Source organism: Dipodomys merriami, unplaced genomic scaffold (assembly GCF_024711535.1).
Source record: "Dipodomys merriami isolate MVZ:Mamm:240054 unplaced genomic scaffold, mDipMer1.0.p SCAF_412, whole genome shotgun sequence".
Lineage (NCBI taxonomy): Eukaryota > Metazoa > Chordata > Mammalia > Rodentia > Heteromyidae > Dipodomys > Dipodomys merriami.
The window spans coordinates 18,573-162,751 of NW_027205738.1; the positions used below are offsets into that span (position 1 = coordinate 18,573).

Sequence of the window (144,179 nt, forward strand, 5' to 3'; positions counted from 1 at the left end):
CTTTAGGAGGAGCATTGTCCCCGGGGACCACGGTTACGGTCACTGCGGGCCTGCAGGCACCCGTGCCTCCGCAGAGGAGGTATTCACTGACAGAGAAATGGGGGCCAAGAGGGGCTCAACCTTCCAGCCCAGCCCGAGTCACTCTGGTAGTACAGAGAGGGTGCTGAGGGCTTCAGCCCTTTCTCACAAAGGCTACTAAGCTCCTCTCTGCACGCCCAGCACCTCAGGAGGGCAGTCAGGAAGGGGGCACTTTCCACATATTCCTTTAGCACCTTCCCAAGGGCCCTGGGAAGCAAGGCCTTAGAGATCAAATTCTGCTATGGAAACAGAAGCACAGAGAAGCTAAGTCACCTGCCTGAGGCCACACAGCTGGTATGCAAAGCCCCAAGCCCTCTCTCAGCCACACACTGGCCCAATTTGTTTACAAACCAGGACATGGGTTACTGCAGGACCCGTCAGCCCTGAGTCTGATTCTTGTGCATTTCAGCTGGAAATCAATAGCCCAGGAAAGAGAGGATGGAGGTTTGCCATTTCCAAGGTCACGTGACCATCAGTAAACACAGCCACATGGACTCCTCCTACAGTGCTCTTCCTTACCATCGTCAAGGCAAAACACACAATCAGTATTTCTACACCCAGGGAAATGATTGGGGAGATGCGTGGCCCATGGCCCATCTCCCCACAGAAACGGACTCTGCAAAAGCAGAGAAGTGGAAGTTCTACTCTGTGGGCGACTCTCAGCAAAGCAAGAAGCAGGAGGGTGTGAAGCCGCCTCATTCACAGGCTCCACTCATTTTCTCTGTGACCCAATGTAAACCCTAGCAGGATGCCAGCCGCCGCCGCCTCCTCCTCCTCCTCCTCCTCCTCCTCCTCCTCCTCCTCCTCCGCCTCCTCCGCCTCCTCCACCTCCTCTTCCTCCTCCTCCTCCTCCTCCTCCTCCTCCTCCTCCTCCGCCTCCTCCGCCTCCTCCACCTCCTCTTCCTCCTCCTCCTCCTCCTCCTCCTCCTCCTCCTCCTCCTCTTCCTCCTCCTCCTCTTCCTCCTCCTCCTCCTCCTCCTCCTCCTCCTCCTCTTCCTCCTCCTCCTCCTCCTCCTCCTCCTCCTCCTCCTCCTCCTCCTCCACCACCTCCTCCTCCTCCTCACTGAGGGCTAGGGGCCGATGTTTGAGCAGACACTGTAACAAGCATGTACATAGCTCCAGCAGTCAATGGTGGAGATGGGGTATGGTTTTTACACCCGTCCAGAACCCGGAGAAGCAAGTGACAGTCAGAAAGGCAGCCGGCCCAGGACTGGCCCTTGGTCGCCCCTACGCAGCCCTGGTCACTGGGCCAGGGGCTCCTGGAAGACCTGGCCTCCTCCTCTAACCACACAGAGAAGAACCAATGACCAAGGCCAAAGGGGACCCTCTCCCGCCACATCTACGCAGCACACTCAGTCCTGAGCCCTCCATCAGCCGAAGTGACAAGTGCCGGGCCGTCCCTGGGAAAGTCGTACATCAAGAAGGGAGAGGTGTGCGCATGCGTGTGCACGCACACATGCCTGCACACACACACACCCTCCCCCCCCAGCCCCACGGGAGGCTCCCCTCCCCCTCCCCCATCACACACCCTCCCCCTACCTGCTTCCATCAGCCGGCACTGCTGACCGAAGACGTGGGAGAAGGTGACGGGTCCTGGGGCAGAGCCCGAGGCGGCCAGCGTGGACTCCATGGCTCTTTTTTAAATAGTTATTGGGGGGGGGAGTCGTTGGTGTGGGTCACACGGCAGCGTCCAGACCTTTGGTGTCCCCACAGAGGGCCTGGCCGGTGGCTCCGGATCTGTAGAGCTGAAGTCACTGGTCACGGCCAAGAATATGTCTCCAACCCCAAAGTTGATGAACCCCCAGAGGAGCAGCTGTACAACGTGGATGCAAAAAGCAAATCTCAGTTCCCCCCTCCACTGGAGTGCTTTGGGGGGGTGCTATGGTCCTGGGGTGGAGTGACTTGACTTCTGCCTTCCTCTCTTGTGACCGAAGAACGGGGAAAGCCCAGCCAGGCAGGAGCACTGGCTGGAGAGGGAGGCCTCCCAGCGCCGGGGCTGGGGGCCAAGGGGAGCCCAGGGCTCCCTAGGGCTCCCCAGGGAGCGGTGATGGATCCTGCAGTGCTGAGCCCCCCGCCCCCAGGCAGCTGCAGCGATGACCTGGTGAGATGCGCGGCACTGGCTGGCTCTGCAGCGGGGTCCCCGTGTGGCCAGCTCATCCTTCACACTGCCTCTGGGGGGACCCTGCTCCCCTCCGGGACTGCGGGAGGCTGAGCCATGACAGAAGGACCCTGTGCGCCAACCCCCCCACCACCACGGTGCACCCTTTTATCAGGATGCGAAAGGGGCCGGCTGCAATCTGAAGAGATCCTGGATGCAGGGGGAAGTGCTAAGCACAGCCCAGCAGGCTCCCGGGCTGCCGTAACCTCTTCATGCCCACAGCCCAGGAAGTGCCACCTGCAGGACACTGCTGGCCTTGGAATCCTGAAGATGCCGCCGGGAAGAGATGACATGTCTCCCACGGACCTGGCCCTCCAACTGGGGTTGATCGGGAGGCCCCCGGTACTTCCTCTTCACCGTCCAGGCTGAGTGCTAGCTGTGGATGCACTCAGGGGCGATCGGGAAAGGGCTAAATCTCCAGGAAGGGAGAAGAGATGGGCTACCTCCTCTCTCCGGATTCCAGCGGCTGCCCTAGGGTGCTGGGTGCCAACTTTGGGCATACGGGGCTCCTTCATGCCAGCTTTTGGGGGTGCTGGCTCTGGGGAGCCTTGTCCAACAGCAGGATACTGGCAATCTTCTCTTTCATTATCTCAAGGAGAAGCTGCTGGAAAGCCCGGCCCAGCTGCGAACAATCACAGCGCGCCTGTCTCCCCTGGGAAAGCGGAGTTTGCGCCTCACAGCTGCGTGCTCACCAGGAGAGAGGCTGAAGGTCAGGTTCCAGCTGACTTGGTGGGACCCCATGTCTCGGCATGAGGAGCCTCTGCCAGCAAAGATGCCCAGCTCACGTCGTGTCCGGGGGGTTGCCTACCTCAGGGGGTCAGGCCAAGGCACTGGAAGCCAGGGAATCGGTCCGAGAGTTCAGCTAGAGGTTGACTTCACACTCACCACCGTGAGCCAGCGAGCGCCCCTTTCCCTGTGGTAGAAGAGGCTCTTCTGTGTGTCATGAAGCTGTGGGACATCGGATGCCATTGTCTGTGACAGCAAGGGTCTAGAGTGGGCAAGGACTGAGAGAAACCCCAGCTCCTGGTGACAGATGGAAAATGGAGCTGCTTCCCCATCGGGCTGAATAGATTAGGACGGGCCTGGCTAAGGCCACTGCTACCACAATTCCAACACATGCATTCAACCCACCCATGTCCTTGGCAAGCCGCGCCTGCCCCAGTCTTCCTCCTCCCCGCCGCCATCCACTGATGCACGCCATTCCACCATGGAATCCCATGGTTCTTCCACAGCTGACGCCGATCTCCTCTGCCCGCCTCAGGCCCTGCACCTGGGCTTCTGCCTGGGCTTGGTTGACATGAACAACCACAGCAATGGTGTCCCCAGCGCACCAGGGTCATCTGACCATTCATTGTCAGGACTTCGGGAGGGGGAGGGGGGACCACAGGGGTATGTATCATAAACCAGGGTGTTGAAAGCTGAGTCCTGTTCCAGTGCTCAGACCTCACCGGAGGATCAGCCCCTGGATGAATTCGCAGCTGAGTGGACGGTGAGAAGTTTGGTCCTCACTGAAGAGTGGAGGAATGTGCCTTTGGTGGCGTCCATCTTGTGTGTGGCACCTTCCTCTTCGGTTCCCTCTCTGCTCCCTGGCACCACGGGGTGAGCAGCTGTTCCTCACCACGCCTTCCTGCCATGATGCCACCCCCTGCCACAGACCCAGAAACGCCCAGAGCCGGAAGACCAGGACTGAATCTCTAATAACTGTGAGTCAAAGATAAATCCTCCCTCATCTCAAGCTATTTGTGTCAGGCGTGTCGTCATGGTGACGGGAAGGGACACACAGGTACTGGTCTAGGATGCTGATTTGTGCCCTCTGCCCCCAGTACTGCCCAGGATTGACTCTACACAAGTCCCTTACATTTTCTACCTCTTTTCTGGTAACTGTTGCTGATAAATAACAAGTACAATGACAATAATAATAACACATTGGGGTCTTCAACAGGTATTATGCATTATGGTTCATCGATTTGGTTTGCCTTTCCTTAATTGCTGGTAAATCAATCACCTTACAAACAGTTGGTAAGCTGTTGATGTTTATCCTTGGGAGAATTCCTATGCATGGAATTTCTTGTCCATTCTCCCACTGTTCTTCCATTTCCTGACTTTCTTGTGGAGTTACAAGAATTTCTTGGCTTTGGTGGATTTTAACCACTAATTCGTCTAGGCTTTGCTATGTCTCCTCCCAGCTGTTCATTGTTATCCCTGTCATCTTCTCTAACTAGAAATGCATGTGATCTGAGCACAGAAGTTCATGCCTTTTAACCATAGCTTTTCAGGATGCTGAGATCTGAGGATTGTGGTTCAAAGCTATCCTGGGCAGGAAAGGTTGTAAGACTCTTGTCTCCAATGAACCAGCAAAAAGCCAGAAGTGGAGCTGTGGCTCAAGGAGTAGAGTGCTAGCCTTAGGTGAGAAAGCTAAGGGACAGCACACAGGCCTTGAGTTCAAGTACTGACACCAAAAATTATTAACAACAATAAAATACTTGTGAGTGTAGACAGCACTATTGTGCTTGAGACTTAAAACTGACTTGGGGGTCTGGCATAGAACATCCTGCTCTCCTATATTAACTACAGTCAGCTTCTGTGGTAGTTTGACCTTCCGTACTTTGATCGACCTGGAGCCTCTCTTCATATCTGGGATCAGGTTCAGAGCAGGTTTTATATTTTCATCCACCATAATATTGTGAACTAGATTCTCTCCCATACATTTCTCTCTCTGCAATGGATTGAATGGCACAGAGAGAGGGGGAGGGAGGAGAGAGGAGAAAGAGAGGAGAGAGAAGAGAGAGAAAGAATATTCTTATTTTGAAATCCTAACTTCCATTAGGCTCAGAGAGATAAAAGGAACCGTGTGTTTCCTCTCCTGTGTGGAAGATAGATCCAAAATTATCAACATATATGAAAATACATGCAGGGCCACGTGGAGATATGCATGCACAAATCGATGGAAGTGTGATACAGACAAGGAGGATTTCAGTGGTGTAAACTCCTTTGCACAACTAACTTAGGGTTTAACAACACAGATACCGGGAAGCTGGAATGTGTGCTACTAGGAGTTGGGGAGTTCACAGAGATGGGGGGCAGACTGATGGAGAGAGGAAGGACGGGCAAATACAGTCATTATATTCAATGTACACATAGGAAGGAGGAGGGGTAGCTGGAGGGGAGGAGTGGAGTTGGAGAGAGGGGGTGGACCATAGAAGGGATGACGGATCAAAACGCATTGCACTCACACGCTGATGTATGGAATCGAAACATCTCTGGACAACTACCAGAGATAATTTTTAAATAAATATAAAAAAGAAGAAAGAAAAGGGAGGGAAGGAAAGCGAAGGAAGAAGGAGGAAGGAAGGAAGGAAGGAAGGAAGGAAGGAAGGAAGGAAGGAAGGAAGGAAGGAAGGAAGGAAACCCCAAGCCCCAATATGGTGCTCTTAGACAATTAGATCTTGAGGGTGGAACCCTGATAAAGGGACTGTAGACCTAGTTCTTGCTCTTTCTCCCGAGAGAGTACAGCAGGAAAGCAGCAGTTGGCCACTTATTGAAGATCCTCACTAGAACCAGACCAGACAGGGCCCTCAGTCTCAGACATACAGCTTCCAGAATGGTGACAAATAACTGTTGTCTAAGCCACCCAGGGGATGGTAGTTTGCTACAGCTGCCAGAACTGATGGAGACACCCACTTCCCATTGACGGGGGTCTATACCTGAGCTCTATCCTGGGGGTCTGCACCTGAGCCCCTGTCCTGTCCTTTGGAATGCCGCCCATCTACTATGCTATCAGTGTTAATGTCTCAAAGTTAGTGGCCAGTATTTTAAGAAGTCTGGATTTCAGATTTTTCAATGAACGTCAGATTTGACAGTGTCCCCCCCTGCTACAAGGCTTCATGGCGGAGAAGGGGCTGGGAGGCATTGCCCAGATGTCCAGCCCCTTCTTCACAGAGGGGTGCCAGGTGTTAGAGATGCCTCTAAGATGGAGGCTGAGAGAAAACCACAGGAGATAAGTCATTAACTGTGACATCAATATTGATTACATACTAGATACAGGTAGATGAAAGAGGGACAGAGAAAATGGGAGGAGCAGAATTAGGAGACAGGGAAGAACAAGGCCATGATCCATCATCATCCATCCATCCATCCATCATCCATCCATCTTCCATCTATCTATCCATCCATCCACCCATCTATCCATCATCCATCCATCCATCTACCCATCATCCATCCATCATCCATCTATCCATCCATCCATCATCCATCTATCTATCCATCCACCCACCCATCTACCCATCATTCATCCATCCATCATCCATCCATCCATCATCCATCCATCATCCATCCATCCACCCATCTACCCATCATCCATCCATCCATCTATCTATCCATCCATCCATCATTATCCATCCATCATCCATCCATCCATCATCCATCTATCTATCCATCCATCCACCCATCTACCCATCATCCATCCATCCATCTACCCATCATCCATCCATCCATTCGTGTAAAAGAAAAAGAGACACAGGGAAGATAAGAGAAAGTACCATCTGAATCAAACAATCACAACATCATGGATAGAAGTCAGGATCGTGTGGATTGGTGGGTGGATGGATAGGTAGAAAGATGATTAATAGGCATATGGACTGGAATAGTGGATGGAGGGATGGATGGATGTGTGGGTGGGTGGATTGGTGTATGGATAAATGGATGGATGGATGGATAAGTGAATGAATGAGTGGGTTGGTGGTTGGATAGATAGGTAGGCAGATGGATGGATAGAGTGATGAAGTGATTGAGTGATTGGCAGATGGACTAGACTGGTGGATGGATAGATGATGTGTGGGTAAGTAGGTGGATGGATGGATGGATGGATGGATGGATGGATGGATGGATGGATAGAAAAATAGAAAGAGCTGTTGTAGCTGTTACAATCATACTAAATAGATTTAAAGATAAGGAAGTGGCGCTGTAGCTCAAGTGGTAGAGTGCTCGCCTTGAGCTGAAGAGCTAAGGGACAACGCCCAGGCCCAGAGTTCAAGCCCCACGACCGACAAAAAAAAAAAAAAAAGATTTAAAGATAAAAAATGGATGATCTACATGGAAAGATAAATCCACAGGTGCAAAGGAGGAAATGGCAACAAAAAGTACACAATGCAGAAGCAGAAATAAAACACACATGCTTCAACTGGTTCTGTCTCTTTAGCTACATGAAGCTACTGGCAGGAAGGGTCAGGCAGTGGCCACGTTCCGGAGGAGGGAGGGCTAAGCAGGAAGACTCCAGAGAGGCTGTTGGGGCTCACAGTGTTCTCTGGGCACTGATGCTCCGTTTTATGTCTTTTGCTCTTGTTCTTGGCATTTTAATACTTCAATAAGGAAGGGAAGCTGTGGCACAAATTGGTAGACCACTAACCTTGAGCGAAAGAACTCAGAGACAGTGCCCAGATCTCAAGTTCAAGCCCTGTGACCAGGGGGGGAAAGAAAAGAATCTAATTGTTTAATAAAGTTCACTTTTGAATGTCTACTCATCTGAACAGCCATCACTCCTGAAGCAGGGCTGTGGAAGGAGCTGTCATTCTTACTACTGATAATAGTCCAAAATGACAATATAGAGTTGCCAAGTTTTAAGTAATTAAATATTGCAGGAGGTGGGGAGGGAGGGAGGGAGCTGGGCAAAACGGTAGCTTCCACTGAGAAAGCTTTCTATTCGCCACCATTCTTCCCGGAAAAACGGCTGAAGATTTGAGGAGCCAGCTACTAAAGGACAGTGAGAAGTTCTTTATCTTAGTGGTGGCTTTGGCTTCATTTCCCCTTGTTCTACTTAAACACAATAAGAAGCCTGTGATGAGAGGCGGGGTGTGCCGGGCCTGGCTTGGGGAGCTAGCTACAATGACATGCAGGGCAGGCTCGCAGAGGTGAATGGATGAATGAGCTCAGTCTGAGGCCTGGGATTGACGTTGTTGCTAAGGGATGGATTTCACCTCCGCCACTGTCAGCATGGATTTGGTTTCCCAATTCACTGCCCGCAGTGGAGCCCTTGCAGGTACAGAGGTGGTAGTAATGATGATGGCTGTAAACTAGGCCAGTACTGACCCCAAGTGAGAAGTCAGCTTGCAAGCCAGCTTGGGATCCAGCACACACTCCAGAAATTGCCAGTGTCACCCAGGGGCGGTGGGAGCGGAGAGCTGGGCTGCCAGCTGTGTTATTGAAGCAGAGCAATTGGGCTCTTCTTACTTCCTATATGGAGCAGCGCTGGAATAGAAACCTGGGCTAAAAGCATCTTTTATGGGATGCGCACACGGCACTTTGTGCCAAATGCCATCACTGGCAGAAGACAGGCATGCATGGTAGGCTTTGTCCTTGTGAGAGGTGAGCCTCGACCTAACTTCATCCTGATTGCCTCTCTCAGGCTTCCTGAGTCAGTATTGGGGGGCCAAAAGTCTGGGCTGGTAAAGGCAGGAGACCCCAGGGTTCACTACAGGAGTTTTTGAATAAAGAGTTGTTAAAGTGCAGTTCCCTCCAAACTAGCTTTCATACCTGCTGCTTTTCCACTCCTGAAAAGCTCCTCCCCTTTTGTCCCTGGGTTAACTCTTTCCAGCCCTCATATCCAATGTAGAAATTCCTGATGGCCAGGGAAACAGAGATGTCTCCTGCCTCACATGGCTCAGACCTCCTGGGAGGATTCAGATTTTGATCTGAGATTCAGTGACCTTTGTTTAGCTCTTTCCTGTCCCAGGGCCTTTGTATGTGCTGCTACCAGAGCTAGGGTGTTGGTGCAGGACTCCAGCTAACACATCAGTGGCTGAAAGTCATGGCCCTGTAGGTCAAAGCATGGTTGAGTGCAGGCTGCTTAGCTGGCTGCTGTCACCCTGCTCAGGAGCTGGTGTCATGACAGGTATCTGCCTTCTTGCTGGTCAACTTTGTCTAGATTTGTGCTGTAATGCACAATGTCTCCTGAGAGCCAAGCCTCAACCTCCTCCCCATTCCCAGATTCTCCCAGCCATTCTCAGGAAGATGTGGGCCTCATAGTGACAGGGGAGGGAAGAGAAGGCAGCGCTTCTGCTTAGTCAAGAAAATAGAGCTTGTAGAATGAGTGCCCATCCATCCACGTCCGGCTGTGCCCTGCAGACACTGCCGGGCTTTCAGGAGCCCAAAGATCCCCATGCAGAGCAGGCTGGGGACATCCACGTGCTGGGAGGGGCTCCCGTGTGACCTGGGTGTTCACGTGAATGAGGGTAACCTGATAACCACAGAGCCACCATTTGTGACCGAGACCAACGCAGGTCGGGACAGGAGGCCTCCGCCACGGGGGCCCAGAGAACTCACAGGAGTGCTCACGCTTTCAGGGTGCCAGTGGTTCACGCCTGTAATCCCAGCAATTCAGGAGGCTGAGATCTGAGGATTGCATTTTTAAGCCAGCCCAGGCAGGAAAGTTCATGAGATGCTTATCTCCAATTAACTAGTAAAAAGCCAGAAGTGGAGTTGGGGTATAAGTTGTAGAAAGCTAATCCTGAGCAAAAAAAAAAAAAAAAGGGAAGAAGAAAAAGAAGCCCAGAAACTGAACTCAGGGCCCAGGCCCTGAGTTCAAGTTCCAGGATAGGCACAGAAAGAAAAAATGAAGCACTCAAGCTGCACTGGTATTTTGTTTCCTATCAGCTCCACACAGGAGTTTCATGGTTTTCTTGAATCCTGCAGACTTGCCTGAGGGGGAAGGAGTCTAGGCTGAGATTTACTGGGCTGCTCAGTTGACCTTGGAACAGATTCCCAGGAGAAGGCGTGAGCTCTGATCTGTAGAAATGCATGTCCTTGGGCAAAAGGGAAAGATGGCCTGTCCCTTCTAGAGACTGCCAGGGCAGAGCTATCATTTTGCAGAGGATGTGTGTTACCCTGCACCAGGACCTTTGCACTTGGAATATTCTCCCACAGTGTTATTTCCTACTTTCCCTGTGCACAGTTAACTTTGTCATTCTGGTTTGGGTTTTTATTTTATTTGAGCGTCTCCTCTGACCCCCTTTAGCTAGGTTGGACATTTTCCTCTAGGCCTTCACAGCAAATAGAACTTCCAGAAACTTAACCATCACACCTCCCTTCCCACACCCACCCCCCACTTTTCAAGCAGCAGAAGCTCATCGGAGTCCTTTGGGGAGTCCCTTCCACCACGGCTCACTGTTTCAGGACCTTTGGTGGAGAAGGGACGAGCACAGGATGATCCAGCGGCCTTGTGTTCAGAGCATCTCCCATGGCACCACAGCTGCTGTGCTTTTACTGGTCGAGCTTGTAAATCTAAGAATAGCCAACTGAAATCCGGGCCGACTCTCTGGTTGAAAATACACATAAAGCAGGTGTGGGCGGCTATTTCCATCACATAGTTTTAGCTGTGTTGGCTTCCACTGTATTTGTAAGTCTTCATGCCAAAATGTGATTATTCACAATTTTTAAAAATGCCATTTTTGAGCCAAGCTGTGGTGGCTCACGCCTGTCATCCTAGCTACATAGGAGGCTGAGGATCAAGGTTCAAAGCCAGCCCAGGAAGGAAAGTCTGTGAGACTCTTATCTCCAATGAACCACCAGAAAAGCTGAAAGCAAAGCTGTGGCTCTAGTGATAGAGCACTAGCCTTAAGCCAAAGAGTTCAGGCACACCAACCCAGGCCCTGAGTTCAAGCCCAGGACCAGAGGGGGGCGGGGGGAAACTTTTATTAAGGTTATATACTTGGTAAGATTAAGGTTAAGGTGCTATTTTAATTAAATACATTGGATATTTTTGCCCCTAACTTTATGGGGGTTTGAGCATGATCTCTATGCTGGCTAAATTGACAGCTTCACTGAGCCACACTTCCAGCCCTATTTTCCATGGATTGTTTTGTAAGACAGATTCTCTCCTGAGCTGCCATCCACCTCCTCTATACTTCTCATCCTTGCTGAGATCACAGGCAAGAAGCAGTGGGTCCAGCTTCCCTCCTATGGAGAAGGAGTCTCACAGACTTTTCTGCCCAAGCTGGTCTGGCACCTTGATCCTCCCAATCTTAGCCTCCCAGCTCTCTTAGGATGACAGATAGGCAATGCTGCACCCAGCTGTGGGGTTGAGAAGGAGTTGTGGTAGCTTTTCTGTTGAAGCTGGCCTTGGACTGTGATCCTTCCATTCTTAGCTTCCCAAATCCCTAGGAATTACAGGTATGAGCCACTACCCCTGGTTCGTTTGGTCTATAACTTTCTATAAAGGATGTCTACTGCACATGTAGAGAATTACACATGTGTATCTTCTACCTGAGCCCTTAACATTCCCATCTTATTTTATGCACTGGAAATTGGTAAAGACTTTGCCAGAAGCTGTAGTCTAAACATTTCTTTCAGGCTGTGGAATGTTAGTTGAGAGAGAGAGAGAGAGGGAAAAAAAAGCTGTTTTCACACAGACAGACCTAAGATGGATTTGGCTGCTATCTTATGTAATGTTTTTTTAAGCTTTATTTTCCTTTTAGCATTTTGAAAAATGTGTGTTTTGGTCAGTCTAAAAGTAAATCTTTGAAAGTTAAAAAGAAACTTGACCAAAAGACAGTACTAAAATGCTGGCCTGTCAGAATGTCACCGAAGGCGACACGGTATTTAGGGCAGTGTGAACATCTCGAGTTAAATCCCCTAAACCTCTGACCAAGTTCATGTGACCTGACATTGGCCATTAGCTATACCTTTCTGGAAAAATTAAAGACAAAACTGGCAAAGACTTGAAATTAAAACCTACCAGCGGGGCTGCGAAGGTGGCTCAGTGGTAGAGTGCTTGCCTTGCATGCATGAGGCCCTGGGTTTAATTCCTCAGTGCCACATAAGCAAAAAAAAAGAAAAAAGCCAGAAGTGGCGCTGTGGCTCAAGTGGTAGAGTGCTAGCCTTGAGCTGAAGAGCTGAGGGACAGCGCCCAGGCCCAGAGTTCAGGCCCACGACCAGACCCAAAAAATAAAAAATAAAAATAAATAAATAATAAAACCTACCAGCTTTCTGATTGCGCCCTCGATCCTACCTAAGATATTCACAAAGATGCCTCTTCTTTCCTCAGTTTTTTCTTTGATGATGCTGGGATTTGAACTCAGGGCCCTGCACTTACTAGGCAGGCACTCTACCACTTGAACTATGCCTCCAGCCCTATTTGCTTTAGTTGTTTTGTTTTGTTTTTTCAGATAGTGTCTCACCGTTACCTGGGGCAGGCTAGGACTATGATCCTCCTATTTATACCTCCCTCGTGGCTGTGATTACAGATGTGCACCACCATACCCAGTCTATGACATTGGTTTCAGACATGTTCAGGCACATTTTCAAAGGTTTGCTTAGCTGTGTTCTATTTGGATGGGTTTTCAGTGACTGTCAGGCCTAGCTGTCATTCCAACACAGGCTTGTATTTGTCTATTGCCATCACTAGTGGCTTTTACACTCAGGTTTATTAGCCGGCAGTACTCACAGTACATTGAACTTGCTAGATGGGAACACTGAACTTCCAATCACTGTGCAAATATAGCTATTGCTTCTCTAGATCCGTTTTAGGGGCCAGCACTGAGTGAGTTGTGCTTATTCTAACTTAATTGAAATAAAATGCTATTTTATGAGGCCAATGGAACGAGTCTGATCTGCAGCATCACAGCTCATCCCTGGTCTCTGAGTTCGATTACTCCCCTTGTCTATCTTAAGGACTATGTCATAGCTTCGCTCTTCACTGGCCTGTCTGAGATTGTCCACTACTCTATTACTTCTACCACTGACGAGCCCTCTGGGTCTCTAGCCATCCACCCCAGCGTCAATGTGAGACAGACAAATACACAAATATAACTAGGAACCTTTTCACCCTTCTGTTGACAATGAATGGCCAGACATGAACCATACGGCTATAAAACAGATAAAACACTATCAACAAAATCCTAATTGACATTTATTCAACACACCACCTAACAACAAAATAAGCATTCTTTGCAAGTTTCCCCAGAACACATATGAAGATACACTATCTGTGCCATAAAGCAAACTCTAGAAAATATATTTAAAAGAACTGAAATCAAGCTAGGTGCTGGTGGCTCACACTTGTCATCTTAGCTACTCCGGAGGCTGAGAACTGAGGATGAGTTCAAAGCCAACCCAAGCAGGAAAGTCTGTGAGACTCTTCTCTCTAGTTAATTAGCAAAAGGCCAGAAGTGAAGCTGTGGCTCAAGTAGTAGAGTGCCAGCCTTAAGGGAGAAAAACAAAAACTGAAGTGAGAGCTCAAGTGTTCAAGACCCAGTACTGAGCCCTCCCTCCCCCCGCCCCGCAAAAAAAATCATGCAAAGTGCATTCTCTGAGCATAATATAAGCGAAGCATAAGTTGAAAAGAATAGGAGCAATTCCATGCTTCTGGAAACTGAGCAACTGTGTCATCTAAATAATGCATGGATGGAAGAGGAAGAAGTCTCAGAAAATGCTAACATGTTCCAAATGGGAACAGAAGATGTAAACATTTCTGGCACATAGCTAAGCCGAAAGAGGAATTTATAGCACTAAATCCACACTGTAGATAGGTAGGTAGGTAGGTAGATATAGATATAGATATAGATAGATAGATAGATAGATAGATAGATAGATAGATAGATAGATGCATACATACATACATATATACATACATACATACATACATACATACATACATACATACATACATACATACATAAATTTGAAGCTGGCTTTGTGAGTGAATCTGCTTCAAAGCACAAAAAAGACAAGTTGCAAACTGGGAAGAAAACATTTGCCACAGATCCAGGCCAAGACAAATATGGAGAGGACCTAGAGTCCTCATCCCAGCCGTAAGAGACAAATGATCACAAGCAGACATCAGAGAGACACTAAGGGCCCCTCCCACTGCGGTCCTGAGGAGCCTGGGCAGAGGCCCCTGGCCTGTGCTCAGACCCCACATCCTCTCCTCCTGCAGCAGCTAGGGCCTGCGCTCACCAACACTGACCACATGCAGTTGGGGCTCAATTTGCTCAGCTGTGCTGAGGATGGAATAGCTCCGCCCCAAGACGCTGATCCCTGAGATGTAAAATTTACAAAGCCATCCCATCAGACAAAACAGTTCCTTGCCCCAATGTGGCATTATAGAGTCTTATGCTGGCAGAAGCACTTGGGGACCATGATTCCCTTAAACTTCCCTGCAAAGCTGCCTCTCCTGCTCTCCTGCGCCCTCCACAGGATGACACCCACACCTGCACCCTCCACCGGCTAAAACCGTGGAGGACCAGGGCTGCATCTCCAAGAAAGGACCCCTGGAGGGACAGCCTTCCTAAGGGCAGGGACAGGATAGTCAGGAGGAGGAGCTCAATGTGAGAGGAACTCAGTTCAAGTCCAGCTCAGGCAGATGTTAGAAAAGGCCACTAGAAGCAATGAGCTGAGTGTGGTGGCATACACCTATGATCCTGGCTATTCCAAGGAGGCTTAAGGCTTAGGCTGGCTCAGGAAAAAAAAAGTCAAGACACTTACCTGAAAAATAACTAAAGCAAAAAGAGCCAGGGGCATTGGCTCAGGTGGTAAAGCACCTACCCTTGCAAGCACAAAACCTTGAGTTCAAGCCCAAGTACCACCACCACCTCGACCCCCAAAATAAAGTACTTTTTCCAAAGTGTTTAAGGAACTGCTGAGTCCCAGGGGAGTACAGAGGGCAGGGGACCCCAGCAGTAGGAGCCCTCTCTTGTGCCAGAGCATCCTGACAGCTGGTGCCAAAGCAGGTCCCCTCACATGTCCCTCTGCCATTTGGTCTTCGCATCAGACAAGAATGGGAAGACTTAAGCAAAACTAACAATAACAACAACAATAACAACACAGCGAGCAAACATCAGAGCCACAATCCCAGGGGCAAGGCCTCAAGTCCACTTGAAAACTCTTCAGAGCCTTCGTGACTCCACTTGACATTGGATGACCTTCACATCCAGGCATGAGTGGCTCTTAAGAGTGGAGATAGCAGTGGCCCGGATGCTGGGCCGAGAGCCAGGGCAGGCTGAAGGGCACCAGGGTAATGAGCCTGAGACCTTCATGCTGACCCAGAAGAGAGGACCATCGTGAAGGGGCTCAGCCCTCCAAATCAGCCTGCCAAATCCTGCCAATGGCAGCCCAGAAAGCCCATCCAATTGGACTTCCTGATAAAGGACGGTTGTTTTAGTGTGAGGCTGTAATGTAGATTTGGGACATTGGGGCATACTTAAACTTAATATTAATTGATTGGTTGACATTCACGTGTACCCAAAATGGTTCTTTATTGTTCTGTTCTTGGGTGAGGTGGGGTTTTTTGTTTTTGTTAGTCCTAGGGCTTGAACTCTGGGCCTGGGTACTGTCCCTGAGCTTTTTTTGCTTGAGGCTAGTGCTCTACCATTTGAGCCACCGTGCCACTTCTTCCAGATTTTTCTGATTAATTGGAGATAAGAATCTCCCAGACTTTCCTGCCTGGGCTGGCTTTGAATCACGATCCTTAAATCTGAGCCTCCTAAGTAGCGAGGATGACAGGTGTGAGCCACCGGCGCCCCGCTTTTTGTTGTTGTGTATTCATTTGTTTGTTTGGGGGCTAGTATTGGAGTTTAAACTCAAGGCCTGGCGTTCTTGCTTTAGCCTTTTCACTCGACTGGTGCTCTACTGCTTGAACCATACCTCCACTTTTGGCTCTTTGCTGGGTCATTGGAGAAAGAATCTCTCAGATTTGCTTGTCCTGGCTGGCTTTGAACCTCAGTTGCCAGATCTCAGCCTCCTGAGTTCCTAGGATTCCAGGCATGAGCCACCAGCGCCCGGCTGTATCCTGTGTCTCACCTGGCAGTCCCATCTCTGAAGTAAGAGTTTAAAATAAAAGGCTTCCCTGGAGTCAAAGACAGGCACAGAGAGACCTGGCAGGCCAGGCTGCAGGTCCTGGCTCAGCCCTGAGGCTGGAAACCAACCTGTGTCTTCACTTCACTGCTTCATACCATCACATTCAGGGAGGCCTTCCGATGGCTGTCACGGTGAATCCTTGAAGGGCCTCCTGGCAGCCAGAGGGCTGCTGGCACCAAGGCACAATGTGTCCAGGGACAGGTGGAGCCCCTCTGCTCCATGGGATTGCTGTTCTAGATCAACTAAGGGGCCAGGAGTGCCTGCAGGACTAAATGCTGTAAGAATAAAGCAAAGCCAGGCCCAGCTCCTCTTGGGAGCGTCTCTCCCTTCTTCCTTGAGCAGGGAGGGGTATGGGGACACGGAGCTGAGTGGGGCCTGCCTCCCCAGCCCCCGGCTGCAGAGCTCTGGAGCCCCAAGGCTCCCCTGGGCTCGGGCCCTGACTGGGTGCTCTTAGCTCAGTGGCTGAACGCACTGAAGGGAGGAGCCTCAGGGCGCTGCCCCATCCACCTGGGCCTGGGTCCCAGCCACAGCTGATGTGATGCTGTGTGGCGAGCAGGCATCTTCCTGTTGCCTTGGGCCAACTGAGCTGGCAGAGACTTGATCACTCTAGTCTTCCTGCTGCAGAGGCTGATGGGCTTCCTGTTCTGACCCCTCCCCCACCCTCCCCTGCACAGCGCCCTCTCATGGCCCAGCTCCTTCCTGTGAATGCCCATGTCCCCAGCCGCCAGGGACACTGTCGGCAGGGCATCCCAGAGCCCTTGAGGCAGCCTTGGCCCCCTGGGGGGCTGGAAGCCTGTGCTCACGCTCGGTCACACCTCAAACTAAAGAGGTGGTGAGAAACAAAGAGCCCACCCAGGATGCAGGTGGTCCAGGCGCACACCCTACCCCTTGGTCTCATTCAACCTATTTTTTTTTCTTTGTGTGTGTGTGTGTGTTGGTTGTGGGACATGAACTCAGGGCCTAGACCCTGCCCCTGAGCTTTTGTACTCAAGGTTGGTGCTTTACCACTTGAGCCACAGCACCACTTCTGGCTTTTTGCTGGCTAATTGGAGATAAGATTTTCCCGCCTGGGTTGGCCTTAAGCCACAGTCCTCAGATCGCAGTCTCCTGAGAAGCTGGGATTACAGGCGTGATCCACCGGTGCAGCTCAATGCAATCTCTTTAAACAAAACTACCAGGTGATTCGAGCAACAGTGGTTTCCTCCACCTGAGGAGACACTGGACCAGACCACGGGGAGGCAAATACACAGATGTCACTGTGTGTTCAAACAAGGAACAAAGCTGAGCTCTGGGGCCAGCCGGGCCTAACCCCTGGGAGCTGAGCTGAGGATGGGGTACTGACCCTTGCTCAAGTCTAGGAGGAACCAGCAGTGTGGAGACAGAGGCAGCGGGGCAGGGAGGGATGGGTGAGGCAGGTGAGGGGGGCTTGGAAAGATGCGTGGAATTCCTGGCCCACAATGGCCAGCTGTGGGACCCTCACCAAACTGCCCAACCTCTCTGAGCAGACGGCTGTGGACGGAGATGCGAGTTTTGCCTGGCAGGCCTCTGAACTCAGTAATGGTACCGCTGCTGCCACCACCGCCGCTGGGCTGACTGAGCAGGGGTGGCCTGGGGAGCTGCCGCTCGCTGACCTCCTCTGTGCAGAAGAGACATGGGGCCTGCCAGGCCCTCTGGAAGCTTCTTCTGAGGGAGCTGAACTGTGGTCTGGAAGTGGACACCACCTTCTTTTTCATCCTAGCCTGCTTGCAATCTTACCTTTTAAGGCTCAGTATGACCTCAGAAAATGGGGTCCTGATTAGGGCCTGTGAGCCTCTTATGTCCCTGCCTCCTCCAGGAAGTCCTCCCAGATACCCACCTGTTGCTCGCAACCCAAGCAGGGCTGGCTTTGGATCTGCTGCCTCCTGACACGGTCCTTCTTCTCCAGCCTCTGCCAGCACCACCACGTGGAGGCCTATAACAAGGCCTGTGTGCATTCAACTCCACCTGCTCGAGTTTGGGGGGTGGCTGGAGAGCCGATGTGAGGGTTCCACCCCCTCATTCCGAGGCTGGCTTTTGCTTTCCCAAAGAACAGGAAGTTATGGGTGGTGCTACTCTGGTGTATAAGCAAGCAGGCAATAGGGTGGGCTGTGCCTGTGGGATTCTTCCCAGAGGAGATGAGCCCCCAAGTCACAGAGGACCGCCCCATGTGGTGACAGTCACCCCAGCCTCCCTCACCAGGACGCTTTCCCGCACCGCCAGCCTGCGGGGTCTCGTGGGATGTGATGGGTCTCCATCCACTCTGTTTGCATGGAGACCCCTGGCCCCCACACCGCGGTGTCTTTTCGGAGGAAAGTGTTCAAGTGAAAAGACAAAACTCCAGGCTCTTTCCCTTATGATTGTACAAGATTAAGACAGGAGCAGAGCCCCTCTGCGGGGCAGGGGGACCCACCCCAAACTCCAGAGAGAATGCAGGGCTGCTGTTCCCACACTTCCATCCTCTGCCCCACCCACGCCTAGGATCACCCTCCCCAGGACCACAGCCCCTTCCTTCTAGTAGAGTGGCTAAAACCAAACTAAGGCAGCAGTAAGTGCAGACAGACACAGGGAGAAAGCTGTTCCCTGCTGTGGGAGTGCCATCTTGTGTGTAGGGGTGACATGTGTGTGTGTGTGTGTGTGTGTGTGTGTGTGTGTGTGTGTGTGTGTGTGTGTGTGTGTGTGTGTGTATGTGTGTGCCCACAGCTCTACTTCCAGCTTTTTGCTGATTAATTGGAGAAAGCTTTGAGGCTAACTTTGAACTATGATCCTCAGACATCAGCCTCCTGAGCAGCTAGGATGACAGGTGTGAGCCACCTAAACCCAATTAGTGCCATCCTTTGTATCAGCCCCCATCTTGGAGCAATCCAGGAATCATCAGCTGCGGCGGATAAGTGGACTGAATACAACCTGAAGATGCTATACCAAAAGTCGCGTGTCACATGGTCCATTTATATGCCATGGATAAGATGGGCAGATTCTTAGGGATAGAAGGAGGTTTTATAGTAAAGGCATTTGGGGGAGTGGCTGCTGAAAGTTTCTTTTTTTGGAGGTTTGTGTGTGTGTGTGTGTGTGTGTGTGTGTGTGCGCGCGCGCGCGCACGAGTGTGTGCATGTGTGTGCTGGTTCTCAGGCTTGAACTCAGGACCTAGGTGCTGCCCCTTAGCTTTTTCATTCAAGCCTAGTGCTCTACCACTTTGAGCCACAGCTCCACTTCTGGCTTCTTTTGGTGGTTAATTGGAGATAGTCTTACAGACTTCTCTGCCCAGGTTGGTTCTGAACCTCGATCGATCCTCAAAGCTCAGCCTCTTGAGTAGCTGGGATTACAGGCACGAGCCACCTGCACGCATCTGGGGTTTCTTTTGAGGTGATGAAAATCTTCTAAAGCAGATGTGGCAGCTCACACCTGAACTTCAGCACTTGGAAGGTAGAGATCAGGATTATAGTTTGAGACTAGACCAGGCAAAAAGTTAGCAAGACCCCCATCTCAAACAGTAAGTTGGGTGTAGTGGTGAATGCTTGTGGCCAATACATAGGTATAAGTGGATCTCAGTCCAGGCCAGCCACGGGAAAAAATAAGCTAAAAACAAACAGAGCAGGGAGCGTGGCTCAAGTAGTAAAGTTCAAATCCTAGTCCAAACAGAATAAAGAAATAAAATTGCTGGCCACAATGGCTGCACATCTGTTACAAATCCTCCAAACATGATTTATCTATTTTTATTTTTTTGCCAGTCCTGGGGGCTGGTGAACTCAGGGCCTGAGCGCTGTCCCTGAGCTGCTTTTGCCCAAGACTAGTGCTACTTGAGCCACAGCACCACTTCTGGCTTTTTCTGTGTATGTGGTACTGAGGAATCGAACTCAGGGCTTCATGCATGCTAGGCAAGCACTCTGCCACTAAGCCACAGTCTCAGCCCCTAAACATTAGTTTCTAAGGGGGCACACTGCCTGTGAACTGGATCTCAATAACATTGTGGAGAGAAACATTTTTCTTTCTATGTTAAAGGCAGGCCTCCTGTTTGCAGGCATGGGTGGACTTTAGGACTTGGATAAATGGCTTCATTACTGGAGGGTCAGCGAGTGACCAGCGAGAGAAGCGTGGCTTTCCAGATGTGTGTGTGTGGAGGGAGGGGAGTCTCTGAGAAAGCCTGTGTCTCAGCCTCAGCCCTGCCACCCACCCACCCATGTGGGAGACCACAGGCCAAGATCCACAAAGACCACACCACGCCCTCTCCTCGCCATCCCTCTCCAGCCTTTATTTCCACTGGCTTCCCGCAGCAGAGGCAGCTGACCCGTGCCCCAGGCTGGAGGCCTTTGGAGGAACCCCCTCCCCCCGCCCCCCGGCCGGGCAGGCCCACCCCCCATGGACAGCCTGGTCTCTGTGAGCGGAAGCGCTCTCCTCACAGCCGAGTGTGGACGGGGCTTGGTGTGAGGTGTGTGGACGAGGAGGAGCCCTGGGCGCCGACGCTGGCGGCTTGCTGCGTGTTCCTCTCTCCCCTCGGGGTGCAGAGGCCGGGGCACGGTCCGTGAGTGAGGACGTGCAGGGGACAGAGCTGTATCCGTGCTTCGTGCTGGTGAGAGGCCCCCACTGGGGTACGGATGGATTTATACAAGTGGAAAACAAAGAACCAGCTCTATCTGGGTGGAAGCTGGGACAAGGGCGACCTGGGCCGCTGGCCGGCACCTCTTTGCGCATGTGGCTTTCTCCCAGAATCCCCGGAACCCCCATGCGGCAGCCAGGACACGGACGGATTCGATTAGAGGCATTATAAAACTTTAAAAACGGGGCATTTACAATTGGGGCCATAAATAACGTGCTTTTTAAAAGTGTCTCCATACATATTTACAGAGTTGGGAGATCAACCCTAGTAGCCCTGAAAAAGGAAAACACAAATCTCTCTACGGTGTCGCGCTGTCCCACCACCCGGGGCCTGCCACGTGCCCAGGGGACACAGCACCAAAGGGGTCCCAGGGCCCCTCTGCCTGGGGTCCACCCCCAAGGCACCGGACCCACCAACCTCACTGACCCAGACTATGTCCAGGATAAGCTGATGTGACCCCCGACTTTCCCTGGCAGGAAAATCATTCCTATTCCCGCTGTCCTTTTTGTAAATTCTTCTCCTTTTCTTTCTTTTTTCATTTTCTCTGTGTGTGTGTGCGCGTGCGCGCGCATGCACGTGCACAAGTGTGTGCGTGAGTGCAAGTGTGTACACGCATGACCCTCTGCTCTGGTTCCTCAGGCAGGAAAGAGGATTCCTCCCAGTGCTGGGGCTGAGGACTCAGGCTCAGCCCGTGGGGTCTATATGCTACTGATTCCCAGAGGCATGGCAGGGGGAGGGGAGAGAGGGAAAGTAGGGGTGGGAGTCAAGGGGGAATTTGGCCTCTTGGAAGGCCTTCCTCAGGCAGGACTAAGGCTGACTCCGGGGGTTAACCCAAAGTCCCCACAATGGCCAAAGACAGCTCAAGAAGCAAAACAAACAAACAAAAAGAGCAGGGCAAGGAGCTCTTGAGAAATTGCATAGTATGAGAGACCCCATCTCAACAGCGAGACTGAGCTGCAGAGCACTTTCTGGGGTCACATCCAAGGATCAGTCCAGAGGATGGTGTGAGCCAGCTGCCTGCCTGCTCCCCCGGGTTTGGGACCTTGGCTTGAAGGGCATGCGTGGACCCGCACGCCCACACACACACGCATGCACGCTCGCAATCTCACACGGGGCCCAGTTGTTAACTTCCTGCAGGGTCGACTGCCAGTCCCTTTGGCTTCACTGATTCCAAGTCACTTCTGGTGCTGAGGAGAAACAGGAAACAAACAGCGATGACCACACGCACTGGTGGCTATTTTGTTGTTGTTGTGCTAGTCTTGGGACTTGAACTCAGGACCTGGGCATTGTCTCCCTTTTAGCTTTCCCTAATCCAAGGCTGGTGTTCTACCATGTGAGCCACACCTCCATTTCCAACTTTCTGGTGGTTCACCAGAGATAAGAATCTCATGGATTTTCCTGCCTGGGCTGGCCTCCAACTGGCCTCCAACCTCAGCCTCCTAAGTAGCTAGGATTATAGCCACGGGTACTTGGCTGCCTCCCAGGTTTTTCCCATTGTGGGAATGGAGACTCCACAAGGCTTCGTGGACTGACAGGCACTGAAGCTTCGATTGTTGTTGTTATTTTCCCACTATTTATCATTATATCACCATACCACAGGCTAACACCCAGAGCTGAGTGATGGCCAGGCACCAGGCTACATGCTCTGGATACATTTGACCCTTACTATGTGCACAATCATCCCACAAAGCACGCTCTATTGTGCTCCCCATTGTACAGATGTGGAAACTGAGGCCTGGAGATCACATGACTTGAGTGAGTGGCAGAGCGAGGGTCTGAAGCCCAGGGGCCCCACGTCTCTGCCTTCGGTCATGAAGGCCTTCCTGGAGGAAGGTCCTAGACAAGCCCACCCCAGCCCACACCAGCCTCTCCACCCCCAAGAACCACCCACGTCAGAAACCAATGCCACCGCTCCCTGCTTCCTACCTGTCAGGGCAGGCGAGCATCTACTCTTTGAAGAAAGGTGCCTGGAAGTGGGGCGGAGCCGAGGGCTTGACCTTCCGGCACTGCCTGGTGATGTAGGCGGCTGACGAGGGGCTTCGGGATGCCAGGCGGAGGCTGTAGCTGCACGGGAAGAGGAAGAGCAGAAATGTTACCTGGGGCTCAGGCAGGATGGCATCTCCTGGACACCGGGCGGCTGAGTGCCTGGTTTCAGCCCATGTGACCTGAGATGTTCTGCTTTGTTTTGTTGTGCCATTCCTGGGGCTTGAACTCAGGCCCTGGAGGCCCTGAGATTTTTTTGGCTCAATGCTGGTACTACTGTGTGAGCCACAGCCTCACTTCCAGCTTTTTTGGGAGTAGTCAATTGGAGACAAGGGTATCACAAACTTTTCCTGCCTGGGCTGGTTTCAAACTATGATCCTCAGACCTCAGCTCCTAAGTGGCTAGGATTACAGGCATGAGCCCAGCACATGCACTGTTGGGTCTGATCAACATGCCCTCCCCCTGGGGGACCACACAGAAATCTGGGCAAGAATAAATAAAGGTCTATTTCTGAGGCCCCACAACAGACAGACAGACAGACAGACAGACACACATACACACACACACACACACACACACACACACACACACACACACACATTCCCAGTGGACAGCTAGGACTGGCTCCAGCCGCAGAGACCACAGCCTGACCCGCTCTGTGGCTCCATTTCCCACTGGCCTCCCTGATCTCCTACCTGCCAGGCCTCAGCACCACAGGCAGAAAGCTCCTGGGGCGGTACAGACACACCTGTGTGGGGACAGGAGGGCAGTGTCCCGAGCCTCTGGACCCAACATCCAGCCTACATCTCCGGAGTGTCAGCCACTCTGGAGGAGGGTAAATGGAGTCTGGATTTTATGACAGCCCACTCAATAGAATGTGTGGTTTCCGTGTTTTTCAGAAATTTTAAAAATAATATTATAAATATATTAAAATTATACTAATATAATGTATGTGTATATGTGTATCATATGTATATGGGGTGCGCACCCGTGGCTCTGCCTGTAATCCCAGCACTCAGGAGGCTGAGGCAGGAAGGTCCCACAATCTAGGCCAGCCTAGGCCACATAGACTCTGCCTCAAAAGCAAAACAATAAAATGACTCCAAGGTGATAGTGGTATACAGGACTGTGTCGTATTTATACACAGGCCATGCCCTCCCAGCACAATCTGTTGTCTCTGCCCATCTCTGGAGACGGACCAATAGGAGGCCAGCAGGATGCTGGCCAAAGCAGCTAGAGGCAAGATGGGTAGGCCAGGGCTTCTGGGCCTCAACTTCCCTGGGTGCTGGCTGACTGGGTGATGGGGCCGGTGACAGGCAAAGCGCAGGGTGGGAGCCAGTGGTGCCCCAGCCTGGCACGCAAGGTGGTAGTGAGCATAGACTAATACCCAGCTCCATCCAGCCATGCCCCGCCCCCACAGCTGTCCCCGTTCTCTTGTCCCCCATCTGCGGCATGACCATTTCCACTAGGGGGCGTGCTCTCCCCCTGCCTGCACGCGTGTACACACACACACACACACACACACACACACACACACACACACACACACACACACACACAAGCCTGGCCACCACATCTGGATGCTCTGCCCACCTGGTGGACAGTTCCAGCCGCCACTCATAGGAACCCCACTTCCCCAGCCCTTTCCCAGCCTTCCCTCTGGGCCCCCCAGCAGCCCAGGAGATAGGGAGGGTGGATGGTCACATTGCTTCACAGATAAGGAAACTGAGGCTCAGCTCACCACTTCAGGGTCCTCTCTGGCCCAGGGAGTGGTTGTCCTGATCTTGGAGTCCTGCATTGGTCAGGGCACCCCTGAGACCCCAGTGTATTCCTGGTCCCCAGGATGCTGGGGGCTGAGCACAGGGACTTTGGAACTAACTGGTCCTCCGGCAGTCTGCTCTGAGTCACACAGAAGATGGCAACATAACCTCACAATGCTGGGTGCCCACTCCCCGGCTGTGCCACCCCGGTGAGTCAGGGGTGAGCACCAGGCCCATCGGCAATGTGGGAATACCGGCGTTGAGAACCGTGGTCCTTCCACATGGAGACGGCCCTCGGCATGCTGGCACTCCAGCGCATACTAGCAGGGTTTGGAGGGTGGCATTTGGAGACATTGATGCCAAGGGTGGCAGCATGGCCCTCAGAGAGCTGGGGTGTGCTCCCCAGGCCCCCTCCCCCACACCATCCAGGCTCAGAGCGGGACCGCAATCCACCCAGGGGATGGCCTGTGTGGGAGCAGGAAGCACTGGGCGGTGGGGGAGGAGGGGTAATCTCGGATCCTCAAAGGCTGACTGCCAGCCTGCACCCATGGCTCACACCTGTCATCCTCAGGAGGCTGAGATCCGAGGATCACGATTTGAAGCCAGTTCAGGCAGGGAAGTCCATGACACTCAACTCCAATGAAGCACCAAAAAGCTGGACCTGGAGCTGTGTCTCGAGTGATAGAGCACTAGCCTTGAGTGCAAAAGCTAAAGGATGGTGCCCAGGCCCTGAGGGCAAGCATCAGCACCGGCACAACACACACACACACACACACACACACACACACACACACACATACTAGTGACAAGAGACACTTCGTGGGTCCCCCCACAGCCACTCCTTCTCCTCGGTCCCCTTCAGTCCCCCTCCGCCAAACAATGACGGCAGCCTCTCCAGGACACTAGATGGAACAATGACCCTAGACTGTATCGCTGCATCAGAGTGTCCTGCTGGCCACCCTTGGCTCCCCTTCACGCCAGTTGCTCTTCTCCCACCGATGGCAAACAGGGCCTGGCCTCCCTACCTTCAGAGCCCCACCCCCACCCCTGGGTACCCCACCCTCAGCTCCAGGGCCTCACCCCGGCACATTTGCCTCTCTGCTACCCTGTGTAATCAGGCATCCACTTCCGTACAACACAGTATTTCTGTACAGTCCCTTCAATACAGATCCCAACCAAGACTCACACACACAATCACACACTCACACTCATTCACCAACACAAGACACACATTCCCACACTCACATTCACTCACGCACAACACACATTGCCACACTCACACTCATTTGCACACACACTTATTCGATCACACTCACACACTCCCCATCTTGGTGAACAGTTCCCTGCTCATGTCTGGCAGCAGTGTGGTTTTCTCTTTCCACATCTGCTCCTTCAGAAATCCTGGCCCCTGCTAGCATCTGGCCCACCTCCTTGCCTTCAGAGCTCGTCTCGGTGAACTTGGGTGAGGCCTCTGGAAGGGATGGGGCCCTGGCTGATCCAGAGATTCCCTGAGAGAGGCCTGGCCTAAACACAGAGGTCCTGCTGCCAGAACCTCGGGGAGGAGGGGGACATGGGGAATGGGGTGTCTCCAGGGACCCAAGGTGCTGCCCAGGGGAGAGCCACCACCCTGGGCCACCCTTGAGGCAGAGTGGCCGTGGGCCAGGTCCCATAGCGCTGAGCTCCAGAGCAGTTAGGGTGAAGACCGCCACCTGGGTTTAGTCCCTTGTTGTGTTGTTAGCACTTAACATAGCACTGAGTGAACACAGATCCAGTGGTTCTGAGTCCACGAAATTCCCACCACTGGGGCTGCACCAAGATGGATTTAAAGGGCTCCCGCGCACATCCCTCCGTGAGGGGCGCCAAGTAACTCTGAATCCCAAAGCCAAGGCGCTGAGCAGGGCCCAGGAGTTTTGCCACGCAGGGTGCGAGTGCCGTGTGCAGGTTCTCACAGAATGGCTGGACTTCTTCAAAGCAAAGATGGGCCGTGAGGAGCCAGCCCCCAGCTCCGCCCTGACCTGGCTCAAAGTGGGATATCCACCCACAGGATGCCTTCCAGAAACTACTATGCGGCACACAGTCACGTACAGGCCGCAACGTCGGGGACCCCAGAGCGCGCCAGCTACCCCAACCGACAGCTTGCTTCCTGCGGTCCCCTCCTGCCCCAGGCAGCACGCCTCTTCTGTTACGCAGTGATCTGGCTTGCCCCTCTCTCCTACGGAAGGTCTTTGCTCAGATGCCCAACACCTGAGAGGTGGAGATCAGAGGATTGTGTTCAAGGCCAGCCCAGGTAAAAGTTAGCAAGACTCTGTCTCAAAAATACGGTATGGTAGTTCACACCTATAATCCTAACTACTAGGAAGGTAGAGAGAGGAGCAGGCCAGCCAGGCAAAAGTGCGAGACCCTATCTGAGAAACTAACTGCAAAAGGACTAGAGGTGAGGCTCAAGCAGTCCCTGGCAATTTCAGCTAAAGGAGAAAGACAATGAGGGGCCGGGAAGGTGGCTCAGTGGTAGAGCGCTTGCCTTGCATGCATGAGGCCCTCGGTTCGATTCCTCAGCACCACATAAGCAGAAAAAGCTGGAAGTGGGGCTGAGGTTCAAGTGGTAGAGCGCTAGTCTACAGTTGAAGAGCTGAGGGACAGGGCCAGGCCCAGAGTTCAGGCCCCACGACCAACAAAAAAAAAAAAAAAAAAGAAAGAAAGAAAGAAAAAAGGAGAAAGACAATGAAATATACAAGAAAAATTGAAAAGAAGAAACAGGAAGCCAGGCCAGCTGGCAGGGAGAAAACAGGGAAAGACTGAGGGGAGGAAGAAGGGAGGTTCTAGAAGTGAACAGGAAGGTTCTAGAAACCCCAAGCAGACAAGAGCTACTGTGGACCCCATGGGGATCTCTCCCTCTGGGGTCCAGAGCTTTCTCAGGAACACAGTATGGCTGGGCCAAGGAGACAGACCAAAGCCAAGGCAACAACAAAAAACAGAAATTAGGGAAATAATAACTACAACCTAAACACAGGCAAAGGACAGCCAGCCACCGAGCAGAAAAATAGACTTGTGGGTGGGAGAATATGGAGAGCAGCTTGTGTCCCTGCCAGCTTCAAACCCAGAGACAGAGACAGAGAGACAGAGACAGGCAGACAGAGACAGAGAGGCAGAGACAGAGACAGACAGGCAGAGACAGAGAGACAGAGACAGAGACAGACAGGCAGAGATAGAGACAGAGAGACAGACAGAGATAAAGTCAGAGAGACAGAGAGCGAGACAGACAGGCCAGACAGCAAAGGAACCTTGGCTGCTCCCCGGGCTGCTGTAGCTGAGTGTGGGGTAGTGGCCTCAGCCCCTCCCGTGTCTCCTGAGACCTCCCCAGCCCAGCCCAGACTCCAAGGCCAGCAGGCGCAGAGAGTAAGCAGGTACATGCATGCGTGCCTGTGGCCCCAAAGACCCCAAGATGGTGATGACAGAGACCCCACAGAGGGCAGACCTGAAGTGCTATGGGGAAGACCAAGGCCTCAGAAACAGCACCAAGTGAGCTAGGACTTGCAGGAAGTGGAGAGACGGACCCATGTTGGGCCTTCGGTTCCAAGAGGTGGGAACAGCAAAGGCCCTGAGGGTCAGATGTGCCTGAAAAGCCAGAGAGATGATGACGAGGGTGGAAGGAAGGGCCTGGGGGAGACCTGCCCGCATCCAGAGCCTCACGGTGGGAAGGAGGAGGGGTCCAGGCGTGGCAGCACGAAGGGAACAGGGGGAGAGACTGGGTGGAAGTGTGAGCAGCCGAGGTGGAGCAGGGAGACCGCCACTGCCAAAGGTAGAGGACGGGGCGGGAGCACCTGGAGGATGCGGTTGCCTTGGCAACAGACTCCTGGGGAGCTAGGGGAGCTGATCTGGAGGTGCACAGAGCCCAGTCTGGGGAGGGGAGGGGCGGCTGCCACTCTGATGGATGGGGGGTGGGAAGGCAGCAGTGTCCCTTTGGGGCATCCTGGGCTGAGACTCTTGTGCACCCTGTCCCGCCTCGTGTCTCTCCTGTGTACTTGTCAGGACTGTGCTAGTTGGGCCATGGGCCCAGCCCAGCAGTCTTACCCAACCCTAGTGCCTGGGACGTTCTGTACTTTGGCTGCAAGGGGGTGGGGGATGGAGGGAGATGGAGGCATCTACTCCCAGGAACTGTCGGGTGTCACCCAATGCAGGAGCCAGGCGTGGCTGGGGAGAGTGGGGTGGGGCTTCCTGGCTTTGTCACCGACTTGCTGTGTGGCCTTTGGGAAATGCCTGTGCCTCTCTGAGCTCAGGGAGACTCATGGAACAAGGTACATGTCAGGAAGTAAACTGAGGAAGCAGATGAGCTCCCTCCCCCCCCCTTTCTAATGGACATACACGGGGGTATGTAAATCTGATATCTTAATTTTTTTAAATCTGGGAACGCCACAAATGGGTAGAGATAGAAAGAATGAAAGGTATGTGTGGCAAAAGAGGTCCTTGCAGGTTACCTAGGTGATGGGGGGCTGTCACCCATCTTAGCCCCCCCACCCCTGCAAAAAAACAATGGTTTAGGAGCTGCATGAGCAGAGCATGAGAGTCCTCGCCCAGCTTGGAAAGCGGACAGCCACAGGACGGGGACCAGCCTCCGCCAACCTCCAACTCCCACTCTTCCTACGCGGGGAGCAGGACGCGTTTCTCTCCCTCCCCGTCTCTCTCCCTCTCTCCCTCTCTCCCTCTCTCCCTCTCTCCCTCTCTCCCTCTCTCTCTCTCTCCCTCCCTCTCTCTCTCTCTCTCTCTCTCTCTCTCTCTCTCTCTCTCTCTCTCTCTCTCTCTCTCTCTCTCTCTCTCTCTCTCTCTCTTCCAAAACTACTTTATCTGAAGATACTAAAATAAACTCTTGCTAAAGCTTGAAAGAGAGAGAAAGAAAGGAAGGATGGGAAGAAGGGAGGGAGGGAAGGAGGGAGGGAGGGAAGGGGAGAGAGGGAGGAAAGGCGAGAGAAGGAAATAATGTAATAACATCATCACTGAGCACCTCAGTGGGGGGGGCAGTTACTTGGGGTGCCTTGTGGAGTCCTCAGCCCCCCTGTTTTGAGGCCAAGGCTGCCACATCTGGGAAAGAGACTCCTAGGCAAGTTCTCTAGACCATCCAAGCTCTCCTGGACAATAAGAACACTGTGAAGATTTGAATTCAGGACCTGTGGCTCCCAAAGCTGTGTCCGTGCAGCCCCAGGCCTTGTAGTGGTAGGGATGGAAGGACAAAGCAGGTGGAGTGGGCCCTGGGCCATGGAGTGGCCACACAGACCTGGTAGAGGAGGGAGGAGTCTGCTGGGGGGATCTCAAACACCATGCTCTCTGGGTCCCCAGGCGGGGGACAAGGTCCCCCCACCCAGGAGATCTGAGCAGAGGTGGCTGGGGTATAGCCCAGCAGTGGGGTGTGGGGCGGCAGCAGGCTGCATCCCTCTGTCCGGGTGAGGTCGGGAGCAGCAGCACCAGCGCTGTGTGAGTGCTGCAGGCCCTCGGCCCCACCACCAGTGAACACGGGGTCATAACAAGGCCAGCGGGGCCTGGGCCAGGCCACCTTGCAGGGTGTGCAGTGTAGTGAGGTCAGGCTGGGCAGAACCCAGGAAAGCAGATGTGGCTATAGCACCTAGTGGCCAGTGGACCAGGCCCCTCCAGCCATTTTTCTTCTAACAGTCCTGGGGGAAGACATGGGCTCAGTGGGCCTCCATTTGGCCACTTCACCCTACAAAGCTCATCCTACTCTACCTGTGGGTCATCTAGGCTACGTCCTGAGGCCTTTGGGGGCCACAAGTCCCCAAACCCAAGTGGCTGGCTCTCAAACTGCTCAGCAGGTGATGCGCTGGTCACACCTGACATGGTGTGAACAGGAGGAAGGCAGGTGCTGTGGCCTGATGACCTCGACAGGGACCCCCATGGGCCGCCAAGAGCCTATGCTCAGTCAGGGAAGCCAAGCTGCACTCCGCCTATGGGAAGGGGACAGGACAGGCTCACGGCTTCCTTGAGGAATAAAGGTGTCGGGGTGAAGCCTCAGGAGACATAGGAAGGTCGGGAGGCAGGGACCTTCTGGCCCTGACTGGCACCACCCACCAGAGAGCCTGGCACAAGAGAGCTCAGAGAAGGCTCTCCCAGTCAAGAAACAGCACAGTGGAGCCAGGCTCCTGATATAGACCTGACCACACACCCCCTCCCCGCCCCTCCCCATGTTATTTTCAAGAACAGAATCTGCCTGAGGTGGCTCACACTTGCAATCCTAGCGACTCAAGAGTTGCGATTCAGAGACTCACAGTTCCGGCAGAAAAGGCCCGAAGACTCCAGCTCCAAACACAAAGCTGGGCTGGAGGCATGGCTCAAGTGGCAGAGCACCAGCCAAGGAAGCAAGCAGACTAAGCATAAGGCCCTGAGTTCAAACCTCACTACATAAAACAACAACAAATAAACAGATTGTCCAGAGACCCAGCTTCCTGGCAAGGTGGCACTCTCTGCCCAAACCATGGGGCAAAGGTTCCATTTCCCCAGTTCTGTGAACCCAATTGTGTGTGGCTACAGGTCCCTCAGGCAGAGCCTCCCCACGCATCCCAGGGCTGGGCTCCAGTCCTAGGGACCTCACCCCTGCAGGAAGCCACCCACCTGACGTGACCCTCCTGGGCCAAGGAAGTACCAGCCAGCCTCAAAACTGTTTCTCCTGCCTGCCAGACCCTCTGCCCAGCATCAGATCTCACCACATCTCTCCCCTACAGTCACAGCTCCAGCACGCCCCAATGCCCTGTGGTTGGCCCAGGCTGCTTCTTCCCAAAGGAAATGACTAAGAATGGGATGCAAGCCTAGAAGAAAATGTGGAGAGAATGCAGGACCCGCCTAGGGGAAGCGCATTCCCATCTGCGTCAGGCGACGTGGCATCCCCATGACAACAGGGAAGAACGCTCTTTGAAATTGGGGAGCCCTACAAGGACCCTAAGAGTTCATTACTGCCATTGTTACTAGTCAAACAACGAGGCCAAAGGGGTTAAAAAGCTGAGGTCAAGCTGGTGCCAGTGGTTCATGCTACTTGGTGGCTGAGATCAGATCATTGAGATTCAACGCCAACTTGGGCAGACTGCTAACTCCAATGAAGCCACAAAAAGCTGAAGTGGAGCTGTGGCTCAAGTAGCAGGGCTCCAGTCTTGAGCAAAAACACTAAGGGACAGTACCCAGGCCCTGAGTTCAAGCCCCAGGAGTGGCACCTAGCAAACCTAGATGCCCAAGGTGGGACATAAGATCACAGGAACTTGGAGATGGGGCATTCTGCATTTCAGGTACAGAACCAAAGCACAGAGAAGTCAGACAACTTGCCCGTCAACACATAGCTGGCCAAAGCCAGGACTGAAGCATAGCCATAAACCTACACACACAGGATTGGGGGGGCGGGGGTGGAACAACATAAATAAGCAGGAGTGTTTCAACAAAAGGGTCGAAGACAGCTTGTCATTTACGCCAGACGATATTTTATCTGGCCACTCCAGGCTGCCTACTCAGTGCTAGGCCTCAGGGACAGGGTAGGGAGCAGGGCGCATGCTCAATTCTCACAGGTGGAGGGTGCGTGCTAAGGGCTCATGGTAGCAACGCGCATGCTCAGTGCTCACGGAGCAAAGCACATACTCGGTGCTCACGAGAGGAGGGCGCGTGCTCAGTGCTCATGTGTGTGGGGGGGGGATGGAATGGGGCAAGGCACATGCTCAGTGTCCAGGGGGAGAAGGCGCATGCTCAGTGCTCATGGGAATTGGGGGGGGGAGTGGGAGTGGGAGATAGGCGTGAGGCGCATGCTCAGTGCCCATGGGAGCATTCCTAGGATGCGGCTTTGCTCAGGGCCCTGGGTCGGGCCTCACAGGAGCGCTGGACAGGTCACAAACATCTTCCAGATTATTGAATGGAAGTTTTCTCAAAGCAGGCACAGCATAGGTTGGTCTGTCTCCTTGCTGCACAGACCCTCCGCCTGCACAGGCATGTGGGCCCCGGAGGTGCCGGGAGACGGCAAGTGGCAGAGCGCTAGCCTTGAGCTGAAGAGCTGAGGGACAGTGAGTGCTCAGGCCCAGAGTTCAAGCCCCACAACAGATCAAATCAATCAATCAATAAAATGAGGTGGTGTTTACACATACTTGGTTGAGAATTACGACAAGAAGGTGTTTGTGCATGGTGAGGAGACACCCAAGTTTTTCTTGAATATTCTCCAAGTACAGTTGGTTACATGTGTGGATGCAGAACTGGTGGCCAGATGGGGTGGAATGGGCTCAGCGGGCCACAGCCCGGGCTAGGCACTCTGGGCTCTGCCTGCATGGGGCACAGGTTCTAGGAGACTATTATTTGTGTAATATATAATGCATGGCCACTGTGATTAGGACAGAGGAGGGTAAAGGGCCTGCAGAGATCATGGGGGGTGGGGGGGCATGACCATGCTTGTGTGCAGCGCTTGGTAACCAGAGGCCACTGGTCTTTTACGAGCAATGGATCTACCGGTTTGGGAGTGGTCAGGAGAGGTGATAGGATGGGGTCATGCCTGGCTGGCTGCAGGCAACATTTCTGATGAGACCCCCCCTGCTTCCTTACACAGAGAAGTGAGGGAGACTGCTGGGGACTAACTCCAGGGACAGCCGGAGCCATGTGCACTGCTGTGTACACCCAGGCTGCTCATGGCAAGCAGAGTGTGCCTGCTCCAACAGAAGAGCAGGCCTGTGCACAAGGACCCTGCCCGAACACCTCCATCAAGAGCCACTCCAGCCCTCTGTCCATGGACGGGTCCTGGTCCCTGTCTTTGGCACTCTGCTTGCCCTACTGCTCCTGAGAAGGCGGAACCAGCGGTGTGGAACCTGACAATCTTGCCCTCCTGCCATCTGAGTGCCACCCACCCTTGCAGGGCAGTGTGCTCTGTGACCAGCAGGAAGTCCTGGATGGTGCAGTGACTTGGCTGAACAGGGGGCCCTGAAGCAGGGACTCCATACCAGCCAGGCTGGTATCAACCTCTGTGATGAATCCTGTAACCCTAGCTACTGAAGAAGCTAAGACCTGAGGACCCTAGTTTAAAGCCAGGCCAGACAAATCTGAGAGATTCTTATCTTCAACCAGCAAAAAGCCAGAAGTAGAGGGCCAGCTTTGGGCAAAAAACTAAGAGTGTGAGGCACTGAGTTCAAGCCTCAGTACCTGTGTGCATGCACACACACACAATTGCTTTTAGAATACATAAACATATCATTACTTACAAAGGTGAGATAATTCTGCTCAGCACATACTTGAACTAGCCATCTAGCCTACTCTCTCAGACCTGTATCCCCCAACCTCACTCATGACCCCTCAAAGGAACCTAAAGTAGGCAGATGGCCAGAGTACAAAATTCACACGCAACTCTACTGAAGAAGTTATACAAAACTTCTATAGCCACTTCCTGAGTCAAGAACAGAATGAGTTACAGAGCAGATCCATAGCTTCTACTTGGTAATTAGAAGAGGAACTCAGGCTCTTCCAGGGGTCTGAAAGGACCAGGGAACCAAAGCTATCAAGATCTAGCCACCAGGGAACCCTCAACATTCACTGGCCACACGTACTGGTGGATATAGGGAAGTTGGGAGAAAATGCCTCTGTTCAGAATCCAGTATTCCTGGTAGCAGGTCTCATTGAGAAAGGGCCTTCACTTCTTCCACCAAACTTCCTTTCTGTCCATAAGTCACTTACAGGATGCAGACTTTTAACAAAAATGCAACGAGGAGTGTTGGCACGCATCTGTAAGCCCAACTGCTTCCGAGGTAGAAGGAAGGATGGAGAGTTTGAGGCCAGCTGAAACAAAGATAGTAAGATCTTCTCAAAAACAAAGTGCCAAAGATCTGAGGGCCCAAGTGGTAGAGCACTTGCCTAGCACACATGAAGCCCCAGGTTCAATCTCCAGCTATCAGGGGGAAAAGCCAAAACAACGCAGGCCCCATCACACATCCACCAATGCCGCTTACCAGCAAAGAGCCAGGAGACAAGACCACCCGTGAGAGTGACATGGCACACCAGGTCACCAGAGAGGTTGCTGACCATGGATCCTAGCTAGGACTTCTTCCTGGCTCTGGGTTTGGGTCCAGGAGGCCGAGGGTGGGAGGAGACAGCACTGAGATGCACTCATCCCAGAAAAATTCTCATCTTCAGCCTCTGGGGACAGGGTGTCTGTCCCACATTTGATGCTCACACACCTCCAAAGCCAGGTGATCGCTTCGCAGAGGCCCCAGCCCTCCATGGCTGGGACAGGTACCTGCAGCCCAACTTTCCCCAAGAGTGAATCCAGCTCCAAACAGTGCCCCAGGCAGCCACTACACTGCTATATGCACACGCACACACTGCTGTGGCTTGGAAGGGTATTTGTAGATGGGGACCAGAGTTGACTCTCAGGCAGATGAGGCCACACCCCACCCCCATGCTTGCTAAGATGCTCACAGCTGGCTCCCACCCAAACACATACCACCCTGACCCCAGGAAGAGCCACTGTCTTTCTCCTGCTAGTTTTCAGTTCCCCAGGTTGGCTGGTGCTCCTTGTCCCTGGGCAGCAGGCCATGTCTCCTTGCTTCCTAAAGCTGTGTGGCTGGAAGATGACATGTGGCGTGCTCACGCGCAAGACATCAGCAGGCCAGAGTAGGAGAACTCAGGACGGAGACACAAGACTGGCTGCCTGGTCCGGATTCCAGGCTCCAGCTCTCACTCACTGCACTCACATTATTTAGCCTCACTGTTCCTCAGTTTCCCTGCCTTTGAAACAAGGGGACTTCCAAATTTTTACTTCACAGGCCTCCTGTGGAAACTGAATGGGGTCATGTATACAAAGCCCTCAAAACAGTGGTCAACAAGGCTGAAAAGTAATGACAATGACAGGAGTGACAGAATAAAATGTACTTTAGAAACTGATTTGTACAACTACTTACAGATAATAATAATAATAATAATAATAAAGTACCAGCAGCCATTAGTGTGCATCAGTAAATCAGAATTCTTTTGTTAAATTTCCATGGTTGCACCCAGGTGCTGGTGGCTCATGCTCATCCTAGCTACCCAAGGAGGCCAAGACCTGAAGATCACAATCCAAAACCAGCTCGTGATACCTTTATCTCTGATTAACCACCAAAAAGCTGAAAGTAGAGCTGTGGCTCAAGTGGTAGAGTGCCAACCAAGTGATCATGCAAGGCCCTGAGTCCAAGCCCCAGAACATGTACACGTGTACACACACACACACACACACACACACACACACACACCTGGTTGCATAGAGTTAATGAGATGTTTTCTTTTAAATCAAAGTAATTTTAAAGTTTACATTTGGCATTTACATTCCAATCAGGGGACTCATGATGAGTACAAAGCTTGCTGACTTGAAAAATGACTTCCAGTCCTACACCTCACCTGTTTCTTGTTATGTTTGGGGGGGAGGGAGGGCATCCAGAAACAAACAGCAATAGTGTCCCTGGCAGCAGCAACAGAACAATTCCAGGTCACTCAAAAGCTCAGTCTCCAGACATAGGCAAGAAATTAGGGGACACTCTGGCTATTTTGGCTATTGCATTCCAGTCTCTGCTGAAATCTTATACCAACCACCACTCCTCAGGTTCAAGTTGAGGCTCAAGAGGGCATCTTTCAACAGCAGCAGTGATGGCAGCTGTCTGAAGCCCACTGAGGGCAGCATCTATGATTCTCAGTGGTCACCAGGCATCTTCTCAAGGATGCTGTGTGGGCACAAAGATCATCTCAAGTTTATAGATATGGAACCCCTGATCCACCCAAGAGGGTCAGTCAGTAGCTGGCTGAGGATAAGCATTCAGATAAGTTCAGGATAGAGCCAAGGATTCAAATAATTTATTCAACGAAGATTTATGGAGCAGCTACTACATGCAAGGCATTGTGGGTCTAGAAGCTGAGAATGTACCCAGAGCCAAGTGAAGTTCCTGCCTGGGTCGAATCCTCGTTCAAGGAGGGGGAGCCATATAGTGAACAAGCTGCTACCACAATGCAGAGAGGAAGCCCCAAGAATAGTAAGGCAAGTAGGCAGAGGGGCAAGAACTTTCTCGGTTGTTTTGAAGTCTTGTCTCTCTGAGAGGAATTCCTCCTTGGTGACTCCCTGTGCCCCCATCCTGCCACTGCCTACCTGGGCAGGTGACTGAACATTATCTGGCCATTAACTTGGTGCTGCCTTGAGTCTGTCATTGAAAGCACTCGGGCCAGCTGTCAGGATCATCATCACCCTGGCCAGCAACCATCAAGTCCTGCCTAGGAACCGGTGCCACTTTTAACTAACACGGCCACATGGGTGGGGAGTATACCTGGCCTGTTAGAAAACAGGTACCCGGGGAAGGAAACACAGACCCACAGGAGCTCTGGAGAAATGCTTATTTCTATTGGACCGCACAAACTCCTTGCAACAAAACCACTCCATTGTTTAAAACCTCCAGGCCAATCAACTGGTTCATACTGCAGCAGAGCATGGAGCCCTCCCCAACAGCTATGCATGGCCACCCCACACTGCTGGTCTAATTGACCTGAAAAGCGAGAATCTTGTCTTCCTTGGGTTGTGGGAGAGATCAAGATGAATGAAGCCATGGCTGTGCACAGCGGCAGCCAGCAACACCAGCTCCCTCCACCGCAGCTGGCAGCACCCAGGTCCTCACAGTCCCAGCCACCCTGCAGAATGCATCAGCTCCACAGCCTGACACCCTTACAATCCAGGCTGGCCACTTAAGGTTTTAAGTTTGAAAACGCATATTGCTGCAGGATGTGCTTGAACTCCCAAGTTCCATTAATAGCTCGGGAAAAACAGCCATCTGAAAATGTTCCTCCACTCTAGATGGGCTGGCAAGCATTGCATGTGATTATAAAACAGGAGAATGTTGCCACAAGGAACACTGAATCGTGAGTCTTTAAATAATTTCATTCCAATAAAGAATATTACATTTTTTGGCAAAACTAAACACTAAGAAACAGCCAACTGCTTGAAATTGAAATTGCTTGTAAGTAAAAAAATAAAAGTTGCTGCAGCTCTACCCTCAAGGCCTCAGTGTCCTTTGGTTAATTAACTTACCTGTGCAGCAAATCCCAGGTCCTATTTAAAATTTCCTTTGGATTCAATGTTAAAACTTGGCGCTTGCAGATGATATAGGAGGGAACCTGTCTAGCAGCGATCTAGAAGGCTCTGGGGTTTAAAAGTTTGTCATGTTCAAATACAATCATGTCCTCCCCTGCCAAGTGACCCTGTACTTCCTCCACACAGGAGGTACTCAGCTGGCACGGATCACGGGATGTGCAGAAACAGTTTCCCCAGTGGGCTTTCTGCTATGGTTTGTTGGTGGGACAAGAGAAGGCACATTTAGGAAGTCAAGTCTTCAGATATTTCTACTACAATCACAAAGACTTGCAAAGAAATCCAGCTGGCACCCGTAAGGCAGGAAATGCAAATCCTATTGTCCCAATAGGCTGGTAAATTTTCCTCTCATAAAAGTATCCCCACGCCCCTTCTGTGGTTCACCATTGAACTTGATTTTTTTCAGTGGCTGCAACTAACTTTATGCAGAATAGTGATGGTTTTCCAATTCTTTGTAATCCAGATGGTAAATGAAGCCACCTCACCCCTACACACACACAAATGCCCTCTATGTCCAATCCTCTAGTGGCAAATTTTAATGCACTTTTTGTTGGGGTGAGAAGTGAGCCTGGACCAACTCTTTTTGAGTTCATACCCTGCAGATCAGGCCAAGGTCCTCTGGGGTACCTGTACCTGAGGTGTCTCACAACACCCCAGGTGCTCTCAGTCCTCTCCCAAACCGTAAGCCTGTTTTCCAAAACCAGACCTGAGGAAGCAATGGGCTCTGGCATGCAGGGGGCCTTGAACCAGTGGATATAGTGGTAGCATGTTCCTCCTGAGGGGTGAGTGGTTAAGGCCACTGCTAGTTCCTCCTAAAGCTCCTGCTGAGGAGCGGCTTGCTGGCCAGGAGACCCTCACCCCTCAGGTGACTGTCCAGTATGCTTACTGATGCTGGCAGGCTTTCATGGAGCAGTGTTAGGCAATAATTCTGCACTGAGGAAACTAAAGCCACTAGAGACACGCAAAGAAGGTAGCAGCCAACATCCAACAATGTTCTCCCGAAAGAACCACTTTCGGCCCTCCAAGTCACTCCAAGTGACAGCACCACCCAGAATGACAGCCTCAGTCTGAACAGCTTATTCAGCACTGGGAGTCTGGAAGAAGGCTTTTCTGGCCTGTGCAAGGGTCTGGACTCCACCCCAGAAAAGCACTTATCCCAGTACTCTGCAGAGCAGCTTGCTGGAGCAGGAGGGGCAGGTGGGAGAGGTGATGTGAAAGAGACTGGTGGTGGCTGGAAGCAGGTGCTGGCCCTGTGGCAGAGTGTCCATGCGCCAACCAGTAAGTATCCATTTCCATTTTCCCTCCTGACCTCACATCCATCCACAGAGCTCACGCACTGCTGTCACTGCTGGCTCCATTGGGGGACTCAGTCTAGAATGTTGTTAAACATCAGAGGTGCCACCCATCTGGATCTCATGTTTATCAGCTGACCTTTGAGAGCATGTGTTGCAGTCCTGCATTTAAGGCAAGCCCTGTAGGAGGAATGGCCAAGGCACTAACGGGGCTAACCTGGCCACACACACAGTGGAAAAGCAGCAGCCGACAGGCCAAGGTCCCCGTTCCCCCAGCAGCACACAAGCCTTCAGCTCCCAAGGACCAAGAGAGACTTCAAAGCCAGTGGCTCAGGCCCATTGGTAATCCTAGTTACTCAAAAGGCTGAGATCTGAGGACCATGGGTTAAAGCCAGGGTATAAAGTCCATGAGATGTTTATCTCCAATGAATGAAAGTCAAAAGTGGGAGCTGTGGCTCAAGTGACGGTGCCAGCTTTGGATATAAAAGCTAAGGGATAGCACCCTGTCCCTGAGTTCAAGTCCCCCAGTCCTGGCACAAGAAAAAAAAACAAAAGCCAGAACAGCCCTGGCTCTTCACCTCTAATAACCCTCAGCCTTCAGACATGGGTGCTGACCACACAGAGACCTAAGGGATTACATGTGGTGCTGAGTGTCATAGCAGAATCTGCAAGCCTTCTAACAATGAAGAATTAGAAGCATTCCTTGTTTCCCAGCATGTACTCAAGTTCTTCTCTGTGTACTCAAATTACCCATAGCTTATAAAGGCGGAGTAAACACTAAATAATTTGTCTAAAGCAAAAGGCTGGCCCCAGGTGAACCACACGGCAGCAGGCTAGCGAGCAGGGTGTATGGCCCAGCTTACATCTCTTCAACACACACCACCAACAGGGCTTTACTTGAACCTTTACTGAGAGCTGGTCCCAGGGGGTAGCAGCAGGGCTGGTGCCACAGGAAGCAAGTTCTCAGGGAAGCAGAGCCCGCCTAGTCCTTAGAGCACTGGCCCTGTAGACTCCATATCCATCCATCAGACTAGCCCTCTTCCACATACCTGGGTTCTTGTCCATCTTTTTCAAGGCAAATCACCTTATAGGGATTTTTATTAATATAAGCCGACCTAAGCAAACTTTATCAAATCAAGATCTCCATGAATGCAGCCTTCAACCCACGAAGTGAGCTCTTCTCAGCAGTCCTTCCATAAAGTATCATGGACTGTAGCTGTCCAAATGTCAGAGCTCAAGCGTGACACCAGAACCATCGCCCCCAAAATGAGGGGCAACCCAACAGGAAAGCAGAAGCTCACAGGACCAGGAATTATAGCCCCTCATGTGTCCAAAGATCCGAGGACCTAGCCCAGTAGGTACTGAATACTCAGCAAGCCCTGGCGACAGCCTTCTGCATCATCAGCCTGGACAGGGAGTCCTCATTGCACACTCAGAGGCCCAGAAACAGTCATGGACTTTGAAAAGAACCAAAATGAGGCAGCAAGACAGTGGTCAAGCAGCAACTTGTAACATATGCAAGGCCCTAGTGTCAGAGTCAGGGTGATGAGAACTGGAGCCTGGCCAGCTCCTTGGAGCAGCACGCACAGCCAAGGGCTGCACAAGACCCGGTCCTCACCTCTGCAAACTAGGGACTAAGATCCAGGAAACAGGACACCTTCTCCAAGGAAGGCCTCGTGATGTGCTTCCTGAACACCTGGGGGTGAGTGGCAGGCGGGTATGCCAGGAGGGACCCCCCTCCCCAGGTCTCCTGCCCAGTCAAAGGCTCTGCTCTCTATGATGCCCAGTTCCTCCACAGGGCAGTGCTGTGTGTTTATGCACCTGAGTATTTAAAACTACCAAGACTGAAGGCCATTTATAAATTCCCAGTGCCCCACAGCCCCCTTCCTAACGTAAGGAACCTAGGAGGCCTCAAGGGTGACACTCCTACCCCATCCTCTTCCCCCCCAAAGCCAGTCATGCCTATAGCGCCCTCCTGGAGGATACTGGATGTACACTGAGGATGAAACAGGAAGTGCTATGGTGGCCCCCAGGAACAACTGATACCCCAAACACTTTGGTTCTTAAAACACTGCAGCTGGAGGAAACCCTAAAACAAAGGTTACAATGTCTTTGCCTTCTTGTTAGGAGAGTCACAAAAATAAAGGTCAACTAAACTATAGTAAATGAAGAAACCCCAAAACAAAGTATTTTATTCACACTTACCAATTCGGTCCACAAGGCACTTCCTGGCATTGCTGTCCAACTATGTATTTGCCCTCCAGACACAACACAGTACTGGAATTAGCAAATTTCCAACCAGTGCCAAATAAAGCAGGCAAAGGAAGACCTCAGGGGCTGACCACACGCCACGTGCTGTACTTAAAACAAAGTGCTTACCCAGCCAACCAGTACGGTGGCACAAGGCCAGTATTCCCAGCTACTCAGGAGGCAGAATTTGGGGGATTGTGATTCGAGGTCAGCCTGGGCAAAAGACATTAATGCATCTCAACAAATAAGCCTGGTGTGGCAATGTGTGCCTGTGATCTCAGCTGGGCGGGAGATAGGACAATCCTGGTTCCCAGGCCCATCCTGGACAAAAGCACAAGACCCTATCTGAAAAACAACCGAAGCCCAAGAGGGATGGGGCATGGCTCAAGCGGCAGAAGACTTGCCTAGCAAGCCCAAGGCCCTGAGTTCAAACCCCAGTGCTGCATCCCCTACCCAGAAACTGCTCAGCCTTCCTCTTGCCCTTCACTCTTCCCATTGGTACAAAACGCAGTCCTTCCACAAGTGTTTACAAAGTTTTTATTGGTTACAATTATATAAAATGTGTCATTAAAATAATTCTCCCTTAATGATTAGGTGTCTGTAGTCATAACATAAAACATCTTTTTTTATACAGCTGACAAGGACATATTTCCATGCTAGCAGACAAAGGTAGCGACCTTTGCTATAACCAGATTCTCTCTCTGTCTCTCTGAAGGCTCTATTAGTTAAAATCAATGAACAGCCTCTTTTGTATGTCAAACTGTAAAGTTTAATGTGTTCATTAGAATAATCTTTTGTAGCACTCTTCAACAAGAATAAAATAACTAACAGCAAACTTCAATACAAGACACTCTCCAGATTAACAATGCAAACAAAAATGAAAACGTAAATCACGTATGATACAATTGAAGCATCGAAAACAATTTAAATAATTTTAAATAGTTTATTTTTAAACCGCTACAAATGCATTTGATACAATATTTCAACATGAAGTCCCCATAACAGAAATGTAACAAAATGGGAATGACAGTGAAAGAGTTAAAGTGGCACAAGTTCACCAATAAGCATTCAACTACAATCTTTAAGAGGTAGATTACTTTTGAAGTTGATAACAAAAACAGTATGAATAAAATGCAGGCATTTTCCACCAACTCTGTCATTAATTTTTGGGGGAGTGGGGGAGAAGCATAAAAACGCATAGAGAATGATACTGCTACACATAAGAGGCCAATTTGTTGCTTTTAATCTCTGCTAGAGACTTGCGTGAGCCTGGGATGTGCACTGATTTATACTTACGCGTGGACTATCCAGGCCTGCAGAGCACTCTGTGTATTGACATACCGCTACATCATCTCTCATAATACAATAGCTATAAATTAGTGCCAGATAACAATCTTGAGAGGATAATGTCCATTTGGATATATACAAGACATTAGGCATAAAGAGGCATAAGAGTCCATATCCAATGTGGTTTCCTCTCCATTATACTGGCAATCTGCTTATGATTTTTAAAAAGGGGTGAGGGAAGGATGGGAAGAGATCAGCCCAGTGCCTCTCTCTCTCTCTCTCTGTAATTCACGTTAACAGAAAGGCCATCAAGAGCTGGTGTGTGAAAAAACGTTTTAAACTGAGTGCATCATGTCTGTTATCCCTGAAATCTACAATCAACTGCTGATAGAGAACTTGCTTTGCAAGGTTCAATTCAAGCATTCCCTTCTCTATGTGCCAAACACACCCGGGGCCACACTGAGACCTGAGTCCTAGTCCCGACGAGGAGCCTGTGTGGCTAGCCCGTCTCACAGTGCCCTTCTCTTTGGATCTCAGTTCCCTGGGAGCCCAGCTTGCGTGTGGGCACCAGTGAAGAAGCAGATGCCTGACTCTAACCAGGGCAACAAGGAGCCTGCCGGCAAGCAGCTGTATGTTACAGCTTTTGAGTCAGCTTCAAATGGTCTTGCAAGGTTGGTAGATTTCATATCCTTTGCCGTAGTGCTTATCCTAAGTTGAGCATGCAATATCTTTTAGTCAATTAAGGGCTGTTTTGTTTGGGGGGCTTTTCTACAGGAAGTTCCTAGAAAATAAGAAAACTGAAGATAAATGACAACATAACACAATCATACATGAACTGACCATGTTAAAAGAAAAAGGTGAAGGGACCATAAGACAAATGTTATCAAGACAAACATAAATGACTCTGAAGGCATTTGCATTTGGAACTCAGTGTCCTACTCCAAAGCCGCAGGCCAGGATAATTATGGCAGGCTCGTTTCTCAGGGTCATTTCCAAGCCATGTGGCAGAGATGTGTCAGGGGAAGCGAGTGCTGTACTTCAACTCATAAAGAGGGATCTGGTCTGGCATTTTGTCTGGCTTTTCTACCTTTCAGTTTTCTGGACTAGTTGCAGTCTGCTTCTGTAAACCCTTAATGGCACAAAGGCTGGTGGCTCCTGGAAGTGATCAACTGACAAAGTCCACAGAGCCCTCTGTTAAATGGCAAACTAGCTACAACCACATACTGGAGGTAGGCAGGCCTTCAACTGGCTTTCAAATGAGGTGGGTTGTTATAAAAAAAAAAAAAAAAGCAGGAAAAGGATATACTGCTAGTTTTAGGACAAGAGCCCAGCATGCCCATGGAGGGAGGGAGAGTTAGGTCTTGGTTTACAGAAGGTGTTCTGCATCACAAAACCATCTCTGAACTGAATTTGTACGTGGAAACATACTGAAGCAAGAAGACAACTAGAAGGTAAACCACTCCATACCAGTTAACACAACAAACGTGGAGATGAGGCCTAATCTGTGTCAGCTGGGATGATGAGTTATCAACATCCAGCCTACAGATGCCCCAGCTTTGAGGTCAGGAATTCCAGCTTTGTACAAAGTACTAGGACAACCCAAGTAAGCTCTGAAGAAATGCCCACCACTCTCATGCCCAATCAAAATAGGATGTTCTCTTGGACACGTGCTTTGCAACTCCTCAAAGCACTTTACAAGGTTACTGGGTAAGTGCCCTGGTCCCTGGGTAGCAGCCGTGGTCCCACAGCTATGACCCCAGCACAGCTCCAGTGCCTCACAAGGGACAAACAGCCAGAAGGGTGACTGCTGCCACCATCTATCTACCAACCAGTTGGCACATTATTTTCTTATCTTTTCAGTCCAAATTTGACTCAAGCAATGTAATCCTCTAACTATGAAGCAAAGCAAAACAATTAACATTAGAATAAAGGAGGGAGAAACACTTCTTAAGGCACGCTAGCCCTTAGCAACTTTAAGGGCTCTTTGAACTAAGTACTATGAAAGAGTGAACAAACTTCACAAATGAGTATCATTTCTTGACAGCTTTTCTTATCAACTTTATCCCTGAGCTCTCACTGTGCTGCTGGCAGGGAACCTCTATGACACAGGCTGAGCCCATGCAGGTACACAGATCCATCAGGCAATTCCAAGGCACACCAACCTATGGGTCACCTTGGCCACTGCATGTTCCTGAAGAACTCGCTCCTTCACTTCCCCAGGGAACCACCAGTGAGTGTTCCTGATGTCTTCAGCCCTGCTACAAAGCACATCAGCTTCAAGAATTCTATGCAGTAATCACCTCACCTCTCTGTGTTTCATGCCTTCTCTAAGAGGCCACTCCAATTAGTCCTTATTCTGTTTGCTTTAAAACTCTGAAAATTGTAGCTATGAAAGCCTAGGGTCGGGTCAGGCTACATATTCTGGAAAGAGAAGATTCGAAAGCATTTGCAGAAATGCCATTTGATGACAAATGAGAGAGCTTCACAAGAAACTGATCTACAGGCATTATTTGGGAACCAGCAAGAATTCTAGGAATGCACATCGACTCAGGGTAAGTGGCTCAGAAACCTCTAGAAGTCAATGTCACAAACTTAACTAAGGCCACATCTTTCTATCTGTCCCTGAGAACAGTTCTCAATGTGGGAAGAGCATGGAATAAGGCAGAAAAGTCAGCTCAAATCTGAGACGAGTCATTAAACTCACTACTGGTGAAAAGGCACTAACAAACAACCTGCCCTGGTCACCACAGGCCTAAAAGGGTTGGGGGGGGGGAGGAGAATAGGGAGGGGAAATGGGGAGCTGGGAGAAAGGGGTCCCTTCCTATAGCTCTAAGCACCCTCTCTTCTCTTCACCTTTGGAACCTGGCTCGCTGATCAATCACCCTATGGCTAGAGGCAGGGAAGGGAAGACCATAAGGCATTTATAGAAATACAGTGGTTTTTTTTTTTTTTTTACCAACATGGCAAGTGCTTAAAATTCAAACTATTAGTGAGATATTAAAAGTACCAGTTTATTATTGCTAACTATGTGGAAATCACAGCTACTACCCAAGACCAGTTTGCTAATGACCTCACTCACATTCCACCTCAACCAAAGACATGATCTATGATCAGGAAATAATACAAGTGACTGAGATAATATCCAAGATATAAACCAAGTGTGAGAAACCTTGTCTTTTCACATGGGGTACTTTCAAGGGCTTTCCCATGGATTCAAACTCAAAGAAATGGTACCACTTTTTGAGTCCTTGGTCTGAAATAACAAGTATTTATTTATTCATCTCTACAAGAGTCAAAGCAGTAACCATTCATGCCTAGAGCTTGTCAAAATCTTGCAGGAGAAGAGTTAAACCAGAACACCACTTCCTGCACCATCCTTACCTCCCCCGAGCTCCGGGCTTACCTGAAGTCCTTCAGCTCGTGCCTGGCACTGCTGTCCTCACTCCTGTTCTCACTCAGATCCGCAGCAGCTGCCAGCTGAAGGCTTCGGGTAATTGGGCCCCCACTCCGTTCTCTAGATTTTACATTGAACCGGTCTGTTCTCTTCTTACTTGTCAGAGCAGACTTACTCTGCAAAACAGCTTTGCTTTTCTGTACCCTCACATGCAGGGTCCGGGACGGTTTGCTGGAGAGCTGAGCAGAATGGTTCTTGGCCACAGCTTTGGATTTCCTGCCCTCCATGTGGGTCATTTTAGCCATTCTTACGGGGCTGGAGTTTCTTAAAGAGGAGTTTGTTTTTTTGGCCTTGACCGAAGCTGCAAACTTGACGTTCTGCTTGGACCTGAAGGACGAGGAGGGCAATGCGACTTGTCCAGGACCTGAGCTGCGAGCTCTGGTCTTGCCCAGAGGTGCCTGCGTGCTCTGCATCTTGATCTCAGCATCTGCGGTCCGCCGGCGGTGGCTGCTGCTGTGATTCTTCTCCCCGCTTGCAGGAGACGGGTGGCCACTTTTCTTGGAGGAGTGAGAAACTTTTCTTTTGGAAGGAGAAAGGGGCTTTTTGGGGCAGCTGAAAGCGGCATGCTTGTTCAGGCTGCCAATGTACGTGAACTCCCTGTTGCAGTAAGGGCAGATGTGTGAGGACGACTCAGCAGCATTTCTCAAGTCAGCCTTCTGCTTGGCAGATTTGTTTTTTTGAAGGATTGCTTTCTGGACAAGTTGATTTTTTTTCTTCAAGGCATTTAATTTCAGCTTGTTTGGTGACATTTTGCTGAGCTCCACACTGAAGTTCAGTCTTTTGGGCTGCCCCATTCTTCTGAAAGCATTTTTCCCAGGGCCGTCTGAAACTACCACTCCGTTTTTGGGCTGCACAGTTTGTTTCAAAGGTACCGGGTTTTTCTTGGGGGTGTACCTCTTCTTGTCGCTGGCAGAGGCACATGCCAGGATGTGTTTGTGCAACTCAGGCATGTTGTCAACGCCTTTCCCGCATTTTGTGCAGCGGATGGCCGTGGTGAAAGTCTGCGGAATATTGTGGGTAGTAAAGTTTGTAGCTGTCACCCCAATACCCATGGGGTTTCGGTGATGGTACTGAAATGGGGGTGGCTTAAAGCTTGGGTAATGCTGATTCAGACCCAATCGAACATCTGGATCTTTTGTCTTTATTCCAGAAGCCATTATTTTTATGGTGGTGTAAAGCTCCTCAGAGGAATCATTTAATTCCTCTTCTTCTTTTGAAGGTTCCAGAGCATCTTCCGGCAAGCCCTGCATATGCTCCATGTGGGCCTTGCTAGGGTCTGTAAAGTTCTGGGGCCTTAAGGTCCCGCTTTCAAACTCATGGTGTGTACACACTTGGTCTGGGTGGAGATCTCGCTGGTGTTGCTGTAAATTGCACAAAAAAGCAAATTCCTTTTTACATACAGAACACACAAAGATATTCCCAACTCCATGAAGCATAAAGCGATGCTCTGATAAATCAGTTTTATCCTTAAAAAGCTGGACACAAAATTCACATTTGAAGGGCCATTCTTCAGCATGAATAGATAAATGCTTGGTTAGATCTTTAATGGAAAGAAAAGGTGATTCACAGACATTGCAAATGAAGTTTTTGCTGAATGTTTCCTGAATAACATCCTGTTCAACTGCAGGCTGGGGCTCTTCCCTGGGCTTCACACCTTCGGTCTCTAACTCCTCCTGTTTCAAAGTTATTGAAGGGAGAACAGCCTCCAGATTGTCCCCAGAGGAAACTACTGATGACACTGCTGACAGAGGGGGTGGTGAAGGGGAGGAGGAGGCAGGGGAAGACGAGAATGAGGAGGAGGAGGAAGAGGAAGCAGAGGAGGCAGAGGAGGAAGAAAGCTTAGGAGGTCCAGGTGAAGCAGCAGACACAAGTGGCTCCACAGGAGGAATGGGAGAGGGGGAAGGAGACACTGTTGGGGACAGAATTGGAAGGGGAGACTGGGCAGTGGCATTTGAGAGTGGAGAGGGACATGGGCGAGGAGAAGCATCGCAAGAGGGGGTAGGAAGAGGGACAGTAGGCAGCAGAGGAGGGGGCGGAGTGGCAACAGTTAACACTGGAGGGCAGGGTGGAGGGGAAGTGGGGTCCGTGGGGACCAAGAGAGGAGGCAGCTGAGAAGAAGACTGGGAAGTGGTCTGCAGGGTGGGTGATGAAGGACAAGCTTCAGGTGGGGACTCAACAGCAGGGGCAGAGAAGCTGGAGTCAGGACCCAGGTCAGGGTCTGGCTGGGCATCTAGGGATTTACAAGGACTCGGGCTCCTGGCCATGTCGGGAGCAGCTTCCCCAGGCACATCGATGCCATTGTACTCATTAAGCAGGACCTTCTGCAGCATGCATGTGGTTGGTTTCTTTTTCTTTCCAGAACTACAGGCTGGCGGTGCCAAATGGTTTTCTTTGAGTTCCTTGCCCTCGAGGTCAAGACAAGGCTTTTTATGCACACTGAGATCTAAGACAGCCTCCCACTGGACTGGGGTCTTGCCTGTGCCTTCCGTCTTCTGCTTGACGCCACTGGACAAATCCAGGGGCTGCTGGTTGCACACATTGCTGAAAGTGGAAGAGGCTGCCCACTCTTTTGATACTTTGTATTCGTCAAAGCAAGGAGGGCTCCCAGCTTCTCTCTCATCTCTTCCAGACAAACTCCAGGCAGGCGAGTCACCACGGCTTTCTAACCTGGGCTTCTTGGAAGATAGAACTGTGTCTGTCCATACCATCTTCCCATCGCTTGGCTTACCAAAGTCCCGAAGGGCAGGGCTGTGCTGCGGAGAGCTGGGTGGGGAGCTGGTCCGCCTCTTAAATCTACTGGAGGTCCCCGGTAACATGGATGCTGGCGTAGACACACACACAGGACCTAACTTAGGGATCTCAGTGGCTGAAACCCCTGCAGGAGGAGTCAGCTTGTCCTGGGTTTGGAGAAGCTGCTTGAGCTTTGATGACAAATACACACTCTTTTCTTTATGGAAAGACACTGCCTCAGTCGTTGCTACACTAAGAGGCAGAGTTAAGGAGCATGGCGGGGCCCCAGGCTCAGAATCCATTTCCGTTTTAATCTTGGGGAGCACTGGTGGACTGGCAGTCCTCCGTTTCTTGGACTCACAGTTTGTGCTGCTGGGAGGCTCCTTCGGAAGATCATCCGTTACTGGAACCGGGGCAGTCTTTATATTTTGAGTAATCTCTACCGTAACTGGAGTGAGAAGACAATTTATGCCATACAAGTCTGCTGAATTAGACTCCATCTCGATCACATCACAGTTACTAGTGCTGCTGTTGGTCTGAATCTTACCATCAATGTAGTAATTTAAGTTTTCAGAGATATTGCTAGAAATGTCCATGATGTATACATCATCGGCCTCTCCTTCCTCCTCTGGCTCGGTGCTTGGAACGTAGACATTCTGGGTAGGCTGGGCCTGTTCTGCCGGGGGCTGTGGCTCTTCTACAAAGCCTCCTTTCCGCCGGACACCTTTGGGAATCAGGTGGCGTTCATGAACTCTGCGTTGATGCCGTCTCATATTTGTATGAGTTCCAAAAACCTTCTTACAGTATTTGCATGGATGAAGTTCTTTCACTTCCCCATTCTCCTCTACAATGGACGAATTTACTGTTTCCTGGGAGGCATTCTCTGAGTTCAAGGTCAAACAGTCTTGCCCAAGTGGAGGATTTGACTCATCTTTAGGAAGAGCTTTTTCTCCAGAAACTTTGCTATCAGCCAGCTCTTCTGGTGGCTGTAGTATCAGGCTAGGTTTTCGTTTTAACCCTGCTTCATGGCGACGCTCGTGCCGCCTCCTGTTAATTTGTGTGCCAAATGCCTTCCCACAGTATTTGCACTTGAAAGCATGATTGACTGTAGACATGTGGATATGCATGTGACGCTCGAGTCCCTGCTTGGTTGTAAACTTCCTTTCACAATGCTGACAAGGAAACATGAAAGTGTCAAGCACATCTCCATTGGCCGCCTCCTCAGTTCTGGGGACTTTGGTAAGGGGTGGCACTTCCTCAGAGTCTTCAGGAGGTTCTTTTGAAATGGTTTTTGGTTCTTCTAACAAATCCTCTAGCTTCTCATCACACCGTATTTCTGGTTCTTTCTCAGAGCTTTCATTTGGCATGTCGGCTTCTTCTTCCCCATCTTCTTCCAGCTCATCATCCTCACCATCATCCTCCTCTTCCTCCTCTTCCTCCTCCTCCTCTTCCACTTCCTCCACATCATTGATCTCACAATCTGTGGCTTGTTTCCCACCTGGCTCTGGTTGTGGCTCACAGGCAGGGAGAGGGCCAGCCAGCTCTGGAGGCAGGTCCTGACTGCCCACCTCTGGGATAAGAGCTGGCTTTTCAGGCACCGAAGCCAAAGGCCTCTCTTCCTCTTCTTCAGGACCTAGAAGATCCAAGGAAGCAGAATCAGAGGTGAAGGCAAAACTAGGTATTAAGCTTAATTCCTCTGATTCTAGCTACTTCTCACCTAAAATGCCTGAGAATATAATGAACAATAACTTCTACTTTATGCAGTTCATCTATAAACCTTTCTTCCACTCACTGAACAAATCTGTATTGAGTATCTATTTTCTATCAGGCAACATTCTGGGCACACAGACATGGTGGACATTCTTTTCTGTATCCGATCACACACAAGTATCTTTCTTTTCAGGAATTGTAAACAGTAATATGCAGTACTCAATATTACATTTAAAGAGACTATTTGTATTCCATTCCTTCCTCATCATGCACAGAAACATCACCAGGTTAGATTCTTGATAGCATGGATAGAGCAGATGATCCTCTCTCCCATTCCTGTATAAAACTATGTATTCAGAAACTAGACCACTTTCTAGGGCACATTGTTAGAAGTTCCTCAATCACAAAATTGGATCAAATTCTTAAGCAGGTCACTTCTAAGTTTCTATGCTCAGCCCCATCTGGGACAGACAAGAGCTAGGCTGCAGGGGTCTCTAATAAGATGACAAGAGCTGGGCGACAGTGCTCATGCCTGTAATCCTAGCTACTCTGAGATCTCAGGATTGTGGTTTGAAGCCACAGGAAAGTCCGTGAGACTCTTACTTCCAATTAGCCAACAAAGACCAGAAGTGGTACTGTGGCTCAAAGTGGCAGAGCAGGGACAGCAGCCAGGCCCTGAGTTCAAGCCCTACAACTGACCCCACCCCCCCCCCAAAACAACCTAAGAAACCATGCAAAGATCAAGGAAAACAGCAAACATACAAGCTCTGAGTCAAGAGGTTGTGAGACAGGTTCAAGGAAGGACTGGGAAAGGAGCAGAAGAGGCTAGAATGGTAACCAGGGACCTAGTTACCTCTACCTGCTAACACAAGTCATCACAAGCTGGCCTTAGCACCTTGTGTCAATAGGGATCTACCAGAAGAATCTAACAGACAAGTAAAATGAATATAGTCAAGAGAATCGTGTTGGCTGCCATGAGGAAGAAGAACAACTAGAGGTGGCCATGGGAGAAGGTAGGCAACAAGAAGAACAGTGTGAATTCCAGAAGGGCAGGGTGGTAACATGCTGGTGAAGAGTGGGGAAAGGTGGTACAAAAGTAGTCAGACTGTGGACATAGACTCTGGACATGAAACTGATGACACTTGCTGACACACTGGCCATGTGAGCCACTGGAGCTAAGCAAGGACTGAACAAAAAACTACAGTCATCCTGCTTACCACACCAGAGGGCTGCAGGACAAGCAGATGTGGTCTATGTACTCATGAATGCAGTGGAGGTGGGCAGAGGACCAAAAGGAATAGCTGCTGCAAGCTCTGAAAACAAGCTCAGTATCATCCCAGCCCTCTTGCTACGTCCTTGGAATACAGGCCTCACTTTTTTGCTAGTACTTGTAGCCCACCACTACACTGACTAGTAATGAGGCTCTTGTTTCTAAATAGAACCAGCTTTCTCTTCCCTAGACAAATTTCAGAAATTCTAAAAGCTTTCCACAAACTGGGAAACTCATTCAATTTCAAATTAGGTCTCTTCTCAAATGTATTTTCAACAAATACCTAGAATATTGTTTCAATTATCAACAACACAAGAAGACAAAAAAATGTACTTCTAGGATTCAGGAATCACTTCCTAAAGTTCATTTTCGATCACTATCTGTGACTTCCTCGGATTAAAAAAGAGACTCTGAGAGATTGCTTTTCCCTATGATTGGCAACAACCCAATTTAAAGCTGTCAGAAGTTATAGGAACCTAAATATGCACAGTTCCAGTAACTCTAATGCCCACACCAAGGCATGTCTACACACTTGATGTGGTGTGCTGAGACCTAAACATAAAGAGATGTGAGGGGAACACAAAGCATAGTCTCAATCATTTGCTTATCGTGTAAACTGTTTGCTGAGAAGAATGTAAAGCATCCAGGGGACCCCCAACTACACTGTTCAGGACCAACCTCATTCTGATCAGACACATCTCCCTCATTTTTGTATCAATAGACTCAATATAGTGGTTCAATTGCAACAAGCAAACTGCTTCACTGATTCAATACCTGCCTCTAAGAATTATTACATTATCAAAGGTCTAGAATATTAATGCTCAAAGGGACTAAAAGAACATTTTGTAGAGACACACAGATAAAAATAACAAAAGACGCTTTTCCTGAAGCTGCCGTGATGTTGATGACCAAGAAAAACCGGATTGCCATTTATGAACTCCTTTTTAAGGAGAGAGTTATGGTGGCCAAGAAGGATGTCCACATGCCCAAGCACCCAGAACTGGCAGACAAGAATGTACCCAACCTTCACGTCATGAAGGCTATGCAGTCTCTCAAGTCTCAGGGCTACGTGAAGAAACAGTTTGCCTGGAGGCATTTTTATTGGTACCTAAGCAATGAGGGTATCCAGTATCTCCACCTGCCTCCTGAGATTGTGCCTGCTACTTTGTGATGCAGCCCACCTGAGACTGGAAGGCCTCAGACAAAAGGTGTGGAGGGCGAGTGGCCTGCAAGACTCACAAGAGGTGAAGCTGACAGACACCTATAGACGGAGTGCTGTGCCCCCTGGTGCTGACAAGAAAGCCAAGGCTGGGGCTGGTTCAGCAACTGAATTGCATTTTAGAGGTGGATTTGGTCATGAATGTGGTCAGCCACCCCAGTAAAGATGGAGATTGTTTTGTGTTGAATAAACTTGTAGCCAGGAAAACAAAAACAAAAACTTGCACTGTTTTATAAATGTCAAGTGTTTGATATTTTAAGTATTTATTTGAAGTATAAAGCATACGTTAAAGTGGACAAACTATAAAGTATATATAGCAAGGTAATTTTTATAAAATAAAAGTGCCCATTTAGCCAGTGCACAGATCAGCAGTAGAACACTGCCAGTGTCCTGGAAGCCTCTGCCTTTCCTAGTCAGTCCTGCCTTCTGTCACCACAGATTTGTGTTGATAGCTGCACATTTCACTTTCTTTGTAAATGCAATCAAATAGGTTGTTTCATTTTATTTCAACAAGAGTAAGTTCATGTTTAATGAAGATGCTCTTGGGTAATTTCTTGAAAGGTAAGATGTGGAAGATTTGGGTCACCATACTAAATGTAGGCAGTTTTGTTTGTTTGCTGTTTGATTCCTATATAGCTCTTGGACAATTCTCAGAAGAACAAGATAAGGCAACAACTAACTGGTTGTACATACCCAAATCAGACAAGTCCTGCATCATGAGCTTACCTTCCTCAGAGTCTCTCATATTTGCACAGCTGGAATCTGGATCACTGGCTTTCAGCTGTATGTCGTGGGCTTTATTTCCTTTGTTTTTATTTTCCTGGGATTTTTTCTTCCCTGCAACACAACATTTATTTATTTGCTCACTCAGTTGTTATCACTCTGAATTCTGGAAGGAGATTATTAACCCAATCATGGTACATTGTGTATTTGTAGGAAATTATTATCATTTTGGATTCCAAAAGAATGGATGATGAATATATTTTTAAGCCAAGTCTTGGGAATTCGTTTCCTTCATAGTTACAGTACCCATCAAGTTAATAATCCTATACAAGTAACAGGCACACAAGAGCATATTGGAGAAAAACAATATAGTATAACTTGGGAGCCCTTTTGGTTAAGACATAACTATTACTGTCAAAGCAAAATAAGAGAAGAGATTCCACAGAATTGTAAGGGATATGCGTGCACACCGGGCAAGTATCAAACACAGGGTAATTATGAATAAATCACACGGGTCAGCTTGTCTCTCAAAGGGCCCTATGGTTTTGACTAAGTCCAGCACAGTTCAGCATTTCACTAATGGTTGGAGGAATGAAGTTCAGGAAATACTAACTGCAGCATTTCAAGTCATTTCATACTTTAGGAACTGAGAAAATAAACTGAGGTCCAGAGAGAATGCAGTAAGGACATGAATTCATTACAGGCAGGTTCCAAAGCATAGGCATAACCCACAACTGCTACTCCGCCTTTGGCATATTTTTCCCTCCAAGAGCTGTTGTTCCTCTGTCTCAAGATGTAAGCAGATTCATACATCTTTCCTGGAACACTTCCTTTTCTCTAACTACTCTCCTCCACAGACCCCTACTGACACAATTGTCCCCCTTTTAGAAACAAGCCACTTTTATCACCGCATTAGCAAAATGAAAAACAAGAACCCATTTATAACTCCTGGAACATATGGAAAATTATATTCTCTACAACAGAGAATCATTAGAGGAACATGTCAAAAACAGATGACATAAAATAGCACCATCAAAAAAATAATAATTAGGACTGAGCCACATGCTGGTGGCTCATGCCTGTAACCTGTAGCTACTCAGGAGGCTGAGATCTGAAGATTACAGTTCAAAGCCAGACAAAACAGGAAAGTGTATGAGACTCTTATCTCCAATTAACCGCAAGAAAGAAAGAAAAAGAAACAGAGAGAGGAGAGAGAGAGAGAGAGGGAGAGAGAGAAAGAGAAAGAGAGAGAAAGAGAGAGAGAGAAAGAAAGAGACAAAGGAGGGGAGGGCGGGCGGGCTGGGAAGGTGGCTCAGTGGTAGAGTGCTTGCCTTACATGCATGAGGCCCTGGGTTCAATTCCTCAGCACCACATAAACAGAACAAGCCAGAAGTGGTGCTGTGGCTCAAGTGGTAGAGCGCTAGCCTTGAGCTGAAGAGCTGAGGGACAGCACCCAGGCCCAGAGTTCAGGTCCCATGACTGACCAAAAAAGAAAGAAAAAGAAAAGAAAGAAAGCTCTAAGTGGAGTTGTGCCTCAAGTGGCAGAGCACTAGCCTTGAGTGAAAAAGGAAGGGGTCAGTATGCCTAGGCCTTGAATCCAAGCCCTAATATTAGTACACACACACAAAAGTTTTTAGTTTGGTTAGCTTCTGTTCCATCCTGTACCCTAAAACTACAGTATGTAAGGTTTCCCTGTAATTCCTATTAATAAGCCTGTTTTTGTCCACAGGTAGTCACTACAGCTTGGGTACACAAGCACACGCTTCACTAAAGCCACATCTGGTGCAAACAGGAAGGGGCACAGTAGAGGGCAATGGATACAGACTATTTCATGGCCCTGCATAGAGATAGGCATCCATCTGTTTAGATGAGAACCTCCCTTTGCCAAACTAGCAGCACTTAGCCTAAATCTGATGGCAAAAGAGGCTCTGGAAGGAGCCACTTGCATTGATGGGAAATCTGGATTGTCTCTTGTTAACCAGCTTACTTGTCCCTACTATGACACATGCCCTTCCTGTGTGAGGCCATATTAGATTACTGATACCAAATACAGTGTTATCACCCACGCACATGCCAACAGAAATGACTATCTGCCTACACAGAATGACCTAATGCTCTTGGCACCACTGCTGTCTGAGAAAAGCCATGCTTCTTTCTTAACTGTGAAGCACCCTGGCCCAGCCCTTGACATGCTTCATTCAAAAGTTACATTGAGATGTTTTTCCCTGAATGAAAAGCCACAAAAATCTTCTAAGGCATCAGAACTACCATATGTCCCAAAGCAAATGGAAGAATGTGACCTTTTCTCACTGGCCACTTACATTCTATAGTGTATGAGATTTTAAGATAAACTAAAATAGAGGGGTATGGTCTAAACATAAATCTTATAGATTTATAAGTCCACGCTGTAAAATTTTGTTGTGATGTAGTCCCTTACAAAGACAATGCAAAGATTTCCTGCAATTCACTGTTGTGAAAAACCTAGTTAGCACTTCACATACCAACAAAATCACACTGGCACTTAAGTACAGTACTGAATAAATGAAATTTGAATGCTTCCATTACAATGAAGCAAAAAACAACTTTACTAATACTGTTCACTAAAAAGTAACAAAATGTTAACTGCATAACTATTTTTAAAGCGCATTTTATTCTTTCCTGCTTAAAAGAATATTAGAAGACCTAGCTCAAACCAATGTCCATTTTTTGGACTCCCCAAACCTAATCCATGAGAAGTTTCCCTTTTACCTCAGCAAAGATGTTTGTATAAAAGTCATGACCATTGAAGTATAAACCACTGTGTAGAGATCAGAAGCCACTTGTACCCTACACAGATAGCTACAGGATATCCAGGTATCTTGACTACATCATGTAAATTTGGATTAGGCTAATATAGATTAATTCTTTGTTGTGGGCGGAGAATGATGTGCAACACTGCTGTATTAACCCACAAATCAACAGTGACCCCACCCCCCTCCAATGTGATGCCCATGTATCAAGACATGGCCAATGTCCCTTGGGGAAGAATTTCTACCTGTTAAGAGCTAAGGGGGGGGGGGGAGGGAGGTGGGAAGGTGGCTCAATGGTAGAGCGCTTGCCTTGCATGCCTGAGGCCCTGGGTTCGATTCCTTGGCACCACATAAGCAAAAAGAAAAAAGCCAGAAGTGGCGCTGTGGCTCAAGTGGTAGAGCACTAGCCTTGAGCTGAAGAGCTGAGGGACAGCACCCAGGCCCAGAGTCAAGGGCCCACGACCGGACCCTCCCCCCCCCCAAAAAAAAAGAGCTACCGGGTTAGCCCAATATACTGTGTGATGGAAAACACTGACAAGACTGTAGTGCGTGTATATATATTAAAAATTATAGTTGAGTACCTGAATAACACTGAGAAACCACTTGTAAAAATGAAGGAATGCAACAGGTAGATTTATCACCAAAGTACTTTGGCAGACAATGACAACTGTGTATCATGGTCCTATGGCTTGTTCACTAAACCCAGATTTGCCTATCACATCAAACAGTTGTCTCATTCCACCAGAACCATCTCTCAAGACACCAGAGATGAAGGCACTCTGAAAACCGTCTGCCCTATTGGCTATTTTGTGGGAGATACCACAATGCCGAGGAGCCAGTAGTATTAATCAGGTTAGAACCAGAGTCCTGCTCACACTTATGCCTAGGGTCATGATACCCAACAGTGCAAGGACAGACAGAAGAATCTGCTACATTTCCTCAATCAGGAAACATCTTCCCTGATACTTGTACTCAATGTCATCAAATTAAAAGGAAAAAAAAAACGGACAGGACACTGCCAAAGGGGATGGGGGCTTGCGAGTTTCTATCTTCCAGGCAAGAGGAGTGGCTGGGCTGGCATGTGGCAAGTACACGAGTGCACTTACCATCGGGGTCCTGCAGAGTCCTGCATGGCGCTACTGCCAGCTGGCTGCTCCACTTGGTCTAGACAAGAAAGATACAGGAATGAAACACAGGAAGTGAAATGGCAATGAAAACAAAGAACAGCATGAAGGACAGGACAAACGACGTTATGTACAGAAGGAAAGGCAATGGGGAAGGAAGGAAAGCAGCAGTTATCTACCACAGCAAGACCTCCACACAAAATCCCTGCATACTTATCTGCTGATGCCAAGATCAATGAAGCAGATTCAATCTCAGGCGGATCAGCATTCATATTTAATCTGATGCCCATACTACTGTGGACCACTCTGTTAGAAGACCCCAAATTTCCAATTTATCCTCCTCTCCTTTCACAGAGTAAACACTCCTGGACTAGAGAGGAGAGTGACCTGCCTGAGGTCCCTTGACTGTCATTAGCTCAGGGGCCACAATTAAAACTCAAAGACAGTAACACCAGAAGTGCACTTTCTGCTACAGTTATTTCTTCAGAGCAACAATGGCAATAAGTATACTTTTATTCTTTAGTGAACACACTTTACACCTATTGTTTCACTTGGCAAACAAAAAACAAAGTCATAAAAACTGAACACAGCTCAGTGGCTCAGGTTTATAATCCCAACTACTTAGGAGGTGATCAGGAAGATATGGCTGCAGGCCAACACTGACAAACAAGGTAGCAAGAAACATCTAAACTAACAAACAAGCTAGGTATATTAGTACACATCTATAATCCCAGCTACACAAGAGGCATAAGTAGGAGGTTCACAGTCTTGGCAAGTCCCAGGCAAAAACACAAGACCCTAAGTGAAAATGACTAAAGCAATGAGGGTTGTGGCATGGCTCAAGGGGTAGCTAGAGAGCCTGCCTACAAAGTGTGCAACCCCAAGTTAAATCTTAGTACAGATAAATAAAACTGTAAATAAGTTATATAACAACTTCTACTGCATTTGTAAAGGAACAAAATCAAATTGTAATTCAGCTTTTTTCCTTTACAGTTTTTGACTTTAACAAGATCCATCAAGCCCAGAAGCCTGATCTGAAATGTCTGCCTGGCACTGAACAATCTCAATGTGTGAGCTTTTACTCTGTAGTAAAGTAAAAGCCATACCAGTGCTTCGACATCCTTAGACAACAGACGGTCAGCTTTACACTGGGAGTTGCAAAATCAAAACTGCCTAAAGCAGCACATGAGTAATTTAACCCAGTCTGGACTATGTTCTACTATTGTAATAAACTAGACAAATACAAGGAAATTCTAGAGAATAAAGTTTCATTTTAAAAAAATGTTCAGGCAGCAAAGAGGATGCAAAATTCCAGAAGGTTTGCTCAAGTTACATTAAAAATTCATCACAGCAGTAAAGGCTCATGCATTTAGCAATTTCAATAATAGATGTGTAGGTGTGCTGTATCCTTAGTCACAAGCTAACAGCAGTATAAAATCAACTGAACTCCAGAGCCCAGAAGCCAGGCCACCAGTCTTTCTTGAGCTTTCCCCTCTTATTTACATTCACAGTTGATTCCAAATCAGTCAAGACCGAATTAGAGTTCCACAGTTGTGGCATGGAAGGTCACTGAAGGACAGGACAACCCTGGACAGAATCAACTCCCTAAAGGTGACCTGCTCCCACTACCTCCTTCCTGTCCTCACCACCCACCCAGCCCTTCCTCCCCACAACTCGACTTCCATGCTCACCATTCCAGTGTAAGTCTACCAACTTCAGAATGCCAAGTCTAGGTGCCTGGATTTCTCCTTGCTATGTTGATAGTGTGACATACCGACCTATCTTCTCTTTCCTACAATTCTCCCCAGCCCTGTGATGCTGCCCTGAAGCTTGGCACAAACTTTCTTTTCTTCCTGCCCTTAGCAGGAGGGCCCTGGTGGCCCATCTGAGGGCTGGAACCATGCTTTCACAGTAGGCTTTAACGAACGAAAACAGCTATACTAAGGGTAGGAAGGCTTAGGGAACACACAGATATGAGATCATGAGGTGAGAGAGAAAAGAAACAGAAGGCCATGGAGTAGGGGAGTCTTGAAGATCATCCTGGTCAGCTTCCCAAAGCTCATAAACACAGCTCTGAGGCTTCATGTCATTCCATGAACCACCTCAAACCTCCTACCCAGTCAGCAGTGACACGGACTTCAACTCCCATCCAAATCTACCACTCTGACCTTTGTGTTCCAGTAGGACTGGTAGTGACACATTCTGGGTTGTAATTTCACTCCTAAAAAACAACCTAACAATGTCATCTGCCTCTCTGGCAAATGTGAGAAATTCACTAAAGCTTCAAGTTCATCATATTATCTTTTCACATTTCTGAGAGAAATGACAGTAGGTCGATAGCATTCAGGGCATCTGGTTTACAGGGTTTGAGTTGCAAAAGGACAAGGAAGACAAGCTAACGTCTATGCTAAATGATCCCTTCCTAATGTTTTAAAAAGCTGAAATCCCCGTTTGAATATGTTGGTAAGGAGGAGAACTGATGTGGCATTAAAAATGGTCAGTTGAGGCTTTATAAGAACCAGTCAATGGGTGGGCAGGGGTTGGACTGCAGCATCGTTTTACATGTGGTAGGTGTGCAGAAGAGGAAAAAAGCTGGGAACAGATAAAATAAGGTTTTCCCCAGGAACCAAGGCTCTATCTAGTTCAATGTCTGCATCCAAAGGGCTTTGGGAGAAGTCAACAGGGTCACACAGGGGATGTGGCAATAGGGTAACTAGTGTCCAAAGGGAGATCAAGGGCGCCAGGGTGGGGCCCTGTTGGTCCAAGCTGGGAGATGCTGCACGTTGTGTGATGTTTTTCACTTAAAACAACTCTGAAGTTCACCTGGCGGTAAGAAAATTCTGCTAAGCTCCCTTGGCAAAATCATACATCTTTTCCTGTAGTTAAACTTACCAAGAGTAGTGCTGTCTGTAATCCTGGAGGTGAATTATAAAAATAAAGTCTCCTTGGTTTTAAGTTGCTTGTGGTATTAAAACAGGGCTGGAGACTTTGCTTCCAACAGAAACAATGGAAAAGTTCTGCAGATCGCAGTAAATTCCTGACATAGCTGCTCCTACCAGGGGGTGGTCGAGGAGCCTGGCTGTGGGCTCCCTCACTCTTCCAAAGGGCAGGCTGGTAGGAGTTGGCAACAGTCACATCTGAAGGGAGTCATGCTTTTAATTTTTCTTTTAAAAAAAAAAAGACTTTATAGTGGCTCCTCAAATACACTTTAACAAACTTAAGGTTTCCTACATTCTTTGAAATCTCAAAGACTTAATTGTCACTAATACTTAAACATGCTGCTAACCTGTTCTATTTTATAATTTAATTTCTGCTCATGGTTTTTTTGTAGGCTTTATCTGTGTCAGTCCCTCCAGGCCATATTAGGGGGGTGTAGTGGGGGGGGGGAAGGGGGAGTTTAAGGACCCAAGGCAGAGGCATGCACTCCGAGTGCCTGATAGCCCCACCTGGAGATCAAGAACCAACCCGTTCCCACCTGAAAACAAAGTCCTTTCCTTTCAAAGCCCAGGAACTATAACACTATATAACATTATAACACTATAATCTCTTGAGTTCACTACCAAATTCAATTTAAAATATTTTTAGGAATAAAAATGAATATGTAAATCTGAGACAAAATTTAACTTGAAACACAAAATACTTTAACATTGTTTATAGAAATGCACACAGAAGCAAGCATCACACCATCATTAACCAACAGAAAATCAATGTAAAATGCATCCACAGATGGAGAGTCAAAGAGAATGGGTGGTGGCAGGCCCGTAGCCCCAGGGCTGTGATGACTAGAGGTGGGCTTTCTTGGCTGACTGTACTAAGATGAATATAACAATAGATTATTTTTCAAAAAAACAAATGACATCAGAAGCAAAATTAATGAGAAAACTGAAAATATTTTTCTGGTTGAGATTAACATACACCATTTTACAAAAGCACAATCTGGAAAAGGCCTCTGCTCAGCTGTGCCTCTACCACAGCAGAACTGTTTCTCTGTCCTCCACCTCCTTCTTGTACAATTGTTCACAAGTCCACTATTCTCAAATCCACAACCGTTACACATTCAAATGGAATTTAAAATATTCTTAACTGGTACTAAATAGCCAGAATTGTTTCTTTATTTGATTGAGTGATGCTAACCTTTAGTGTATATCTTCTGAGTCTTTTCTGTGTGTATCACATGACTTCAAACAAAAAACTAACATCTCCTTCCAAACAGCCACACACTTATTCATCTTCTTGTTTTACTGAAGTCTGTCATGACATCTGCTACTATGTAAATAAAAATCCAAACAATTATCTGTCAATATTAACCGGAGGGCCAAGGTGCTCACAGTCAAGGGTGAACGTAATGATAATATTATCTACTTTTATTTTGCATCTAGCTTAAGACTACCCATTTGAGTATATTCATTTTGCTAGAAGTTTCTAAGCACCTGAGCATTGAAAGACCTAACCTCTTGGCCCTACCATGAAGTCCTACCACCTATTCAGGTGCAACTGCAATTCTGTACAATTTATTTTCACATCAGATATGTAATATGGCCACATCTTAACAAAGTTTGAAAGAAGCACATGCCACACAAGCCCGTGAAGACCCAATCATCATGCTTATGAACTGGAAAAGGATCTGTTCCACCTTTTTTTGCCAGGCAATCTAATCCTCCCTCTGGCAGCTCTCTCCTGCCATGCAGCACCCTCCACACCTGCTGCTATGCCCTTATCCGAAATTAAGGACCAGGACAGACATGGTGGCTCATACCCATAATCTTAGCTACTCTCAGAAGTGAAAAGTCAAAGGCTGGGGAGGCCCCGTCTCAACCAACAAGCCATGTGTGGTAGCTCCCATCTGCAATCCTAACTAGGCAGGTGGAATGGGCAGGAAGAATGGTCAGGGCCAGCCCAGGCAAAAATAAGATCCCATCTGCAAAACAAAAAGTAGATCTAAAGAAAAATTGAAAAAATGCTTGAGAGCATAGCACAGATGGCAGAACACCAGCCTGGCAGGCTCACAGCCCTAAGTTCAACCCCAGTATTACAAAAAGTAAAATAAACAAAAACTTTAAACAGTTATGGGTGGGGATAGGAGGAAAACAATGGGAGAGAGAGAGGGAAAGGTGACACTCTCCAAAAAGAAATATACTCTTCACCTGTCACCTCTCTGTACATCACCTTTATAATAACAATAAAAACATTTTTAAAAAAATTACTTCAATTATCAGGACCGGGTTTTAGAATTAGAGTTTATCCTACGTGAGTGCCCGCAGGTAGGGAAAAGTATCTCTCTCAATCTAGTCCCTTATTTCACCTGTCCCCAGAAGTCTCCCATGCTCAAACTCAGAAAATTCATACTCTTCATTTTCAAAGAGCCAGCCCCAGCCAGGTACTGGTGGCTCACCCCTGTAATTCCAACTACTCAGGAGGCTAAGATCTGAGGATCACAGTGCAAAACCAGCCCAGGGAGTAAAGTCCACGGGACTCTTATCTCCAATTAACCACCAGAAAACACAAAGTGGAGCTGTACCTCAAAGTGGTAGAGCACTTGAGCAAAAGAACTCAGGGACAGCGCCCAGGCCCCAGTTCAAGCCCCATGACTAATAACAACAACAAAAGATTTAGCCTCAATCAAGGGGAGAACACTATTCTGGTCTTGCATTCCTTCCCCCAGTATTAGGGTGGTACTATGAATAAAATAGGTCCTCAACAACAGAAACCCACAGGACTGAAATGGCATGAAACCGCTCCATGGCCCTGTGCCTGGATCTGAGTACTGACAAATATTCTGGTTCAAGACAGATAGGAAGCTGCCATGGCCCATTCTGGTACTATGCACACACCTGACCAGATTCTGTCACTGAGGAGTTAAGACAATGCACATAAAGAGTGGCACAGTGTCTGGCACAAACTCAATAAATGCAATCCATGTTAAGCAGTACCTACTGTAGATTTTACTGCCCAAGTTGTAGAATCCCCATGCCTGCAAGTATAAATTGTCAGCAGATGTTACTTCTTATGAAGACAATGCCATTCTGCTTCTGCTAACAGTTCCTAAGTCAGCCATTTGTTTCATTTGTCTTACCACCCCCAGATTCCTCCCCCACACACTCTGGATATTACAAGTCCACCAAAGACAAAGGAAGAAGAAATGACAATCCTGTTACTCCTTCCTTATGTCCCCACCGGTACTGATGCTTTAAGTGTCGGTTGCAACTATATTTCCATATTTTAAGTCTATAAGTCTATAAGCCTCTGATTTTACCAACTCTGATTTTAACCAACTGTTTCCATTTAATTTTAGGACGCCTATGAGAATCGGGTACCTAAACCCTCTCTCCAGACCGCATGTAGCCAAAGATGAAGGCTGCCTGGGACTAGGGAGGTTGTGTGGTTCTCAAGCACTGTTTAAGGAATAGAAGAAGCCAACCCTTGTGCTGCCTGAGAGTCCCAACTTCTCACAATGCTAAATAAAGATGTGGCCCAAATCATCACAGCTGCTTCTCTAAAACTGATATTGCCAACTTAATGCCTTCTTTAAAAAAAAAAACACAAAAAAACAGTTCTTTCACACTTCATTTTTTCCCCCTAATTTCAAATCCAGAAAGATGGCAAAGAAATCTGTCATGTTACCAGGAATGTTTATATTAAGTAACAGGAGAATGCATGAAGTTCATTAATTTTCTACAATTATGGTATTTATCATGTAAAAATTTATACACACACAACTTAAAAATACTTGTTTACTTTTCTTTTTTTTTTTTTTTGGTCCAGTCGTGGGGCCTGAACTCTGGGCCTGGACACTGTCCCTCAGCTCTTCAGCTCAAGGCTAGCGCTCTACCACTAGAGCCACAGCGCCACTTCTGGCTTTTTTCTTTTTGCTTGTGGTGCTGAGGAATCGAACCCAGGGCCTCAGGCAGGCAAGGCAAGTGCTCTACCACTGAGCCACCTTCCCAGCCCCACTTGTTTACTTTTCTTATTGTTGTTCTGGGCCTGGGACTTGAACTCATAGCCTGGGCACTGTCCCTGAGCTCTTCACCTCAATGTGAGCACTCTATCACTTGAGCCACAGTGCCACTTCCAGTTTTCTGGTAGTTAACTGGCGATAAGAGTTTCACAGACTTTCCTGCCCGAGATGGCTTTGAACTGCGATCCTCAGATCTCAGCCTCCTGAGTAGCTAGGATTACAGGCCTGAGCCACCCATGTCTGGCTTACCTACTCTTTATTTCTCTTAAAGAATTTACTAATGTATTTGACACCTTTTTTGTCCTCCCTAGCTATAACTACTATTTTGAATTTTACTAAATGCTACCTTTTACTATTTATTGTTTTTATCTTGTATTTCAGTTTTGTATACTTTTACTGTCTGTTTCATCTGGAGTTCATTGAACTTCTTTGAGGGTTCACAGTCTTACTATTAAGTTTAATACAATTTTTTTAAAAAAGACATATGTCACACACCCCTGTAATTGCTTCCAAACAGTTACTTTCATGGCTGTCAGATGCTACCTAAGAAAATAACACTTCTGTTGAGCTGTAGCTCAAGTGGTAGAGCGCTCGCCTAGAGCTGAAGAGCTGAAGGGACAGCGCCCAGGCCCAGAGTTCAAGCCCCACGACCGACCAAAATAAAAAAAAAAAGAAAATAAGCCCTTTTTTCAGGCAAGAAGCCAATGGTGAGATACGCTCACTTCTAACCTGGCACATCAACAAACTGAATTCCAAGAGTCATTTGTCCAACTTTTGTACGCGCAGGTGTCCTAGTTTGGGTAACAAGCAAAACAAAACAGCTTTGAAGAGAGAAGCAAGCCTTTGCATAGGGGGAAGTAAGTGTGTGTGCATGCACGCATGCGTGTGCACATGCGTGAGCACACACTTATACACGCATACTTAAACTTGAGGTGTATGTGTGTGTGAATGTGTGTGCTTATTAAACTCCAAACTTCAATTCTTGCTCTTGCTGGCTTTTTTTTTTTTTTTTTTTTTGCCACAGTAGGAAATTCTTTAGTGCCATGGTGTGGAACTAGTTACAAGCCTCCCCCCAAAAAACTTTACAAATCTACATAAGTCTGTATTACAAAAGCAAAATATATGGACTTTAATAAAAATGTTAGAAAACATTTAAACTGTTCATCTTTTCCTAAATGTGCTGATAAACTCAAGGACAGACTGTTACCACAGAGAGAATTTTGCTGGTGCCTCCCATGAGAATCGTTGATGGGCTACAAAGCAAATCCACAGGGTAGGTTGTGTTACCCCATTTTGCAGACAGGTAGACTAATGACCAAAAGATGTAATCTGTCCAAAGTCAAAATGGTAGAACTGGGATTTGACAATGGCCTCTTAATTGCAAGACTGCTTTCTGGCACACTATAATAAATTCCACATTTTGTACACTCAAGGTATGGATGAGTCTGCAGTTTTCCTTTTCTCTCCAACCAAACACACATACATTTTAGATAATTTTAAAGAAGCTATCAACTTTTGCAGGAGTAATTTGCAGGCAATGCGCAAGAAACAGAGTAGTGTATTTCTACTCAGCGGAGAAAAATGAAAGGGAAGACAATTCCACATACTATTTACATAATGTTCACAGCCTGGTCTCTCTAAAACAGTAAGTAAGCACTGTTTTTCATTTGGCATTTTCTATATTCTACTGCAACCATGAATTTATCTTGGCATACACAGTAGTAATTCATATTATTTTCAATCTTGAACTGCTAAATTTAGTTTTGATAGAATCAGAACTATAATAGGTATTTATTAAGCCTAATGCTCAAATTTGATCATATTATCAAATATTTCTATGGTCCACCTAAACAAAGAAAAATATTCCTTATAATAATTCATTTAGCAGTTACAGACAAGTAAATTCAGAACCCTAGGTCCCTTATTCAAAAAAACAAAAAACAACCAACACTGCAACTAAGCACAATCTGATTTACTTATCTGGATGTCAGTGAAAGGGATCTATAAACTTCAACTTCACAGTTAATCCTATCAAAAGTACACCCCTTCATGTGGGAGCAAACAGGGCAACTTCCACATGTGGAGGACTTGGCACAGTGACCATTACTCCACGGTTGTCTGCAGCACAAACCTGGACCTGGGATTTCCCCACCCTTAGGGCCATAAGAGAAGGAATCAAGGCGAGAGGTAGAGAATAGTGAGCCATCCACTGTTCCTCTGCTAGGCCCTGGACATTCTGCTTAAAGCCAGTGGTCAATTCATCCCACAAAGAACCAGGCTCTGGTAATCCCACAGATTAAACACAAAACTATGGGCAACAGACCAAGAAAGACATTTTCTGCAATTCAAACTGATTAGAGAAGGAAAACTGAACCTGAGAAGCCAACAGTAGAAACAACAGAAGTATAGAAGTTGCACTGTTGTCCATTCTAAACCATACTGTAACTTCAAACATTGAACATAAATTCCATTTTGAGACTTAAACATGGGTGAGCAAACCAGTTTGCCTTCATTTTTGTGGGCATGTGATGTTTCAGGAAACTTACAAAAGACTGCACCAAGAGGTAGATTAGAAGCACAAGAGAAAAAGATTGTTTATCACTGTAGCTTAGATGGAAAAAGGGGAAGGAGGGAGATTTTAGTCTAAGAGTTATTTTTCTTTTTAGCCAAAGCATAGACAACCCCTTGCAGCTACTGGGCTGCAGAAACTGGCCTTTGATCATTCAGTAAACCAAAAACATAAAAACCAAAAACATAAAATTTCAGGTTTTTAAAGCATCAGATGAGCAATAATTATACTTATCACTATTTTTGGAAAGTGTAGCATTTTTATGTATCATACATAGCATACTATTATAACAAATCTCTTGCCTCTGAAATTATCTGGGTTTGAACTCCTGGCTTTACTTCACTTGGCTTTGCTTGTTCAGTGGATGCCCTACCATCTAAACTATGTCTCTATGAGAAAAGCATCTTTTCTATCAAAATAGTTTGCTTTTCTGTTAGTCTTGAGAAAACCTTTTCTGAAGGATTCCTGCTTTGGCCAGGTGGCTTGGCCCTTGTCAATTACATTTCCCTGAGCACTTTAATTAACACATCCTATTAGAAACTCCTTGAACTTTAGTTACATCCTGTTAATTAAGCTGTTTCCTTTTCCAGACTGTGAACCCCAGCTCAGCCAATGTGAGCAGAGGGGCAGGGTCTGCTGGGTTAGGGGATAAAAAGGGAGCAGCCTGCCTGCTCTATGTGCTTGCTGGCCAGAATTTTGGCCTATGGCACACCTTTCTGCCTTATGAAGAAGTTCCTGTCATTATAGCTATGTGACACCCCAACTTAATCCTAAGCTACTTTTAACAGTCTCTAAAACAGCGTTTTACTATTGCTTTTTGAAAAAGGAGTCTCATCACCTTTTCTGCCTGGGCTGGCTTTGAACCTTGATCCTCTGGATATCAGCCACCTAAATAGCTAGTATTACAAGCATAAGCCATTGGTACCCCTCTAAATGTAATGTACTTTCAAGATGCAATAGTTAATTACACATTTACCAGTTAATGATTAAATTTTCATTAAAAATACTGCAAAGCTGAGTGTGGTAGTACATGCCATCTAATCCCCACACTAGGAAGGCTGAGACAGCAGACCTTGGATCAAGGCCAGCCCAGGCTCTAAAAATGAGACTGTTTCAAAACAAAACCCCTAAAATGTGTGGAAATTCTGGGATCAAGATCAGACATGGAAACAAAAAAGCAGCTACAATCAATGCTTCAGAACCTTTTTCTAATCTACTCATACTCCATCAAATTCCTCTTAATAATATATGCATCAAGTTTGTATTTATGTGTGCATGCATGTATATACACTTGAACTCAGAGCCTTTATGCTCTGGTTCTGTTTACATGCTATGGCTGGCACTCTTACCACATGAACTATGTCTCTAGTCTGGCATGTTTTTTTTCTGTTTAACTGGTGATGGAGTCCCATGGACTTTACTGCCCCACACAGCTTTTAACACAGATCTTCCAGGTCTCAAGACTCCTGAGTAGCTAGGATTATAGGTGAAAGTCTCTGGTGTAGAACATGTGCTTCAAGTTTGAACTGTTTACCTTCTTCTGTTAAATTTCTAGAGAAAAGTGTGAAACAAAAACTATGTAAGAAATCTGAAAAACATAGATAGGACATGGTGATCAGAACAACCCAGATTCTAGGCCAGTCCAAGCAAGCTGGCATCATTGTCACAAGAGTAGTGACACGACAGGCAGTTGAGTTAAATGTTAAATCATTAGATGTGTCCATAGCAGATACAGCTTAATAAATGAATTCAACCAAGAACAGTTGCAACGTTATGAAACTGGTTTAATCTGAGTGATAAACAGACCAACAGCTACTTTCTGTTTTTGCTTAAGAGTAACCACAGTAATATTTTGAAATGGCTCTCGCTTCTCATCTTGGCAGTGTGAATATGAACTGGGAGCCGGCACTGGTGGCTCACGCCTATAATCCAGGTACTCAGGAGGCTGAGATATGAGGATCATGGCTTGAACTTTGGGACTGGGCGCTGTCCCTCAGCTCTCCAGCTCAAGGTTAGCACTTGAGCCACAGTGCCACTTAGGTTTTCTGAGTGGTTTATTGGAGATAAACCTACCCAGACTGGCAAGTCCATGAGATTCTTATCTCCAATAAATCACTCAGAAAACTGGAAGTGGCACTGTGGCTCAAGTGGTGGAGTGCTATCCTTGAGCTGAAGGGTTGAGGGACAGCGCCAAGACCCAGAGTTCAAGCCCCACAACCAACCAAAAAAGAAAAAAGAAAGAAAAATGACTATGAACTGGTAACCTGCCTGCCAGCAGAGCACCACGCTGGACAATGTGAAACTGCAACCTAGTTCACTGGGAAGCTCCAACTGTTTGTCCTCCAAAGTGGTGCTCAGGGGCTGCTTAGCCAACCCACATTGCCTCTCAGCAGCAACTTCAAATACATGACACCTCCCTGCCATGCTCCTAGGAGCAAGAAGTCATATACCCTAACAGTAACTGGAATGAGAAGCTGCCCAACTTCTAGAAATACCTTAAAAAATCTGAAATTCAAGAAAAAAACCTGGTGTTCATACTTAAGACAAGAACAACAGACTAGAACTTTTCACTTTCAAATCACAAGCAGCTATCTAAAACAATCAGCTACTTCAAATTAATTTTAAAGGTCTTTTTTAAAACCTTTTTAGAAAACATAATCCTTCAATAAGCAGATTTTAACTTTCATTTACTATACATACAGAAACAAACTGTCAGCTAACAATAGACAGATCATAATGCTCTTAATACTCAAATGTTATATGAAACTTCATAACAGCATTATGTAAGAACATTGAAGATTCACTCACGCTAGTTGATTTTTTTTTTTTGGGAGGGGGGGTCAGTTATGGGGCTTGAATTCTGGGCCTGGGCGCTGTCCCTGAGCTTTTCAGCTCAAGGCTAGTGCTCTACCACTTGAGCCACAGTGCCACTTCCAGTTTTCTGGTGGTTAACTGGAGGTAAGAGTCTCATGGACTTTCCTGCCTGGGCTGGCTTTGAACCGCGGTCCTCAGATCTCAGCCTCCTGAGTAGCTAGAATTACAGGCTTGAGCCACCAGTGCCCAGCTATAGTTGAAATTTTTCCAAGGTATTTTTGGAAAAAAATTTTAGCTAATTCACATAATTTCCCTGTAAATGAAGTTACATATAACTAAGAATCAAAGTCATAAAAAAAAAAGTACTGACCAATATTTTAGCCTAAATGAGTAGCAATTCAGTGACAGTCAAAGAAGAGTTCGAAATCCATAAAAACAATCAAAACTGTACTGAGTTTTTAAAAACAGCCACCACAGTGTCAATAGAGCTGCCCTGGCAAAAGCTACCAGAGATCAGACAGTCAAGACTGCCTGGGCCCCCCTCAGCAGGAAGGCAGTGAAAGCTACTGCACAGGCAGCTACAGCAAGACCCATCATACAGGACGCAGACCACCTGGGTTCTATTTGGTCTCTGCTTTATGGCTTGTAAGTCATAGTGCAAGCAAGTCCTCTCTAACTGCCCCATGCCTTGCCCTGCACCTATAAACAAGAAGTACAATCAAGTGTCTACCAGGGCCCAGAAGGTACAGGCCTGTCTGCCATAATTCCTTGGCACCACAATCAGGCCTCTCTCAGCTTTGGGCAAGGAACATGCAACAGAGCAGTCAGATGCTACTGAGGGTCAAGACAACACTTTACAGAAACCTACCTGTTCTCATTTATTAAATGCATTCTCTTTATTCACTACAAGATGAAGCAACCTTCCTTACCCTAGCACTGCCATTGCATGTGCAAGTGCTCAAAACACAGCAAATCACCTATAAGAAATAGCACCAGGCACCTGGGTTCAAGAGAGATCCTAGACAAGTCCTTGTCTGAGCTTGGAGAGAGCACCCCTCTAGCCAGGGTTAACAGGTGTTTATGGGTGGTCTCCAGGGAGCAGATCTGTGCATATCTAGGAGGTTCTATCACATCATCAGTCCACATCTGCTTCCCACCTGTTCTCCAACAGTTTCCTGGGACCTCTCATTCTCTCTCAGGGAGTAAACATGGATTACTCTTCCCTTCTTCCTATCCTCATGCTCTCTCAAGTCCTCCTCCTCAACACTTCCCTCTGAGCTCATAACAGCCCACCTCCTCTTCCAAGGAACACCCATCAAGAGCTACTGTCATCTGGCTCTAATGACACCAAAGGTGTCTAATGATGCCAATCTCCCCTAGCAACCCAGCCATTGACGGGAATGACAGCAGAAAAAAGACCAATTCAGCCACTAGCAGAACTCAGTTTCATAAATCAAAAAATACTCAAGTGGAGCCAGGCACCAGTGGCTCATACCTGTAATCCTAGACACTCAGGAGGCTTGAGATCTGAGGATTGCGGTTCAATGCCAGCCTGGACAGAAGTCCATGAGACTATTATCGCTCCAATAAACTACTCAGAAAAGCTGGAAGGAGTGCTGTGGCTCAAGTGGTAGAGAGCTAGCCTTGAACACAAAGAAACTCAAGAGTTAGTGTCCAGGCCCTAGTTCAAGCCCCAGGACCAGCAAAAATAAATACACCACGCACGCACGCACGCACGCACGCACGCACGCACACTCAAATGGGTTTCTATAGCCATAGAAATACTAATAGAACCTCCTGTGTCATTTATGCCACAGCCTCAGGAAAGCTACTAGCTCCCAATTCTGCTGTCCCCTACTCCTTCCCTCCCACACTGCTGGTATTATGAGGCGTGCCTTGCTCAAAGCCTGGAGTCCCCTCAACTCCAGAAGGTCACTTGGTTCTCTGCTGTGTCTCCATCACCCAGAGGAACATTTGACAAAAGAGGAAAATTTGTTGAAGAGGCCCCTCTAGATGCTTGCAACTTCTCTGATATGCTCACAGCCCTTTGCTCCTCTGAGCATTTTCATCTCACCACTTTTTCTAAACAAGGCCCTGTGGGCAGCCCAAACAGGAATGCCTTTTCCCGCCTCAAAAACACAGCAACTTTGGCAGCCCATGCAGTGAAAGAAAAAAGGGTAGCACTTTTTTCCTCCTCCCTGACCCAGTTTGAGTTCTTCAGCACCTTTGGTGCGTTTTGTGCTACATCAAGTTTTGTCATTTGAACAATCTGTTGTAACTTAAGGGTTCTATAGCAGAAGTCACCTAAAAATGTAAACAAGTTGGTATTTTCAGATACTTTAGGTTTGATAAAAAAAAAATTGAGAGGGCTGGGAAGGTGGCTCAGTGGTAGAGCGCTTGCCTTGCATGCATGAGGCCCTGGGTTCAATTCCTCAGCACCACATAAACAAAAAGAAAAAAGCCAGAAGTGGCACTGTGGCTCAAGTGGTAGAGCGCTAGCCTTGAGCTGAAGAGCTGAGGGACAGCACCCAGGCCCAGAGTTCAGGCCCCACAACCGGACCCCCCCAAAAAAAGGCCTCTCTTAATTTGCTGGACTAGTGAGGTCAGTAGGTTACAAGTAGGTCTCCAATAAGGGCAAATCAGCAGAGAGCCATAGCGCTGGGCAGAGAGGACCAGGGAAAGCAAGAGACTTGACGCTCCTGTTGAGTTACCCCAAGTGTCCATAAGTACCTACTGCTTATAGGAGTCACTGACTTATCACAGGCTCAGGAGATTCTCACCAAATACACATGTATACACAACACAAATGTTGCAGCCAGCCTGAGGTATGGCACCTGTAGTTAGCAAGAGCAGCCACATTTCACAAACTTCTTTCCTTCCATTATCTTGCTTGCTCGCTCTTGATAGCAATGACATTAGCACTGCTACTATGACATGTTTTTAAAGCTGGGGAACTGCATCTCAGTGACTTGGCTTGCCCCAAGTCCTGGTAGAAACCTGTGGCTGTTCCTCATTCCTTCCAAGCCCCTTGCAAAAAGCGTCTGTTGCTTCTTAGTTAAAAGGACTTTGGATAAGGCTGCTGCTGGGGAAGAGTGGTCACTAGAATGTGATGCAGAGCAATGTTCCATCGTGCCTGCCCAGCATACACAGGCTCTGGGTTACAACCTCAGCATCCCTAAATACACAGAATAGCAAATTTCATCTCTCAGTTCTCACAGTCCCCAAAAGGGATCAGAGATCCAGCAGCTGACTAACACTTCTATATGTGGTCTTTCCAATGTTACTTCAGAGAATATAATCTTCCTATGGTTCATATCCAAATACTCAGAAACATCAAACACTGAAGCCTTCTCTTCCTGTCTACCAGAAAGGTTTCAATGTCCCTTCCAAGATTCAATCATACAGAACTAGTCAGACATGTTTAAAAAAAAAAAAAGCTAAATACAAATACAAAGCAGAGAGTCCAAAAAAAAATCCTAGTTAAAAATGCCTAGTGTACGTACAGTTTATGCAGCTCTGGCCCATGGCAAAATGGCATGCTCTTTGGTCAGAGACAATATAACCTGTGTTCTCACAGCATGGTGTTCTTCTTTGTTTGCTGATCAGCAAATACATTGAGGGCCTACTACCTGCCCTGGTGCTGATCTGCAACTTACCAATACTGTGTGTTCCTTTGCCAGCCTGGATTGCAAGTGCAGACTCCAGGAGAAGAATTACTGCTGATTTTGTGCACACTGCACAATCCAGCAGAAAGCCTGACACACAGCAGAGGCTTCATAAACATTAGTTTGAGTTAATGAGAGACAGTCAGACAGAGATAGGCAGGGGGAGGAGGGGTGAGAAAGGAAAAGAAGAGGGAAAGGGAGGGGAAGGAGAGGAAAGAAGAAAGAGAGAAGGAGTTAGTTTGTTCTACATAAAGGATTAGGGATTTTTTTCCCACTGTCCAAATAGGCAGTACAAGCTGATGAATTCTGAAAAGCCCCATATTCAATGCACAGCTGTAGACACCACTGCTGTCAGGCAAAGGAGACAAGATCCAGAATTATGAAAAATTCCGCCCTTTTTTCCTCTCCCCGCCCTCCCCACCCCCAACATGAGGGTAGACCCAATGCCAAGCTGTCAGCTCTATTTCTTCAACATCTGGATTTCAGAAAAATGAAAGTTAATCCCGCCTCTGAGGGAAATTTATGTTGATTTTCTCTGACATCACTGCCAGAAAAGGTATTATTTAAATGTGTGAGATCACACATAAGACATAGATAGTAGCAAATTAACATAAAAAGTTTCCCTTTCAGGTCTTTGCACGCCATACTTCAGCCTTCAGAGTATTCAATCTAAAAATTGGGTGGGGGGGAAAAAATCCCCGGCACCAGTAGCTCATGTCTGTAATCCTTGCTACTCAAGAGGCTGAGATTTGAGGATCACAGTTCAAAGCAAACCCAGGCAGGAAAGTCTGGGAGACTTTTATCTCCAATAAATTACCAAAAATAGCTGGAAGTGGAGCTATGACTCAAGTGGTAGAGTGCTAGCCTTGAGCAAAAGCTCAGGGACAGCACCCAGGCCCCAAGTTCAAATCCCAGAGGACATGCACATACACGCATTTTAATTCATAACTTAAACTCTCTAAACTTTAGGTCACAAGAGAGCAGACAGTAAAGTGTCCCAAACAGGCTGGCTGTGTGTTCTGAGCCTGAGATTCAGTCAGGTCTCTTAATTAAAATCGATGACTCAATGGGTTGTATACTGCCCAGAGTAGGCTAAAAAAAAAGTGAGTAAGAAATATTAAATTTCAATCCAATAATCAAGCAATGTAGGCATAAATGCATAAGTTCATGTATCACTAATAAACATTTTTAGGTTTTTCTCCACATCTACCTAAGTAACTAGAGTAATAAGCTACAGATAAATGCAAAAGAACAAAAGAAGGAAACAGCATCTAAACATGCACACCCAAGTATGCCAAGCAGAGAAAAAGCCTTAATGTGAGTCTACTGAGCTACGAACACCCTTAAATAAATGACTGTGTTAATGTGCAGTGGGTACAGCAAAAAGCCCCCAGTCTTCAGCTACTACAAATCACAACTTACCTGGAAAAGCTGCAAGCACGTATTATACACAAAACGCAGTCTAAATAAAAGAACAAGTCACGTGAAGAGCTTGCAAAAAGCAACCGAATCCCCAAATACAGCTGGAACAGTTTTAAAATAAAAAGACCTGGAATTTTCTAGACCATGATCACCCAATACAGAATCAGTGTTGAATAACCAAATGCAGCAACTGTATGAACTTCAATAAACTCAGAAGTTAGTGACCACAAGGCCCACCAATCCTTTCTTGGATGAATCTCTACTTGCATCATTCTGTGAGATACAAAGAACATGTCACTGAAAAATCAAAATGGACTTCTTGTGTGCACTTTAAATACTGCTTCACAAATTTCAAGATTGTTTCCTTTATGATTTTATTTACAATCTGACACGGTGTACTAGTAATTTTCTGGATTAAGGACAAAATCGTTTGTTCAGATATTACAAAAATGTACTTATGACCTTAGGAGGGCAACAAAAAACTAACGTACCTAGTCTAAAAAACAATCATGTCGTGCGCCTCGGTATATTCCAAGTGGGGCTCTATAAAAGATACCCAAATCCATATTAAAATTCTATATCAAAAGAATTCCAACGACGTATCAGCATGCCAGCTGGAAATATGATACAGCCAAGCAAACTATTTTCCTACCCACAAATTATGCCCTCCCTTTGTAAGTGCAAATACACTCTGCCTCCTGTTCAAGACCATTAGAGATGAGAAAACACCAAGACCAAGTCAAAATGACAGTGGCCGGGGCCCAAACGCCCCCGGGCCCCAGCCCTGTGTCCGGGACCTCCCCCCACCACCACCACCGGGGCCCCGTCTCTCTCGGTCCGTTCTCGGTCTCGGTTCGCTGCGGCCCATCCCGGTCCGCGTCCTCCGCGGCGAGCTGTCAGCGGGGCCCGAGGGCGCCGGCCGCCCGACCCCGACGCCCACGCCGACGCCGACCCCGAGCCGATCCCAGGCCGGGTCGGGCCCGGCCCGGCTGGGCCGGCTGCAGGCCGCAGCGCGCTCTCTGCCGCGCGGGCGCTCCCACACAAGTTCACACGAAGCCCGAGCGCCCGACACTGCGGTGATTCAGCAGCGGGCCGGGCCGGGCCGGCCGGGCCGGGCGGGGACCAGAAAAGGTCACCAAGACGCCGCGGGCGCCGCGCCAGGCCCGCCACCCGGACGGCGGCTGGAGGGGTGGGCGCGGGGCCGGGCGCAGCGGGCGCCGGCCCAGGGTCCTACCTTTCCGGCTCTTCGGGGAGCTCCGCTTGCTCCGGGCGCTGGCTCGCTCTTCCTCAATCGCAGCTGCTATCTCGGGGTTGTCTTCCCCATTGTACCAGACCAGGAGCTCCTCGCCCGGCGCGATTGGCTGTGGAGAGAGACGAGACAAGCACGGGTCCAATCAGAGAGGCGGTTGTTGGCGGAGGCGGGGCGGCACCGCGGCGAGCGGGAGCGGCGCGCCGGTGGCAAACAGCTGTCGGGCGGGCGCCGCCGCCGGACGCGCGCAGGAGGGGCCGGCTGGGAGGAAGGGCTCACGGACGCGCGCGGGATGGGAGGAGGGGCTCGCGGACGCGCGCAGGAGATGTTGGCTGGAAGGGAGGGCTCGTGGGCGCGCGCGGGGAGGAGGGAGGGGCCAGCTGGAAGGACTAGGGCGCGCAGGGCGGGAGGGGTGCTCGCGGTCACGCGCAGGGAGGCTCCTGGGCCCAGGGTGGGCCCGGCAGCGAGTCCGAGCCGCAAGCCAGGAGCGCACTAGCGCTTATTCTAGACTGAGTGCCAGGTACTTCCACGTCCCCACAGGATCTGACCCAGCTCTCACGCCACCGCCACGAAAAGAGGCGCGGTGACGGACACCCAGGGGCGTCAGGGAAGCCCTTCGCGAGGCCGCCAGCCCGCTTCGGTCAGTCCGCGCCAAGACAGCAAGACCCCACATCACAACTTTTGGTCCTCAGGAAAATGTCTGAATACCAGCCAGTTGCTATGCTCCTACAACTGGCGGGGTGGGATCGGCACTATCACGCCACCACCCCTGGGAGAATCCGAAGAAGAGATTGTGAAGAGAAAGGCTGGGCTGGTCCCTGCACAGAAATGAGGGGACCGGCTTACTGGTTTCTTTCTCTCGGGGACTCCTCTTTCCCAAAAGATGCAACAGACGATCTAAAACCCGCAGAACCGGAGTCCAGGAGTCCACCCTGACCCTAACGTAAATGAATGAACAAGTGATAAAAGAGAAAGACCTTTCCTTCAAGTAGATATCAAGGAACCAATGAAAAGGAATGAGAATTCGAAATCCATTAATTGGCAATCATCATCAGAAAACTGATTGGGACAAGACTCACCAATGGATGCTCAGACTAGCAAGTGGAAGTCTGGAGTGGAACAAGAATACTTGTGTAGTCTAGAAATATCTCACCAAAAAATTTCATTAATTACAAGGGGGAAAATTCTATCTGTGTAATGAGAGCATCGAGTGTCCCTCCTGACAGGATGCAGAGTTCTACATGTAAGATTTCTACACGTAAGGCATAAATGCAGTTTAATCAGAAGACATGTAAGAATAACTTTTATTCTGTGAAAAACTAATTGCCAGTTCTCCTTAAAACTGAAAGGTTATCAAAGATGAAAGCACCATCCAATCTAAAGAGACAGAACATATGATATCCAAATACCACAGCATTCTTTTCTGTAAGGAAAACTACACTGATTGCCGTGGAGTATAATTTCAGTGCTGGCTCCCTGATTCTTTTTTTTTTTTTTTAACTGTCCGTCATGGGGCTTGAACTCTGGGCCTGAACACTGTCCCTCAGCTCTTCAGCTCAAGGCTAGCCCTCTACCATTTGAGCCACTGCAGCACTTCCAGTTTTCTGAGTGGTTTATTGGAGATAAGAGTCTCACAGACTTTTCCTGCCCAGACTGGCTTCAAACCCTGATCCTCAGATCTCAGCCTTCTAAGTAGCTAGGATTATTACAAGCGTGAGCCACTGGGAACTGTCCCTGAGCTCTTTTGCTCAAAGCTAGTGCTTTACCACTTGAGCCACAGCACCACTTCCAGCTTTATTTTTTTCTGATAGTTAATTGGAGGTAGAGTCATGAGACTACCTGAGCTTTTCTGCCCAGGCTAGCTTCAAACTATTCTCCTCAGATCTCTAAATAGTGATTACACGTGTGAGCCACTGGTGCTCAGCTTGATCCTGCTTTTGTTAAGGATAGGAAAATTCCACCTAAAATGACAGTTCACATTGATGAGATGCACTGTACTCATAATCAGACTTGTAGAATTGAAGGCCCTTTGTACAACTACTTAAAATTATATTTTTAAAAAACCTAAAAAATAAATGTCAATTTAGAGACAATATAGTTCTTTAGTTCTGGGCCTTGTTGTTTAAATAAAGCACTTGAGGGTAACATGTAGAACTCCTGGTATGTAGTTCACATTTCAAAATACTCTCAATTCTTCAAACTAAAATAAAAAAAGAGCTACTGTTTCCTTTACTCCCCCAGAATGGCTAAAACCTGTCATTTTCTTTTTCTTTTTTTTTTTAGGGGGGTCAGTCATGGGGCTTGATCTCTGGGCCTTGGTGATGTCCCTCAGCACTTCAGCTCAAGGTGAGAGCTCTACCACTTGAGCCACAGCACTACTTCTCGTTTTCTGGTGGTTAATTGGAGATAAGAGTCTCATAGACTTTCCTGTCCAGGCTGGCTTTGAACCACGATCCTCAGATCTCAGCTCCTGAGTACAATTACAGGCGTGAGCCACCAGCACCTGGCTCAAAAGTAAATTACTTTTTAGAAATAAATTGTTTCTAGATTATATAAATTCCAAATACTGTTTATTCCTCTACCTCTTGGCTATAAGTGACATTTATGAAATGATGACATAAAATAATATTTGAAATGGCTAGGGTTCTAGGAAACATGTAAAATCTTAAAGTCAAAGAGAATGGACTGAGGACAGATGTATTTTAACATGTTTCTCACACAAACTTCATCACTGCAACACCAAGGCTACTACTGGAACCCGCAGGAAGCCTCCCAGAATGAACATGCCTATTCCCACCTTCCTGTTTGTGTATCCAGTCCTCTGCAGACATCATCAGAGAGATCTATCAGCACAGGGCTGGGGAATATAGCTCAGTGGAAAAGCATCTGCCTTGTTTATTCAAGGCCCTAGGTTCAATCCCCAGCACCAAAAGAAAGAGAAGAATAAAAAAAAATTAGCCCAAGCTTTTTAAGTAGGAGGACACTTACTCCACCCAAGTTATTCTTATTGCCAAACAAACACCATGAAACCACATGAATCTGTTTGTATGACATATATAAAACATTTTAAACACCAATGGGCTGGTGAAATGCTAGGGAAACTTGACTTAATTTGCTAATAAATAGTTTCAAAATAGTTGGTGGCCAAGATATTTAGACTATGGAACAATACATTTCCCAACTTCTGTATTAAAACAGCCACAGAGATAACAATCTATATAGAGGAATTAATTTTTCAATCAATTTTTTTAAAAAAATCAAACCGTTTTCCCCTCCTGTACAATGCTATTTTAAATCTTTCACTCCTTGCAGTTCAAGATTTCGTGTCTCAAATTTTGGAAGTAAAGCTGTGTCATTAAAGTAAGTATAAATCTATATTTTAAAAACTAAAATCAAAAAACCATACATAGTTATGCATCTCATGGGAGGAGACACTTTCAAAGAAAGGTGTCATTAGGCCATCCCAAGCTGCAGGAGCAATACCATGCACCCACACAAACTAAAACTATAAGGAGTCATTAGCTGCTGGCATTTACTAAAACTGTGATCCTGTGCTTGTGGTACATGACTGTGTTATATTTTCATATTAAAAATAAAGGCAACAAGATTTCCAAACCTTCCAACTTTACTCTTGAGTGACAGGCTTTATAAAAACTAAGCACACTCCTTTCTCTAAATCATCAGAATATTTAAACTTGAATTTTACCAGAACAATTGAAACGAGACCCAGGTTTTTGTATTTCTGTGGCTGGATGAGAATGAGAAATCACTGCACAAAGAGCTCATCTCCTCTGCCTCCACAAACCATTCCCTAGCTTGGTCTCTATGTCACAATCAGAACTCAGCCTCTGCTCTGGAATGGGTGCAGAGTTGAAGACTAACATTCCTGCCTCTCCCTGTGGGTCATCAGGCCCCACCTGATAGGGCCTCTATCTACCTCACAGCCCTCACCTCCTACGACTCCTGTCCTTCCTCAAGCTACACTGGCCTTGCTCTACTCTTTCAGCAAAACAACAAAACCAAAACACCCTTTCAAAACCAAAGTCCCCTATCTGTCCACTTCAAGTTATTTCTCCTACTGGCCCATCTTCCCGCACTGCTCTTTTCCCCCAGTTCTTTGCAGGGCTGGCTCCTTTCTATGAGGGTATGGGGTATAGGGGGTAGAACTCAAATGTCACTTCTCACAAACATTTGCTCTGACCCCCTGGAGCTAAAGCAGGCTTCCCTCTATCTAGTCACTGTCTAAAGCACGTACTGTTGTCTAGCATTATTTTGTCAATTTATTTACTCATTATCTTCTTCCTTCCCCATAAAGTGGACAAACATTCCATGAGACTGGAGACCTTTTGTATCCTGCTCATTACCATAGACAGTACCTGGTACACAGCAGACATGTGATCAATACTTGTCAAATTAATGAACAAATGAGTAAGTGGACAGAGGCTTAACTATTAACTGTGGAGACTTTAAAACAGCTTCCTTCCTTTGTTTTGGGTTTTTATTTTTATTTTTGCAGTGCTAGACACAAGTAGCAAGTGTTCCAACACTGAGCTATCCATAGGCCCAAAATAGTTGTTAACTGTAGTACAAACAAAAGTGATACTGATGGTACCAGTTACTTGGGTGGAATACAGGGACCAGAGAACAGCACACATGATTCATTTACAATGCCTAGAAGAACATACTTCATGTTGTCAGAGAGGGGCCTGAAAGGCCTCACGTGTATTTAGGCAGATACCATAGGTCAGAAATCAGAACTATGCTGTTTCAAAGATAGGCAAAAGTAACAGTACTCCAGCCAGTAGGGTAGCATCCTACTTACAGTTACATTAATATGCTACATAGTGGCTTAGTTAATCTTGACAACAAATATAAGAATTCATGTTTACATTAAGTGTGACTAATTCCAAAATTCAAAACCTAAAATGCTACAAATTTAAATTCAGCACATGTGGAAAATTCCATACCTAACCTCATGTGGCAGGTCAATCACAAAATGAGGATACTAAAAATACTATGCCAACTGCCTCTGTCTACTTATATAAGATGAACTTTGTATATAGAATTGGGTCCCATCCCACATTACCCATACCACATTATGTATATGTAGATACAAAATCCAAAGCAATCCAGAATCCAATACACTTCTAGTCCCAAACATTTTGGAGAAGGAACCCTCAATCTGCACTACTACTTCATCTTCATGGACGAGAAGACTAAGAACTATATCAAGAACTTGGCTAGAACCCCCCAATGCTGAGCACAATGCCATACCTTACCACAAGTGACAGGCATCACCTAGCTCTATCCACATTCACCATGTGCTCACCACAACTCTGGCTCACACTACCACTACCTGTGTCTTCCCACAAGGGAGTTGAGGCACAGACAAACGATTTGCTATGGGTCACACACAGAGGCAGGGCAGGCTCAGGGCCACCCTGTAGATCATATCTGGCTTCTGGGCATTCTGCTGTCAGGGTGAAGCAAGTTAAGTTGATGCTTAAGGAGAAAGCTGTACTGGTGCCCTCCTCTCATGAGTGAGTGGCCCATTTCATCCATTGCTGCTACTGAATCACTACCAAGGTTCCACCATGCTGGTTCAACCACGTTAGTCTCTCAACTTTGAATAAATTTGAGGAACAAAATGAATTCTTGCATTCCATTCTGAATTCAATTTCAAATCCAATGTTTCAAAACTACAATAATCCTACTAGAAAATCATGCTCTCACATGAAGCAAAAGGAAATGGGAAGAGAGGGTTTGTTGTTCTCATCAGTGAGAAAATAGCACAAACATGCTGTGTATGTCTATCTTTAGTCCTACATTGCCTAGAAATAATTGACATGGGTGGTATGAAGTACCAGGCCATGGCAGGAGAAACACAGCAGAGAAACAGCAAATAGCATGTACTAATTAAACTTGCAAAGGCCAATGCTACCACACTGACAAAACTTAGCCCCTTGCCAAACCAGCTGCCATTTTCAGTGCTTGCTCATCAAGAATCCTCCACTCCACAGAGACTGCCTCTCATGGGCTTGTCTCCAGACTTTGACATATTTAATAGAAATGAGTACAGAAATTGCCCCCATTATGGCGATTTTAGCAAAGGTCTTCACTCTAAAAAAGCAACAACCAGGAAGTGGAAGTGTGAGTCAGGTGGCAAAGCACCAGCCTTAAGTGAAAAAGTGAGAGCACAAGGCCCTGAGTTCTAACCCAGTATCAGCACAAATAATTAACTAAAATTAACTCTTTTTTTTTTTTTTTTTTTTTTGTCAATTATGGGGCTTGAATTCTAGGCTTGGGCGCTGTCCCTGCACTCTTCAGCTCAAGGCGAGTGGTCTACCACTTGCTCCACAATGCCACTTCTGGTTTTCTAGTGGTTTATTGGAGATAAGAGTCTCACAGACTTTCCTGCCCCAGCTGGCTTTGAACCACAATCCTCAGATCTCAGCCTCCTGAGTAGCTAGGATTATAGGCCTGATCCATCAGCGCCTGCTAAAATTTAATTTTTTTTTTAAAGCATCTATGATCTAGCTTCTCAGCCCCAAGATTTGGCCTGAGAACATTTCCTGGCATAGTATGCAGACCTGGAGAGTGAGGGCAAGAAAGAGCATCTTGCTTGCCTAAGGAAGGCAGCAACATACAAGGCTTCCAGGCTGTAAGGTCCCCAATGTGTGGACACCTCCCCCCAGCCTGAACACGACTGTCCTCTCCTTCCCACCTCAACAGTTAATATCTTCAAATAAAAAAATTGGACCAAGGAAGAAATATGCTCTGTTTTGAAGGAAAGGAAAGCCATTGCATGGCTCCATTTGCACTGAAGACAGACTGTCTCTGCTGAACAAAATACGGCTGTAATACAGCTGCTTGTGCATGGCAGGGAGATGGGAGTGGCCCCAGTGGTCATCAGCCATGTGGAGAATCAGTAGCATGTAATTACTCCACACAGCCTTCCTCACACTTTGAAGCCCTGACCCCACAAAGTGGCAGCAAAATATATGTAATCAGAACCCTGAGAGCACAGGTCACATGATCCATCTCAGACATGATCCTTCCCTGGTCTCACAATCACTACTGTTAACGGGCAGTGGCCAATTCCAATGCTGTTACCTTCAAAGTTTTATAGTAGATTGCTCTGTTGATCTCCAGTGGAAACAAATTCTGCTCTTGTCCCGAGCAAGCCCAGTTCACATAACGCAGCCAGTTCCCCTTCTCTGGATCCGTGGCATCGATGCACATCCACCCCAGGTTCGGGTAATATACCTTGGCAATGGGGAAATGAGCCTGGGTTAAAACAGGGCTCCACTTTCAAGTTCATTTGCATTAAATACAAGTATCTCTACAAAGCATTTCAGAGGAACAAAAGCAAGCAAGCAATAAAGAAAAACACAAGGTGAAAAGTGAAACCCAAAGCTGTAATTCTCATTGTTTTTCTATTGCTTATTTTTTCCTCTAACCATAAAGGTACTGTAGACAGTACACTTAATCTCTAGATGGGTCCTGCTTTAGCAAATACATTATCCATACATGTAAGAACAAGTGACAACTCCATTCCCCCAGGTGAACTTAGGAAAATGGCAACAGTGCTTAACAGCAACCAAACCGGAGTTTTCTGGAATGTTCTGCCAGTCTATGCATGGCTGGACCGCTGGGCTACAGAGTTCTGGCAAGGTGGACAAGAACTGAGCACACCTGATGAGCTAGCATCTGTACACATTTACACATGGAGCTCACTGATAATGCCTACACCCCATCCAGGTACACCTGTGGGGCCTGTGGTGCAATGGAACATTGCTCTGTGCATTACAGTGTCTGGCAGAGAGCGCTCCTCTTCTAGGAGTCACCACCGACCCATCCCACAGCAGCTTCCATGCTGGCCTCCCTCTGTGCACAGCACTGCCTAGTAACCCTGCTTGCTGACTGCTCCTGGATACTCATTCTGACTTCTCCCCTCTACGTTGCCTCTAATACCTCTAATAAGAAAGACAGTGTGGCTACCAGCTAATGAGCACATGACAGAGACAGGCCAGAAGTGCTGTGCAGTTCATTTATTTAACATTAAGTCCCCAGATGAATACTTTCACTGTTATATAAGTATCCCTACCAGTTTATCCAAAAATAGGTCATTTACTAAACACCTATCAGCACCATGCTAAAAAGAGGTTATCTGATTGTTAAAGACTCCTTTCAGCCCCATTATCACACTCACCCTCTGCTCCTAAAGGGACAGATGCAGAAAGATATGCACGTATGGAAGACACAATAGCCCCCCAAATGGTAGATCATAAAGTGACAGTATTATAATGCAAAACTAGGTTAAACTTAACACAAACAACAAACTTTCAGTCACTTTTAGTTTAAATGTCTACAGGGCAATTTTATCTTATTTGCCGGCATAGTAAAGCTAGCAAACAGAACAGAGGGATGGTCATGGAGCACTAACTGGTCACAGAAGCTCAGAGATACCCCCATGGACTTCAGCCATGCCCACCCACTCCCCCACCCCACCACCCAACACCCTGGCACACTGACAGAGATCAGTAGGACAGGAGAAACACACACAGAGACAGCTGCCAGAGAAACGCACAAATGAAGAAGGCAGCTAGACTATCTACATGCTTCAGCATCAAAGCAGGCTCTGCTGGAACTTCCTGGCTCACAAGTCAGTAGAGACCTTTGCAAAAAGTGAAGTGTTCTGGTTGACTGAGTTCTTTATGCACAGCTCACAGTACTCCAAAGGAGACTAAGGGATCTTCTAAGTACACTAGTGTGCAAAAAGAATAAAAAGAAATCACCTGACTTTTATAGAAAAAAAAACATTTTACTTTTTAAAAATAGGCACATAACTCACAAATGAATACATACCTGAAACCTCATAAAAAAATAAACTTATCCAGGGGCTGCTGGTTCATGCCTATAATCCTAACTACTCAAGAGGCTGAGATGTGAGTATTGCAGTTCAAAGCCAGCCCAGGCAGGAAAGCCTGTGAGACACTTATCTCCAATTAAACACCCAAACAGCCAGGAGTGGAGCTGTGGCTCAAGTGGTAGAGTACCAATTTGAGCATAAAAGCTCAGAGACACTGCTCAAGGTCCAGAACTGGCACAAAAAAAAGTAATAAACTTAATAATAAAATAATAATTTCAAAAGTTTTCACCAACTAAACTGAAAACACGTATTTAAGAAAATGAATACCATATACTGTTTTGTAGAATGGGAACTTCTTTGTACAACTACTTAAAGATAATAATAATAATGTTAATAAAAAGAAAAAGAAAAAAAAGAAATGTAAATTCAATCAGTGAAAGAAAGAAAGAAAGAAAGAAAGAAAGAAAGAAAGAAAGAAAGAAAGAAAGAAAGAAAGAAAGAAAAATTAAGAAAAAGAAAAAATACTTTGGAAGTAATGTATGAGAGCAGAAAATCTACCCAAGTACTGATGATCAGAGAACACATTGGCAGGATTTTTCTTCGTCTTCTTCTTTATTAAGGTGCAAGACCAGGACTCAAACTCTGTATCTGCTGCCTTCAACTAACTGGCTAGATCTCCAAATAAGCCATGCTTCCAACCTGAGGATTTTTTGTTTTTTGTTTTTTTGGTCAAATGAGGGGCTTGAACTCAGGGGCTATGCACTGGTCCCTGAGCTTTTTAGCTCAAGGCTAATGCTCTATCACCTTGAGCCACAGCTCCACTTCCAATTTTTTTAGGTGGTTAACTGGAGATGAGTCTCATGGATTTTTCTGCCTGGGCTGAGCTGGCTTTGAACCCCAATCCTCAGATCTTAACTTCCAAAGTAATTAGGATTATAGGTGTGAGCCAACAGTGCCTAGCCCCCAGGGAATTTTGATAAAATTTAGCTATACCTGAACAAAAGAAAATGTTCTATATACACGTTTAATCCAAAAATACACTTGGAAGAATTTGAGATAATTGGACAACTATACCCAGATGTTTGTACAAAGATGTTCATAGCCACATACTAACCACTCCCAACTCAGGGAAAGATGAAATACAGTATGCAATTAGTTCAGTGCAATACAGCCCATGCATACAGCAGAATACCGAGACACTAAAAAGTTGCACAAATAATTAACTGGATTACACACAAACTTGTTTTGTTAGATATTTCTACGCTGCTCAATTTTTTTGACTAACATGCATTATTTCTATAATCAAAGGAGAATAAAATTGCCACATGAAATCCATTATTTTATAGTGAATAAAAATAAATACATGTAACATTTATAAATTAATGCACTTTAATATTTAAAAAAAACTAAATAGATGTTGTGCAAGTCAGTTTACTGAAAAATATTCACAATAGATTTGTCACTGAATAAAGCCATTTAAGGGTAGAATGGATTACGTATGAAAATATGAAAGAAAAATAAAAAAAACAAATAAATAAATAAATATGTCAATAACAGTTTTCCCCTCCAACTAGGACAATTTATAACCTATTTTCTTCTTTTTTGGGGGGTAGAAGGGGCAGTCAGTCACAGGGCTTGAATTGGGGGCCTGTTCCTGAACTCTTTTGCTCAAGGCTAGAGCTCTAGCACCTTGAACCACAGCGCCACTTCTGGCTTTCTGTTGATTAATTGGAGATAAGAGTCACATACTTTTCAACTTAGGCTGGCTTTGAACCACAATTCTCAGATCTCAGCCTCCCAAGTAGCTAAGATTACAAGGCGTGAGCTAAGAGAACCCACCTATAATTCCTATTTTCTCTTTTCTTTTTCTGAGTATCCTCCCTGTCCACTGATTTTTGGTTATTTTGTGTTTGTTTTTGTTTTTTTGTGCCTGAGTGCTATCCCTTACCCTCTTTGTGCTCTATCACTTGAGCCACAGTGCCACTTTCAGCTTTTTCTAAGTAGTTTCATGGAGATAAGAGTCTCAAAGACTTTCCTGCTTGAGCTGGCTTTGAACTACAATCTTCATATCTAAGTAGCTAGGATTATAGGTGTAAGCCACCAGCACCCAGCCCTTCACTGATTTAGGAAAATGTATACCACAAAGAAGGGGGAAGGATGAGAAGAATAATCCAGACTTTCGGAAAGCAAGTAACTAAGGTTTGCTGAATGCTAAGTTATGCTCTCCTTTACATCATCCTATACACTGATTTCAAAACAAAAAAGAAAAAACAAAACAAACAAACAAACAAACAAACAGTGGAGCATAGCTTTCTTTTTTTTCCTTTTTTTTTTTTTTTTTTTTTGCCAGTCATGGGGCCTGAACTCTGGGCCTAGGTGCTGTCCCTCAGCTCTTCAGTTCAAGGCTAGCGCTCTACCACTTGAGCCATAGCACCACTTCCAACTTTTTCTGCTTATATGGTTCTGAGGAATTGAACCCAGGGCCTCATGCATGCAAGGCAAGCACTCTAACACTGAGCCACCTTCCCAGCCCTGGAGCATAGCTTTCTTGGTTTTATTGAGTTTGACTTTGTAATTAGGAACTAGAATAAAAGGTTCTGCTAGAATTCACCTTTTAGTTGGCCAAACCTTGGTTTCCAAGGACTTGAAATCTGCTGACTGACACATACAACTTTCTTTCAAGATGTGACAAGATTTTGTTTAATGTAACTATAATTTAAAACTGCCAGTCCCCATCAGCCAGGGTAGAAGATAGATAGTGGAAAGCCAACTACTCTCACTTCCTTTCAAGCAAAGACAGAAGGCCTCCCACCTTAGCTCAAACCCAAGAACTAACATGCAAAAAGTCCATTTCCAGACCTTCATGGTGAGCAAGAAATACTCAGCTCTCTTGACTCCAAAGAGAAATACTACATAAAATCAAAAATGGTTTTCCTGACAATTGGGATTGTTTTCCAACCCATAATAAAATTCCTTTCAATAAAGCAAAGGTCCTGGATCATGGACTACTATAAAGCATTGTTGGCAAGTGAACTCACTTGACTAAAACTCCTCACTTGGGAAAAAACTAGCAAAAGAGGAGTACCCCTATACCAGGCACCAGGCTTTACATGTTTGTAGCTAAACCTTTAGAGAATCTAGGTAGACACCTGCCCAGATTACTGAAAGCAAACCAAAACCATCCCTAATCCCCAAGCTATCAAGGCCTTCTCTGCCTCTGTCACTCAACAGAGATCAAGCACTCTTTATCTAACTGTGATTTTCATACCACCCAATTTTCATTTAGTTTAATAGTCACTTTGAAATAGTTATACAATACAAACTAATCTAAATTCAAAATTTAATACAGTGATTATTGGTGAGCATAAAGGCCCATCTTACCCTAAGAGTTAACAGTATAAGGAGGTGTCTTTACTCCTGGGAGTGACTTTTGTCACAACTAATTGCCTACTGCAAACTGGGGCTGGTCTAGGATATTTCTGGCCAATAGACAAGGACGGTGTCCTTGTGTAAAGTGAATGGGAGGTTGGGTTTGTAGTTTTAATTTACAAAGTGAATGAATACACTTATATAGAGAGCACATTTGCAAATCTTTCTCTAAATGGCATAAAGCTGTAATTTTCAATATGTGTTTAAAGAAAAACATTTACTAAATTTTGAATTTGTTGCACAAAAAAATAAAATGCAAAGAGAAACAGGGAACTATGAGTTAAAAGAACAGATCGTTTTAAAACTTTAAAAAGGTTAAAAGCACTAGCGCTGGGAATGTGGCTTAGTGATAGAGGGCTTGCCTAACATGCATGAAGCCCTGGGTTCAACTCCTCAGTACCACATAAAATGAAAAAGCTAGAAGTGGCGCTGTGGCTCAAGTGGTAGAGTGCTAGCTTTGAGCAACAGAAGCTCTGGCACAGTGCCCAGGCTCTGAGTTCAAGTCCCAGTTCTGGCCAAAAAAAAAAAAAAAAGCTTAAAAGTACTGAGATTCATAAAGCTAGGGAGAAAAACATGGTTTTGTTAGTTACGCAGAAAGACTGGAATACAACTCCTCTGGAGAGAAGTTTGTACAATTTCCCAATGATTAAAGAATAAATAACTTTCTTAGTTGAAATGACTTTTGGCTTCATGTTTATATTTTTCTGTACTGCTCATATTATTTTGTAATGAACATATATTACCTTCAAATGTTAAATACTTACTAAAAGGTACAACACCAAGAAAGTGCCCTACATAAGTTATGAACTCTGGGCGATAGTGATGCATCAGTGCAGGTTTCACACGGCAGCAGTGCCCTAGTCGAGGACAAAATGTGGATGGTAGAGAAGGCTGTGGGTGTGAACAGGGGCAGAGAAAAACACTCTGGTTTCAGTGGATCCCAAAATGTAGCATTGGGGAAACTGAATCCCCATGGAACAGCATGGAGATGTTGGCTAATGGGAGGAATTTAGGTCATGATGAAGGGCTTAATGCCAATAACAAAAGGGCTTGAGGTGCTGTGTTCAATCTCCTGTCCCACCTTGTACTGTGTTGTTTTACCAAGCTGCTTCTTAGTTTCAGACTTGTCAGCCTGCAGCCCTGTGGGCCAAGAGAACTTCTATAAACTGCCCCATACGTGGTATCTTATTACAAAGCACAAAACATCATGACAGAAACCTTCAGGTCCTATCTAGGAAACTAAAATACCTTTTTAAAAAGTCTATTTTAAAAAGATTAAACTAATTCTTATTCCAACAACTCAAAACTTCTTTTCATTAGGAGCAATCTGAGCCCCAAAGAAGTGAATTGGAATGGCTTTTATCAGAGGTGGATGAAAATTTTGCAGACTGCTCGACCAAGGAGTGGTCAAGAGAAGCATGCGTAACTCACAGTCCACACCCCAACTCCATCACAGTGTCCCACCAAGCCATCAAAGCAGCTCTTCCCCTTTGAGAACCCACCTGAATTGTGTGTTCACTCCGTGTATATACCACTGTTTCTCCTGTTACTCTTTAATACAATGTTTTCCATAAACGCTTAGATGATTTACAGAAGAGTTGGCTAATCATGAGTTCAAGAAAAGCAATGTAACACTTTGTCTTATATTAGAAGTTCTAGCAGAGGTAAAAAGATGCTGCCACAAAAGACATGCTGGGCATAGGGGGCTTTTCTGGAAGTCCAGATAAGGATGAGGTTCTAATGACAAACCAATTATGTGAATAAGTAGTATTCTGGTGAAAGTAGAATAATTTAGGGGAAAATACTAATTTTTACTTTTATTTTCAATTTTGTTTTTAATTAGATATATATACATTCTAATTTATACTTCCTACACATTGCATATGAATATGTATAGATATATGTATAGCCATACACATCACTAATATCTACCTTCATTTTAACCGAACTTATAATAAAAGGCTTTCACTCACTTTTAAAATCAAAGGTCCCATATCAAATATATGCATATAGAAGGAGCTCTGAGCCTGAGAGCCACACCTATTTCCCTACCCACCTTCACTTAACCCTGACCACACACCCTCACAAAGACTTACAACTGCAGCAATGTGTAAAGTGAACTGTCTCAACAATGGGGGCAGGGAAGGGGGGATCGCAAGTTTACAGATTCTAAATCACAAATATTCAACAAGTTCCTCTCTGATAATACTGTGTACAGATTTCGGTGTAAGTGAAACTTCCCTTACACAGACAGAGATAATCATTTATATGGTATGCCCAGCAACCTCAAATTGTTACATGTGGTAATATAGGCAACAGGTAGTACCATCAACTTCTGTTTAATTCAATAGCACTGTATACACAGAAGCTGAGTCAGCACACTCCAGCTCCTTAATATTATCCTGGCTATGGTTCAGCAGGTTTGCTAGTTTCCTTTGGAAAACATCTGAAAGCAAAAATGCACTTTATTTTGGAGCATAATTTTATGGTGGAGACACTTTTAATGATGCAGACATGGTCTTTAGTACTCAAAGCATTTCTTGCCTGGGCAGTCTTTCTATAGTTACACAGCTGTGACCTCAAAGTGGTGAAACAGCATAATGCAATGACTGTGGTGGTAAGTCCTGTTTCCTAAGGCCTCTGGGTCCTCTGTCAGAAGGTATGTCCTAAGTGATTACAGGAAACATTCCAACTCCAAAGGGCTGGGAGCAACAATGAGATCAACCCAAGAACCCTGCTATAGCCTTGAGGAAACAGCCCTGCCTCCAACCTCTTACCGCCCCAGCTTCCTAAGCCAAGTCTCTACACACTTCCTAGCCATATTTTTCTTCCAGGCTTTTATAGGTCCACATGTGAGAAACAGATGTGAGAGCTTATCATCTCACAATTGAACTTGTTTTTAAAGGACTCACACTGTGGAGGCCCTCTGGGACTGCAGAGCACCCCCAAGGCAGTGACCTGAACTCCATTCTACATGAGTGCAGGATTCCATTCAGTACCCTGGGAACATTTTTTACTTCACAACTTTTCTAGTGAAATGTGTCCTAGTGTCACCATTTTTTTTCAATTCAAGAACTTACAGCCCTGAGACTACATAGCCTGCTCAAAGTCACAGAGCTAGAAGCAGGACTTCAACTCAGGCAAAGGTGCAAACATCTATAATTGCCAGTGTGAGACAGAAGACAAGGATCTGGCTGTGCCTGTTTCCTGGCTTTTCTCCTCTAAAGGCTATTGCCTTGCTCTGCCTTCCTGGGCTGTTGGGAGAACACAAAAGAGAAAGAAAAGCTTGTGCAAAATTAAAAGCTCTATAATGTAACACAGAAGTGATGTTCTGAAACAGTGACTCCTCTGCAGCCATACTGCAGTGTCATTTATGGTATGTATCTGGTGTCATCTATAAAGGGACAAACCAAAACACAGGAAGTCCAGGACTGAAGTGCAAAGCAAAACAAAAAATAGATTTGACATTTACTGTTGAGGAAAGCAGAGCTACTTCAAAAATAAACAACATATATAAATAGTCTGTATCCAAAAAACACATTTGATCATTATTTTTACTTTAAACTATCACATCCTAAGAAAACAGGACAGTGATGTCTCTACAATGTACAGACCTCTCGTAAGCAGAGCTGGAGTTCGCGCCTTACCTCCCACATGTACACATTGTTCTTCACCTGAGATCTCTTCTTCTTTTCACCAACGAATGGCCCAAACTTTTTCCCTTTTAAAATCGGTTTAGTGGCCCAGACACCTAAGAAATGAAACCAGTATTTTTATAGTTTACTATAGTTTATAGTTTACTCTAGTTTACTGAAAGCATTAAAGTCAATCCAGTTTCATAAAACAGTTAAAAGGCTAGAGTGTCTGAAAACCAAAACCAAAACAAAGCAATGTTTAATTATGACCAAGTTAAATCATATTAAATTAAATCCTTAAGGGGCTTTTGATTTCATCTGATTCTAAACAGATAACTTCTGTAATCTTCATTGTTTTATAACTAGATAAGAGTTTTATGATTTGTACATATCAAACTAACATATTGTTCTTCTGCCAGAAAAACAACATGATCACAAGAAAAATATCAGATTATGGTAAATCTGTCTATCTACGGATTTCAAGTCATCTTCACTAAATGTGAGATGTTTTTAGAGGGCTCCTGACAATGTGGCAGCCAGAAGAACTTGTCTTCAGTTTCTAACAGCAAGAATACATGCCCATCTCCTATGTGCTGGCCAGGGAGCAAACTCACATGCAGAAGAAGTCACCAGAAAAGTGGAGGCAAGGCTAGAATATAAGAGCTTCACTTTTCTCTACGTCTGCTTTGAACTAAATTTTATAATACTACCGGTAATCAATCAGTTGAGATATACATTCAACTTTTTTTAATTTTGTTGGAGAGTGCCAGTTTTGAGGTTTGAACTTAAGGCCTCATACTCTTGATTGGCTTTTTCACTCATAGCTAGCACTCTACCACCTGAATCACTCTTCCACTTCTGGCTTTTTGCTGGATATTTGGAAAGTCAAGAATTTGTATATCCTAGCTGTCTCCTGAGATTCTCAGATCTCAGACTCTTGAGTAACTAGGATTATAGGTATGAGCCACCAGTGTCTGGCTAAAAATCATTTTTATTTGAATACTATAAATACTCCAATTACTCACTGACTAAACTTTGAATGAAAATTAGAAAACATACTAATTAAAAACATTCATATACAGAAATATATCTAAAAAACAAAAAAGAAACAGAATATAAGCATGGTATCTTTCAGGACTAAATTTTTATTTTTATATTCTATTCCCTTAACTTTCTATCCAATAACAAGGCTACAAAATGTGAGTGATACAAGCTTGAATGTATTCAACATCCCATACAGAATCATCTGAATACAGTGGTCACATCACTCACTCAAATACCTATTGAGGGTCCACAAAGAGCCTGGTACTGGAGACATAAATAAGAAATCAAGGCACCCACAACAAATGACAGGGGCAGATGTAAAGACAACTACAAAATCATGAAATCAACATAATAACATAACCATACTGAGACACAGTCTGTGGGAAGAGGCCACAGAGATGAGAAGGGTGAATTCGCCAAGGGTGGGGATGGGTGGTGATGTATTCCTACTTTCACCTTCTATAGACATGCTGGATATGTAAGGGGAAAACACATCAGCACCACACAGTGTAAGTCAAGGACACATCTACAGGCAGAATGCCTGCTGCACATGCTCTCACAGGAAGCTGAGCTGCCTGCTTTTCACTGCCTGTCTCTCTGTGACTGCGTACTCACCAATCCGGGCTTTGTCCACAGCAGAGGGTAAAAGCCTTACTTCCTCTGGAAGTCCTCGCAGCACATGCTCAGGTACCTCAGCCAGGGTCTCGGTGGCTACTGCAGGCTCAGTAGCATTCTGTAAATCAAGAAACAGAGGATCATGCCAAAAGAGCATCTAGTAGTAGTTCAATAAGCAAATTTGTAACTGAAACCTGAAGCAGGCAACTGGACCAAACTCCGACATCAAACATTCAGGTAGTTCTACAGATGCTTGTTTGTGAGTGTCCAAAGGAAACCACTGTGACCTTCAAGCCAATCTATGTTGACTATTACATTCCAGCCACCTAGAACCATTTTTAAAATGCGTGAATCTCTAGCACCACAGTGCTAACAATTCTAACAGAATCTGGCAGCAAAAATGAATCCTGTTTGCTTTTAAATCAAAGGCTAAAGGCAGCATATCTGAACATTTAAAAAATAAAAAACAACACTCCCCATTAAAACAAACAAAAAACTACTTTGGGTATATCCTGTAAAGGCTGGGCTGATCTGGGTACCAGTGGCTCATGCCTGTATTTCTAGCTACTCAGAAGGCTGAGAGCTGAAAATCAAGATTCAAAGCCAGCCTGGGAAGACAAATCCAAGAGGCCCTTATCTACAATTAATCAGCAAAAAGCTGGAAGTGGTGGTGTGGTTCAAATGGCAGAGCACCAGTCATGAGCAAAAAAAAAAAAAAAGCCAAGTGAAAGTTCAAGGTAGACCTGAGCAGGGCAGAATACTTCATCAAGAAGAACAGCCCCCTGTAGCCCTGACTATAAGCATAAACTTCCAGGATACAGCAACTGACCACTGTGTACAGCAAAGTCACCCTAACACCCTAGCATCCACAGAAAACAAGAGTTTTATACAGTTACCTGTCCAAGTTTAGGCTGAAACTCATCACTCTTAAGAAATAAGATTGCTACTAGATAGGAATTACTACTGTAAGTCAGGGGGAGCATGGCTGCTACTTTAAGAATAACTTTGAAATCAATGGGAAATGCAGTGTCCATCCACTGTCACACAGCCAAGAACAGAGTGAGAGCTCTGTGTGACAGCCTATAACACACTGCAGACATGATGGGTTTTATAGTGTGAGTGCTCTGACCTCATGACAAAGGTAAATACAAGGACCAGCAAAGGAGTCAACATAGGCAGAAAGCAAACTCCAAGCTGAAAAGATTCCTTTTTCTCACAACGAAGCTCTTGTAGTTCTCAATAATGTTATATGCCAAGAAAAAAAAATTATTCAACTTTGCAGCCTGCCAGCATTTCAATTTTTAAAGTATCATCAGTTATTTGCTTAAAGAGAAATCAACTCCAAAGCTATACAGAAACACCCTGGCATGGTGGCATGCTGGTGTGCTGGGGACTTCAGCAGCTGGGCCACCTTGTGGGCAGGGCCAAGTCACCTTTAGAAGCACAATTTATTAGCTGTTAAGTTAGATCTTTTGTCTCAACTAAATCCCTAAAACACCTTCCAAAATAGAGGAGCTTCAAACTGCCCTGGAAAATGGAATCTGCTATCTTCTAATAGCTCAAGAAAAGATAAATTCAGTATAGGCATTTCTTACTTCTAAATAAGGGTAGGGGCTGGGAAGGTGGCTCAGTGGTAGAGCGCTTGCCTTGAATGCCAGAGGCCCTGGGTTCGATTCCTCAGCACCACATAAGCAAAAAGAAAAAAGCCGGAAGTGGTGCTGTGGCTCAAGTGGTAGAGCGCTAGCCTTGAGCTGAAGAGCTGAGGGACAGCGCCCAGGCCCTGAGTTCAGGCCCCACGACTGGACCCAAAAAAAAAAAAAAGAATGTAGATGGCCTTCCTTCTGCCTTGCCTTTGTTCCCATCTGTACAATTCTGTGTACCTTCCCTGGGACTGCGTCTCTCCCACTTGTTACTCTACTGTGGGCTCACTTCCCGCGACCAGCAGTAGACTTGACCTGTCTGCTGTCACTTAAACACCTGAATGTGTACACAAAGAACAAAGTGTCTGGAGCAGAGGAAGTAAGAAGCAGCCAGAGCTGAGGCAGGGAAGCAGAGGAAGCCATCAAAAGATGGAGCCATAAGCAGCCAGGGCACAGGGGTGGCTGCTCCTTCCAGAGGTTCTGCTTTGAGTCCTGTTTGAAGGTCCTCCTACTGACTGCAGTGCCCAGCATGGCTTAGAGGCTGCAGCCTGGACACTATACCAATGTACAGCCCTGCAAGCACTAGCCATCCATCTAGTGTGCCACATCTCAGGGAACTTGAATCAATTACCTGCTTATTCACCAGTTGTTGATGTCCTTCATCTGAGTTTTCCCACTTCCTGATACAGACAGCACAAAGTCTATATTCTCTCTCTTCCCCAGCTAAAGGTCACAGGGCTTTGTTTCACTGGATCCACTGTCCAATCACTAACACTTCCCAAGAGCCAGTTCCCTCCTCCCTTCCACCTGAAAGTTCACAGCACCAACCAGGAAGCCCACCCACTAGGTGAAGGACCTCTGCTCCTTCCCCACTGCTTTCAATCAATCTGAGAGATTTTCATTCTCCACGTGTGACTGTCACACCTCCACATGGGAAGGGTCCTTGCACTGTCATCGCTGGCTAAGTGGACGCTGAGCTCACTCAGAACTCACTGCTTCCTCTGGGCTAAGATCATGCTAAGCCCTTCACCCAACCAAGTTCCTTCACTCCAGCATCCCACCAACAGTAACCTCAGAGAACAATGACGGGCTCACTACATGTCACTCACTATTCCAAGCACTCTGGGTTGCTTGTCTCCTCCCTCTCTCTCCCCTTTCTCCCTCCCTCCCCTGACTCCTTACTGAGATTTGGATTCAGTGCCCAGCACCTTCTAGGCTGGCACTGAACTATTTAAGCCAAGCTAAGCTTGCTTTTTGAATAGTCTAACTTGGTGTCAGGGCAGTGATCCTATTTATGCTTACCATCACAACTTGTATGATAGGCATATACCATCATACCCAACTATTGTTTAAGAAGGGGTTTGTTGAACTTTTTGCTTGGGCTGGCCTTGAATCTATGCCTCCAGAGAAGATGGGATTATAGGCATGTGACATCACGCCTGGCTCTCATTTATTCTGTATTACTACCTGCTGTAGGTACTGTATGGTCTCTACAGAGGAAACTGGGTGTTGTTTGCTGTCACACAGTAAGTGGCAGAACTAGGTAATTCCAACCCACACCATCAGGCTTTGGGTCTGCCTCTCTGATTCCAGGCCCCAGAGCAACCTCAAGGAGTCCCACGATTCCAAACTCATGGAGCTAGAGTGTGCATATTATGACCAACCGAGAAGGCGCTTTCAGGGTCCTCTAGGGGAGGGCTAGATGACAGCACCTTTTTTTCTCAGCTGTGCTGACAGCAGGTGAAATGTGTAACTGTTTAATTTTGCATTTTAAAATTCTTTGCTTTATGACTAAGGCTGGCATACTAAAATTATACTAAAGCAACCTCTTGAGTTTTGCTAGTCCATACATCCAGCAAGGTAAAATTGTGGGCTGCAGGAAGCTAAGATGAAAGAGAACACAAGATTCTGCAGTTTTTGTGGGTTTTTTTTTTTTGGGGGGGGGGTTGTGGTCCTAATCCTGGAGGGGGCTGAGTTCAGGATACTGCCCTGAGCATTTTTGCTCAAGGCTAGCATTCTACTACTTGAGCCACAGCTTCACTTCTGGCTTTTTGGTGATTAGCTGGACATTAATTGGACTCTCACAGACCTTCTTACCTGGGCTACAATCCTTAGATTACAGCCTCCTGAATAACTAGGATTACAGGCCTGAGTCACTGGTGTCCAGCTCTCCAACAGGGTTTTATTGGAAGGTTTGGCACTAATCTCTAAAGGAACACAGGAACAACCAGAGCAGATAGATACATACACTGGCTTCTGGGCTAATGCAACCCTGGCCACCACTGCAGTGAGCTCCAAGCTAATGCAACATGAACCACACCGCTGCAGTGAACTCTGGACTAACATAACATTGACCACATTGCATTGAGCTCCAAGCTAATGCAATGTTGACCACCACTACAGTGAGCTCCAAGCTAATACAACGTTGAACACCACTGCAGTGAGCTCCAGGGAAGGGACAAAAAGACTGGACAGCTCCACATCTACTGAACCCCACAGAGCAGGAGCTAAGACCTCACAAGATAAGGAATAGTCAAGGCAAGGTGGTGCACTTGTACTGAAGACCTCTGCCCTCCCAGGGTACCTATGGTTCTTGGGAGCCAGACCACTATCCTACTCTGGGATACTCCTTACCAGCTGGGGGTCCCCCTTTACAATGCACAGGGTGACCTAGGCAGGCTGGTAGAAGCCAGAGGCTCTGCTTTGCTCACTAGCCATGGCTGGAATTGGTGTATGGCTGGATGCAGAGCAATCAATGGCTGCTGTCACCACTGCTGATAATGAGATGCTAGAGTAGGAAGGGGATGGACAATGGCCAGGCCTCGGCAGCCTTCAATCCAGAGTGAACAGATAAAGAAGCCAAAAAAGAGCCTAGTTTAAAAGTCAGAGCAGGAGCAGAAGGGATGCTAGGGAGGCAGCATGCCAATAGCCAAGCCTTTGAAACTGTTCTATCTGATTCCTTTCTCCATCCCCCTATCCCCAGCCCTTTTCAAAACTGAAAGGGCAATCTCCAATGGGCCCATGTAAACCCAGGCAGCACGCATGGGCAGTAGCCTGCTCCCCTAGGCCAGCAAAAGGGGCAAGTCCAACCCACTCCACATGTAACACAGGCCAGTAGGGAGCTGGGGTATCTCCACTATTACCAGCATCATCAGAGGTAAAACAACAGAGCTAGAGATATAGCTCAGTGGTAGCAAACCCCTCCTCCCCCACTCCCAAGCCCTCAGTTCCCCCCACTCCTGAAGTACACAGACTAACAGAGAATGGGTCAAGGTGGGATGGGGAGGGGGGGGCCGTCTCTGCTGCCTCTCAGAGAGGCTCCTGTAGGTAAGACTGAATTGCCATATCTGGACCCATCCTCATCCAAGGCAGTAAGGCTTATCTGTTTTATCCAGGGCTTTATTTCAGGATAGAAAAACTACTGGAAGAAATCACAGCTAGTCCCCACTTCACTTTTCATGCTCTTCCCTTGCATACTTCATGGAGCTCCAGGCTTACAATCTAGCCTCCTCCCTCTTAGACAAGGTCCTCTTCCCACCTGGGTCTGTCACAAATCAGCCTTTCAGCTGCTACCAAGCTGAGTCCATTTACCTCCCCCTGGCTTCCCTACTCCTTTCCAGCATTCCCATCATCTACCACTTTCCAGGTTAAGTTCAAATTCCAGCTCATCCATGAAGACATTCAGCACCTCATCATCACTGCCCCTTTTCTGATTTCCTGTGTGGTACGTTTTAGGAGCCCTGGAGAAGAAGGTTCCCTGGGAAGTGAATCACTTAGGAGGTATGTGAGGATACCCGGAAGTGCCAGGCCGACCAGAACCAGGACTGGCTACTGGCTGAACACAACTCCCACACACACAAGGCATTGGCCTCAGGGACTGTGTTCTGGGGACTCATCAGATAAAGAGCAAAGACCAAGAAGCCAGGTGACCTGCCCAAGGCCACACAGCCAGTGGGAGCAGCAGTCAGAGCAGGAGGAAGGAGTGGAACAAAAGGCCATAAAGAGGAGGTCAAGTCGGCCTGTCCCCAACCTAGTCCACATCAACATCTGGACAGGAGGGCCAGGTTTCCTGCCACCAGGCCTGCCGGTAGTTTATGGAAATACTATCTAATGTATTAACATTTTTCAAATTTTAGAAATAAGGTAATACTTTCATTCAGAAAAACAATGTCCCAGATTTTATAGAACTGCTAATTTATCTAGAATACATGATTCAAAATGAGCTCTAAGTCCATCATTACTCTAGATGTTAATTCTTAAACTATATATTTATTGAGATTTAAGTCATAACACATAGAACACACCTTACTAGAAAATCTTTTCATAAAAAATCTGAAAAGTTAAATTTTTGTACTTATAAAATATGTAATATGCTACATAATTGCCATGTGTTAAAACAGCAAATGGTTTTGATTTTTTTCATATCATGTATATTTTTAGGATTAGAAAAAAGTGGTAAAGGGACCAGGGATAGAGCACACACCTATAATCCCAACTAATCAGGAAGTAGAGAAAGGAAAATCATGGTTCTAGATGAATATAGGCAAAAATCCTATCTGAGATATAAGAAATCCTATTTGTGATCCTATCTGAAAAACTAGGTAAAAAGGTCTGGTAATGTGACGTAAGTGGAGAGCACTTGCCTAGTAAACATGAAGCTCTGGAGTTTAATTCTCAGTACAGCCAAAAAAAGGAGGGAAGGGGTATCAGGTATGGTGATATACACTTACAATCCAGCACTTGGGAGGCTGAGGAAGGAAGATCCAAAATTCAACACTACATTTGGTTACACAGTAAGAGCCTGTCTGTGTGTGTGTGGGGGGGGGGGGGGGGGGGGAAGGGAGGGGGAGGGAAAAGAGGAAAAAAAGTTTTGTTGTTTTTTTTCTTAAAGAAGGTAGGAGAGGGGGAAGGCAGTAACTAAAATGAAAGAGAAAAAAAGCCAACCCAGGGCTCAATTTATAAAAGCCTATTCTAAGATGATCTCTGGTAAAAGGAATGAAGTCCTGATGTGGGCCACAGGCGACTCATCTCAAAAGCAGCTTGCCAACCTGTCGAAGGCACACAGGAAAGAGCAGGCAGCCCAGCCACTTCTGTGAAACTCTAGACCAAGACAAACCAATCTACTACTGACAGAAGGTGGTCAGCACTGGGGACACGGGATGAGAGAAATGTCCCATGGCCTGACACCGGCAACAACTATGGGAATGCAGACATTTGTCAAGTATGCCACACACTTCACATGGCCACATTTGACTACCAATGGTACACCTCAAGAAGGACTTTTAATGTCAAATCATCAGGTTAAGTCCCTAACTGCTCAAAGTTCATTCAAGTGAACCTTTAAGGCACCAATGAAATAATATAAAGAACAAAAGTGCCAATACAATAGAAATTTTTTTTTTGTTTGTGTTTGTTTGTTTGTTGGTCATGGGTCTTGAACTCTGAGCCCAGGCACTGTGGCTCAGCTCTTCAGCTCAAGGCAAGCGCTCTACCACTTGAGCCACAATGCCACTTCCGGTTGTCTGGTAGTTAATTGAAAATAAGAGTCTTACAGACTTTCCTGCCCAGGCAGGCTTTGAACCACAATCTTCAGATTTCAGCCTCCTGAGTAGCTAGGTGTGAGCCACCAGTGCTCGACATAAGTTGTGTTTTTTGTTTTTGTTTTTTTTTTTTTTTGGTCGGTCATGGGGCTTGAATGTGGGACCTGGGTGCTGTCCTTGATCTCTTTTGCTCAAAGCTAGCACTCTACCACTTTGAGCCAGAGTGCCACTTCTGGTTCTGGTGTTTAATTCGAAATAAGAGTCTCACTGATTTTCCTGTCCAGGCTCGCTTTGAATTGTGACCCTCAGATCTCAACCTCCTGAGCAACTAGGATTACAGGTGTAATCACCAACACCCCACTAAGGTTTATTTTTTTTAACACAACTCATAACTCTCCAAAGTCCCCCATGGCCCAGGAAAAGTCTACTGTGATCCCATGGTCCCACAAGCTAATGCCATCCCTCCCGGCTCCATGTGGCCTCTCCACATGGAGAGTACTAATATTTCATGAAAACATAAGTAACTCTATATATCCTTGTTAGTTTTAATTTGTTTAGAATTATTTATGGCTTATAATTATTTACAGTTATTAATCAAAGCTAGTATTAGGGAGTGAGAACAGTAGGTAACAGAGAAACTTCAGTCTTGTTTAACATTAAGAATACTTTAGAGCTAGGCATGGCTCACACCTATAATCCCAGTTACTCAGGAAGCAGAGATGGGAAAATTGTGAGTCAAGGTCAGCCACGGCAAAAAGCTAGTGAGATCCCAACTCAACACGTATGTCAGGCATAGTGGTACAGGCCTATAACCCCAGTTACACAGAAGGCAAAGGCCAAAAGAAAACCACAGCTGAGCAGGCCAGAAGCTGGGGTAGGAGGGAATGAAGCAAAACAGGACCGGGAGCATGTCTCAAGAGACAGAGCAAGCACCTACCCAGCAAGTGCAAGGACCTGAGTTCAAACCCTAGTAAATGAAAAAAAGAATGTCATAGTAGATTCATGCCAAGATAAGGATTACTGCCACAACAGGGAAATAATATAATAATCCCCACAAAGAATCTCAGAGTATGAGAAAGCTCTAAATTTCTAGGGCCCACTCAAGATCCTGTCTCAACACGTGTGTGCATGCACACTCACACACGTTTACACACAGAAGACGAAGCCACTACTGGAGGGCTGGGGAGAAGAACAGCATCCTGCAGCAGCCGACACTGCTGCACCTGGGTTAGGAATGAACAAGCCCTCCTCAAGGAGAACAGAGCCAGGCAGGAAAGGAGGTTCCAGTAAAACAAGCACTCTACTTCTAAAAGTGGTGGCTGTGAGCTCATCCAGTCATTCTTACCAATGAGTGAGCAAACAAACTCTACATGTTTACCCGCACCCAGCCTCCACCAGTCAGGGCTCTGGTCTAAACATGGAAATTGGAGAATGCCACTGTCACTGTGTCCCCACTGTATTTGTCATAAAACAACACTCTCCATGCTCCTTAAGGCCATAGAAACCTGGCCCTCGCCTTTCACGCTGAGTCTCTGAGGGGGCCAAGCTGCAGCCCCTGGTTTGCTCTCTGCTCCTTTAACAAGCCCATTCCAACCCCATGACCTTTATACTTGCTGGGTGTCACTCTGACAAAATGCTCGTCCCAGATCTGTGGACACCTATACAGAACCTCCCTCCTTTTCACTTACCATTCCTCATCATAGGGATCTAGCCTGCCATCTTCCCCGCACTATTGCTATGGCAACTGCAGAACATGGTCTACCTGGTTCTCTGTGCACCTGTGCCCAGGCCAGCTGGAGTGGTTGGCTGCCTTACATAATGCTCAGGGTGGACCTACAGCACCAAGTCACTGGTAGCCTCTTGGGTTACCCTTAAGTCTTTTTTTTTTTTTTTTTAAGGTCATGGGGCTTGAACTCTGGGCCTGGGGACTGTCCCTGAGCTCTTCAGCTCAGGGCTAGCACTCTACCACTTGAGCCACAGAGCCACTTCCAGTTTTCTGGTGATTTTACTAGAGATAAGAGTTTCACGGCCTTTCCTGCCCAGGCTGGCTTTGAACTGAAATCCTCAGATCTCAGCCTCCTGAGTAGCTAGGATTACAGGTGTGAGCCACCAGTGTCTGGCTCCCACAAGTCTTTAAAACCAGTCTGGAGGGCTAGAAGGCTACCTTGCTTTGCTACCAGTTATAAACAAGAACTCCATGGCTGATCAGGACACTGAGACACTGTCACCATTTGCCAGGAGGCAAATAATTCCAAATATTAATAACACTCTGATTTATGCAGACACTGGGAAAGCATACCTGTGGACCCAGTAACCCAGTCCTCATGGGACATGGTGATCCAGCATGGCTCTTCCGACACCACACTCCCTCTGCGGCTGGCACCTGGGGGGGGGGGGGGGGGAGGGCAGGGTTGCACTACCTGAACTTTAAGTCAGAAGCTCATCACATCCCCAGCCAGTCGCCACGCCCTGACACACACACACAGTCAGCCTCTGTGTCCATGGTCCTCCAGTGACTGTGATGGCAGACCACCGCACTGATTCACTGGATGTACAGCAGCACAGGAAATATACTAGGTCCATACTTAGCCCCTGAGATTTGGGAATTCCCTGTTACCTCAATATAGAACCTTGGTTATCTTCACTTACATGGCCATACAGCAAGGTGACCAAGAACAGGGACTTTAGAATTTGATAGGCTGTTGTTTTTAAACTCAGGAACTTGTATGGTAAACACTGTATTACTTCAGCCATGCCTCCAATACTTTTTGCTTCACCTGTTTCTTAGATAGGGTCTCTTACTTCGGCCTAAGGCCAACTTCTGAAAGAAATGCTCCAAGCTAAGATTACAGATGTGTGCCACCACACTCAGCTTGTTCTCTGAAGTTGGGTCTTATAACTTTTTGCCCAGGCTGGCCTCCAATCACTATTTTTTTCACCTCTACCTCCCGAACAACTGGGATTACAGGCATAAGCTACTGAATCCAGCTCAGGCTGAGTCTGTCTGATGTCAAAGCTCTGTCAGTAATGGAATCATCACTTCTCAGGCCTTACTGTCTTCATCACAAAATTAAATTCTAATCACTATGAGTAGTTACAAAGATTGAATCAAAAGAAAACATATTCTGTGTCAAACAGAGTGCCGACATGCATGCTAAACACTCTGTAGCTAGACAGCAATTAGTATTAAACTCCAGCATATCTAACCTAAGCTACCATCTATGAACATATCTAGAAGGAGTAGAACACGACAAAGTTACATTTGTTCTCAAGGTGGCTTGACTTACCATATTCAGACTTCACCATATGTCTATCAGGATGCAACCCCACACACGGTTGAGAAGCACCTGCCCTGGGCTGTGTGTGAACTGCCAATGAAGGAATGGAGGACAGCTGCGATTTAAAATGGAGAAGCAGAAAGGGGGACATGAAGGCTTCTGCCCACCAACCAGGCACAGGGCAAGGGCACAGCAAGCAGGAACAGGGCTGACATGCAAAGAGAGCTGGGCTTTACTCACAGAGGAAGAGAGATGGCAAAAGAGTAAGAGTGAGTAAGGAGCGTAGGGAGCTGGGCTCAGTGGCTCCCCTGTAATCCTCACTACTTATAGCAGTATGGAAGATCATAGTTCAAAGGCAGCCTGAGCAGAAAAGTTCTCAAGACTCTACCTCCAATTAACCAACAAAAAGTCAAACTGGAGGCATGGCTCAAGTGATAGCACGTCACCATGAGCAAGCAAGCCCAGCAAGTATGAGGACCTGAGCTCAAGTCTTAAAACAGAAAAAAGAAAGAAAGAAAAGAAAAAGAGAAACAAATACAACAAAACTGTGCAGCCATGGAAGAAAGCAAACACATACACTGGGACCTTTGTGGAGGTCCATGCAGGGTTCTGAGAGGAGAACTACCTTAGATGCAGACACAACACATTCAATGGTCAGAACACCACTTCAACGGTCAGGCTTACAATACCAACAGTGCTGGACTCCACTTTCCTTCTAAAGAAATTGCTTGCAAGCAATCTGGCACATCTACACTTGGGATGCTTCAGCACCTAAATCTCAACTGGCACTTGTGAAAGTAATGTCTTCAAGACCACACCCACCAGGACAGATCTGACAGCTAAAATTCCCAAGCGAATGCCTGTCAGTTCCCAGAGAATATCCCAAGTGTAAAATAACCACTAGCATTGATGTTACAAGTCAGTCAAACACAAATTTTGGTATAGAATTATTCTGAAGTCTTCAATACATTGAAATGAACATTTTCATGGGCTCAAAATGACTAATACAAGTGAAAACCATAAACTATCCTGAATTATTTTTTTTCTTTTCCATTTTGTCAGTCATGGGTCTTGAACTCTGGGCCTGGGCACTGTCCCTGAGCTCTTCACCTCAATGCGAGCACTCTACCACTTGAGGCACAGTGCCACTTCCAGTTTTCTGGTAGTTAATTGGCGATAAGAGTTTCACAGACTTGCCTGCCCGAGCTGGCTTTGAACCACGATCCTCAGATCTCAGCCTCCTGAGTAGCTAGGATTACAGGCGTAAGCCACTGGCGCCGGCTCTGAATTCTTAATTTTTAAAAAAACTACAGGGTCAACTACACAGATACATTTTATGCCACAACATAACCATATCTTAACAGCACACAGCTAACGACAAAGTGGGCCTAATTTTCCTAATACAAATAAAACGTTCATTACTAGCAGACTCCTTACATCACACCCAGTGAGCAATATGCTGGTCATCAGAATGAGAGAAGCCCATCCACTGATGCCACATGTGCTACTAGAGAGGAGGTCTGCCCACTGATAGAACATCTGGCATCAAAGCAGACCTCTACATCTGATATTAAAACTTGTCAAAAGTAAAGGAAGATTGTAAAAGAGCCAAGAAAAAGATATGCTTATTTCCCCAACTTTTGAATAGTGTGCAGACTTCTATAAACACAGATTCATTTGATATGTGGAATATTAAAGCCAAACACACCAAAAATATTACTCACCTCAAGCGATAGAAGAACTAATAAGCCTAAGGTCAAATCTTTAGGCACCTCAACGTGTGTACAGCGATGTGACTCAACAGAACAAAGCACTTCTAGGTTCTACTCTGGAATCGTTCACTAACTCAGTAGAGAAGCAAACTCATTTGGTGACCAGATTCACATTAGGAATCAATCTTAAAATAGGAAAACAAACAAAACTTTTGGCATCTCAGCCTGTAACTGTGCCGGTGAGGGCCTGACGATCTACTCTGTTCTTTCTTCCCTCCCCCTTGCCATTCCAGACATCACAGGCCTTCAAATGCATGTCAGTAAATCTCCAAGTTTCAAATAATAAAAACCATGTGCCCCATGTGTTTCCCGGACTCGCTCTTTATGATGGAGACGTCGGCAGTAAAATAAACAGATTTCTGATAGAGAAAAATAATGAAAGGAAATCAAAAGAATCCATTCCAAAAATGTCCCACCTCCTAATGCTACAAAGAGTGAACTTATTGAATGTGGCTGCCTGGTGAAGCTGGACTTGTGAGTTCTGGTTAGGAGCATCTGTACATGGTAAAAGGTGTCTCAAGTCTCCACTGATGGACGAGGAATGAGAAACACAAATTGTTTCCAAGTCTGAGAGCTCTGAGCAAAGCAGTCAAATACATGACATAGTTTTTTTTTTAAGTGTATTTACTAAGATTTTTAAGATAGTATGTTTCTGACACCCACAAATTTTTGCAACTGCAAGTATATTGACACCAGAAAAAAAGAATAGTACTCTAGAAAACATAAAACCTTTGTAATAGACACTCTTAATGTTGTAGATACAGCCAGAGCCTCTTCTAGGAAGAGGATTTTCCAAGACAAAAGACTTAAACACTTGTGTTTGCTCCACTGCAATCTCCAAAAACAACATCATATTCCCTTTCCAATCAATGGAAAATTATAAAACAGAAAGTGCTAAAAATGAAAGTTGAGTAAACTTCAAAGCAAAAAAAGGACAGGAACCTCACACTGGGGAGGGTGGGAGAAGGTGAAACAAAAGTCTGAACTAAAATCCTACTACGAGTGAGACGCAAGGGCCCCGGCACTGCCAGGCCAGGCCCAGACGCAAAAAACCCATGCCACACCACACACACATGATGAAGGAACACACGGATGCATGGTGTGAAGGAACAAAAATGAACATCTGGAGGAAGGAATGTGGGTGGTGCTATTTTTTTTAATCAAGAGCTGGTCTAACATCTAGGTCATGAATTCATATAAATTTTTATTTTTAAACTCACCTGATTCATTTTCAGTTCCTGTTGTGTTCTGAAAAGATACACACAACAAAGAAACTTCTTTGATTACATGAGCCCTAAAAAGAAAAACAGACAATTGTAATATGTACCTGCCTACAAAGGTACAGTGATTTAAAACCACATACAGAACTGCAGTTTGCTCAGGGGACATTCACACAGATCACCTTCCTGCTAGGCTATGCTGACAGCTCACTACTCAGACTCCCTTCCATATAGCAAATGCATTTCCTATGATCCTTGCCCAGCCCTCAGTTCTTTGGAACTGCATCATATATTTGCTCAGGAACTGCATCATTCCTAAGAAGTGAATTAGCTTTATTAATAGTCAAAAGCACAAAGCACTGAGGAGTGGCCTGCAGTGCCTCTCCCTTCCAGTAATGTGCTACATGCAAACAATGAGACCCCATTATATTCCTGTTTCTCCAGTTCTGGAGGTTGAAAGGCAGATTTACTAACTGGCTGCAGGAAATTCCCTTTGAGGAAAAGAGTATAAAACATGCAGTAAAATGCAACTGTTTTAACAAAAAAGAGGTTTGGAAAGAGCTACAAATGAGCCACACAACTCATGTTCAACATATTCACAGTATAGCAATGGATGGGCCATACACAGAAGATAGGCCCCCAGAAGACGATCTTGACTCATGATGCCACAGTTGTCTCTACATTGTGTAGCACACTGATGATGGCCACAGGGACAAAACTGCCTAATGATCTTCTCAGAACATACCCTGTCCTTAGGTGGTGCTTGACTGCATTCATTTCTAGGAAATAATGCAGATGGCCCTTTGTACAGTACATGTCTCCAGTCACCTGACGTTCACAGTATATGAAAAGCACACCACTTTAAGTAGAACTGCTGTCATTTCTAAATGTTTCCAGTACTTGCACGCATTCATACATATCCCATAAAGTCTAATTCTTATTTGTTCATGCAGTTGCGAGAAATCACTTCTCTCTCCTTCCTTGTACCAGAAACATGGTTATACTCTAACCTCCTGTTCCCATTGTGAATAACCCAAAGAATATGTAACTGAATAGCATTCTTCATGCTGCTAACAATACCCTGCCTCCTACCATCAGAAAGAACTTGGCTTTGACATTTTACCTTTTGCTCAGTTCTGCAGGAAGGAGAGCTGTGTTTTCTTTTCTTGAACTACCATTAGCAAGGAAAGGCACTTGTATTTAAATGAGGGCTACTTCACCTGTTTTTTATTTTAATGTTACAGTATGGAACATTGCATCTTGAAAGTTAAATCCTGAAAGAGGTTCCTACTGGCCAAACCAATACAAACTCTATACACAAATAGCCACAGAATGAAAAGTCAAGATAACGGAAAGATAACCCATGAAATCCACATCCATAAGGCCTAATGCTGAGCATCTTTTTTTATATTTAATGTCCCTTACTGTACACCACAAATTGAACATAACCAATTCTAGTTGGTTTAAAATGGTTATATGGTTATATGTGTATCTGGCTATAAAAAAAAGCGAAAGGTTCAGGGTCTCTAAGATTACACAGCTGAGGCCCCAATCATAAATGCCCACTGAGCACCATCAGTTCCACGAGGTGGTCCTGGTGGCCATATGTCCCAGGGCTTCACTGTGTGCTCCAGACAAGGGGGCATTTTCACCACTTTGCAGAGGCCACCGTGTATCACAGACTTGCCTCATATGAAATGCATGACTCAAAGTACTAATACGTCCACAGAGCTGTGCAGGCATCACCACCATCAATTCAGGCCATTCCCACCAGCACAAAGTGAGCCCCTGTACTCAATGGCAATGATCCTATCCTTTCCTACACCCCTCTCCCTGGTCCCCACACCAGATAACTACTAGTCTACGTTCTGTCTCTATGGAGTCTCCAATTCTGGTCATTTCATACTGTCAGAGGTCAAAATGTACTTAAAGATCTTAAGTAATATTCTTTTTTTCTGCGGGTCACGTGGTTTTAACTCAGGGCCTTAGGCAGTAGATCCCTGAGCCTTTTTGTTCAAGGCTTGGCGCTCTACCACTTTGAGTCACAGCTCACTGACTTGCCTGCCTGAGCTGGCTTTGAACTACAATCCTTAGAGCTCAGCCTTCTGAGTAGCTAGGATTATAGGCACTCAGACATCAGTGCCTGGTGTTTAAATAATATTCTTTTTTTTTTTCTTTGTCAGTCGTGGGGCTTGAACTCTGGGCTTGGGCGCTAACCCTCAGTTCTTCAGCTCAAGGCGAGCTCTCTACCGCTTGAGCCACAGCGCCACTTCCAGTTTTCTAGTGGTTTATTGGAGATAAGAGTCTCACAGTCTTTCCTGCCCAGGTTGGCTTTGAACCAAAATCCTCAGATCTCAGATCTCAGCCTCCTGAGTAGCTAGGATTACAGGCATGAGCCACCGGCACCGGGCTTAAATGATATTCTTAGGAGAGGAACCCAAATGTGTCTCTGATCAGATAAAGTAATATTTTTCTTTTACTTTTTGTTTTCTTTTCTTTTTTGTCTTATTTATCTGTCTTTCGAAAGGCGGGGGGACACAGAAATGGAAGGACAAAGGGTGAACAAATACAGTAGTGGTACTCACTAGACACTATGTTGAAAATGAACCATATAATTTGTACGTGGGGACAGGAGGGAAAAACTGAGAGAGCGAGGGAAGGGGGGATACTGTACAAAAGGAAATGTACTCTTTACCTGACTTGTGTAACTGTAGCCCCTCTGTACATTACCCTTATAATAACAATAAAATAAAATAAGATCTTAAGTGGTTTATTTTGGATTCTCAAACTAGGCACCACTACCCTCCAAAGAGAAGAATAACCATTCCTAGCCCACATCTCCAAGCTCCTGCCTCCCCATTAGTACCTACTATGTTTCAAGCACTTTTCTTGAGCAATCGTTAGGGAAGGCTCTTGTACTATAGGAAGGGGGGCTAGAGAGAAATTACATACAAGGCGTAGTATATCAGGAAAGAAGGGTCTTAGAAAACAAGTAAGAGGCATTAGGGAGAGGGAGATGAGTTACATCTCTGCCTCTACCTCCACACTTGCCAATCCAGCAACCTGGTCTTAAAGGACAAAGGACGAGTGAATGCTAGGAAGAACAGCTAAGAGTCCAGAAGATAACGGATGAAACTTCACACCACAGGAAGGAAAGCAAGAGGGTGGCTATGAAGCAGCCTCAGGGATGGGCACCGGTGTAGGGCAACTTGTAGGAGATCAATGCAGGAGATCAATGGTGCTGGTTCAGCCCAGTTGGAAGAAGTGACTGGGTCCAGGGGAGATTTTAAAACCAGAGCCTGAGTTCGTTGTTGTGTTACATGTGTGAATCAAGAGGAAGTCAGGAATGACAGAGTATGGGGAGGCTGTCAGCTGGGCTTTCTGGGGCTTTGCCTTCATCTCCCCATTTTACAACCTTTGCAATTACTAGATCCCAGCACCACTCTCAACAGCTGCTCTGGTCTAACTTCTACTGTGGGTTAGCTAAAACACCACAGAACTGAAAACATTGCATTCTTTCATTTACTATCAACCAGTGGCAACTTTTTCTCAACTATGAAAGTAACAGTCTGGTCAGATTACTACATGAGTAAACATCTTTTCTGATTCTCCACATTGTCTGCTCCCTCTTTGTCCAAACACAAATGTACTCATCCTTACCAGAGAAGACATAATCCTAACACTTTCTTTTGAAGGTTCATCATGGACCTGTGAGCAGGCTCCCTCTGTCACTTCTAATTCTAGTGGCTAAAAACCAGGCCTCTGTTTTAGAGACTGTGTCTCTCCTGACTCACAACATGATCAAATTACATAGGTAAAATATTTTGCAATATCCAAAACATTACAAATCCAATAGTGGCTTCCTAATTCCCAGTTTAAAATTAAATTCTGTACCAAGTTCCACTAAACATGGAGTTGAGAGGTGAAGCTAGGCACAGCAGTAGCAAGTCTGCAGTCCTAACCGCATGGGAGGACAAGGCAGGGGGAGGCAGGGGGACTTGAGCCCAGGAGTTCAAGAACCAGCTTGGGCAATCCAGCAACAACCTCTAGGCAGTCCCTAAAAGTCTAACATGGTAATGACACTCAGGAGATCACAGACAGGACTTGCTCAATCTTCAAAAGCACATGGAATTAAAAAAAAAAAAAAAAAAAAGCCAGGTACCAGTGGCTCACATCTGTAATCCTAGCTACTCAAGAGGCTGAGATTTTAGGATCACAGTTTGAAGCCAGCCATGACAACAAAGTCTGTGAGACTCTTATTTCTAATTAGCCACCCAAAAAGCTGGAAGTGGAGCTGTGACTCAAGTGGTAGAGTCATAGTCTTGGGGGGGAAAAAAAAAAAAAGCTCCGGGATAGCGCCCATGACCTGAGTTCAAGCCCTAGACCTAGCACCAAAAAAAAATTAAAGACACAAGGATCACAAATAAAGCAATCATTTTTCATACTTTGAAAATGTTCATCTGTGCAGCCCAACACACCTGAGTCCCTGAATGAGCAGTGTGAAGATCTAATGCTCAAAACACCACTGTGCCAGGTGCCGGTGGCTCACACCTATAATCCTAGCTACTCAGGAGGCTGAGATCTGAGGATCATGGTTCAAAGCCAGCCCAGGCAGGCAGGAACATCCGTGAGACTCTTATCTCCAATAAACCCACTCAGAAAACCAGAAGTGGCGCTGTGGCTCAAGTGGTAGAGCACTAGCCTTGAGCTGAAGAGCTGAGGGACAGTGCCCGGGCCCAGAATTCAAGCCCCATGACTGACCCCAAAAAAACAAAAAACACCATTGTGTACAACAGACTGGAAAACAGAGGTTCTGCTGCCCTCAGGGGCTTTAGAGCCATAGAGTGCACATAAGAAAATGGGGCGATCACAACTTTCTTTAAATATGAGAGTTACGAAGCTCAGAGGTCAACGGGCCTCAGGCTCCAATGGGCCTTTAGCAATTAAACTCAAAGAACACATGAGCTAATAAGCCAGGAAAGTACTCTCAATCTGCATTCAGACTTGCAGAGAAAACATAAATATAAATATAATATGTAAATACTATATTAAAAATATAAAACAAAATATAAATGTAAATATACATTTAAAATTACATATTTTAGTATAAATATTAAATATAAATATGAAATCTTGTACATTTTATAAATACATATATGTGGAAATTTTTTGAAAAAATACTGCTCCTGGGCTGGGGGACTAGCTCAGGAGTAGAGCACTTGATTAGCTTGTGCAAGGTATGCATGCTGCATGTGCACACACAGACAGACACACCTATACACAAAATTGTAATAAAAAAGACTGTTCCTAGCACCAATAACAGCACTAGGCTTAGAAAGAAATGTGGCCACTGCAGATTATCATTTACCTGATTAATCTAGTAGACATCTATCAGTCTACCCTGTATCATACCACACCAAACATGGAATTTATGACATCACCAATCTCAAACTTTCAGCAAGAATTTTCACTCTCTACTTCAAAACGCCTCGCTTCTCTAAAGAATTTACGTTTCCATATCTCCCAGGCAGTAGGGTTTTCTTCCCCTTGGTACAAAAACCCAAAGACTCATTGTTAGTTTTCCTGGATGTGCTTACTCCATCCTGTCACAATAAATACTATGAATTAAAGTTCATTTTTCTTCCCCATTTTCAAGTCTGTCAGGATATACAGTTGTGAGAGACTGGACAGGAAAAGTGGGGCTGCTCTCAGAGCAGCCTGCCCTCTGGAGGGGCAAGGAGGGGTGGGGTTCTTCTGGGACCAGGCTACAACTGCCATCCCTCCTAGTAAAAATACAAAATAATTCACTATTAGCTGGATACTCTACAAAACAGTACTGAAGGACTTTCCTTTCCCTAGTTAATATACAAGAGCTTTATATTATTATAAAGAAAAGTAAGTCAATTCCTCACTAACCACTCAAATGCAAGCTTCAAACAAAATGTCTCAAGCAAGGAGCCATGTGATAATTTTCTGCACAAAATGGAGGCTTAGCTGACTCTGGAAGTACTTGTTCTCTAACAGAGTTGCCAACTCAAGTACTAATCTTGAGAACTTTGAAAATTAGTATGTTCAGGATATGATTACCCTGTTCCTGACAGCACTTTAAAAAAACAGTGATGCCTACTGTTTGCAATGTGTGCTGTTCTCCAATTTAAGAAACCTATGAATACACTTGAGTTACTATTTTCAGAGGAAAATATATTTTCACAAAATAAGTTATCTGTAGCTGTCATTTCAAGGGAAAACTAAATGTCTAAAAACAACGAAAGCCTCTTCACACTGGCTGGCCCCCAGAGAGGATCTACACAGGCAAGAACAGGACAGCCAAGAGAGAGCTGAGCTCCAGGTGAATCTGGAAGATGACTTTGTGAGCAAGGCTCCCAAGATACAGTGCTAGAAATTACTAACCTACTCCCCATGCCCTAAGGGCCTACAGCAAAAGATGCAAGAGGAATTCTGAAAGCAGGGTCATGGTGACCCCAGGAAAGAAGCCTGGTTCCAGCAAAGCCTGTCAAAAGGCTAATTTAGTTGGCTGGGATGGGCAACCAAGTACTTCTCACTGAGGTTGTGCTGTAAATAAAATAGTTGAATGTATAAGGGAGGTTAAGTAGATAGGAAAGAGTCAAGTGGGCAGCTAGAAAGATGGGGCAGACATGCCAGTTAAAAACCTAAGCTAATAAGCAATTAGCATCTAGACCACAGAAAACAGCTGGAAGCAGCAGTGACAGACTTGCAGAGCAAAGGAAGAACAGGAGGGAAGGACAGCCCAAAGCGAGAATGTGGCTGACTGCAAGACTGGGCTTGAACATATCTGCAGAGGTGTTTTGGAGAGTAACTCTGAGGAAAGACCAGACACTCCCATGGAGAGCTCAGTGAGCCATGGTCTCTGTACATTCAGGAATGGCACTTGGGGTAGAGATTCCTAATCTTTCAGTCCCAAGGGGTTACTCAAGAAGCAATGACCAAGGTTTAGAAAAGTGGCCAGAGAGAGTAGAGTACAAAGATTTGGCTTTGTGGACGGCAGGGAAGGGACTTGAAAACTGACCACCTGTTTCTTTGTCCAGCAGGGAACAAACTAGTAAGGTCAGAAGGCCCAAGGACTCAGGAGATAACGTGCAGGGATCAATAACTGTGCCAACCTCCTCACATACACATACGCATACGCATACGCATACACATACACATACACATACACACCCAGAGAGCTGCTCCATTCAATCACCACTTGCTTCTTCTGAATCACTTGCAGCTCCAGAAATGCTCAGTCCATTTCTCCTAACAAATGGGAAGAGAGCTTCACCATTAAGAATGGAAACGTAGCTAGGGGTATAGCTCAAGAGCATGTAACCCTGGGCCCTAACTCCAGTACAGAAAAAAAAAAACAAAAAAGTCTGTATTTACCCCAAGAGCCTTTCTTTTGAATAGTCCTACTTACTGGGGTACCATAAAACTAGATACTATCTTAATAAGGTCTTAGAAAATATACATATTTCATACTAAATATATGGTTTGGGAACTCCCACAATTCTTTGCCAATATTCATGGCATCGTTTAAATTATATGATAGTGCCATAGAACCGTTCCTGCCAATGTTTAACCAAGACTTAGGAAAACTACCGATAAGCAAGCACCCATAAAATGCATTGGTTTAGCAGCTTTTAGACTGGCTACCCTAGGTAATAAAACTCACAGTTGCATTGTTTTCCATATTCCAGGCGAGCTATGCAAAGAAGTAATTCTGCTCTTTCTTAATATATAATTTATTGCAAAAGCTATAAAATATTCTTCCCTCCAAAATGGCTGGAAAATACGTAAGTATTCAGTGAAACCCCCTTTATTTCATGCTCCAAAGGACTAATAAATACAAACACAGCATAAGTGTGACATGGACCAGCCTCAGTTATAAATACTACACAGGACTGGGAAAAATATTACAAGCATATTTCACTCCAAAGGAATCATATCCAATGCATACAGGAATTCCAACTCTAACTCGCAATTTCACAATTTGGTCTCTGAAAGAATATTTACCCCACTGCCGTGAAAAAAAGAGAATAGATGCACTCATTCCAGTGAAACCCACCCTATTAGTACATGGAGCTCCAATGGAGATCCTTCTATATAGTTTATTTACCAATGTCTAAAGATTTCTTATTCCAGAACAAAAAAGAAAAATTACCCATAAATATTTGAGAGCTGGGTTTTTTTTCCCCAAAGAGCATTACTGATACATGCATTCCATGCAGATCAATAAGCCACCATTACATTATAATGTATTAAGTTACAGTAAGGTAAGTGCTTGGAAGCAAACCACCTTTCCTCAAGACAAATTCACTACTTCTGTATCCCCAAACTGATTGAAGAAAAAAAAAAAGAGGCAGTATTTAAAAAAAAAAAAAAAACACTAGAATTTAGCTTCTATTTTAAAAGGGTTTCTTTAAGAAACCTCATTTTCTAGAAGACAGTCATTTCTGAGCTGTTCAGTACAATGGACATGTTTACACAATTCATGAGGCATCAACTCCATGTAAATTTATTTAAATTTCATAATTTAATCTGCATATTGAGAATGCCAATCCCATCGTGAAAAGTTCAGCATCTCCATGGTCTTTCACATTGCTTTATCTCTGCCACCTAAGGAGGTGGATGCAAAACTGCTCAAACTGACCATTCACAAAGTCACAGAAACAAAAGCTGGAAGGAACTGGGACAGCACAGGAAGCTGAGTCCCTGCCTTCCAGGTAGAGCCTACACCATATATTCTTGCAGTTCTTTTAAGATTCTTCTACTGTTTCATGATTAAACCATTCAGTCAAAGGGGCCTTCCTTCAATATATCTTTTAATGCAGCCACTGAGGACCACTCATTTTTGTCCCCACTCCACCTCATGCCACATCTGGTAATGTCTGGAGACTTATTACCTGACATAACAGGGGTGGAGAGGCACCTCACAGGCAGGGAAAAGAAGCTGTTAAATGTTCTACTATGCACAAGAGTCCAAGAGTCATCCCTGCCCCCCAAACCAAGAGTGAGCCAGCCCAAATGTCAACAGTGCAGAGGCTGAGAAACACTGCTTTAACAGAACCCAACCAACGGCATCCACAGCTTCCAGCCTGTCAGCTCCACAAAGATGATTTTTACAGCTCCATCTAGAAACTTCTGACTTCAAAAGGAGAACCAGAGCACAATCCGGTGGGTGGTGAAGACAGTGATGGTTCAAGACACACATAAGCACAAGCAGACATTTCCAGATGTGCAGGTAAGGTTTTATCCCCACCCCACCACCACCCAGAAACTTCTGCTGCTGGCCCTCACAAATTACCCTTTCCACGTCCATATTTCTCTTCCACTCCCCACTACAGAGGCTTCTAGGGGAAACCCAGTTTGTGGTGTTTCTGATTTTCTTTTCTGCATGGGTATTAAAAATAAAATGAAAAGCTCATCATAAGACAGGAAAATAGTCAATAACCTAAGGTGTTTTCTATCCTAGAGAATAATTTAGCAGGACCTAAGAGGTTTGTGAATCATTTCCTTGAAACTTGAAAAGAGATGAGCAGTTTAAAGGACAGCCTCATGAATAAATAAACATCTAAAGTGAAATAATCATCAAAAGAAAATGTGCACACAGTTATGTACATAACTGCACAGATCTATCTGAGAAAGGACAGGGAGCTGAACCTTAGAACTGTACGTGACAGAAAAATGTATACTGAGATGCTAAAAAGTAGAATTTATGTTTTTTACATATCTTACAAGACTGAGGAACTTTAAAACTCCTAATAGGAAAAAAAATTAATCTTAATGAAAAGCAAATTTCAGGCTTCAGAAACCTGAGGGATCAATATGGAATTGATTGGTAACTTATGGCCCATCCACATTTGAGACACCATTCAACAGCACACTGAAGAACAGGTATCGGCATGGACAGAGGCTCACAATACCATGAGTGAAGACAAGTTACAATCAATATACATAGGATATCCACTCTGTGTTTATAAATGTATAAACACAAAGGCACACCAATAGGGACATGAGATTTACCAAAATATTAACAATGGTTATCCTTGGAGAGGGAAGGTTATGGCCAATTCCTTCTCTCCCTTTGTGCTTTTTACTATTTTCCAACTATTCTACAATAAGAATACTTTGTCATGTTTTGTACTTACAAAACTAATAGGTTATTACAAATTTACACTCTATTATTTCAGGCATTGTCTACAAAAGAAGAAAACAGCCCCAATGAATGTTCCAAAAGAAAACTGCCTTCCACAAAAGCAAGCACTTACTGAGCATTATTATTCTGTGGCTGACCCTTTCCTAAGCAGTTTAATGTACTCACTGATTTAAACCAAATCAAATGGCTGAGGGATAAAATAAGCCTTGGAAAAACAGCAAACGCCTTTGTGCTTGGTTCCTGCAACCAATTCCTATATCCCATTCCATAGTTTGAAATAAAATGGTTTGATAAAATTACCTTAATATTCCTCAAGGATAAACTGAGATTTAACATGGAAAAGAATTCTGCTAAGTGCAGCGTTTACAAGTAAGAAAGCCTCCAGTGGCTTTTGAGTTGGCAGCTGGGCACTGTTTCAAAAACACAAAACTTACTACAAAGAAACACAACTGTCTCTGAACATCATTCTTAATATTTCTTTCTACTCACATTTCCCATCACATTAAAAAAAAAAAAAAAGGAGAAACCACTGGACACCAGTGGCTCAAGTCTGTGGTCCTACTCAGAGTCTGGGAACTGGAGGATGGCGCTTTTATGGAGATTTAAATCCACCCCAGGCAGACACATCTGTGAGACTTTTAATTCCAATTAAAAAGCTGGAGATGGTGATGTTGGTGTTCAAACCCCAGAAATAGCACATACACAAAAAAGAGGGTGGAGGAGTGGGAATCTACGTGCTTACATACAAACAGGGACAGTGCTGACCAAAGTGAAATGAAGGCGATGCTACTGTAGGTAAAAGGATGTAGGTAAGAGAAGTTGTGGGTGTTGAAAACGCTGCAAATCAGTAATAAAACCAGAGGAAACTAGCGTGAGGTATATTTTAGTCGTGTTTAGGGGACAAGGACTGCTCCAAGGACCATCATTTCAGTGTCTTGTGATCAAAGGGTTCTGAGGATGGATTCCAGGGATCCAGCCAAAAGCGGTCCCCGTCTCAAGTACACCCCAAAACCACCATGCAGCGACAGGAACCTCACTTGTCAGAGGAAATTCAGCTGCGTAGCTGGGGAAAAGCGGCTTCCAGGCTGGCTGAGGGGTCGTTCCCCCGACGTCCGGACCTGACCCAAGGCTGGTCTCAAGGGGATCTGGGGTGGAGGCTGGGGTCGGTGGTCCCCGGGACGGTCGGGAGAAAACTCGGGGGTCGGGGGACGCTGGCTGGTTTGGTTTACTTCTGTCCCGTGGCCACCCGCAGAACGAGGTTCATGGATGGCTTCGGTGACTAACCGCGCCGTGCAAACACCAGCGCGTGTCACACAAATGCGCGCGCGCGCAGACACACAGTGGGTCTAGGGCCACACGGGGGGGGGGGGGGGGGGTGCGGTTCCCAGCTTCCGATCGCCCAAAAACTATCCCGGAAACACAAAAGACACAGGGGAAGTCGAGGCACCAGTGCGGAAGGCACACGCAGCCGGGACACAAAAGAAAAAAAAAAAAAGCACCGCGACCTGACCACCGGGCCGGCCCCGGGGTCGGCGCGAGGCTCCCGGGGCCCCCCGCGCGAGCGAGCGCCGGGCCGGCCACGCCGTGACCAAGCCCGCCCGGGCTCCGCCGCGGGGGCCCCGAGCCCCCCGCCCCGCCCGCCCCGCCCGCCCGCACCTCGGCCCCAGCCTCTCGGCCCCGTCAACCTGTCGCGTCCGGGACCGCGGAGGGGGCGCGTCCGCCGGCCCCAGGTCCCCGCGACGCCCGGTCCCCGGCGTGTTCCACTCCCACCCGCCGCCGCCACGCGGAACTGGCCCCGAACCCGTCGTCCCGGCGCCAGCCCGCCCCACCGCCCTCACCTGCGCCTCAACGCGCCCGGAGCCGCCGCCGCCGCCGTCGCAGGTCCACCCACCCCGGCAACCGCGGCCGCGCCGCCGCCATCTTTGACCAAGCCGGAAGTGACGTAGGCGACGGCGCGGCCTTCGCGACCCTCGACCTCGACCCCGCGCGTCGCCGGCGACCGCTGACTGCGGGCTTGACGCGACGACGCGCGACGACCGGACGGCCTGGGTGGACCTCTGCGCCCTTCGCGGGGCTCCGCGGGCCCCAGGAAAGCGTGACCCCGCCCTCGGCCTTTGACCCCGGCGGGGAGGGAAAGCGCCCGTCGGAGGCCTTCGAGACCAGAGACTCCCTGACGGCACCCAGAAACGTGGCCCTCCGGGCTGCTGGGCGGACGCGCTGCCAGCGGCCACGCGGCCTGGCGTGGGCCTGGACCCTAGGGGAGGCCCCGGGACGCGACCACGCGGTGTCCTGGGGGGCGTGGACCGGGCTGGACTAACGGTGGACATCCGGAGGGAGGCCTGCGCCGGGAGCTCACCCCGACCTGCGGGGAGGAGACCAAGCCCGGGGGTCGTGGCGTCCCCACGAGATAACGTCCCCAGAAAACGAAGTCAGGGTGGAATCTAAACATGCTGAGTAGCTGGGCGCCTGTGGCCCACGCCTGGAATCCTAGCCACTCTGGGAGGCTGAGACCTGGCAGATGGAAACTGGAAGCCAGCCCTGGCAGCAAAGTCCACGGGACTTCATTCAATCGTAGAATGCCGCACTGGAGGAACAGTTCAAGTGGCTTGAGTTTCAGGTCTACATTTCTAGTGGAATGGGTCTGATCTAATAAATAGTACATTAGGTTCCAGGCGTGCCTCCAAATCTTTGGAAAGACTGGAGGAGCTCATTTATGTAACTCGAATTTAAGGAAGCACGTGTACCAACATAGACCATAAATCGCATTATAAAGGGTTCATGCTGTAGCTGGGAACCGAGTGAACAAATGAAGATAACTTCATCAAAGAAAATATCAACCGAAATGACAGGATCCTCAGAGAACCTACAAAATATGCAAATCAAATCTCCACAGTTTGTTTATTTCTTCTGCTCTGCAAGGAAAATCTGCAGATCAGAGAGATACTTGAAAATAGTATGTTTCCTAAGCCAGTCAATCATGAGATTACTGTACCCTTTACCTTGATTAATACCTTTCAGCTTAACCTCTGCATCAAAACCATTTGAGGTATCTTTGGGGGAGAAAATAGGGAGACTTCACCATTTCATCCACTACTAACACACACATACACACACACACACACAAACACATCAACATTTTAAAGAAAAAGTTATATGCCACAGCATTTAATGGAATGTAAAAGGAAAATCGAGTGTCAAAGGTGGCAGGAATCTTACAAAAGAAGGTTGGCAGAGTAGTCCATTATTGTGCTTCCTGTTGTTAATCTGAAATGACTGGATAAATTTGTTTCCTGGAATTGCCATTACAAATCTGATGATTGAAAACAACAAATTTATTCTTTTAAAATTGTTGATTCTGGGGCTGGGAAGATGGCCTCATGGTAGAGTGCTTGCCTTGCATGCATGAGGCCCAGAGTTTGATTCCTCAGCATCACATAAGCAGGAAGTGGCACTGTGGCTCAAGTGGTAGAGCACTAGGCTTGAGCTGAAGAGCTGAGGGACAGTGTCCAGGCCCAGAGTTCAGGCTCCATGACAGACAAAAAAAATAAAAAGTTGATTCTGAGGTAGGTGATGGTAGCTCACACCAATAATTCAATTCAAAAGCTAGCCCAGGCAGGAAAGTCCATGAGACTCTATCTCCAATAAACTACAAAAAAGCCACAAGTGGAACTGTGGCTCAAGTGGTAAAACAAAAATTGCAGGGACAGCACCCAGGCCCAAAGTCCAAGCCTGGACTAACAAAAAAAAAAAAAAAAAAATGTAGACTGGCCAGGTGCCAGTGGCTCAAACTTGTAATCTTAGCTCCTTAGGAGGCTGAGATCTGAGAATCACAGTTTGAAGCCAGCCTGGGCAGAAGTGTCTAAGATTCTTATTTTGAATTAACTACCAAAAAGCCAGAAGTGGAGTTATGGCTCAAGTGGTAGAGTGCTACCACTTGAAGCTCAGGGACAGTGCCCAGGCCCTGATTCAAGTCTCAGGACTGGAGCACACACACACAAATCATAGACTCTGGAAGTGCAAAAAATCAATGTATCTGATCTAAAATGAAGGTGTTAAAAAAGCAATTCTCCCTGTAATGGTTTTGAGCGATTACGTCTGTCTTCTAGTTTCTGGTTGCTACCAATGTCTTCAAATCTCTCCTCACATCATCTTCATTAGTAGTCATATTCTGGGGTTTGCTTCAAATCTCCATCTTCCAAATTGAAGCCCCCTGAATATGGTGGAATTACAAGTCTCCAGCATCCAGCCCTATAGTTTTCATCTGTGTATTTTGCTTGAATATGTTTCCATTTATCAAGTTGGACAGCAGCTTAGAGTAAATAATTATACATTTTATCTATTTTAATTTTAAAAAACAGCATATTTTAAATATCGAAAAAAGAACTAGCCAGGCACTGGTGGATCACACCTGTAATCCTAATTACTCAGGAGACTGAGATCTGAGGATCTTGATTCAAAGCCAGCCCAGGCAGGAAACTGTGAGACGTTTTAACCACCAAAAAGCTAAAGTGGAGCTGTGACTCAACAATAAAGTGCCAGCCTTGAGCAAAACAGCTCAGAAAGAGCAGCGAGCCCTATGTTCAAGCCTCAGGACCAGCACACACACACACACACAGAGGAAATGCAATGTAATTTAAGTGATTATTATCTTTGTGGAAAGCTAAATATTACTCTTTGAAATAGTGACCTGTGTTGCTCAGTGATGAAGAATTCTCATTGCCCTTTTCATCACACTTCCTAGGCTGTATCTATGTTATGGGATGAAAGTACAAAATGTATTTTGTCAAAATCTAAAACATGAGTGAAACAGCATACTACACAAATCATCTAGCACAACTCTGGTTAGTTTTGTGCCTGACCGTGGAACATGATTGGCACCAGAACATCCCTGGCACCAAGAACACTTGCCAATAAGTATCTTCTCCCTAGCTCTCTTGAAGTAAATGAATTAAAGTATGTTGTAGGTCAGACATTGTGGGGGTTTTTGTTTGTTTTGTTGCTTGTAAGGCTTGAACTCTGGCGGGCAATGTCCTTGAGCTCTTTAGCTCAGGGCTAGTGCTCTACCACTTTGAGTCACAGCTTCACTTCCTGTTTTTGAGTTGTTAATTGGAGATAAGAGTCTCATGAGGATTTTTCTGCCCAGGCTGGCTTTGAACCATGATCCTCAGATCTCAACCTCATGAGTAGCCAGAATTACAGATGTGAGCCACTCATGCTCACATGTGAATTTTTAAAACAGTGTACAATTATAATTGGCATCGCAGCAGTGTCTATAACATTGCTCCTAAAGAGATTAACGATGTCACAACCAAGATTAAATAATCTACAACACACTGCCAAAAGCTCCCCAAATGATGATAGCTTATTCTCTGAGGGGATCTGCTCTCAATATTTGCTTGGATTATCGCATTTATCCTCTTAACAACTCTGTGCAATAGGCATTTTTGTGTACAGGCGAAGAAACTTAAGGCCAGGATAGGTAGAAGAACTTGCCTTGGTAAGTGATAGGACCCAGTTTGAGCTTAGACAGTAGTTCAGCTTCCTCATATTGGTGTCAGTTACCTGGATACACACAAGATAGGCATTGGAAAGTATTTGAATATCTTCATAAAGAGGCCATTCTAAATACTAGCACCATCAAGCAGGAACATTTATTAAAAGGTCATAGGTGCCCAGCACTGGTGGTTCACGCCTGTAATCCTAGCTACACAGGAGGCTTAGATCTGAGGATTGAAGTTTGAATCCAGTTGGGGCAGGAAAGTCTGTGAGACTCTTATCTCCAAAGAACCAGCAAAAGAGGTCATTAGGTATGGCCTTCGGCTAAGGGCTCAGTGTCGTCAGGACAGCCTCAAAATGAACTAACCTTTGGTTCAGATAACATACTGCTTACCTTAAAAAAATAGAAAAAAGTTCCTTTACCAAGGTTTGACCTCTTGTTTGGCTTTTTTTGTTCAAAGCTGATACCATATTACTTGAACCACAGTAATTTCCAGTGTCTCTCTTAGGTTTGGTCACCTCATCCCTTCCTGCCACCACCCTCTGTGCCATGTCATTTACCAAAAGCAAGCACTGACATCCAAACCATCACCAAAAGACATGTAATTTATATTCTGGGCTCTGATCAGAGAGGAATAGATGAATGAGAAAGACAGAAATCCTGGGGTAAAAGTTGTCCTATTTGTGTAACAGACCCTTTTGGCTGCCCCTTTGATGAAAACAACGTTGGAATGATAGGTGATTTTTAGTGATGAAATTAAATGGTGGGAAAAGCAAAGCTATCACCTGTACTTAGCCACCAGTCCGCATTGATACTATGTCATCTTTTCACCATTGCAGCTGCAGTAACAGCTGCTATTTACAATTGAATACACTGGAGCTGAAATTCCATGCGGGGAAACTCAGCTGATCATAACCAGAAGCATTAAAGAACTTTTAAGATATCCAGTCCATAATGAGCCGGGCACCTGTGGCTCAAGTCTGTAATCCTAGCCATTCAGAAAGCTGAAATCTAAGAATCACAGTGTGAAGCCAGTCAAGGCAGGAAAGTCCATGAGACTCATCTCCAATGAACCACAAAAAGCCAGAAGTGGAGCTGTGGCTCAAATGGCACACCACCAGCCTTGAGCACAAAAGATCAGGAACAGCACCCAGGCCCAGAGTTCAAGCACCAGGACCAGAAAAAAAAAAAAGTCCATGATGTGCCCACTATTTGCCCAGTTTTCAGCCATGAAGATGCTTGTGGACACTGCTGATCTCTGAGAATGCTGGGTCCAGAGAGGAGACTGGGTGTATAAACAGCTTAGAGGGCAGTGGGAGGCTAGAAAGGCACCGCAGCATTTCAGATATGCTCTGGAAAAATTGGCACCTCCCCACTTCTTTTTTTTTTTTTTTAGGTACTTTTAAAAAGAAGAGAAGACTCAATTCCACAACGCTCAAAAATTTCCAACCAATTCGAATCCAGGGCCCCAAAGATAACTTCCCTCCATCCTACAAGAAAATCTTGAGCACTGATTCTACATTCTTCCACTGCAATTCCTATGCCACATGTAATGTTTTTAGAAACAAACATGTTAAGTCAAAAGCAGTTCCAGCCTTTCCCACCCACGTGGGCCCAAGCAGCAGAGTTTGCTCCTGTCGCAGACACCCCAGTAATGAGCTCAAAGATGGATGTGATTTGCTGCAGGGAACAGAAAGGGAAGTTTCTGTCTTCCTGGAAGGCAGAATTAATTCTCTAATACACCACCATGAGAGCATGAATAAAACATACAGGTTGGAACAAAGTCATAAAGTTGAAAACATTTTTTTCCACAGGGGAAAAAAAAAGCAGTATGAAGAGGAATGGAAGATAAATCATGTGCTGAAATCCACAGGCTGCAGGGCAGTGGTGACACCACAGCTCCAAGCAAGCAGCTTTTCTGGGGGCCTGGAGGGGGAGACCCACCCTACCGACATAAACATGTCACATGGGGCCCTGCTTCTGCAATGACATGGAACCTTGTGACTGCTTTCTTCACCTTTCCTTTTGTCTAGAATTCTCTCATCACACCCTCAGTTCTGCATCCATGTTTTGCCTCTTCCAAAGCCAGCCTTGCAATGCCTCACTTCTGCTCAGGGCTACCACCGTATTCTCTCCCAGTTCTGCAGGGGCAGGCAAGCTTACTTACTGCTCAGGCCTGAAAATGCCTCTTTCAAGCTTTGGGAGTTGGCCTTGTAAACACATTGCTCCCACCACTTTGTTCTTCCTGTGGCTGGCTTATACCAGCCACTAGATTTAAGGCCTACACTCTACCAGAAAGACATAACTACCTGTGCTGACAAATAGAGTCACAGTCTAAGGTCCTAGAAGGGGCATGAATTTGGGGGAGATACTACCCCAGTACTGAAGTACAGTGCACGGGAATCATTTCTTCTTAATAGCCATCCCATGAAAACTCCACCAAAACATCTCCAGGTGCCTCTTCCTGCAGTCAGACAAGTGAACAACGTTACGTCCGAAGTCCTAAATAAATCCTAAGTCCCAGGAGAGTTTATCGCTACTAAGCACATATTTTCCTCAGTCAATGCTGTTGATTAATAAATAATGGTACAATGTTTTATCACATAAATATCTCTGGAATGGAAATATACTGGCCACAGTCAAGGGCTGTGGATGTAACTCTATTGAGGGTAGGATACTTCTAGATATGTGCTAGGCTGGGTTAGATCCTCAGTGCTGGACTGAATTTTCTCCGAATTCCCTTTTCTTCTCATTTAATTCCCTCCTTCACTCCTCCCAAAGGATTGAAAATCTATTTTTTAAGGTTGTTGGGCTGTTGATAGAGATAATTCCTTATCAAAGATTTGTAAGCAGGGTTGGAAGTCCTGGAATTCAGGGCCAGCAAAACACCATCTCAGTCAACAAGCAGATAAGCAGTAGGCGAAAATAGAAGGGCTATGGTCCAGATCAGCCCCAGGCAAAAATACAAGACCTACCAGAAAAATAAAACTGTTACAAAGGGCTGAGGGTGTGCTCGAGTGGTAAAGTGCAGGCCTGGCTAGTGTGAGACTCTGAGTTTAAACTCCAGTTCCACCAAAAAAACAGGGGACTGTTGAGTTTTATTACATCTTTTCCCCAGTTATTTTTTTAATGCTGAACATTGTTTATGCAAAATAGCCTTCTTTTACAAGATGTCCAAGGAGTGTGCTTAGCAGATCCAAAGACACAGACAGACCAGAGCTGTAAGCAATGAGAAAAGCCGAGCTACACTTCCTGTGCTGTGGTCACCTAGCCTGAAAATATCTACATGCCCAGTCTCCATCAGGACTGGAGAGGGACTTGGCCCCATCCAGGGGTATTTCATGATGCAGTGCATAACAACGGCCCTGTAGAAAGATCACTATTAATAATGCTCTGGTTTTGTGTTCTGTTCCAAGAGCAAATGTCAAAAAACAATTGCCAGCAAAATTGATGCTTCATTATCACCATGTTATAGCAGTGAGATTATGGATCTGCTTCATGAGAGACAATCAGAGAAGCAGCATATCCTGGGCCGCAGTTTTCAGCATTCCTGTCTTCTGATGTGATTGCAATTCTCCATAGGCCCACTTGGGGCTTGTGTTTTAATCACTTTGTGGAATCCTCTGTCAAAATACTTCAACTGCCTTTTTTTTTTTTTTTGATGCCTGTCCTAGGCTTCAACTCAGGTCCTGGGAGCTATCCCTGAGCTTTGTGCTCAAAGCTAGTGCTCTACCACTCTGAGCCACCACTCCACTTCTGGGCTTTTTTTTTTTTTTTTGGTAGTTAACTGTAGGAAGAGTCTCATGGACTTTTGCTTGAGTTGACTTTGAGCTGTGATCTTCAGATCTCAGCATCCTAAAATAAGAGGTATGAGCCACTGACACCCAGCTCTCAACTGTGAAGAAGTAGGATGATTGTGGTTACAAAAGAACAAACATATTTTAGGAGGAAGGAAACTAATCTTTCATGTAAGAGTATAAATGGTGCTTAAAGAGAAAATGGACTCCTGTATTAAAAATATTTTTTTCATCTTTGGAAGTCTCCTCTTTTATGATGTAATTTTTTAAATGGATATGACTTTACTTATGATACCTAACATCTCTGGACTTGAATTATATCTGTAAAATTAAGGGTCTGAGTGAACGGCTACAGTCCCTGGTAAAGTCTAGCATTCTGGACGTATTTTACTACAGGACAGTTTCATAAGTCATCAATATCTGACAATATGAGGCATGAAAAATTAAAAATAGGATATCTCCAAAAAATAGGATATGTCTTAGATTATGAGATATGCTCTTAAAAATAAATTTCCTAGTGTTAGTGCATGTCTGTAATCTCAGCACTTGTGAGACTGTGGTACCCAGATCACAAGTTCAAAGGTCAGCCTGGGCTACGTTTTAAGACTTGTCTCATCAACCATTGAAGTGAAAGTCATATGCAAGTCACCATATGTAAGCAAACATAGGGGAAAAGACAAAACCAAACCAAAATAGCAGGGCTCTGTGGCTCATACTTGTAATCCCAGCTACTCAGGAGGATGAGATCTGAGGATCACAGTTCAAAGTCAGCTGGGGAAGGAAAGTCTGTAAGACTCTTATCTCCAGTGTCAGCTGGGGAAGGAAAGTCTGTAAGACTCTTATCTCCAGTTAACTACTGAAAAAAAAAGCCAGAAGTGGAGTTGTGGCATAAGTGGTAGAGCACTAGCCTTAAGCAAAAAACAAGCAAACAAACCACAACAAAAAACACACACAACTCAGAGCAGCACCCAGGCCCTGCATTCAAATCAAATTCCATATAACTTGAGGTGCTCCATTATATTCGTTTGAAATGTTATCATGGAATTTGGACACTTGCAGTTAAATAAGGTTTATTTCTCCGTTCCCCCCCACACCCCCTAGTGAAAAGACTAAACTTACCACCAGGTACCTATAATCCTTGCTACTCAGGAGGGTGATATCTGAAGATTATGGTTTGAAGCCAACAGAAGCAGGAAAGTCCATGAAGTTGTATCTCCAATTAACCACCAGAAAACTGAAAGTGGAGCTGTGACTCAAAGTGGTAGAGCACTAGCCTTGAGTGAAAAAAACCTAGGGAAAGTGCCTAGGCCCTGAGTTCAAGCCTCATGACTGACCAAAAACAGAAAGAAAGAAAAAGACCAGACCCTATTCCTTTGTGATATAGAGGAGTATATACAAATATACATAGGTATGTATATGTTACATAATGCATAAATGATACATAACTATATATGTTAAAATACATGAAATATAAATGTCCTGTAAAATCTCATATGAAGTAGGCATGTATATTTATTGAATATTAAATGTAATATTTTAGCCAGGTACCAGTGGTTCACACTTGTAACCTGTAGCTACTTAGAGAGCTAAGATTTGGAGGACCATGGCTTGGATCCTGGCCCAGAAGAAAAGACCTGAGACTTCAACTCCAAGAAAAAACTTGGCTGGAGGTGTGGCTCAAGTGGTAGACACCAGTTTAGCAAGAAAACTGAGCAAACTTGAGGCTCAGTTAAAACTCTAGTATTGGGGAAGAGTTCATATTTTATCTCTATTAAAAGTCAATAGTTTTGACTGAAAAAACAAAATTGTGTAGCTATTATAAATGCATATGATATAATGTCATACATATTGAGACAAGGTCTCACTAGTTATCCCAGGCTGACCACTCAGACCCTTCTGTCTCCATCTCCCAAGTGCTGGGATTGCAGGTGTGCACCACCATGCTGGCCTTATAGCATCTCTTTTCATTCAAAAAATATGCATTCTTTCACTGAGTTGCAAGATTACTGAATAATAGAACAAAAATTGACTGTAAAAAAGAGAGGGGGAAGCCTCTCTAAATGTATAATGTATATTTTAACAAAGAGTTCCAGTCCTATGAACATAAATAAAATAGTAAGAAAAGCATGTATGCGACTAATCAATATTGTAACAGGGTCTGAATCCTTTCTAGCTTCACCAAAATCTTTTTCTGATAAGATTTTGAGCTAAATTTATGTAGGAGGGATCCACTGTATTAATGGATATCCATTGTGAATTCACTGTGAATAATGGATACTATGAATTAACTATATGCTTTTTTTTTCTATTTAGCTGAAACAAGACTGGCTGCTACACATATACACAGTACAGCAGAGTAAAAATGAGTAAAGCAAAGTGGAGGAAAATAAAAACAAAAGATGAGCTCCAGAGGAGTCCCTATATTATGATTCAAACAGCATATGTGTCACACATCAGTCATTTAAATGTTCCCACACAGGGGAAGGGAGGGAATCATACAGTATAGAGAAGAGAGAGCAATTCTGCCAGGGACTAGCATTAAAATTACATTGAGTTTTTATTAACATTCCCCAGAGAAACAGGCTCAGTGGGATATGACAGCGACAGGGGGAAAGAGATGGAAAGACAGAGAGATCTGACTTGGTATAGCAAATTTATATGTTTGGGGAAGCTACCCTTTCCAAACTCTGCCCAGACAGCAGGCTCAGGATACAGGAGAGCCAGTATTCCGGTTCCGGCCTACAGGGGGGCAGATGAGAGACCCTGAAGAGCTGGTGATGCAGAGGAATTCTGATGACAGTCAATCTGCCAGAGATTCTCTTATTCCTTGTTCTACAGAAGCTCTCGGCAGAGAAGAGGCCCAGTCAGTACAGAATGCAGTCTGCTGTGCCAGAAGTTTAGTAATTGAAATGCTGACTCATCAAACATATCCTCCACGCCAGGCACCCTTGGTGGCTCATGCCTATAATCCTAACTCATCAGGAGGCTGAGGTCTGAGAACCCTGGTTCAAAGTCAGCCTGGGCAGGAAAGTCTGTGAGACTCTTATCTCCAAGTAACCACATTAAGCACTGTGGCTCAAACTAGCAGAGTGCTAGACTTGAGAAATAAGGCTCAGGAACAACGTTCAGTTCTGAGTTCAAGCCCCATGACCGACCAAAAACAAAATAAAACATATTGTCCATGTTGATACATAAAAGTCACTGCCACTGTGACACAATGCTACTATAATCCATGTTTTTGTGAGCTCTGTTCTAGAGCTCATGTTTGCAGAAAAAGCTGGTTTTTCACAGGTCTATGGTATTCCTGCTCTTGCCAAATCTCTCATGCTCCATTGCACTCTGTTCTTTTCCTACGAACATGAACTTTTTTTTTTTACTGTCACTTTTTTTTATTGTAAAGATGCTATACAGAGGGTTACAGTTACATGAGTGAGGTAATGAGTACACTTCCTCTTGAACATTGTTACCCCCTCCATTGTTTTCCCCCTACCATCCCTTCCCTCCGTACCTTCCCCGAGGTTCTTTTTTTTTTTTTTTGATTGTGATTAAGTGATTACATAATTTCTGGAATTTCAGAGTATTGTGGAATAATGATGCTCATTTAAAGTCACAAGACGAACATGAACTTTTGAGGAAAGGTTATTTCCATACAGGGGTAGTGATGAGTACCTACAGTCCTCACTGATCAGGAAGCTTAGGTAGGCGGACCACAAAAGGCCAAGAGCTTGAGGCTAGCCTGGAAAATATTTATATTTAAAAAAGATTATTTCTAAGAAAAAGAAAAGAATGTGTTAAAGAAAGAAGCTTGATCATATAATGTTTACCTGAAGATTTTAATGCCATTGTTAAAACAAGCATTAACACCATATCTAGGAGAATGTTTGTTACTGCTCAGTTGCTATTTTATAACACAACTATTTGTTGTTAATGTATCTTTAAAGAACAGGAATGGGCATGGCGGCATTGTAATCCTAGCTGCTTGAGAAACAAAGATTGGGGAGATTGCTGTTCGAATTCAGCTCAGGAAACCTGTTATGAACAACTCCCCCATCTCAACAAATAAGCTGTGTGTGGTGGCATGCGCCTGTAATCACAGCTACTGGGAACCTCCATAGGTAAGAGGATTATAGTCCATGTCTTGGGCAAAAATGCAAGAACCTATCTGAACAATAGTAGCTCAAATAGTAGAGTACCTGCCTAGAATGCAGAAGGCCCTGAAATAAACCTCTGGGACCATCACGCACACATACACACACACACACACACACACACACACACACACACACACACACAGAATATTGTCAACCAGTAGAAGGAGATGTAGCCAGGTGCTGGTGGCTCATGCCTGTAATCCTAGCTACTCAGGAGGCTGAGATCTGAGGATCATGGTTTAAAGCCAGCCTTGGCAGGAAATTCGGAGAGACACTTATTTCCAATTAACCACCAGAAAACCAGAAGTGGTGCTGTGGCTCAAAGTGGTAGAACACTAGCCTAGAGCAAAAAGAACTCTGGGACCATGCCCAGGCCCCAAGTTCAAGTCTCACGACTCTCTCTCTCTCTCTCTCTCTCTCTCTCTCTCTCTCTCTCTCTCTCTCTCTCTCTCTCTCTCTCTCTCTCTCTCTCTCACACACACACACACACACACACACACACACACACACACAAAACTCAAAGGAGATGTATTTGCAATAAGTCACTTTCCAGAGGAATGTATGTATGGCAAATATATATGTGCTTGCATGACACACACAGGGCATTTATGGGGAAAGTTTTTATGAAAGCAAAAATAAGGATGCATTATCATAGCTAAGTGCTGGTGGTTCTTGCTTGTAATCCTATTGACTCGGGAGGCTGAAATCTGAGGATCATATTTCAAAGCCAGTCTGGCAGGAAAGTCTGTAAGACTCTTATCACCAATCAACCAGAAAAATACTGGATTGGAGGTGTGATTCAAGTGATAGAGCACTAGCCTTGAGCCCATAAGCACAGCGACAGTACATAGGCCCTGAGTTCAAACACCAAGACCAGTACTCCCCCTCCCTCTGAAAAAAAAAAAAGAATAAATGATCAAAGCTGGGTGCTGGTGCTGAGTAACTAGCTGGTGCTAGTTCCTCAGCAGGCTGAGATCTAGAGGATCACAGTCAAAGGCAACCCAGCAGAAAAGTCCGCAAGTCTCCATCTCCAACTACACAATAAAATACTGGACTGGAGGCATTATGGAGTACCAGCTATGAGCAAAGAAGTTGAGCAAGTATGAAGCCCCCACTGGCAAAAAGAAAATCAAGCTTAAAAATTAGTGTTGTTTTTAATAACCCTTTACCTTGGAGTCTTTATAGGAATGGAAACTCGCACTCTCCTTTTTCCTTGTACCCTTGATCTCTTTACTGCACTGTTCATTAGCTCTGCTGTGAGATGAATTGAGGCAGAGAGGTGAACGAACAGCTATTTGTATCACTAAATTGACAAGGTACCAACTTGCATTGCAGTGGATCCAGATTCCTTCGTTCACGTGGCACAGATTTATTGAGCACCTTGCAAGGGAAGAGAGATTTAGTGTGTGCACACAGACCTCTGCCTTCATAGGACTGAGATTTACAATCTGCTGATCTAGGCTCGCTATCTTCTGCCTAGCTGTCAAGGCCTTGCAGGCCATTGCGTTAGCATAGGCCAATGCTTGTCGGCCTTGTCCATCTTAGCCCGGTCATCATGTATCTCTTCCCCATCTGTCCCCTCCAGGATGCCTTAAGCTCCCATCTGGGCTCCCTCCTCTGTCCTCTGCTCAGCTGTCCCTTTATGAGCCATTGCTGGTCCTTTCTTATCCCACAGCAAGGAGAAATCCCTCTCATCTCTATACTCCCAAGACTTCTTAGGCTCCATCAATCCTCTCGGATGGCATCTAGAACTTTCTACATATTTGCATACCCACCCATCTTGTTCTCTAGACGTATTTGCATACACACTTACCTTGTTTTCTCTAATGATGTCAGGAGAGTCCATTATTTATCCTTACTACCTGACCACATCCAACACATGTTAGAGTCTTCATACAGGACAAATAAATATGTTGATGGGTTAGGGGAAGTCATCCAGTCTCATGAATGCTGATTGGAAAAAGTAAGGTGAGGGGTGGGAACACTGGAATTCTAGTTTTGTAAGTATCTTTAGTAGCAACTCCTCCTCACACTTCCCCCTAACTACTAAAGCACAGATTTACCATATTTCAGTCTTACATAGATGCTGGAATCTATGATCATGAACTTAATGAATATCGAGGATCTGGGGAAAGCAAAGGAAGGGGTGATATTATCCAAAAAGAATTGTTTTCATTTCCTGATTTATGAAATGGTAATCCCAGTATATAACATCCTCCTATTAACAATAAAATTATATATTAAAAAAAAAAGAATATGGAGTATCTTTTTCTGGCCATTAGGTGATTCTTTCTCCAGACCTAACCAATCTTCCAGCCAGAGTATCATGGCCCTTAATCAACCATCATCTCATTTCAACCCCCCTCCCCATCTCATTTCCCCATAGGGGTTGGATCTCCCCCACTTCTCTGATCAGCCTCCACTCCTGGAACATCCAGACATGCCAAGTCACAGCTCACACTTTTCTTCAAATCTGTCATGAATTTGCATGACCAGTTTCATGATATTATATTATTACATTATATTATCACAATGTCCCTTCTCCTTCCCTTCATCCATTAAAACTATCCCCAGCTTCACAATTCCACTTTCTGCTTTCCTCCCAAATGCTTTTTTCTCATGGCTATACTCCCTGAACTTCCTAGGGCCCATCAGTCCTCTCTGACTTCCTGCATATTTGCACATACACCTATCTTGTTCTCTCCATTGCTAACCATCTCTGCAGAGTCCCCTGCTATTTATCTTGACTTCCTCCAAGAGGGGTCCGCCTTCGGTGTCCAGGAAGCCTTCCCCCTTTCAAGGGATCTTCTGGTCAGCATCCACAGTCTTCTTACCTGATCTGTCACTGGGTCCCAGGCCCTCAGCTTCACGAAGACCAATACTGTGGCTTGTCTGTTTTGGTTATATAATAAGTGTTTAGGTGTTGTGCTCAGCTTCCAACTCAGCACTTTGCTATTCCTAGCCTTGGGTCCTCCCTCCACCATCTATGACCTGTGTGTCAGTGGACAATGCTCTCATCCTTTGTAGACCTCAGCACACCATAACAACACTGAAGCATACCAATGATGAAACCCAAGAGGGAGGCTGAAGTGGAAGACATTGGCCCAATCTATAGGACCGATGCTAATGTCTGTCACATCCCAGCCCAGTGCTAAAGCAGCTCAGTGCTTATTAAAGATGGACACATCTGAATGTGGTGTGGTGGTACATGCCTTTAAGCCCAACACTAAGGAGGAAGGGGCAAGATGATCACCAGTGGCAGGCCAGCCTGAGCTACGCAGGTTGAACCACCTCCCCCTCATAAAAGAGGGATGCCATGCCATTTATGTTGGCTCTGCATTTGCCAAAGTAAGTGTCCAAATGTGTGTGCAGAAGGAATACAAGGGAGATGGGATTGTGACCGGCCACCCTATATAAATCGCACCTCCTAGAACATAAAATAATCCTTCCAGGCTGAAATTGAGATGGATTTGTCAATCCAATGCAGACAGATAAAAGGGCTGCGCTTTGTTTCTCCCAGCATTTCATAGAGAAATTGTTTTAAAGATAAAACTTGGAGGAGGAAGAGGAGGAGGACAACGATGACGACAAATAGCTAATAGGAACATGAAGAAATGCTCAACGTTCTCAGCCATCAAGGAAATGCAAATCAAGTACACTAAGATTCCCTCTCATCTCAGTCAGAATGGCAACCATAAAGTAAGCAACTAACAAACCGTGCCAGCGAGGAGTTGGGGTAAAGGGAACCCTCATCCATTATTGGTAGGGGTGGAAATTCATGCAACCACTATGCAAGTCAGTATGGCTCCTCAAAGGACAAAAATAGACACATATAGGCACATATCCAAAGAATCAATATACAAGAAACACACCCACTTCATTTTTTTATCTTAATTTAATTGGTACTCATTCACTGTCACAGGAGGTGGAGGTGGGGATTCACTGAAGAGCAGAGAACATGATCGAGGAAGTGAAAGGCAATCCAGGCAATGAGAGGTAATATTTACAAATATTTACTGATCTCTGATAAGTGATACAATAAAGAACGCATTAAGAGTTGTTACAGTCCAATAAATAAAAACGAAAATTAGCCCACTGCATTAAAGGACACGGGATTTGAATAGATACCTCCACAAAGAAGATATTCAGGGGTTGGGGATTTAGCTTAGAAGAACACTTGTTTGGCAAGTGCAGGGCCTTTAGTTAGATTTTCAGCACCAAGAAAAAGAAGGAGGGAGGAGAAGGAGAAGAAAGAGAAAAAGGAGAAGAAGCAAAAGGAGGAAGAGGGAAAGGAAGAGAAGAGCACCATGAGGAGGAGAAAAAAAAGGAGAAGAGCAGTAGGAGGAGGAGAAGAAAAAGGCCAACAAGCACAGATACCCCACGTTGCTTGTTGTTAGGGAAATGCAAATCAAACCCACAAAGAGCTACAACTCCACACTCTTAGGGTGGCTGTCATCAGAAGCAGAGATAACAAATGCTGGCAAGGTGTGGAAGAGCTGGCATCCCCAGCATTATTGATGGCACGGCAGGAAAGCCTTAGGGAAAAACAATACATTGGCCACTCCCCAAAAACTTACCCGTAATTACCATGCCACCCAGCAGTCCCTTCCTGGATCCACATCCAAGAAAACTAACAACACATGACCCCACAAACATCTGCATGCAGTCACTGCAGCATCCTCTAAGATGGCTCCAAATGCAAACAGTGCCCTGTATTTATCCCCTGGAAGATTAATCTCTTACACAAGAGAGTTGGGGGTATTGACACATGCTACAACCAGAACGAACCTGGAGGCCAGGTTTGGTGGCTCAAGCCTGTAATCCTAGCTACTTGAGAGGTGTAGATCTGAAAACTGCAACACGAGAACTCAAGCTATGTACATATACAACTATATTCATATTTACATGTAATGCAGTATAAATCTGTGCTACATATCATACATTTGATACCAGTAATATGCATATAAAACAGAGAGCGACTACAGACCCCCAACTGATCTTTTCCTGCACATTTTTAATACATATGGAAAAAATATATTTAAAAAAAAAATAGACCGCGAACTAGGCTATAAAAGAAGTCTCCACGGATTCCAAAGGCACAGCGTCATATTCACTGTGCTGACCTTTTCCTCCACTCAAAGACAATAAAGAGAAAAGTTAATAACAAAAGACAAACACAGAAATAACATATGCTTGGTAAACGAAGTAAGAAATGGCCCGTGGATTGTAAAGGAAATCAAAAGGGGGAAATTAAAAATTCTTACAGCTGAATCTCATCAGCGAGCACATTTCTCTGCAGGGTTAACCGCCCTGCAAGTGTTACATCATGGCCAAGCGCCGGTGCCTCACGCCTGTAAACCTAACTACTCAAGAGGCTGAGATCAAGAGGATCATGACTTGAAGTCAGCCCAGGCAGAAAAGTACCTGTGAGACTCTTCAATTAACCACTCAAAAACTGGAAGTGGTGCTATGGCTCAAGTGATAGAGTGCTAGCCTTGAGCACACAGAGATTCAGGGACAGTGCCCAAGCCCTGAGTTCAAGCACTACAATTCACCCACCTCTCCCCCCCACCCAAAACAAGAGTTACATCATGACCTGTGTCCCACTGACTTTTAACAGAAAGCCTGAACCTTCTGCTCCAGCATTTAAAATGGTATGAATTTTAACCTTATAGCTCAAAGCAATTCTGTGTGTGTGGTTGGAGGAGATAGGATCTTGCGATACAGCTCAAACTTGAGCTCTTACTGCCTCAGCCTCCCTAGTGCTGGAATTACAGGTATGCACTACCTGTATACAGACTCTGTGTGTGTGTGTGCCTGGATACAGACTCTGTGTGTATGTGTGTGTGTTTGTGTGTGTGTGTGCGTGCGCGCGCCTGTTGGTACTGGGGCTTGAACTCAGGGTCTAGGCGCACGCCTGTTGGTACTGGGGCTTGAACTCAGGGTCTAGGCACTGTCCCTGAGTTTGCTCAAAGCTAGTGCTCTCTTAAGCCACAACATCACTCCCTGAGTGGTTTGTTGGAGAAAAGAGTCTCATAGACTTTCCTGCTTGGGCTAGCCTCAAACTCTGATCCTCAGATCTCAGCTTCCTGAGTAGTTAGGATTACAGGCGTGAACACCCATCAGGATTCCAATTTTTTTTTAAAGAAGACTAAAGTATGGTATACACAGCCCAGATCACCAAGAGTTTGAATTGCCTTTTCTTTTAGAAATCAGTCATGCTGTGTGGTCAATGAAGAAATGACTCAGTGGAGTATGATTGTCAACAGTGTTCATGACATACCTTCCCTTAAAGAGAGATAACTCTCCCCGCTGAGGAAGCCAAAGAGAAGGCAGGAATTCATGGGTAATCACGAAGCCAGGAGGAATCCTCTGACATTCACTGGTCCTGGGAGCAAGGTCAGTATGAAGGGCTCACCCCCAGAGCCTGTCCATATCTCTAGTCCCAATGCTACCTGCAGCTTCACAACCAAGAGGCAGGACCATACCTTATTTACTACCATTCTTTTTTTTTCTCTCTTTTCTTTTTTTTTTAAATTTTGTTCTGGTCCTGGGACTCAAACTCAGAGCCTGAGCACTGTCCCTACGCTTTTTTGCTTACCAAAATAATAGTAATAATAATAATAATAGTACTCTATCACTTGAGCCACAGCACCACGTCCAGCTTTTTGGTGGAATAAGAGTCTTGTGGACTTTCCTGCCCAGGCTGGCTTTGAACTGGGATCCTCAGATCTCAGCTTCTTGAGTAGCTAGGACTACAGGGGTGAGCCACCACCGACATCTGGCTTCCCATCACCATTCTTGATGAGTGAGGAAGTTGCAAGTATTAGAGGAAGGCACCAACCATGTTTTCTCCTGCTAGGCCTTCTGTCTCACTTCTCACTCTTATTTTTGGTGGCGGGGGGGGGGGGCACCCTCTGCATATAGTTCATGCAGACAGTGCTCCTAGCTTGAGGGATGGCTGTGGCCTGGGTCTGATCCCTCTGGCATTCCCAGGGAGCAGGGAAGGCTGGTTTTGATCAAGCTGACCCCTTGCAGATGGATGTTTCCTTGTTTCTGTGGGATGAGTACCGTGCCATTTTGAGAACACAGGTGGTGTGCAGGCAGGGATGTATGCATGAGGGGAAGAGGCTGGGCTCATCTTGGCCTCTGTATGAAGAGAAAGCCCGGGGTAAGGACAAATCAGAGGGACCTCCCCCCTAAAACAAGGAACCAGGCATGAGACGGGGGCATGAGGGCTCACATCTAACAACCTAGCAACTCAGGAGGCCGAGAGCTGGAAATCACTTCTTGAAGCCGGCTTGAGCAGACAGCTGTGAGATCCCAGTCAAACCATGCCTTAAGTGCTAGAGTACCAGCTGAGCCCGTATGAGACGCTGAGTTCAAACCCCCATACTGGGGAGAAGAAGAAGGGAGAAGGAAGAAGAGGAAGAGGAAGAAAAGGAGAAAGGAGGAAGAGGAAGAGAAGGAGGAGGAAGAAGAAGAGAAAAAAAGGAAAAAGAAGAAGAGGAGGAGGGGAAGGTGAGGATGGGGGAGGGAGAAGAGGAGGAGGGAAGGGATGAAGGTCAAGTTCTTGGTGACATCCATGGGGCACCTCAGTTGTGCTATGTCTGCACTTAGTGATCATCCCCAAGTCAGTGACTCCATACACAGTCCTTTGGGGGCCTGAGGATGGCGCCTAAGGTTTCCCAATTTACTGCCAAACTCCATACCAGGCCTGATACATTCTTTAACAATAACAACAGCACCCCGTCAGTCAGTCTTCAAAGGGGAGGGGCAGCTCTGTCCTGCTCACTCCTATCAACAACTACTATGCTTAGTAGTAAGACACATCCTGTTTTTTTAAAGAACAGAGGACTGACATAAAATTGGAACCCCATAGACCTAAACCCGGGGGCTGCATCTGTAGGGAAACTGCAGTAAATGCTGCCCAGTGCTGCTGGTGTGAGGCGGAGAGATCATCTTGCCCTCTGCCTGTCATTCCACAGAGGGTCGCCCACAGTCCAGGGCAGGGACAACACATGCATTTGTTTTTGTTTTCTTTGGGGGGAGGGCACCAGTACTGGGATTTGAACTCAAAGCCTGAGTACTGTCCTTGGCTTTTTTACTCAAGGCTAGAGCTCTACCAGTTGAATCATACCTCCACTTGTAGTTTTTTGCTGCTTAATTGCAGATAAGAGTCTCTCGTGGGTTTTCTTGCCCAGGCAGGTTTCAGATCTCAGCCTCCTGAGTAGCTAGGATTACAGGCATGAGCCACTAGTGCCAAGCCTGAAGACTCGCATCTTGAACATTGATATGGCCAGCTCATTTTCAAGACCACCAGACAGGAAAACAATGGGGTCCTTGCTTACTCAGGCACACTGACTTCATGCTGGTTTGTGAATGAGTTTTCTGGGCATTTACCAGTGCTACCATCTTGAACTTGACTGCTCCCTACCTCCTGCTCCACCAAGGCATAATGAGAAAGCATCAGGAATACAGGGCTTCAGAAAAGGGTCAGAGAACATATTAAATTCGGAACGTATTTGAATGCAAGAGTGCTTTTCAACAGATTATACATCAATATTGACACTGAGAGCAAAAGTATCATGTGACTTATTGAGAATCGGATACCTTTTCTTACCATCACTCATTTGTATTTGAAGAGAGCTGTCAGAGAATTTTCAATTTGGTGTGTTACTAGAGGGAAAGTTCTTTAGGAGGGGTGTGCTTCCCCATTTTAGGTTACCCACCTTTCACAAGTTGAAAGCATTCAACTTCTTGAAATCACCTGGACTTCAATGTTCAAGCCTTGGATTATAGGAATGTTGCTTTGGGTTAAGAAAATATGGAGCATTTGTAGCACAACAACAACAACAATAATAATAAAACAGTTCATTTGGTCAGAGACAAGTTAGAATGGCATAGTCATCTAATGTATAGTTTTAAAAGAAATTAATTGTCCTAGGAAAAATAACATAGCTCACAGCTCAACTGGTCTCCCAGACAATGATTGTCAAGATGATAGTACCTAGGAAAATAGTAATAATAATAATAACTATTATTATTGTAATGCTGTGTCATAGTGAAACCCACCTCAGAAGTGTCTCTTTAAGAAAGGTGGAGGTGTCAAGCCCGTGGCTCATGCCTGTGATCCTAGCTACTCAGAAAGCTGAGATCTGAAGATTAAGGTTTGAAGCCAGACCAGGCAGACAAATCCAAGAGACTCATTATCATTCATTAACTAGCAAAGAACCTGAAGTGGAGCTGTAGCTCAAGTGGCAGAGCAGAAAAAGCGTTGAGCAGAAAAAGCTAAGCATGAACAGGAGTCCCTGAGTTCAAGTCCCACTACTGTCACCAGAAGAATGAAAGAAGGAAAAGAAGGAAGGAAAGGAAAAGGGGAGAAGGGAAGAAAACAAATAAGGAAAGACAAACAAAGCCAGGACTGAGTATTTATAAGACGTCAAAACTAGAAAGGAATCTGAATTCATGTCTGTAATCCTAGCTGCTCCAGAGGCTGAGATCTGAGAATCACAGTTCAAAGCTAGCCCAGGCAGGAAAGTCTGTGAAACTCTAATCTCCAATTAACCACCAGAAAATCAGAAGTGGAGCTGTGGCTCAAATGGTAGAGTGCTAGCCTTCAGCGAAAAAGCTCAGGAAAAGTGCCCCAGACCCTGAGTTCAAGCCCCATGCTTTCCTGATTTGTAAAGTTGTTCAGCAAGTAACAGAATTTAAGGAACAACAGCAAAACCACCCTAGCTCCTGGAACACAAGGGTACTCAGAACTGACTGAGGGTCAGTTCCCTCAGTTCTGTGTTTGTTGCTGTCCTTTGCTTAGCTTTGCTTTCAGGAGAAGAAGGGACATTGACTTAAATATCTTTATTGGGTTGGTTTTTCCAACTGCCTGGCCACAGGTAGTCCTGACAGCCATTTTAACTTGATGGCTTCCACAGAGACCTTCTTTTCCTGTGTAGGCAGCACTGTACAGGTGAGGGGAAGGAGCCCTCTTGTGGCCATCTTGGAGAGTTGCACCAAATTTTTGTTAAAGGCTTGAAAAGAAAGATGTGAAATCACAGCTGTGAGATGTGTTAGGCCAGAGTTAGGAAATTAGGCGTGAGGGGGACCTTCACGGCATGAAGGTCTGTTAAGGTCTGCTGGGCCTGAAGGACTGTGCGAGACCCCAGACCTTCAGTGCTAAAATCTGGACAAATGATCCCAAGTTGTTTCCCCCGGGTTTCATTCACGCCCTTCCATATTGTGCTGAGGCCTCTCTGTGTGAGATGCAGGGCTGGTGGTTTCAAAGAGATGGATGGAAGACCTTCTGCAAGATGGGCAGGGTGACTCACACCTTTAATCCCAGCTATACAGGAGACTGAGAGCTAGAGGATCATGGTTCAAGGCCAGCCCTGGAAAAAAGTTAGGTTGATTCTCATATCAAGCAATAAGCTGAGACTGGGGGTATACTTCTGTAATCCCAGTTACAAAGGAAGGTGTATGTAGAATGGTGGGCATCCAAGAGTTTTTGCTACATACCTAGTGAAAAGATGAGACCCTATTTAAAAAAATAACAAAAAAAAATTTTTAAGGTATGTAGTAATAGAGTCTCTGCCTAGCAGAGATTTAGTATCACCAAAATGAAAAAGAAGGATATTTTAAGATCCACTAAGGATCTGGAATGTGTGCCACTGTCTCTGGGCAGAGCTGAGCTCAAACTCAAGGTTTCTGTTTCATCCCCAGGAGCACTGATGACTTCCACGCTCCAAGCAAATCACAGACCTCAACATTCCCCAGTTCATTCCTAGACGAGACCAATGATGGTTTAGTCATCATGGAGGTTGGAGAAAGGTAAGGGCAGAGGCCTGAGCTCACCCCAGCTGAAGGACGGCCAGCACCACAATGGCTACTCTTGCCTCTTGTCTGTAGGTGTCTCGGTGCCTGTGAAGCCCACCACCTTCCAGCCTGTTTCTCAGCAGTTCCCAGTTTCCCCAGTGCCTTTGCCAGGTTCAGTCCAGTGAATCACAGCCAATAGAAAAGGCTCAGACTCTCCGCCCCACTCTGCCCATGGAAGTTTCTCAAGTCATTTCCAGGAGGGGCAGTATCAGCCAGGGGAGAGTCCACACCCCATGCCCCGCTCCTCTAAGGGTATTTGGCCACATCTGGGACATTCTGGTTGGTACAAACTTAGTGCGTACTGTGGGCCTCTGATGGCTGAGGGACAGGATGCTGCCTGTGTGGGTTACTTTTGGGTCACCCTCACCAAATACTGCACATAAAATAAAGCTTAAGGAGGGAGGGTTTATTCCACTCATGGTTACAGAGGTGCGCCCTGTGGTTGCTTGGCCCAGGCACTTGGGCAGAACATCATGATGGCAGGTGCATGTGGTGAGGGGAATCTCTTCACCTCATGGTGGACAGGAAGTAGGGAGCTGCTGGGGGCCTAGCTCAAGGCAACATACTCACCCAACATGTGAGCCACGTGGGGGCCCAGGTTCCATCCCCAGCACTGCTAGACCAATAATAATAAATATTTCTACATAGACACACATAGATTTGGTTTTCCTGGTCTCCTCCTGAAACAACTTCTTCCTCCTTCTTCTCCTTCTGCTCCTCCTCCTCCTCTTCCTCCTCCTCTTCCTCTTCCTCCTCCTTCTCTTCCTCCTCCTCCTCCTCCTCCTCCTCCTCCTCCTCCTCCTTCTTCTTCCTTTCTTCTTCTTCTTCTTCTTCTTCTTCTTCTTCTTCTTCTTCTTCTTCTTCTTCTTCTTCCTCTTCCTCTTCCTCTTCCTCTTTCTCTTCTTCTATTCTGTCCTCATCCTCATTCCCCTCCTCTTCCACCTCTTCCTCCACCTTCTTCTATACTAGGGATTAAACCAAGGGTTACTAACATACATACATACATGTTAACAAGCATAATGATCACTTGCCATAAACTCAACTCTTTCGTTTTGTAGGAGTTTTTTGGAGATAAGTTCTCACTAGCTTTTCCCAAATTAGCCTCTGACTCTTGATCTTCCTGCTTCTGCCTCTCTAGCAGCTGGGAGCAGCTGGGCCATATATGTGGATTCTAAATACCAACAAATTATAGTCTGTTTCTGAATCCCTTTTTGAAATATTTACTAGCCCCTAGGAAAGCTATGCAATAAAATACTCTTCAAGTATAGGTTTCATTCTTTGAGCTGTACATTTTAACTGCAACAAGAAAATTCATATTCCTGAGATCCCAGTCTTAAAAGGCATCACATAGTGAGTTTTCTAATTCTTTGTTTAGAGTCATAAAAGATAGCCACTGCTCCTGCTCTAAACCTGCCTCATGCTCTCTTGAAGGTGTGCTCTGTGGAACTGGGTGGGCTCAGAGTTCCCCTGTGTGAGCCGGGCATGAAGGCGCAGGTCTCTCATCCCAGCATTCAGGAGGCTGGGGCAGGAAGATTGCAAAGTTTCAGTTCAGTTTGGGTTGCATAGTCAGAGCCTGTCTCAACAGCAAAGCCCTGGAGGGCTGTGGAGGATCTGCACTGCATTCAGCTGTGTGGCCCGCAGGGTCACACTCTCCCTGCGGCCTTCCACCCCGCTGGCCCAGGCCGGGGATGTGCTGCCAGAGTGTGCTCAGAGGCTGTGATGGGTGACTCTGAAGCTGCAGACGCCCCATCACCAGGTCAGATAAGCGGTTAAGAACTGCCATCCTGAGAAGCCAGCGTTAGCTTCAGGGCAGACCCTGGGGAGACACCCAGAAACGGCTCTGTGTACAAAGGCTCAAGGCCAGGGCTGTGTGGAGCACAGCTTTGGGTTCCTTTCTGTGCCCTCTCCTCCCTCACCCCAGCCCTGACCACCCTCCCAGGGCTCTGATCACCGTATCGCCAGTGTGGCTCGTTGGTGTGCAGCCGTCAGCCTTTTACGTAATGATGTCTGATTCATCCAGAGGGTCAAAATTAATGTGCTACTGAAGGCGCCTAAAAGTCGGTTGAGCAAATGAGATGGAAGATTCTCTTTTTTTCCTGCCCAAAGATGTCTTCCTTCATTCTTGCCACTAGCTGGCGCTAGTGGCCAAGGCCTGCAGTGACCCAGAGTCAGTGACTCAAAGCGGGGTGGGGGTGGGGGATGCGAGAGATTCATCCAAATAAACACACTACCCCTCCATCTGTGCTGATGCCTTCCTCCCTCGCAACTTCACTAGCCCCCTAGCCAGAAGTCCTTCACGTGATTAGCTTCCATTCATTTACAGCATGTCATATTCGTTGTGTGGAGTGTGTTAAGTCCTGGGGTTTGAACGCAAGCTTGTGCTGTGATGTCTCTGAGCTATTTTTGGTCAGACTTCAAGCTCTTCCACCTGAATCACAGCTCCATTTCTGGCAGTTTGGTCATTCACTGGAGACAAGAATCTCATGGAATTTCCTGCTCAGACTAGCTTCGAACTGTGATCCTCAGATCTCAGCCTCCTGAGTAGCTAAGATTACAGATGTGAGCCACTGATGT

At 46.0% G+C, this 144,179-nt stretch overlaps 1 protein-coding gene, 1 non-coding gene and 1 pseudogene across 5 annotated transcripts; 1 reads left to right on the forward strand and 2 right to left on the reverse strand.

The window, feature by feature from the left end:
- Positions 1-20,891: 20,891 nt before the first annotated feature.
- On the reverse strand, positions 20,892-119,212 carry LOC138807133 (PR domain zinc finger protein 2-like). Of its 4 annotated transcripts, XM_069992697.1 has the most exons (10): positions 119,130-119,211; positions 107,115-107,188; positions 93,665-93,782; positions 92,018-92,121; positions 83,183-83,335; positions 76,055-76,181; positions 53,486-53,596; positions 45,780-50,193; positions 22,617-22,754; positions 20,892-21,877 (listed from the first exon to the last, which is right to left on the reverse strand). In XM_069992697.1, exons 2-9 carry the CDS (start codon positions 107,121-107,123, stop codon positions 22,637-22,639), a joined length of 5,154 nt encoding a protein of 1,717 aa, XP_069848798.1. In that variant the 5' UTR covers positions 107,124-107,188; positions 119,130-119,211; the 3' UTR covers positions 20,892-21,877; positions 22,617-22,636. The 4 variants fall into 4 exon arrangements, with proteins under 4 accessions (XP_069848798.1, XP_069848801.1, XP_069848800.1 ...); XM_069992700.1 differs by lacking the exon at positions 107,115-107,188 and having other exon boundaries at positions 119,130-119,212; XM_069992699.1 differs by lacking the exons at positions 92,018-92,121; positions 93,665-93,782; positions 107,115-107,188; positions 119,130-119,211 and adding an exon at positions 84,747-84,781.
- On the forward strand, positions 52,432-52,956 carry LOC138807153 (small ribosomal subunit protein eS10-like; annotated as a pseudogene).
- Positions 61,916-62,019, reverse strand: LOC138807158 (small nucleolar RNA U13). The gene has a single exon (XR_011366068.1). It is a non-coding gene; the product is annotated as a small nucleolar RNA U13 (small nucleolar RNA).
- Positions 119,213-144,179: the final 24,967 nt, after the last annotated feature.

Excerpts from the sequence above, each read along its gene's own strand:
- LOC138807133 (XM_069992697.1), bottom strand. Across the intron at positions 50,194-53,485 it reads TATGAGAGACTCTGAGGAAG|GTCCTGAAGAAGAGGAAGAG; the intron begins GTAAGCTCATGA and ends TGGATCTTCTAG. Across the intron at positions 22,755-45,779 it reads CACGAGCTGAAGGACTTCAG|CTACAGCCTCCGCCTGGCAT; the intron begins GTAAGCCCGGAG and ends CTTCCCGTGCAG.